Source organism: Ammodytes marinus (assembly GCF_949987685.1).
Source record: "Ammodytes marinus genome assembly, chromosome: 9".
Classification (NCBI taxonomy): domain Eukaryota; kingdom Metazoa; phylum Chordata; class Actinopteri; order Uranoscopiformes; family Ammodytidae; genus Ammodytes; species Ammodytes marinus.
The window spans coordinates 13,663,881-13,808,059 of NC_137213.1; the positions used below are offsets into that span (position 1 = coordinate 13,663,881).

Below are 144,179 nucleotides of genomic sequence, written 5' to 3' on the forward strand. Positions count from 1 at the left end.
GTATAGCCTACACAATATGTACAGATTTTTTAATCATAATTCATAAGCAGTTGTAAACATTATGAATAGATGTATCATTATGAAAAGGGTCTAAATATAACCCATATGAATTAGGCTAGCTAACTTGATCAGATATAACAAGATAGAATGGAATGTAGCCTATAGTTCACAAGCAAACTAATAACAAACCAGAGCATGTGGAGCATTTCATATAGCCTAATATAATACAATAGCCTATAATACAATACAAGAGGCCATTTTAATATTATCCAGACCCAATGGTAGCATATCTGTAACCCATGTGTAGGCCTAATACAATAGGCCTATTTAATACGGTCCATAGCCAAGAGCATCTATAACCCATGCGAATAGGCCTATATTTTAGTTACTGAATGTAATAGAGTTGAATATTTGAACTTGTTCAGCCTTAACAATAAACACAATTGTTCTTTTTACCACAATTGTTCTTTTTACCTTTTTCCAACATTATATAGGCCTACTGTTCACCTTGTAGCGTTTGGGAGCAGCAACATGTTGCCATCGTCGGCCTGTGAACTCTTTTGAATGCGCCTCGACAGGGCGCATGCGCAGTACTTGACATTTTGAAGTTGCTTCTCCGTGGTGTTTGAACAGGAAGGCGGACATGTTGGTCGGGCTGTAGGAGAAAATCAGGCATCGTCTGCTGTTTTTTCCCCCCTCCGAGAACTAACACACATCAAAACCTAGATTATTACGCCTTCGATGTGAGAGGTAAAGCTGCTCGGACGTCCAAGAGTTGACAGTGAATGACAGCGCACGGGATGCAGCGGAGGGACTGCCGTTAAAAACGTCGGTAACGAGTCCGCGTTTCAACTGATCGAAATTTGGAAGAAGCAGAAGTTTTTTTTTCTTCCCACCACTTCTACTTTTGAGCTGTCATATTCTATTGTCGTTTTCTGCAAAGGCCTGGCACAGATATGGGAACGGGCCTGGACTAAACTTCCCGCTAACTGTGCTGTTCTCCTGTAGACAAACTTAAGTTTTAATTGCCTTTTGTTTGGATGCAGCAACATTTTAAGCCCTTATCCTCGGCGGCATCCTGCGGAGGCTGACTTAATCTGTCGCTGCATTTATCTATTGCCACTGAAGTTGGGTTGACTCTCGCACTGGGGTAAAAAAATACATAATTGGACTCTGAAAAATGTGGCTTCTGTATATCCAACGCAACCTTAAACGTTTCATCGTGTGTGGAAGCTCGAGGAGAACGATGTCTTTTCTTTGAAGCGCCGTGTAAAGTTCACACGAAGAAAGGAACATTTGGCTAGCTAGCTACCGCTGGCTGCTAAAGCTAGCTAGCCAGTGAGCTGTTTTTGTTCACAGCCCAACATCGGGACTGAGTTGAACAGCAAGAAAAGAAAAATGTCTGCTGGGCACAGTATGGAGGCTCGATTTGAAAAAATCGATGCCATGTTGAAGGACCCAAAGTCAGAAGTTAACACGGATTGTCTTTTGGTAAGTTAGTAGCTTGCTAGCTGGCTAGGCAGCTGGTAGCGAGTAAACCATTCGGGGTCAGTCTACTCCTTGGAGCAGACAATTCTTCCCGAGACTAACAAGTCGTCTCAATTGTCACTTAAGGAATGTGCTGTTATTGCTTTTGAAAGGCTCATTTGTCCCAAACTAATTTAATTAAGTTCAAACACCTGTGTGTTTGTTTATGTTATCGTATAGGCTATGTCAATGCTTTGCGAATAGAAAACAATCAGCAGTTTCAAACTTCGATATCCTACATTCAAATACTTTATAAACACGCAGTTAAAAGCAATTTGAACTTAATTGATGTAATACAATGATGTACTGTCACTACTTAATACATTCAATTAATTAATGTCACTTATTAAATTAATGAGTGACAGCTCAAATAGACTGACAGACTGAGAGCCAACGTGTTTCTGTTCTTTATAATAGACACTGTCACATTATTTTTGTTGAGGCCAGTGTTAATACATCTGGAGAGTTCCTTGCTACTCACTACAAACTGACACGTTTTGTGTTGCCACTAGTGTATGTTTTCTTTTTTTTTTCTTCTTCTTTAGATCAATAGGAAGTGGGTGGGTAAGGTGTGGTGTTTTGTCTAGATTGACTTATCTAAGCTTTATTTGAAGTGATCGTCTGCCTGCATGCCTGTTGTAACCTGCCGTCCTCCCATCAGCTTCATCAGTACACCTGTTGGCTGGAGTTTGTCCTTGCTGCTTCCTGTGTCTATGGGCGACATATCTCAGTGAAGTGACTCTCCCATCTAAGGAAAGAAAGGCGGCTTCTGCCACGTGCTAACACACTAAGCAACACCTTCACGGGTTTCCATGACATGCCTGACTCACCATGGAGTGGATGCCAAGGGGATGTTGTTGTGTCAAGTGTTTGTTGATGTCAGGAGCCTTTTAGCTTTGGGTGACAGTGGCTCTGAGCGGTTTCACAAGGATACGGCGCTTAGTGACTCATGGGAAGAAGTTGCCTTCACAGCATTTTCATGTGGGTTATTGGATGGGACAATAACCCGTCAATAACAACGTTTTAGCTTGAATTTCCAGAAATTGACTGTGCCACTGCCACATACATTTTGCGTTTGCATGTAAGGCAGAGTTTTCGCCTAGGGTTCACTTGTCAAACTATCAAGGAATGCTAGCTAGTTCTGGGTCCCGGTATACAGTATTTTTACTCAATAAGGTGTGTTGTGCTTATAAATTCAGAGATTACGGAATATTGACAGGATGACGGTCTGCCAATATGCTGGCTTTGTTCATTTACAGTGGACCAAGCAAAGCCACGTGCAGTTACACAGCGCTGTGCATCCCGGTGTTTAAGGGGTGTGTGATGCGACAGCGTGTGACGCAACAGCGTATGCAGTGATGTCGTACGTGCAGATTGACGCCAAACTGGTCAGGTTTTTAGCTTATTTTTTACTTTTCTTAAAAATAATTGCTTATGGTTGTCTTCGGCTGCTCCCTCAGAGATATTTAAATCCCCGATTGCAGTCGAACTTTTAGCGTGTCTGGAAAACGTCACACTGGACACGCCCCTTTTCAGAGAATGTTTCGGGAATGTCTCTGGAATCTTAGTACCTCCGAAGTAGTAAAATTGACATTACACCTTTCCGTGTCCATCCCGTTTACACTGCAGTGCGAGGTGGAGAAAAAACGGTATTTCATGGGCAGTAGTTAAAGGGGCTTTTGATGAATTATTCCTAAATCTTGAGTATTATATGATATGGCCTATGTTAGCAGCCTGACTGACTTACCTAGCAAAACAACATCAGGAAAGCTGTCTGTTTTGGGGAGGAGGCTTGTCCTTAAACCCCACCCCAGCTTGGGAGTGTTTGTGCAACGCCTGCTGTAGATAGCTGTCTTTTCGTAAAAGAAAACTTGCTTATTCTCCGTGACCTCCCATCCTGTTGCAGAAAAAGGCAATTAAAAACTCACCTAAAAAGTGCACACGCTCTGCATTTATAATGGCAAAAAGCTGCGGGGCTGTTCCTGCTGGCAGCCTCACACACAAGGGTGTTGTTTCTCCTTTTTCCCCCCTTTCTGCAATCTCGCCTGATCAATGAATGGAGGCCTTTTGCTGAGGCTCTCTCTCTCTGCCACCATGCAACTCCACCCACCTCTTAATAAAATTCCATGCTAATCAAATAACCTCTTGTCTTTGACTGGCCTGGAGTTCCCTGTGTGTCCCAAAGCCATTCTGCACGTCTGGAGAGAGTTGGGAGCAGGCAGGCAGCGCTGAGGTAGCTGGGTGTGGGCTCTGCTCTCTCTACCCATAAACCAAAATTATGTGGACTGAAGACTCATGTTTCTGGAGGCTGTGAATCAGGACATTTAACTCATAAAGCCGCCAACATGCTCTACTATGAGTAATAGGTTCCATCCAAACGTACAATGCATCCTTTTTACTGGCCATGTTTCTGTACCTGAGCTAGCAATAGCTTTTCCTGTCTGAAGTGTAGCACTGTTGGGGTTAAACAGTTTTCCCATGGAAGTCTATGTTGTGTGATGGTGCAATTTGGCCTGCACCATACTATGTCACTCAGCTCAGCTCCGGGCTGGCCTATTGAGCACATTATTCCGACCCTGTCGCCCTTATCTTCATCCCTAAATAAATCCTGCTTGGAGAGAAGAGCGCCTTATCTGGATGGGCTGCCCCCCGCCCCAATCATTGTGCTCTAGGCAGCCCTCTTAGAGCCAATCTGAACAGACAAAATTCCTGACATTGTGATGTAAAAGCTCACTGACACTTAAGGGTCCTAGTGTTGTTGTCTGTTATATGTTTTTCTTTTGGCAACAGCAATCGATATCTTGCATTAAATCATTGTGTCTGAATTAGAACAGCGTCCAACTCAGTAAGCCTTGAGGAAATGGCGTGTTTGGTCAATTTGTAAAAAATATTGAATATAAATTCCTTGTTTCCTTGTTTCCTTTGGTCCTTTCAGAGGAGTCTGTTTAATATTTGGTAAATAATAATGATTAAGTTGTTATTTTGAACTTGTTTTGCAAGGGCTGTGCCTCTATTTGAGATCCATAAAGGCCTCCTGGCACAGTTTTTCTTTGTACTTTTACACTTGGGGTGCATTTGCTTCCCTATGTTTTCATCCCTCTTTCATCTGTTATTTGGATTCTAAATCTGTAATAAGATTAATTACAGGAAACTGCAGGGCTGGTAAACCAGCATTGGAGACAGTGATTGACTGTGTGACTGATCCATGTACATGTGGGGGTGGATGCTTTTATTTTTATATGCTTTTACATTAGTTGAATAAGCTACAATGGCTAAATCAACATGGTATGCGGTGCGGTTCACGTGGTAGGTCACTGTGTTACAAGAGCACAAAATGAGCTTTGTGGTCATTATTATGTGCTTTTCATTTTTCACCTTTTTGAGTAGTGTAGCTATGAGTTTATTTACAGATAAAGAGACTCCTGCGTGGAAAACACCAGTATTTGACACTCCCAATTAGATTTTGTCCTGCCACAATATCAATGTTGACTGATTGAACGTTAAGTCATTATAATGGAACAGCATTTGCTCAGTTTGCTAAGCCACTATTTAGTGGTATTACTCAAATAGTTTATTATTACCATATTTAGTGAGGTACTGTTACCAGCAAGTCACACCAGCAAGCTCATGAAAACGTACAAAAGAACATTAGAAAATATGAAGCAGTGCAATGTGTTTGACAGCATTAGTAAACCCAGCAGCAATATAACTTATTTCTACCAAAAAGGTATCTGTAAAATGTTATGTCATCATGTCCCTATTTTTTTGCATCAAATTACCGTACTATCAATAAAAGTCAATATGTTTCGGTATGTATATCGGTATCGATAAGCAGTATCAGTATTGATGTTGGTACAATAAAATGCTCACAATACATACCCATCCCTTTTCAAAGGTTACCTATAGTAAAACCATAGTCTACACACCACCTGACAATAAGAGTTTTTGTTCAGTCAGACGGGCAGTTTTCAGTCACAGCTTCCCTCATTTGAGCCTTGACAGTGATTCTTTTTTAAACCAATAAACTGGCATGTTTCATAATTACCTCGCATAAACAATTGTATACGGCCCAGCTTGAGAGGAAAGAGGCAATCCTTGTTTTGTCTGTGTAGAGTCCCTGCCCTTGTGCTAGCGACCTTTGCCTTCAATGCACAAACCTTAACTTCAAGGTGTTGTCAGCACTGATACTAATGTAGCTGTAGTTTATATTTTGCTCAGAGACGGGAAGTAAAATCAAATTATTTAAACTTCTATGTTTTAGCATGTTGAATTGTATATTGTGACCATTTAATATCCTCAATACCCAAGGCAGCCATTGTTTTAAGGTTATGCCAGTGCACTTCACCCACCTGGACCTGGTTCTGCTTTATTTAGTCATGTTCAACATATTTATTTGAAACAATGCTGTGTAGAGCATTATGAACTTCAGTGCATATAGCATTACACACCCAATGTTATAATTTAGGCAGACATTTTGTTATTGTGATAATATTTTCAAAGGTGGCCAGCCTTTTTATTTATAGAATATCAATGCAGCTATCTGCAGATACTGATTTGTAAACTTGAATCTTGGAGGTTGCAGCATCCTTAAATGCACCGCGTTTATTTGCTAAATCCCTACTGGCAGCAGCTGCTTCTTACCCTTCAAGGATGATGAACATTAACTGTGACAACAAATGTGCGATGCCTGGAAGCAACACAAGAACTTTAATAATGTTGTTATGCTTCATACCTTTCATTGTTAGTTAGTAAATGGGAAAACTACTTGTTTGGTGCTATACAATGATAAAGGACATATTGTGTTCAATAACATGTATTTTTGGCAACGGTTCTAGTCAGCATTTGATCCTTCCCTATTGTCAGAATGGTTCGGGGCTTTCAGTTGTAAACTGCTCTCCTCAGCTATTCAGCTATGGGAACAACAATTGGCTGAGCTATTTGTAGCTCTGCATTCCCTCAACTGACTGATTATGTGCAGGAATGCATACTTAAATGATCCAGTCTTTTAAATAATGAAACCATTTTGCCTTTGAGTCACCCAGTGAACTTTACATTTAGCCCCCCATGTCTTGCTTTCGTCTTCTTATTACTTAATGGCTACAATCCCAGCTAGTTTGTCCCACTTATGAAGGGAGTCTGCGACCTCCGCCAAGGGAAGATCCTCCAAGTGAACAGCGCTGATGTTTGATAAAATGGCTATTTGTCGAGGCGAGGTCAGAAATCCTGGACACGAAAGCAGAGTTTTGCTTGACAATCCAGGAATCGGTCAGTGGGAAAACTCGTGAGTCCACTCCACTGTTGGAATAACTCAATTATATTTTGATGTGAAAGCATTTGTGACAGTGATGTTCGCTCACTGGGACCTCATAACGAAATGGAATGCCCCTGTTTTGCCACCCTAGGGTTCACTGTCACTGCCGCTTATCCAGTGGAGTTGTTAGATATGCAGTCTTTCTAGGTAAGTGGGATTTTCTGTCAGTAGATATCATGTACAGCAGGAGTGTGCAACATCAGTTTAGAGTGCTTAGTTAAAAAAATACTTTTATATAATGAGTGAGTGGATCTGGATTGTAATAAATTGATAAATCCCAATGCAGTTGGTTGTGTATTCACTTAGATTTCCATTTTTGTCTCACTGCCTGGACCTGTTTGCAGCGAGGAAGCAATGCGGTACTTCATGCTTTGAATGGTCACATTTGTGTTAACAAGGGGCACAGCCTGCAATGGAACAGCCTTTATTTGCATGGCAAACCCGAGCGGCTGGCTGCACAATTGCTCACATGTGGAACGCATATTGTCTTGAAGAGGTGGCAGAGAAGGAAGTGAGAATTCGGACTTGACTTAGGCCAGTCCACATGCCTTGTGCTGGCATGCAGAAAGGGATGATGTGGCTGAGTCTCCCATGGAAATTTTAAGTCAGACTTTAATGTCTGGAAAAGAGCTTGTGTGTGTGGATTTCTCTCCCCTAAAGCTTAAAGAAATAATTGCCATATGTAATGTCAACCACTGGATTGCGCGTTTGGTATAACTTACCTTTTTTTTTTTTTTTTTTTTTTTTTTAATTATCACCACATTTCATTAATGGAGCGATGGGATAGTTTTTCACATTATTATTTAGAAATCCCAGGTATCTGTCACCCTCTGGCTGAAGAAGCATCAGCAGAATCAGGATAACATGGAGACCTACGAGCTCTGGTTTGTTTTCCCAACCATTTCCCCCCTCACAAGACTGCCACATAATGAAACATAGCCTGTGGACTGTTACTGCCCGGTGCTTGTTGCACTGAGGGAAGCATGGTTTGCTCTGCTTCTAATAGGACAGTGTTGAACTATTGCTTATATGTTCTATTTTAACTATATATATTCTCACTATCGTTTTGATTAATAACGCTATATGTTCTTGCCGTTTTGATCCAGGGATATCGTGAGCGAGGAAAGGCTAGATCCACATACATTTTAGAATTTAGACCCTTGCCAATCACTATTATCAGGAATGCTTTTCCATTTCGTACTGCAAAGTGTATCAAATATGTCTTATTTTTTTTTCTTCTGTTTGCCTGGAAAACAAACCAAGCCCTCAGAAACTTCAAAGCTGTGATGAGCGTGAAGTGCTTATCTAGTAATCTTATCTTGTAGTTTCACTTCTGGAAATGACTCTGAATTACTAGCTAAGAAAATACCTTTGTCATTGATCCTGCACTATCAGTTGCATTTTTGTCAGCATCGCCTGGATCTGATTTTTGGGCTGAGTCATGTCTGTGCTACTGGCTGCCATATCTGGGCCAGCAGTAGGGTGGTTTGCTAGCTAAAGCCAAAAAGTGACAGTAATATTTGGTTCCTAACCCTCAACCTTGGTGATTACAAACCAGACAGCAGAGGTTGCTTATGTCTCATATGTATTGAACTTGATGACAGTGTGTATGTGAGTGTTGGTTTGGGTTTTTACTAGAAACAGTTTCATGGTGTAGTGCAGGGGTTCTCAACCTTCTGCAAGCTGGGCCCCCCCAAAGCTGGGTCATTGCAGTTGGGCCCCCCCACTGACCCTGACAACCCCCCCCCCCCCCCCACACACACACACACACACCACCCTACACAGATAGATAGATAGATAGATAGATAGATAGATAGATAGATAGATAGATAATCTATTATTGTTATTATCACAAGGGCTAGGCCAGTGGCGCACCTTTGAGTTGAACATTGGGTTTAGGGTTGGGGTACGGAAATTTCTTATATTTTAACGTTAAATTCTGGTGCACTTTAATAGCTAATTATGAGATTGTATCAATGAGACACTGAGGAAATGTTTTTTTTTAAATCTCCTTAGAAGAGAAGAAAATAGTAGCCTAAATAGAACATACACAGAATAAATTCTACAATAGGTATACCTGTTATGAAAAAGCTTCACAAAACAAAGTCTATGATCAATGGGAAACACTGCTGTCTGACAACCCAGTTCAGAGAATGTTTCAACTATTGAGTCTTGGATTTGGAAAGTGGCCAGATTTAGCTCATAATGCTACCTGCGATTAATGTGCTGTGCAGCCTGAACGCGGAGTTGTGTGTGTCTCAGTGGCGATTCCAGGAAATTTTGACAGGGGGTGGCCAAGGTGGGCCACAGAGCTAGAGTGGGGTGGCCATCGCACCCCTGAATGAATAGCATGTGATATGCTGTACAACCAATTCAAATATGATTTATAATCCCAAATGCCCAAATCATGTTAGTATCCATTGTAATGTTTGTCAGAAAACTAAACCCCTGAAGGGGGGTCTGGGGGCATCCCCCCCAGAAGATTTTTTTGTGTTTTTAACATGTAATCTAAGCATTCTGGTGCATTCTGGCGAAGATAATAAAGGAAAAAGTCAATATTTATTTCAGTTCAGATGAATAGTAAAATTAGCAAGACAACATAACTTGCTAGCAGCCAGATGCCTAACAACTGGACAGAGGGACGGATGACCACTAGCTTTTGACCAAATATCTTGCTAAAAAAATAAACCTTTATTTATGAAATTCTGCCCTAAGAACATGTTACACTTGATAACTACAAACTTACATTTTTTTATTCAGATTTCAGAAATCTGCTGGGACACGTGCCCATACACATGCATGGGTGGCACGCATGTCACAAGCGCACTTATGCTGTTTTCAAGACCTTTGCTGACCAGAGACCAGTTCTAGTGGCCACAGTCCTACCATTAATTCAGTACTTAATTGTAAACTGATCTCATATCAGTGGATTGGAGTGTTTGTGTGATGAACTTGGCAACTACCTATCAAAAAAAGTTAAGAAAGAAAAAAAATACATATCATCTCTGAACTAGGCTACATATCAGGAAAAAAATTGAAATTACAAAAAAAAAAAAAAAAAAAAAAATTAAGATTTTTTTTTTTTTTTTTTTCATCCCCCTCGCGCCCCCCCGGTAGAGTGTCCGCGCCCCCCCGGGGGGGCGCGCCCCACCGGTTGAGAACCACTGGTGTAGTGGACAAAAAAACCTTATCAGTTCTCACCCCGGAATTCCACTGGCTGCGCGTGCGGTCACTGCGGTGTACAACGGTTTTGCTCCGTGCGCCCACGTCAGTCAACAACACCCACCGGCTCCGTTTTCAAAGCAGGCACGGCCAGCTCCGCTGAACAGCTGGGGTCGCGAGACCGAGGAGTTCCCGCGGTAATAAAAGTGACGGGCGATCGCTCTTGATAATATTATTCTCCTATATGGTATTTACACAACAACGAACGCACGGAAGGTTATTGTTCCCATCCGAACGAGTAAAAGAACAGTGGACATGCTTGTATGTGTCTCTGTTTTGAGATTGTTAACTGCAGTGAACACCGAGTGTCTTATTTTGAAAATTAACCGGAGCTTTTATTGTTTTGTCGACGTCTGTGTTCCTGTCTATCTCGATGTGTTCTGTGTTAAATTGATACGGTGAGCTCCGGCATCCAGCAAAAATAGAAGCAGTGCGTATTTCACCGGACAGCTGGAGCAGCAGCGGAGCAGAGAGACGGTGCAGCGGACGTGGTGGAAACTCACCCACTGACTAAAGTAAAAAATGACAGCTCCGCTGCTGTGCTGGAGCGGGGAAGGACCGGAGAGGCAGCCGGTGGAATTCGGCCTTCACAGTGCTATTGCTGAATATCCTCTTTGCAGCCTCTGTCGGAAACGCTCCGTTTCAGAGCCTGTCTCGCTAAGCCCTGCCCGTCAAAAAGCTCAGTCTGCACTGATTGGCCCTAAATGGAATTGCCCAGTTTAATGGCGCTTTCCCACTACCTACATCAGGGGTGGCCAACCAGTCAGAGACAAAGAGCCACATTTTTTACTGTGTTACTGCAAAGAGCCACATCGTACACACGGGTACACACAGTGGCGATTCCAGGAAATTTTGACTGGGGGTGGCCAAGGTGGGCCACAGAGTTAGAGTGGGGTGGCCATCGCACCCCTGAATGAATAGCATGTGATATGCTGTACAACCAATTCAAAGATGATTTATAATCCCAAATGCCCAAATCATGTTAGTATCCATTGTAATGTTTGTCAGAAAACTAAACCCCTGAAGGGGGGTCTGGGGGCATCCCCCCCCAGAAGATTTTTTTGTGTTTTTAACATGTAATCTAAGCATTCTGGTGCATTCTGGCGAAGATAATAAAGGAAAAAGTCAATATTTATTTCAGCTCAGATGAATAGTAAAATTAGCAAGACAACATAACTTGCTAGCAGCCAGATGCCTAACAACTGCACAGAGGGACGGATGACCACTAGCTTTTGACCAAATATCTTCCTAAAAAAATAAACCTTTATTTATGAAAGTCTGCCCTTGCTAAGAACATGTTACACTCGCTAACTACAAACTTTAATTTTTTTATTCAGATTTCAAAAATCTGCATGTCACAAGCACACATATGCTGTTTTCAAGACCTTTGCTGACCAGAGACCAGTTCTAGTGGCCACAGTCCTACCATTAATTTAGTAATTGAAAATTGCAAACTGTTCTCATATCAGTGGATTGGAGTGTTTGTGTGATGAACTTGGCAACTACCTATCAAAAAAAGTTAAGAAATAAAATGAAATACATATCTCTGAACTAGGATAGGGGAGAACGGGGTAATTTGTCACATGGGTTGGATGTCACATTCGTTATATCTCGCCACCAGAGCGCGCTAGCTCTGAAATGTTGATATAAAAAAGGTCCAGAATTGGGATCAGAGGTCACATACATAGACTTCCTTGGAGTTCGACTGCTGCATTTCAGGTGAGAGGATGTTTTGTGTTTTTCATGTCAAATTCCAAATATTTTGCTTCTCAGTATTTTTCTTTTAGGCTTTTACACAATGGGTTTATAACAAAACACTTGTTACCCTCAGAAAGTGTGAAGGGTAAACTATAGTTTAGATTGTGGTTAGCAAGCTAATTAGTTGTCAGATGGTTGTTGGCCTTGATGCTAGCAAGAAATTCAAGTTGGGGTTGGTCGTCAAATTTTTTGGGGGGTTGGTTGTCACATGTTATCTCAAGGCTGCAGCCAGAAAAGGAACCCAATAACGAAAGAAATTGTCAAGCTGTATCCTCACTGACACCCCAGAGAAGGAAATAATAGAGCAGGAAAAGGCAGCTAGCAAGCAAAAGAAAAAAGGGCAACAAAATCAAAACAACCCAGTGCATCCCAAACTAGACCAGCTGCCAAGGCTACAGAACGTTATGTAGGCCTATTTGTCAACTTGACAATGCAATTAAACATTCAAATTTGGTCCTGCCTCCTTGCCTTCTTTTTAAGATTTTTCCCATTAAGATAACATTGTGACAAACAACCCCATAGTGTGTGACAACCGACCCCTTGATGGGGTTGGTTGTCACAATGTGTCAGAGTGTCTTTGATGGTAAATTACTTCTTCATTACAATAAGTTGGAAAAAAAGAGAGACACACATTTCTAGCCAACACCTTAAGCTTCAATTTAATGTAGGAATGGCTATTGACAGATGTTATGGTGATGAGCAATTCTCACTAGAGTAAAAAGTGTGCCTACTTACCCCGTTCTCCCCTACATATCAGGAAAAAAATGTAATTAAAAAAATAAAATTAAAATAAAAAATAACATTTGAACTGGGGGGGGGGGGGGGGGGGGCACTGGGGTGGCCAGTAAGATTTCAGGGGGGGGGGGGGGGGGGCGTTTTTATTTTCGCGGGGAGCTTGCACATGCATGGACAAGCATTATTTATTTAAAAAAAAAGCAGGGGGCCCCACACTATGACTTGAAACGGGCCCCCAGATCGTTAAGGCCGTCCCTGTGATAATGACAGGACTGGACTCCTACAGTACTAAAGACGACAGGGCAGTCATTTTCAACAATGAACATTGTGTGCACTGCCTCACACACAAACTCTCAGTTCAACCAAGTCCACAAACAAAAATATAACAATTTAAAATAGCGTTTTTCTCTTACTATGCATGTTGCTTTGTGGGACTTACTTTTAGCATGGAGAGAGCTGAAGTGGCGCCGAAGATTTGAAGCCTTGAAATGCGCAAATGACACCTGGCATATAAGGCAGAATGGCCTGCCATAACGTTCAACAAAAAATATGAACTCTCCCACTCTGTTTCGGAGCGAACTTGACACAAATAGTTTACTCACGGAAAACCTCCCTCCAAGCTGAGCGGGCAGTTTTAGGTTGCGTCCGCAACAAACGTTTGCGAACGTTATGTTGCGTCCTCAATTAAACATTTGCGAACAGGCATACACATAGGGCCTACACATTAATAAAATAAAAAATGAAATAATAGACAACATGTAAAATGAACGTAAAAGCCGCATGAAACGTTTGCGAACATGCACACACATAGGCCCACACAAAAAAAAAAGTATATAAAAAAAAAAAATTATAATCACATAATTTGATATGAACTGAAGAGCCGCACGAAGCTGGGCAAAGAGCCGCATGCGGCTCGGCCACCCCTGACCTACATGCTCGAGTCTCCACTACTCTACTGGTGGAGGTAGTGCTAAGTTAGGTCGGTAATGGGGTGCGTGTATTATTCCCTTATGACATCATAAGGGGAGAGATCAAATCAAGGAGAAAAATTGCATTTTAAGAACTACACTTTGAAATGGCTAATTATGAGGTTGTCTAGTAAACCTGCTTCTTTTTATTCAGCAATTCAATTCTTGTCCTTTTTTTAACTTTCCGTGTGTTTTTCACATACTAAACCTGGTCCTTTAGACACACTGGGGTTTCAGTGGAGAACCCTTCCGATTTTTCTTTGTTTTTTCCTTCATTTGTTCTTCTATTGGAGCAGCCAGCCCCACATGCGCCAGCCCTTGGCTCCCTCCTTTTTTCCGTCATAGTTAGACACTAGTGCTGATTGAAAATACGGCTCACTGTGCAACTCTGTACTACTTGGGATGGATTTTTTTTTTCTCCCTCCCTTCCTTCACTTTTTGTTGAGAACTTGTTTGGCCACATACCTAAAATAGCTCTCTGACGTGTACAGTCCTGTTGAGGAATGTTACTGTGGCTGTCCAGCGTTCTCTGCGGCAGGAAGTTATGCAAACGTGCATTGCTCTGCACAGAGCCTTGTGATTAGGGTCCTGAAGGACTCGGTTCTTCAGATTTTTTTCTTTTTTGTCCCCAGTCCAACATGGCTGGATACTGTATGGCCAACAAGGCCCCTTTTTTCTCTTAGTCTCCTTCAAAAAAGTTGACAATTTTTTTCAAATAGTGTGCAGCTCTTTTTGCTGTGAATGTTTACGTTGCTTTTGTTCTTCCCGCTGGCCATTCTTCACCTCCCTTTTTTCTTTTTTCCAATCCCATCTGCCTTTCCCCTGCTTCCACCCATCCTGCAGGGCGCTTGCTAGTTTTATGTCTCATAAAGGGGGGGGGGGGGGGGGAGGGGGCTATGGCCCCGACCTCCACAAGCAGCAGAGTTACTTAAGAGGATTCCTCGCCTTGTCTGAACTGCTGATTCACCATGTGTCGTCATGGTTTTTGCTCAGAGGTGCAGAAATAAATATGCCAGTATTTAAGAGATGATCATTCGAGATAACCGGATTGACAAGATTCTTGGCATTATTGAGTGAGTTCAGAGTTGATGTAGCCGATGAAACAAGTCAAATAAGATCGTTTATTTCATATTTTATGGGCAGGATCAGCTGTAGTGTTTATCTCCGGCCCCTATTGAAGAAAGAAAATGTGGTCTCTAGTTGACCCGTGGCAAAGTGTCAGAAGATGCTCGGTTTGAACATATGGCTCCCACCCGCTCCAGGGAATGCAGAACAGTATGTGGTGTGTTTGAGGGCTTGTGTCCCTTTTCTTCTTTCAGCCATTCTGGATTATGGAAGATTAGATTAAATCCCGCCAGTGGCACTTCTGCTCCTGCCCAGCCTGAGACAACCAAGCCTTCATGAATTTTTTTAAGCTTTCGCAATTCCACAATTGCAGCTGTCATATCATAACTATTTTTGTTTCTTGCCTTTTCCTTTTACAGTATTTAGCAACACCATCATTCTTAGTTGGCATGAGAGGTTCAGAAACTAGTGAGCTCGGAGTAATTTCTGTAACTCCAGTGGGTTTTGCGACACTCTTTAACAGCCTACGTCACGGTACGGGGTCCTGTTAGGCACCACCCTTTTCCCTCAGTCATCAAAAAGCACTTAAGTTCTTCAGCTGCTTTTATTAGAAACTGTGACCAGGGTGGAAAACTCTGCTTTTTGGTTATCCAGCCAAAATCTACCAGGCACTTGCTTTGTCAGTCATTTCTTATGCGAATGATTGTGTAAACACTGTAGAGCTGCAAATAAAATAAAATACATTTCAATGTTTATATACTGACTTGTGCATCTCTGGTCAGAAGCTGACTCCAGCTTTCCTATAGAAACACAAACGAGTGCTTGAGATGGCAGATTTTTTGCATTTATTTCTTGAGCCCATATTTATTAATAAATAGCTGCTGCTCCACCTCTAGACAGCTAGCCACTAAGTTAAGTTTCACTTTACCTTCACGCCTGTGAACTCATGCAGCCGTGCCAAGTCTGCCGACAGCTGCAGGCATTAATGAAAGTGTTTCTGTTGGCAAGTAAAAAAACAAAAACTATAAAATAAAGCTCTATCTCTCTCTGTCTGTCCCCTTCTCTCTCTCCACTTCACCCTGCACATACACTATTGCTGATCGCCCCCAGCCTATGTTTTTTTTTTTTTTTAAATAAGCGATATACTTAATGTTGTCATTTTACACATTGTTAAAAGAACAATTAAGACATTATCGTTTACAATGAATATTGCACACCCCAAGCTAAAACACTACTATACATCATTAATATAATCCAGGCTGGAAGGCCACTGCTAGCTTTACACAGAAGTATGTTCACCGCTGTGCTACAGAGACCAACATCCTGACATGAAACTGTTTACTTTTGACATGTTGTCTGTGGTGTTGTTTGCCTGCTTGTTAACCCTTCTCCCCTTCTCCCTTCAGGATGGCTTGGACGCACTGGTGTATGACCTTGACTTCCCCGCCCTGAGGAAAAACAAGAGCATTGACAACTTTCTGAATAGATGTAAGTAGCTCGCATCATGCGTTCCTGTTATGTCCTCCTTTTAAACGGTGGTCTGTCCGTGTCTTTCACTTGATGCATTTGTGTTTGCGGACCCTGGTTACATACGGGTATAAGCCTAGGCTCAGAGAGAATCCTGTTTTTGGGTCAGCGCCTCCTATGTAGGCTTGGACACAATAGGTGTCTGCTGCTCAGTGTCCCCAACAAAGGGGCTTTCATAAATGGCTGGTGACCCACATGGTGCCTATCCTGATGGATTCTCTTTTTCACAGTAGCCCTCAGAGTGGGGAACCCCGATAAGCATGTTTGAACAAAACAGAAAACAAGACTGATAGTGATGCTAAATCTGTCTTCCCTTAACATATCTAGTGCAGCCACCCAATTCTTAGCATTGACATGTGTAGGAAATGTTAACCATCATGTTACAGTGTTTATCCCAGACCTTGTTCTTATAAAGCCAGCACTGTCTGAGGTGGGGGCAGGGCATCTTGTATGTCTGAATTACATATCGACAAACATATAATTTAACCAAAGCAGTGACACCATGACTTATTTTTGCATGGCTAGGAGGAAATGTGAAAGGGTCCACTTTTATTTTCGTCCATGTAATGTAAACACTTCTTTTTTTTTTATAAGTTTGTGGACAAGTAAAATTCAGTTTTTCACATTTGACATTCAACCCAAGCTACTGTAAACCCTTGGGCTAAAACTGCCATTAGATATCTCCTCAATTACTCTTGCTACAGTACTTTTGTGTGTAGCAGCCAAGTGTTGGAAATGCATTGATGGATATGGACTAATGGAGTAGCTTGCCTTGTGTGAGACACTGGTCCTCAGTAGCATGCAATGCCTGAAGGGCTCTTTACTCTGAATTTGTTCCTCTATATATTGTGCTTTGCACCCCGATCACCTCAGTTGGTTGCTCTGCTGTATGTGTGCTGAGACCTACTGGAAATGTTCGTCCTCCACCCCCACACACATGCATATACACACACACTATATCTTTCAAATTCAATGTATACCTTTTTCATAACATGTTTTTTTATGGTCCTTGGGGATGTTTCAAGGAGGAATTGTGATCCCGGGAACTCAGCAATTTCAGTGGAAATGACTCGCCCTTAAATGTTCTTATTCTAATATTTCGTTATTTTTAGATCAATTGCCCCCGCACAGCTCTTTTCCATGCGTCGCTGTGCCAGCTGCGACCCATGTGAATTGGAAATTATCCCCCTAGTTCAACTATGACCAAATTTGGCTGAACATTGAATACTGTCTCCCCTAGGGGAAATTAGCATTGTTACATCAGGGAGAGGCCGACCCACAGCAAGCAAAGAAACGTTCCCTTAACGGCATCTCCAGGCGGTGCACAGGCGCTGTCAGCTATTTTCCTTATGTTTGCCAACAGGCTGGATGTTCCTAATGAATGTCAACCTCAGCCATTACGTGACACATACATATATGATAATAAAAACAAGGCGGCAACACAAATGACGAAACAGAACCCCTACTCTGCAAGCTCCTCATGGCGCCTCTTACTGTATTAACTTAAAGTTGCTGATTAGGCCACCTGTACCTTTAATGGGCTGTGTTACTGTAATGCTCAGGGCTAACGATATGACTTATCTTAAAGTCAACGCACTGTATAGTCCTCTTCTTGGCCTCTATTTTCTACTAATTCTATTTCTATTGCCTGTTTTTGTTTTTCCAGATAAAGATACCATTGGTAAAATTCGTGACCTACGCATGAAAGCAGTGGACTATGAGGTGGTTAAAGTTATCGGGAGGGGAGCATTTGGAGAGGTGCAATTGGTAAGAATGTGTTGTAAATAACGCAGTATACAAACCTTATAAAAAGTTATATATAGTAACATATAAAACTAACTATAGCGATAATATAGTCAGTATTTTCAGAATTATTAGTTCTAAAATACTGTTGTACTTCTTATATTTTTCTCTCAAAAAACCTGTTTGTGACAACTACTTTTTATTGTCACCTCTTCATCTTTTCCAGGTAAGGCACAAAGCCACGAAAAAGGTTTACGCCATGAAGCTGTTGAGCAAGTTTGAGATGATCAAGAGGTCGGATTCTGCTTTCTTCTGGGAGGAGAGGGACATCATGGCGTTTGCCAACAGCTCATGGGTGGTGCAGGTACGATAGGAAAAAAGCATAGCTAAGACCTACGACCTCAAGAATATAGCCTGCAATGTGTTAATCTGAAACAAATTGATAAGAGATTAGCTCGCTTTTGACTGGAATTTTTCCCCCGTTTTCTTTTTTGTTTGTTTCTGCAGCTATTTTTTGCATTCCAAGATGACCGCTACCTCTACATGGTGATGGAATACATGCCCGGGGGCGACTTGGTCAACTTGATGAGTAACTACGACGTCCCCGAGAAATGGGCGCGCTTTTACACGGCCGAGGTGGTGCTGGCTCTGGACGGGATCCACGCCATGGGCTTCATTCACAGGTAACAACAAACCCCTCTACTTTCTCCCCTGGCTACTTTTGTTTGTGTGTGGTCGGGTGGTTTTGGTTTTAAAAATGGCGGCGTTGAAACTGATAATGTAAAAATATTTCCAGTGGAAAATGCTGTTTATTCAAGAATGTATATTATCTTTTATGGATCTTGAAAAACAGTGAGGGGATATAGAAAGTGTGGTGGCACCCTTTGATCTAAGGGAGCTTTGTAATAAGCAGGAAGTAGTACAGGGTGATTGGTGCTGTTTTTAGCATAAATGCTGTAATATTAAAATGTCATATCAGATGACATACTATATCTATTTTCTCTACCTGTATCTCAACACTTTTTATGTATTTTTTTTACTATTGTGGCCGTGTTCCTTAAGCAATAATTCATGAGATATAGTACAGTTTCTTCTATTAGGTTCCGTCAGTTTCATGATGCTTCTCTGCAAGTCAGTAAAACAGTATAGTGTCAATCTATCCGTATAATGTAATATAAATAGTTTATAGTATATATATATGATTGTTTATTATATATATGTATATGTATGTGTGTGTGTATGTATGCATGTGTATATATATATATATATATATATATATGCACAAAATGATTCGGTACTCATGTATATATGCATTATTATAGCTTTTTATTATACTGACATGCTAATAACATAATCTATCCAAGCAAAATTGATCTGTTAAGGGGTAGGACTAGATAAGTTTTTTACTTCCTCCTACCCCCTTTCGAGCATGTCTGTTTTTCTTTTTTTTTTTTTTTAATTCTATTTCTTTGTTTTGCTTTTGTTTGTTTGTTATTTATTCATCTATTTTTTTATTGCATGTTCGAAATAAAGACAATCAATCAATCAATCAATCCGTGCCACATTTAAAAGATATCTTTTTTTTTTATCAAAACTGATGCAGACGAGTGCTGTTTTTGTAAATACTAGCACATCCTTGAGTTTGATGTTTTGTCCCTGTTGTGTGTTGTATATGTGTTTGATATAATTTTGTCTTTGCCTCCTCAGGGACGTGAAGCCTGATAACATGTTGTTAGACAAAGCAGGACACTTAAAACTGGCAGACTTTGGGACCTGCATGAAAATGAACAAGGTATCTCATTCAGTCTCTTGTCAACATAACAAATGTTTACTTGCCACATACTTTATGAGTAGTTCAAGCATTGTGTTTGAAGCAGTGGTTTCTTGGATTGTTTAGGTCTTTGACAACATTCCAGGCTTTTGATAATTATTTTGAGGGGATTAATTCTTACGAAAAAGTATTGAAATTGTGATGACTTCTAAAGAAATAAAAAAATGAAATGTTTTTCTCTCTTCAGGATGGTATGGTACGATGCGACACAGCAGTGGGAACTCCAGACTACATTTCGCCTGAGGTACTGAAATCCCAAGGAGGAGATGGATATTATGGCAGAGAGTGCGACTGGTGGTCGGTGGGAGTTTTCCTGTATGAAATGCTAGTTGGTGAGTATTTTGCTGAAAGGACCAATTTAACTTTCATGTTATTATATCTGACACATTTACCCTTCTGACACCAATATCTGAAGCTTTACTCTATGTATATATATTTTTCACGGTGCGTGTGGATGTACCACACAGTATGTTCCTTAAATGTTTACATAACCGGTAACCTACAACAATTGTTTGTCTTTGTGTGGTGCATAGGTGACACTCCTTTCTACGCCGACTCCCTGGTGGGGACCTACAGCAAAATTATGAACCACAAGAATGCCCTGACCTTCCCCGACGACAGCGACATCTCAAATGACGCCAAGAATCTCATCTGTGCTTTCCTGACTGACAGGTTAGATAGTGGCAGACTTAGCACTGGAATCTGACGAGTGTTTCTTATCATAAGACCCTTTTCCTTGTTTAGACATTGACTGTTTGATGGCTTAAAGAGCCCTCAGTGGAAAGAATCCTTGATTGAAATATACATAATAATCGTTGCATTGAGATGTTTTTAGGACTGCTTCTAAATGTATTATAATTAGGGCTGTCAAATTAACGCGTTAATTTCGACTAATTAATCACAGAAAAATTAACGCGATTAAAAAAATTAACGCAGATTAATCGCACTTCTATAATGCCCTTTGACCCGGTGCAAAAGTGGTGCGGAGCTGCACCTATAGCTGGCGCGCGGGTAAAAGGGAGAATAAAGAGAGAAGCAGGGGAAAGGGGCCGACTCGAGGGCTCTATGGACGGTTTATGGGATGCTTCGGCAAATAAGCATGAAGGTAGGAAGACATCTTACTTAATTCTCCGCAGTGTCTGTGCATTATTGATTTAGTGGGTGCAACAATGTAGGCTAGGTTCAAAACAGTAGGCCTATCTCTCAATCTTCCTCAAATTGTGTTTGCTAGCTGTCTCGCATAAACCACCCGCCCTGTGTGTGTGTGTCTCAATATGTTTGCCTATGAGTAGGCTACGAAATGGTGGCAGTGCAGCGCTGTCTGTTGTGGGAGATGGAAAGTCGTCATTTAGTCTGCTTGTTTTTTTGAGAAATTCGGCGCTAGTTCATGTATAAAGCTGGCTTAGGGGTGGAGACAGAAGTTACGAGAGACGGAGAGCGAGCGAGCGAGAGAGAGAGAGAGAGAGAAACAAACTGTAGTAGGCTATACAGCTGTTTATAAACAGGTATAAAAGTGTCATATAATTATGTGATTAATTTAGATTAAGTAATCACAGAGCCTGTAATTAATTAGATTAATTTTTTTAATCGCTTGACAGCCCTAATTATAATTGTTTAAATGATCAAGAATTCAAACTAAATATGTCCTAATTGACCCTCCACAGGGAAGTTCGACTTGGCCGTAACGGTGTGGACGAGATCAAGAGGCATCCTTTCTTCAAGAACGACCAGTGGACATGGGAGAACATCAGAGAGAGTGAGAACATAACCCCTCCCCCCCACCCCCGTTAACCTCACTGATTGCTTTCACACCTCGCATTTCACTACCCGACAACCGTGTTTTCCATTTGACCTACTGCAGACAGTCGCAGGAAATTCTTGTAGACGAGCCATTCATTCAGTATCCTTTCCAAGACTGAACGTGATTCCTGCTCGGAGCAATAATTGGCAGCGCAGTGCTTTTGAGGCCAGCTAAGTGGGGGGAACAAGCCCATTGCAAATGTTAATGCACAGGGATTGACACTGGAGCAGAGAGAGATTTGACATGTAGAGCTAAATCCAGGAGCTATAGTCAGTATAGCTGGCTTTATATTTAATTCCTTCACTAGGCAGAAGTGAGCACTTTGGTGTTGGGTCACCCCTGTCGTTCCACTGGCTGACCCACTCTACTAGATGGCTGCTTTCCCTTGTTTTAAAAAATGCATTCAAAAGACACTCTATGATCCAGAGAACAAACTCTGCAGAGAAAAACTGAAACAGTTGCTTCTGTGTCTCTCTTAGGGGCGAAAAGTAATGCATTAAAATACCATTATGTATTAATATTGTTTCAAAATAAAAGAAACAGAACTGATGGGTCAAAGTAATTTGTTTGTGGATAACTGACCATTTCCCAGAACTTACATGAGCATACACATTAGATATATTTGCACACATTAGAAATGATTGATTATTTTGATTGTTGACATATATACTGGTATTCACATCATAAGCTTTTTTTGCTGCTGTGTTTTTAACAGCATAAGAACTTTTATGTTTCGCATAGTGTTTAGTCCCAATAGTCAAAGATTTGCCAGAAATTTCAGGAGCTTGTTTTGAAAGCTCTGTGTTTTTTTGAATTTTTATTTTGTATCATTGACTGCGCCTTTAACAGATAGTGACTCATTACGTCTAATGAACTGCTATGTCTTGCTATGTGTGTCATGTGTCATCATACATCTTCCATCTTTTTCGTTGTTTACCTGTGTAGCGGCTGCCCCGGTGGTGCCTGAACTGAGCTGTGACACCGACACCAGTAACTTTGATGACATTGAGGAGGATCGGGGCGAGGAGGAGACCTTCCCTATACCAAAGGCGTTTGTGGGCAACCAGCTCCCCTTCGTAGGCTTCACTTACTACAGCAATCATAAGTAAGTCTGCCTAGGGCTGGGCGATTAATTGAAATTCAATTTCGATTACGATTTTGGCTTCCCTCGATCATGAAAACAAGATAATCGTAATAAAACGATTATTATGTCGCACTCCGTGTCTTGTGTGGTAAATGCAGTGTGTGCTCTGCCCCGCCCGAACACTTTCACTTTCAGCGATTGCAGTGCAATGGTTTATTCAGCATAAAGTTAAAGTACTCGCCCAAGACTGATGTTAAATCGAAACACAAACGCCTTGCGCAAGCGAAATAGCAAGTTGCCAAATGAAACGTGGCGGTGGGTAACGGTGTCATTCACAGTGACACCTAGCCAGTGTGAGCCACCGCACAGAAAAGCCCTGTGGCTTTACGGCTAAAATGAACCGGGGATATCCTGCCCGTTAACGTTGTTGATGTGGAAGGCTTCCGCGATCGGGTTGCATTTCTTGAGCCTGGATACACACAGCCAAACTGACAACGCGACAAGAGAAAATATACAGTGATCCGCCTCCCTCCGTTAGTTTAAGTCTACAGCTGAACAAATTACAACAACCACCACGGACATCGTTTAAATAAAGCCTCTTGTTTTTATGATCATTAGGGCTTTGATGCAAATTCTGAAGTCTGAATATTACGTTGGCAGCTGCTGTGCAGTTTTTTTTTCAGCAATTCAACCTCAGGGTTCAACATAACTTTTTTTTCCTACTGGCCCGTCGGGCCAGTGGATCCGAGTTTTACTGGCCACTTGTATATTTTCACTGGCCCTGCACACACTTTTTTTTTCTTCATAATTTAGTGTCAATAATTATAATACCTGTATTAGAAAAATAAAGAAAGATAACCAGATCTAAAGGGAATATCTATACTGTAACAGTATAGATATTCCCTTTAGATCTGGTTATTTTTCTTTTAGTTAATTATATGAAATGTTGATATTGCTCATACACATAATATAAAACCAGGCAAACATATTGAATTAGAAGCCTACAACTGAAAGTATGTTGAAAGAGTGGGCCAGTATTTTAAAGTCCAGTAGTTTGATGGTTGTTTTTATTCTTGAATTTGGGCAGTTTAATGAATAGTTCACCTGCAGAAGTCATGTTCAAACATAAAAAAAAAATAAGAGATGAAGGTCTGATCATTCTTTGTGGTGTGGTAGGCTGTTTTTATTACTTTCTCTATATGCATTAGGGATGTGAATGTGTCGACCGAATGACCGGTTTTCCACTTGCGCTCAAGTTCACTTTAAAAATAGAATAGAAATCCGAAAATCAGTGGGTTATGCCGTTTTTTTAATGGGAGATTTCACCGTGTATGTGAGTTCACGTCTGGTCGTGAGCGCGCTGCAGGAGTGTCACTTCTCCATGAAGTGTCAGCTTCACGTAAGAGTCCGGTGTGGGACCATTTTTTCAAACTATTGATAAAAAACAATGCAGTGCAAAATACGCAGCATAAGTTAAACGCTCGTCTAAGACTATGACGTTAAATCACCTTAGAAACACACAAAACACACAATGCCTTCGTCCGATCACAGCAGCGTTTCACCGTGTGATCTCGCCAGTGAGTGAGCCGCCGCGCAGATGAACTGTGGTTTGTGGCTAAAATAATAACCGGGGATATTCTCCCCGTTAGCGATTTCAATGGGAAAGACTTCCGCGATCTGATTGAATGTCTCGAGCCTGAAAACACAGTGCCAAACTGCGCGACTATAGGAACTGTACAGTGAGCGGAGTCCCTCCGTTCGTTTCTGTCTACAACCGACACAATCACCGGAGACGCATTCACTGCGTTTAAATAAAGCCTCTCATTTGTATTACCATTGGGGCTTGGATGCAAATACTGTAACATTACGGCGGCAGATAAAGGAAAAGCGCAGTTATCATTTTCTGCACCTCAACCTCTGCTGTGGGAAGAAAGAAAGGGGGCAAAGCAAGTCGATTGATTTGTCGACTCGCAGGCGGACGGTAGGCAGCTCTGCCAACGGAGCGAGAGTGCACCCGCTTCTTGCTCCGCCTGTCAAAACGCCCACGCATCGGTTGTCCACTGGCCTTTCATTAAAAAATATATTTTATATTAGGTTTATTATATTGATTCTTAAATAAACACTGCTTTCATGACAACTCTCAACGCGCATTTCAATGAACCATGATGTAGTCTACAAAAAGATACTGAACTGTGATTGGCCAGTCACTGGCCCGGGCGGGACAGTGACTGGCCAATCAACTTGCCCTGCATATGATTTTACTGGCCCCGGGCCATCGGGCTATACGTTATGTCGAACCCTGAACCTGCACTGTAATAAAAAAAGGCAATGAGTTGATCTTTTTGTAGATTCATACCTCCTCAACGTGCAAATAAATGAGTTGTTCACAATCACATCCCTAGTCAAATATAAATGTTACTCTTAGATTGGAAGGTTTCACTGTTTATTTATTTAGGGTGGCTTTTTAGTTGTAGGAGCACATTTAGGAGTTTAATTTATGCAATGTTGAAAGAATTTACAGAATTTTCATTTTGGGGCATCCCTACAGTGAATAATTGTCTTTAATAATCGTGATTACAATATCAATCAAAATAATCGTGATTATCATTTTTGCCATAATCGAGCAGCCCTAAGTCTGCCTACTGTTGTAATACTGTTTTCATGATCACGTGCGGACTTGTTGGTTAGATTTCAACAACAAAGTGTGAAGCATGTCTTCAATTACAACCCTTAGAATTTCACTGCTTTCACAGTATAAATCAATTTGTCGTAGTAGACATTGTTTGACAAGTGACCCAGATATAATAAATCCTCTGCTTGCTTGTAAATTCTTTAATAATTCATAACATTGCCGTCTGCCATACTTATGTGGAGAAAAAGAGAGTTATTAGTTTTAATTTTAATATAATTGTTGTGGTTATATTTCAATAATTAAACATTTTCTCTCTTTCCAGCCTTTTGCGCAGGTCCTCAACCGCCACAAAGACCTGCGACAAACGCAGCAGCTCCACAAAGGAAGACAAGAGTCATGTGAGTAGACGGCTACAGAAAGAAAAGAAAACAACTTGGAGATATGATAAAAAATCTGCCAATCTTCCCTCTCCTCTCATGTCTTCAAATCCCTTTAATGCAGGCATCGTCAATAATGTCTTATCAATGCAGACCTAATTCATTCATTTAATTGTGTGTTTCTGTTTAGCTGGAAAACCTGCAGAAAAGGATCTACCAATTGGAGGAGCAGCTCCACAGTGAGATGCAGCTGAAGGACGAGTTGGAGCAGAAATGCAGGTATGGAACAGAACATTAATCCAGCCAGAAGAAAGTAGCTCCTTGCATTGTTCAAGTAGTGACAACAGCATTGTAGATAGAGGTTGCACATGCACTTCTTAATAAAGTAATAAAGTTTAAGATGCCTTATGACACTGTCTTCTCTGCCCCTTGGTTGCATAAGCGTACTTGATTGTTTTCTAAAGGGTAAAACAGACTTTTGTACACAGCAGTGTGCATGAGATTTTAATTTGACAGTAACTTATTATTCTTATTATAAAGGAATCCAATGTAGTTGTGTAACTTTCTCTCAAATTCTGTTCTCGCCCAGGACGTCAAACACCAAGATCGACAAGATCCTCAAAGAACTGGATGAAGAGGTTAAAAATGCTGACCCATTTTTATTTTATCTCAGCGTTTCTCTTAACGGACAGTTTATACATTTAGGATGTTTGCTGCTTTAACTGCAATTAATTGTTAATATGCATATGAAAAAAAAAACACAGGCAAACCTGAGGAAGAGCTCAGAGGCCGGCATGTCACTGCTGGAGAAAGACAAGATCATGATGCAGCACAGATTCACCGAGTACCAAAGAAAAGCCGACCAGGAAGCGGAGAGGAGACGCAATCTGGAGAATGAAGGTAAAGATGACATATTCTAACGTATTCAGACAGAAGTCAAGTGTCATTGTAGAGTGAAGCGGGGATGCAGCCGGTATCTGAGTTAGTGCATTCATCCTCCCTCTCACTATCATTTGATCTTGTTAAGACTAAGTGTGCCGCAAATGGATTTCCCAGTATCCTGGTATGACCCCCTGTTCACTCGCCAACTACAGATCAAGTTCACTTTTAAACCATCCACATGGTCTCTCTGACTTTGCCACTGATTGGCAACAGAAGACAAGCGCTAAGCCTAATTGAAGACTTTGGATTTTAATATGGAAAAGTCAGAATGTTTTTTTTATAAATAAATAGGTGCTTAAATGAAACCCTGCGTAATTGGTTCCCCATATGCTCTTTGGTTTGTCATTCTCTTCAGTGTCAACTTTAAAAGAGCAGCTTGAAGATATGAGGAAGATCAGCCAGAACTCTCAGGCCTCCAATGATAAGATTGTCCAGCTGCAGAATCAGGTATATACAGTATACACACATGTGCACACACACACATACTGTACAGTCTGAACAAGTGAAGGACAGCACTTTAACTTAACATGTTTCCCGCCTGTGTTTGATTGACAGCTGGAAGAGGCCAATGACCTGCTGCGAGCTGAGTCGGACACGGCGGCGAGGCTCAGGAAGAGCCACACGGAGATGGCCAAGTCCATGAGCCAGCTGGAGAGCCTGAACCGAGAGCTGCAGGAGAGGAGCCGCGGGGCCGACGGGGACAAGGCCGCGCTGGAGAAGGAGCTGCTGCTGCTGCAGAGCACCCTGGACTCTGAGAGGAGGAACTACAGCCAGGACTCTGAGGAGATCAGCGAGCTGCAAGGTGACCACACCACACTGACTATTGACAATCCAAAATGAAGAATGTCCAAATTAAGCTTTTTTTTATATTAAAAAATAAAATGGTTTAATGTTTATCCCAATACTCTCCCACTGGTGTCGTGGATAAAAATATGCCCATAGCAGTCAAATCAGTCTCTGACCTATCTGTCAGCCAGTAACCTTTTCATGGAAACAAGCCAATGAAATTCATGGAAATAGTGTAAAGAAGACAAGAAGACATTGTTAGATACATTCAAAGTGATCAGTTATCTGAACTGTTGTTATACAGGTTTTGCAAAGAAAATACTAGCATCATATCATAAGCATTATGGTGACCTTTTTTTGTCTTTATCCTCCTGTTCTCAGCGCGGATGGCAGGGCTGCAAGAGGACAACAAAAGCTTGAAGCTCAGCCTCACCAAAGCCGAGGCAGAACGCAAACAGGCCCAGGAGAGGAGCAATAACCTGGAGAAGGTATATACACCTTTAAGTACTAGTAGCGCCTGTTCATATTCGTAAGGGCTTTCACGGTGTAGACTTTTAGGAATTGCTGTTATGTGTATATGATGATGTGTGTTGAACTGGCTTCATGCTGTTTTGCTTGGCCGTTCCCCCTCCCAACAGGAGAAGAACAACCTGGAGATAGACCTGAACTACAAACTAAAGGCCTTGCAGCAGCGTCTGGAGCAGGAACAGACGGAGCACAGGGTGACGCGGGCACAGCTCACTGACAAATACGAGTCCATTGAAGAAGCCAAATCAGCTGCCACGAATGGTATGCCAGTACTCTGTCAGAGCATGCCCTGCCCCACTGTTTTTCAACTTGGCCTGTTGTGTTTGCCCTTTTTTTTTTTCTTGAGCCCTACTTGAACTTCTCTGGACTCTAAACTAAAGCAGTTTTTTACAATAGAATGATTGATGCCAGGTGATTTCTTGCCTTTCACCTAGTAACTTGCTGGGATAGACTCCAGGTCTCTTTCGCAAAATTTGCTTACCAGGACAACACTGTTCAATGTAATTTATAGAGAACAAGTCCTATTGGAAAAGATACATCTCAGAGTATCCCCAAATAGTTGAAAAATTTAGAAAAAACTGTCAGAAAATGTGCATTACAAGCTGACAATCTGATTATTTGTTAATCCAGCTCTGTCACATGTATTCAACTGATACTCTCACATTGCTAAATGATCAGAACACACACACAAGGTTCTTGCTGTTTCTTTCCCTCCATTACTCCGTATAGTTATTGCATATACAGTATATATGTATAAGCTGTTAGAATTGGTAAAAATATTGGCCGGATTGATTGTTCAGCGTGGATTCAGCACGTTTTTGTTTGACTTAAAATACTGTCGGCAGTAGAACAAGGAATGACTGTTATGTTGTTGCTGTCCTCCATTCAGCTGTTAAGCAGAAGATGTCCGAGGAGAACGTAGCGCGGATGCGAGCAGAGAGCCGTGTAGTGGAGGTGGAGAAGCAGTGCTCCATGTTAGAGTTTGACCTCAAGCAGTCTGTGCAGAAGATGGAGCAGCTGATGAAGCAAAAAGAACGTCTGGAAGATGAGGTGAGTAATCTCTCTCTCTCTCTCTCTCTCTTTTTCTTTCTTTCTTTCTTTCTTTCTTTCTTTCTTTCTTTCTTTCTTTCTTTCTTTCTTTCTTTCTTTCTTTCTTTCTTTCTTTCTTTCTTTCTTTCTTTCTTTCTTTCTTTCTTTCTTTCTTTCTTTTGGCAGTAAATATACAGCTCTATCAAAGATCTTTTGCCTTCCTGCGTGTCTAATGTCTCACCCCCTCATGTTTTCTTCCCTTCTCCAGGTGAAGAATCTGCGGATACAGGCAGAACACGAGTCGAGCAAGCGTGTGCAGGCTCAGAGCGAGCTGAAGGGCCGCATGCAGGACGTGGATCGCCTTCGCTGTTCAGAGAAGCAGCTCAAACAGGAGACCAACACGGCACTAGAGAGTAAACGCTCGCTGGAGTTCCAGCTAGCACAGCTGACCAAGTGAGTACTGCACTAGAATTGACAATTTTTTAATTGATTTAGTTAGTTTGTTTTCTTTGTCCTCGTGTAATGTGCTTAAATAAACCAAATAGTAATAAGGATACAAACTTGGAAAATTAGCATATAAAATTATTGTTTTCCTGAAAAATTGGAACGTTTAAGATTTACTCAAACATTCAACTTTTTAATCCCATTCATATATATTCATACTTATTCAACATTCAGATATCCTGTCCAGTGTTATTTATTTATACACTGAAACCATCTGGCTGTAGCTGCAGCCAGTAGCTCTGACTTTCTGATACTACTACACTTGCCAGTAATGCTCTTAAGAAGTCAATGTGTAAATTGCCATACAATTGCCTGCTTTTCCCAAACAAGTGCTATTATTCCAGCTTAGAGGGTGACTGCCAAAGCGGTTCTCTGACAATGTTAACAACAAAGTATTAGGCTTTACTCCGGGTCCAGCTCTATCCACTTCATTGTTGTAATCTTCTGGCTAGTGCTGCAGCCAGTGTTGCTAGTTATATTTTACTACTACAGGAGGAGGGGGGGCTTTAGAGGCTGGCTCTCTTTCCCTCATTCCTGAAGAGTGTTGCTTGGAAAGTGCTCCAACTTGTGACTATACAATTATCTAGATAGAGAATCTCTTCATGATCGTTCCTAATGTATCTGCTTGATGTGTTCCCAGACAATACAGAGGCAACGAGGGACAGATGAGGGAACTTCAGGACCAGCTTGAGGCCGAACAGTATTTTTCTGTAAGTATTAAGTCTCGCATTGTCTCTGTCCTCTTTTATTTAGCGTGAACGCCACATGCTAAAGCTATCTGTCTCTCCGCTCTCTCCAGACGCTTTACAAAACTCAGGTCAAGGAACTAAAAGAGGAGATTGAAGAAAGGAACCGGCAGGTACAAGACGCTCACAAGAAGGTGCAGGATTTGTGCGGTGAAAGGTGAGAGACTAAAACTCTATGGGCCAGTTTCACAGACATGGATTAAGCCTAGTCCTGGACTAAATGGAATTTTGAATGGAGATTGTCCATTGAAAGTACAATTTAGTCCAGAACTAGGCTTAATCCATGTCTGTGAAACCGGCCCTTAATGTATTGTTATAACCACACACAAACATTGATTATCGGTTAATGGTTTGATTCGTTGTGAGTGAGTGACACTTACATGTGTTTTTGTTTCCGCACAAAGGGACTCCCTGTCTGCCCAGCTGGACTTGACAGTGACAAAGGCTGAATCGGAGCAGCTTGCCCGGGCACTTCAGGAGGAACAGTACTTTGAGCTCAGCCAGGAGAACAAGAAGGCAGGGACTAGACATAAGCAGGAGGTTGTGGAAAAGGAGGCTACTATTGCACGGGTGAGCAAATCCCTGCATTTTTTTTTCCTACCCAAAAACTGCTGTATTATCCCCCCTCAACAGTGTATAGTAACTTGTACATTTAGTGAGGTGGAAAAAGTCAATGATATTGAATTTTTGTCTCGCAGCTTGAGGATTCCAATAAAACTCTGACCAAAGATGTGGAGAACCTCAGCAAGGAGAAGGCTGAGTTAAATGAGAAGCTTCAATCTCAGGAGGAAGGTACTGTCCCTTCCCTGACCTATGCTGTCTCTTTGCTATATTATATTTAGCTCGATGTACTAGCGACATTTTCTTTTTTCTTGACAGAATATGTCGCTCAGAAGGAAGAGATCACAAGTACAATCAAGGCCAACTACGAGAAGATCCTCAACACAGAGCGCACACTCAAGACTCAGGTTAATATGCTATTTTTTTCATTGAGAAGATATTTGCGGACACAAGTCGTACAAGCACAGAATGGTTGCACATGCTTTCCCAACTAATATTAATGTTATTACATCTACGGTGCCCACCCTCTCTTACCATTGTGTTCTTGAGCAAGGCACCTTAGCGCAAAACTGCTCCAGGGGCACTGCACCTGTGGCTGTTGAGTTCGGTGTGGGAGGGATCTATGCAAAAAGATAAATGTCAATGTGGCCTTGTGTTAATTGACAAATAAAGCAATTTAACTTATGTTCATACCTCCGCTTTTCAGGCCGTGAACAAGCTGGCAGAGATCATGAACCGCAAGGACATGAAGCTGGACCAGAAGAAGAAGGGCAGCACGGCCGACCTGCGCAAGAAGGAGAAGGAGAACCGCAAGCTTCAGCTGGAACTGAACCAGGAGAAGGAGAAGTTTAACCACATGGCCATCAAGTACCAGAAAGAGTTGAGCGAGATGCAGGCGGTAAGTCACATAAGTATCAGGATACTCAAAGCCCCTGTAAACCCAAATCCACAAAATCCTTCTAACTTTGTAATTTGGGGAGTTAGAGAAATGCTAAGTAAGCATCCGAAAGGAGTGATGCACATTTATCAATGCTCTAGTTCTTATGATGTATAAGTATCAGGCCGGGCTGTGCTCTGGTTCTTACGATAAATTAAGTATTTTTGAACCAATCACGGCAGTTCTCTGCCCGAACAATGACTGTCATTGTTCGGGCAGAGAACATGGAGAGCGTTTTGATACAGCCATTGCCCACACAGTCCTGGTAAGCGTTCTAGACACTTTCATAATATTGATGAACATTAATTTTCTATCAGATTCAGATTTTGTTAAAGCTTTTTGAGACACCCATCTTTGAGATCATATATTGATTTTTACTATTTTAAACCAGGTTTGCAGAGGCTTTAAGCCCTCTAAACCAAATCTAATAAAAAGTAAAATTATTTTTTTCAACCCAAATTTCCCTGATTTTCTTTTTTTTTTTTTTTTTAACAGCAACTGTCAGAGGAATGCACGTATCGCAACGAGCTTCAAATGCAACTGGACAGCAAGGAGAGCGACATCGAGCAGCTCCGGGGGAAACTCAACGACCTGCAACTGCGGATGGATATCACTAGTGTCGCCAGTTTGCAGACAGACGAGACAGACAGCAACCTAGCAGGTAAGGTCACCAAACAGCCTAACTGTACTCTGCTCCTGTTTTCACTGTGCATAAGAAACTCAAGTCCCAATCGCAGGATACCACGGTGACTGAAGTCTGAAAAAAGTTTCCAAATCAACTTGTAAATATCTAAATAGTGTGGGAAATTTAGTAGAAATACGTTAAGTATTGGATTACTGTTCAGTGTTTTCCCCAGAAAATGTCGAGATGGTCACTGTCCAGGGACATGGGAGGCGTGGAAAATGTTGGCGGTATTTTGCACAAAGATGCTAGCCTGGCTCCGCCCGCCTACCTTCTTCCGCTCAATTTTAATTTCACTTCAGTAGTCAGTCTTGGGGTGGGGTGTGTTCATGGAATCTGCTCGTCCAAATTTTTGGTTATCCAATCAGCGAACAGAGCGAGTAACTGAGAACGATGACGTCAAAGTCGCGCTCCAGTTTCAGTTGAATGCTGCGTTCCTTTATACTCGGAAGAAGGAGATTTCCGACTTGGTAGTTCCGAGTTCCGACCTGTCTGTATTCCAGTGCTCGGGAAAGTATGGACGTCTGCAACCTTTCTCATCTAAATAACTAAACATTAGGTTCTAGCAAGTTACCGTTGCCATGTATAGATATGTAGTGAAGTCGGAAATTGCCGAGCTCCCTGTACAACTGAAACGCACAGTCAGAAGCCGGCTCATGACATACAGTACGTCTGACCAAACGTGATGCGATTGGTTGGCTAATCCAGAGTGGCACTGGGCAGATCCAGTTTTAAACAGATAGTTTTAAACTTCAACAGACACCCGCCTCCAAGTGAGTGAACGTTTGCCAATTGCAGCACTTCCAGACCTTCTGTACAAATGAAATGAAGTATGATGGTCTGGTTGGACCAGGCTACAAAGATGCCAATGTGCAGTAACGAAATAAACAACTGCTTATTTGAATACAAAAATACAACAGACACTGACCTTACAGTTGTGCAATTTTGTTTGCTATGTGCAGGTACACATTTTGTGCAAACATGCAGACAGTACAAAGCACAATTAAAGGAAACTTCTACTGTTTTGGTGCAATACCATGCAGACATACTACATACAAATAATGGACCATACACTTAACATGTGTATGCACATCAAAGTGCAAATTCAACTTTTTAAAGTTCCTTTTTGGATGGGGGTTTGTTGTGCGATTATTGTGGACAATAGGCCTACTGTGATGCAATAGCCTATAATTCATTAATGGTTATTTTGAGCCTACTTGCTTGATTTATTTTTAAAGACAGAGGTTATTAGTCGTTTTGGAACATGTATTTCCCAATTTAAAACATAAAAATAAAGCAGCATTGAAAATTCAGAAAATAAGGGTTAGGGTTAGGGGGTCTGTCGGTAGTCAAGGCAGGGGGCTTGCGTTGCTAAGCCTTAGCCATAAAGCGCTGGGGGAAACACTGACTGTTCTTAGAAATGTTAGACCTGGTGGATGCAAAAGGTAACCTGCCAACTGTATGAGATATGCTCTTTGAATCATGTTGTCATTAGACAGAAAGCAACAGAGACCTTTTTGTTTTTTTGGTACTTGGCATTTTACCATATTCAAACCACTTTTGTCCATTGAACAGCTTGTGGTTTGGAGTTAACCCATTGATGACGGCTGCTGCGCGACGCCACATTGTATCTCCTGCCTGATGCTGCATAGCGCAGCATTGTTACTTTATCTAATTTTCATGGTGCGCACAGCATATAATGCACCGTCATTGGTTCAAATACACATAAGGTGGGTTTTGTTGATTTTTTAAGACCACGTGACCACCCAAAAGTTGTGCGGTTTGCCGAAAATAACGTCAATCTAAAAAATAAATAAAAACAATAAAAAAAAATCTGCGATAGTGTATTACAGAACAGTTAGTGGCGTTCGGAGCGCAGAATCTAGGTCTACTATAGACTACTGACGAAAATCACACAACACATTGTATCTATTTATTAACAATATATGAATTTAGGCTATATTTTGCTGCTCCAACTCAAATTCAGCCCAGCCAGGCGATAGTTAAGTTTCAGTTTCGTTTTCATCTCCGTGGTGTACAGCCGTTTGGACCAGCTGATCGGTTTCCGACAGTGTGGGTCAGTCTGCGTTCCAGCTGTACTAAGAAGTCGGATTTATTGTGCCAGTGATAATTAAACTAAATAATAAAATAAAACTATCTCCTCCTTCCTATATCTGTCTATCTTTATCTCTCCACTGCACACTCAGTCACTACTATCCATGCTAAAAGGAAGCAGGATTGTAACCTCATTTAGCACATTATTTTTAAATATTTTATATTATTGATTCTTTTTTTTCCTCCCCCATCTAATTTTGCCGATTTTTAGAAAAATGTGTTGGTTTGTAAGCGCTAAGGGAGCATGTTTAAATAAAACCTGCGAACCTTACCTTTTAAATGTATTTTATTTCATGTTTCTATGTGCTACACAGGCTTAGATATTAAGGTTTTGGTAGACGTTGACAATTCATACAATTTTTTCAGAAAACCCTCAGGCATTAAGGACATGCATCTTAGACTGCCATAGTCATCAATGGGTTAAGTACATTAAGGAGAAAGAGGCTGAGGCAGTCTCTAACACATCTAAATGAACAAACATTGTATTTCTGTTTGTCATATATGCTGGTGTCTTCGGTTAAATAATTCTCTCTTTATTTCCCTCATGTCCAGCTGGTTCTCCTTGCTCTTCTTATCTTTGTAACTTCTATTCCTTTCCCTCTGTGAGTAACTGAGTGGCCGAGCCCGTCTTGCCTGGCCTGCGCTGCAGCTGCTGTGTGTTTTTGTCTTTTTGTCCCCTGATTTTTCTGAAGTATTATTTTGCCAGAGGTGGCAAAGCCCATCTCTGTTGTGGGGTAAACACTTTTGAAAGACGCCTGATGGAGTGGAGAGAATAATATCTTTCCAAAATTGTCAAACTCGTCCGACCCACAAAATATATAAGACTAACTTTAATGGGTACATTGAGCAACGATGCTGGCAGTGAATTTGCTTAATGTCTCTCAAGCCAGCTCTAATGATAAAGTAACCAAATCACATGGATACATACTAGACTACACCCTGTGTGAGGTTTACCCCCTCACACTCAGCACCTTTCAAAACATGTCTTGAAACCAAAAAAGGCAGTTTTTAATTCATTGCACTGTGTGTTTCAAACACTTAACACTCTTAATTGTTGTGTGGTTTTTTGATTTGTCGGCATGTTCACCTAGAAACACTGCTCGTTTGGACACCAAGGCCTCCCTCACATTTAGAAGACAAGCCCCTCTTAGTTCACTGTACCTGTTCAACTTGTTTGTTTACAGCTGCATGCACTTGAATATTATAATTTAAATAATGTATTTAACCTGCAATGCACATAGTTGTTTCTATGAAATCGGTGAGGTATCAAGGTAAATGAGAAAAAATAAATACCAATTCCTGCTACATCACTCCTATATAAGAGTTTTTAACCCAATTTGAAATAATAAAGTATTGTGTGCTCTGTTAACATGCTGTAAAGAAGGAGATGTCTAATATGTTTTCCTCCTGCACGGGGAGTGTGTAGTAGTAGTAGTAGCAGCAGCAGCAGCATCATGGGATAAATAAACTAATTTCTTATAACCTGCTCCAGTGCAGTTAACATTAACACTGGCAGAACTCCTTTAGGGGTTTGTTCAGTGTTCTGAAACAATTATGATGTTCTTCACTTAACTTTGGAATTTTTTTCCCCCCAGTTGAATTGAGTTTGAACACTGCATGGCATTGTTTTACCCGCAGTGCATTTAGTTCATTGTATACATTTGTAATTTTTGTTTTTTATTTTTCATCTGGGCTGCTTTTCAGAATCTAGATTGGAGGGTTGGCTGTCCATTCCTAACCGTGCTAATATCAAGCGATACGGATGGAAGAAGCAGGTATGTTGTGTTTATTTGGCGTTTCCTCTCCGTGCCTGTATTGTGTCGAAGTATGTTATGGTTTGGCGAAGAATGCTGCCAACCCCTTGAGGGCAATCTCTGTCTTCCTCTCATTGTCTTCTGGCTTGTTGCAGTATGTGGTGGTGAGCAGTAAGAAGATTCTGTTTTACAATGACGACAAAGATAAGGAACAGTCCAACCCCTCAATGGTACTAGATATCGAGTAAGTCTTTTTTGTTTTTTGTCTATTGCAAGATGAGTTATCCAAAGACAGTAAAGGTAAGAGTGTTTTTGATGCACTTGCTAAAATTGTGCTTTTATTTTGTAGCAAATTGTTCCACGTGAGACCAGTCACACAAGGAGACGTGTACCGGGCTGAGACAGAAGAAATTCCGAGGATATTCCAGGTTGGAGGCTTCTTCCTGTCCTGCAAGACAGAATTTTTTTAATTAACTTTATTTACACTGAAGTGCATAGACAGTCAGACATGGCAATCCAAAGACAATAGAAAATACACATGAAATGAGGATATGTCAGACAACAAAAATAATATAGAATAAAAACAAATAAATAAATAAATGGGTGACTTCTTTCAACAATGGTGAAAGATGACAATTCTCAAATAAATAATTCTGAATAAATGTTAGTTACTGAAATTATTTTCTTATTTTTAACACATTTGAGACTAAAACTAAAAATCTACTTCAATGAAGAATAACTTAATATATACTTTATAACTTTGGGGTCTAGAAAGAATATTTAGCCTTATGAATCTGAAATTTCCCTGGAGGACACAAACAAATGTACTTTCAGCTTGGACTTCTGATGTCAAAATGTTTATGTCTGTACTCAGCCTTTCGAAATAGCCTTCTTTTTTTTTAGTACAGATTTTGTTTTTTGACGTGACCTTATCTCCGTCTTGTCTTCAGATTCTGTATGCCAACGAGGGAGAGTGCAGGAAGGAGGCAGACATGGAGACGGTCCCGCAGGGCGACAAGACCAACTGTCTCCCACACAAGGGCCACGAGTTCATCCCCACGCTCTATCACTTCCCTTCCAACTGTGAGGCCTGCTCCAAGCCGCTGTGGCACGTCTTCAAGCCGCCGCCGGCCCTGGAGTGTCGCCGCTGCCACGTCAAGTGCCACAAGGACCACCTCGACAAAAAGGAGGATGTTATTGCTCCTTGCAAAGGTAAAGTCCTGTCCGTGGTGGATATGAGATGGAAGAGTTGTTTTTTCAGGTACTTTGTGGTTATTCTGAGGCCCTAATGCAGAAATGCTTCAGAATAACTTGCAGCTTTCAAACTTAAAGGCACCCTGTGGAGTTTTTTTTGTAATCAAACTCAAATGTATATTTGTGTTTAAGTGTTGCTTGCAAAGATGCATATTGTACATTACTGTATTTTAACAAACATGGTGAATGCATTTCCTCCGTACCATGAAAAATTGGTGTGGCCAATTTATTTTTCTTAATTTAAGACAATTATGACTTGGCATTTTTTACATGCATGTTTACAAGTCTTCCTCTTCCCAGTTTTTGTTGGGAAAGGGCAGCATATTTTAGTATTTTGCTGCCCCCTGTTGATCAATGGAATAACATGAAACAATTGCTGGTGGAAATGTCACCCAAAGTAAAAACTATTAAAATATCTCATTTGGCTGCCCCTTAAAAGTTTGATGAAGTTCAATCAGTTTATAAACATAAAACTACCACAACCCATACCTCACTTTACAATAAAGTCGAGCTAGAACAATTACTGGTTGTCAGTCAATAGTGACTGAAGTATTTTGATATGTGTTTAATTGTCCAAGTCACTTTTTTAATCAAGGAGTCAACAATCTAGTTAAAATATATAAATATTTACTTGATTTCTTGGTCTTCAACTATGGTAAACTGAATGTCTTTGGGCAAAACATGTTTACGGGTTGACTTTTGAGATGCAGGGTTAGTTTGTCAGCATTGATTCTTGACCTGGGACACATTGTACCACCATCCCCCTTGCAGTAAACTACGACGTAACCTCTGCCCGGGACATGCTCCTGCTGGCCATGACCCAAGACGAGCAGAAGAAATGGATCGGCCACCTGGGAAAGAAGATCCCCAAGACCCCACCATCCACCTTCTCCAGAGCCTCACCTCGTTCCATGTCCACTCGCTCTGGACCAAACCAGTCCTTCCGCAAGAACCCTAAAAGCAATACAGGAAAGCTGAGGTAACTTGACTTATTTGTGACCTTTTGCCAAGCCCTTGAGATGTTTTTAAATTAGATTAGACACTATAACATTGTTTTACGCAGTTAAGTGAGGGCGTGCTGAAGTCCCAAGTCTATTATTTTTTTCCCCCATCTGGTGGCCTGAGCTGTTAGTCAAGTGAGTGGCGTGACCTGCTGTTTGTCTCCTGTGTTGTAGCAGAGCGCAGTCCAGCCTCCAAGCAGCAGACACAACATCCAGCACTTGTTGACAGGAACTTCTTCAGAAAGTGTTTTTTAAGACTTTATTATTTTTTTCCCCCTCTGCAGCTTTAAACTTGTCTATTTATTAATTGTGTTACTGGGTGTTTCTAACTCGAGACACTTCCTGGTTGGTTGGTTGGTTGGTTGACTCCTGGGCTCTTTCCAGTTGACACATGGGGATTTCTCTAATTGGCACTAATGTGTTGTTGGGTTTAGTAACTAACTTATAGACTCACTGTACAACTCTCGTTAGAATGGATCCACTTAAAGGATTTTTAAAAGTACCTGTAAAACAACGATGCAAAGGTGTTAACGGTGTTGCCGTGTGTGTGTGTGTGTGTGTGTGTGTGTGTGTGTGTGTGTGTGTGTGTGTGTGTGTGTGTGTGTGTGTGTGTGTGTGTGTGTGTGTGTGTGTGTGTGTGTGTGTGTGTGTGTGTGTGTGTGTGTGTGTGTGTGTGTGTGTGTGTGTGTGTGTGTGTGTGTAAACCAGCTTTTCTATTGTATGTCAACTCAGACTGGGTTACTAACCGAGGTAAAGATGTTGTGTGTTTCTTTTACTGGACACCTGTCTCTGTTCTGTCTTTCAGCTAACCATCTGAACCGTTTGGATTTTTTTCTGGACTCTAAACTTTCCCTCCTTCCTCATCCTCAAAAAAAAAAGAAAAAAAAAGACAAACCTGTATTACATAGAAAATTCATTAAAAAGAAAAAAACTATATCTATAAGTATAACCAGCGCTGGAAAATTGCAACACATCAGACAAGGCATCATGGACATTAAGAGGCCTGATACCCCCCCTTCTCCTCCGCCCAACCTTTCCACATCGAAGAGAAAGCCGTCATCCAACTCGACAAACTTGCAGCTCTCTGTTTCTACCAGAAGGTGGCGAACTCGGCTTGAGCTAAAGATGGACAGTGGAACGATAGAGGGACTCAATGTCACAGACATTCTTATTAAATGACAGTTATGATGGAAATGGGAAGGTAAACGTGTTTTTTTTTGCTGGGACTCCTGCAACAAGTATGTGTTCAGTTTAAGGTACTGTCATACAGGGATTGCAGATCTGCAGTGAGTGGTTTTGTCTCAGGGGTGGAAGAAGTAAATATCAAATCTGTTGTTCTCATTTCTTTGCCCACCTGACCAACAGTTGAGGTAAATGCAACCATATTTCTGTTTCCAGTTTTTTTTTTAAATGACTGCCTTCTTCATCTAGTAGTTCTGGCCTTTTTGCCTTCATTCTTTTCACTCTGCAAGTCACTTATCAGGTTTGAGACAGAGTATTGGGACAAAAGTATTAGATGTTTTGAGTATTGATTGAGGAGCATGCAAGATCATCATTTAAATCTATGCATTATTTTTATTATTATAAATATTTTTATTGCTCCAAGCCATAAGGAATATTCCATTGTAATGGCATATAGGAGTTATAAAACTTATTTGATTCTGTTATTCTGTTTATTTGGTACATTGCTTTTGTTTTTTCTTGTATTGTTTTTGTAATGTATTGCCTTACATTGATTCATAGATAAATGGTTCAAAAGGAAAACATTAAGTTAACAAATGTAAAACTGCACTGTTTGAATTGTAAATTATTTGTAGAAGACTAAACAGGTGTAGCATTTGGCCCACCTAGTGCCTTAACGTTTGGATATTGATTTTACTGCCATATCTGTTTTTTTTCTCTTCTCCAAAACAAGACAAATCTTAACTCTTCCATCGTTTATTTTTTAAGAAATCGCACTCATTTGTGGTTTTATCGGAACTCCTTTCTCTGGTTTGAGTATATAAAATATATATATTAGATTACCTCTTTATGGACACATTGCAATAGAGCTAGTGTGTCAAAACAGAGTCCCAAGAATCGGTTCATATCATATGACAAATTTCGGGATGGTGTACCGAAAGCGAGCCTACCTGTGTCAATGATTGTCATTGTTAACAATTACAAGTTGTTTCTCTTAACACGGTAATGTCCCGTTAATGCAAACCCCCACAGTGTATATAATGAGCGAGACAAAAGGATTATGGAATACCTCCGCAATCTTTTTATTTGTAACTTTTTGTTCAGTTAAAAAAAAGCACTGGAACTATGATCTACTCTTGTCTTGGATAATTTGCATGGTTAATTGCATTGGAGTCCGCACTGATGGATATGTCAATAAACATATCTTTATCATTCATTGCATACTAGTTTTCACTACAGATACCCATCACAGGTTTTATAATTGTATTGCCAGGCTAATAGGTCCTTCCTGAAACTGAATTACTAACCAGACAAAGTGGGACACAGCCCCCCAGGGCTCCCCAATACTCTGGGCTTATAGCTATAGTGCGTACATTTTTCATATAAGTGAATGTTGGTTACATTCAAGCCATCGCCAAACGAGTGGACAAAAAGTTGATCAAGCCTATCAGCACCACAAAACCCTCTTGTTTACAATCTGGTGTCGCCCCCACTGGCGCAGGTGCTCAGAAGAAATCCCAAGAAGAGCCCATCAAATGTTTCAGTCGTTGATTCTAATTCTAAGAAAAAAACTGGACGTACAGCAGAAGGTATACAATCCCAGTGCATTCAACAAAGGCTTACGTCATGTAGATGTGTTGACAGTGTTGTAGTTACTCAGAATTCCTCATTGGGACAACATCATTTACGCACTATAGTTTTAATGTTTGCCTATTAGTTTATGTTAGTTTAATTGAGAATGTGTATTGAAATATGCACAAAAGCACAATATCAACAGACCTATTAAAGGCCCTAAGGTGGGTATGGTTTTATTTACGTATCCTGAAGCTTTGTCAAGAACTTGTTTTAAGATGGTCCCAATTTCAGTTTAGTGCTTATATGTCGCATAATAAATGAATTTGTGTTAAAAAAAAATACCACACAGTCCAGGTTGGGCCATGTTGAATTCTGGCTACACAGATACTGAATGAAATAGGTGGTTTTCAGGGGTCCAGAAGCTCATGTCTGCCTTGGGGCTCTCCTCTCATCTATGTTGTTTCAAAAACGGATATATTACACAGACTCGGATGATTTTATATATTGTGGGAACATTTACCTGATGGAACTCAGCAACTCTGATTTCATAAACACTCATTTATGTGGCAGAATGATCTGGGCGGAGATAGTCTGGGTGCAATGCATGATGGCTAGCAGATCTCCGAGCGAGTCGATAAGTTCCCAGCGTGTTGTTGCAGCGTCATTCTGTTTGAATGAAGTTCAGCCTGAGAACCAGCTAACTCCTTATTCGCGCCCGGTGGATTGAAACAGGAAAAAAAACAAAGTGTTGAGGAAGTAAAAGGTTGCCAACGATGCCGGTGTTTTCAGGTACGAAGCATTCTTAATTCCTAACATTAACTGCCAGTGGGAAAAGACTACACATAAACGAACCTTTACACGTGTTTAAGTGCAGTAACGTTTACTACTCTTAGCATGCTAGTTTAGCTAGGTTTAGCATAGTATGAAGTTAGCATGCTAACGGTAGCAGGCATTCTTGTCAGCTTTGCTAGCCCACTTGTGGAGTTAAAGCAACAAACAATACTTCTGGACAACAGAACATACGGAAGTATTACCCTGAAGTGGTAACCATATGTAATGTGTGGTTGCAGACTGTCTTTGTTGTCGAAGCTGCCTATGCTAACTGCCATCAGAGACAATACAGTAAGCAGCTACTGCCGCTAAGTGGCAGCTAGCTGCCTTAGCAGAGTAACAGTTAACATTGATTAGGGTGGTTTATATGGGGATTTAAACCCATTGTTCATCAGCACAGTAAAGCATATATTAGAGATATTGTTGCCATGTTTAGTGATGTACATGACTCATTTTCACCAAGATAAAATTAATAATCACGCCGTTTGTTAGCACAGATAGCCTTGCTAACCAAGTTAGCCTAATTAGTGTGTACAGTTTATACGCTTCAAACTGCAGGTGTAGCTTCTTGGGAGACATGACACTCCGTATTGGATGCTAGTTTTAAAATGAGAGTTATACGTTTGTGGTTATTAGCTATTGTGTCACTTCGCAGGCAAACCGCTGCATATTTGCTTTCACTTTCTGCTGTTAGCTCGACAGTCAGTTGGACTGTTGCTGTCTGATTTCACGCGACACTTCCCTGTTGCCAATTTAGATGCTGTGTCATTCATGGTAGCAGTTTGACAAAGTTATTGTGGTGCATTTATATACAGGCTATGTTCCTAACACTCACCCTTTGAGGACTAACGTGTGGGTGTGTCGTGTTCACCTTTTTTTTTTAGTAAATGTGAAATGGGGCAAAGAGAAGTTTGATGCAGTGGAGCTGAACACTGAGGAGCCTCCCATGGTGTTCAAGGCTCAGCTCTTTGCCCTGACAGGAGTTCAGCCAGACAGACAGAAGGTCATGGTGAAGGGAGGCACTCTGAAGGTACTGATACCAATAACAGTCAAGCTTCTGGTTCTGAGTTGCATGGGGGGAAATACCAACTGGGTTCTGAAGCTTTTTATATTGTTTAAGGATTAGGCAGTATTCCAAAATGCTGTCATACATATTCACTAGAGCAACATGTGCAATAATCCACATTTGGCAAAAGTCCACAACAAAGGCACTACTTACTTAGTGAGGATTGTGTTTAGTAGGAATTCAGTGAGTACTAGTAATAACATAAATGAAACTTCTATCTTTTTGAATTTTATTTTTAGATTTACAATTTCAGTAGGAGCAAGCAGGCCACATATACTTTTTCATGGCATTTTTTTACATGAAGAAATAAAAAATAAAGACAGTTCTAACCTTACATTTTTTTATAATAAGCTAATCCAATGTCTTGTCCTTATTCTAGGATGATGAGTGGGGAAGCATTAAACTGAAGAACGTAAGTATTTTAGCTCCGTTGATGCTGATGTATATAACAAGCATTTCTTACTTCAAGGAGCTATACTACCAAATAGCTTTTAATAAACGATTAAGTGAGTGTTTGTGTTATTCTATTATTGTAATAGGGAATGACTCTGCTGATGATGGGCTCAGCAGAAGCCCTGCCTGAGGAGCCTGCTGTCCGGCCCATGTTTGTAGAGGACATGACAGAGGATCAGCTGGCTTCAGCGGTGAGGAAGCCTGAAAATTACCTGTATGCCTAAAACAAATAGTGGTAGCTATTTTCCAGTCTGGTGGTGCCAGTTAAACATGTGATGTTTACCAAGTACAAAGCATAATAAACTAGATATTTGTTGTGCACTGAACACCACTAGTTCCATTTTAAAGGGAAAGCGAACAGCCAATTAAATGTGCTTGGCAATGCAAGCTCTTCCTTCATATTTACACAAAATGAATTACTTCATGTGTAGCAGGCCCTTACAACAGTATGGCTCTCTGTAAATACTCAGCACTAATAGAAACTCTAGTGCACTGTATTCAAGCCTGTATATTAAAGATGAATTTGACCTATCTTAACAAACTGAAACATAAAATGTGAAACAGTTTATACATAGATCAAGGACTAACATCCATGATATTGGAAGTGGATGAAATGACTGGCCAATAGGGTTGGGTTGGTGTAAAAATTTGACACCAGACCGGTATTCCGGACTTTCTCCACTAGGTGTCGCAGGTCACTCAATCAACAGCACTCCTGACGGGAACGTAATGACAGCTCATGCATGTGTGCAAAGGGGCACCACACAGTGACGCAAAGTGTTTTTATTTCTCACAACAACCTTTACTATGTGCCATCACGTCTCCTCTTCACCCCAAAATACATGAACTCTCTATTAAACAACAATTCTCTGAGACTACAGCCTGAGCTCTAGACTAAATAGCGCACACCGTCCGGATGTCATTAATTTTTGTTTATATCCTAATCAAACATCATAATATGTTAATCATGCTGTCTTGTTGCTTATTTGTTAATGCAATATGAGTTTGTGTGTCGCTGGGTGTGGGTAAATGTTGCTGCCAATGTCTGTTTTCAATTTGCCAGGATCTCACATAATGACAAATACCGCATTTGCAACCAAAGCCTACTGGCCCATACTGAACATTTGAAGTGGAAATAGGCTGAACATATAGGCATATAGTGACGTGTCTCTTTTTGGAAATACTTGCACGATTAAGCTTGGTTCATAACTCAATGTTGTAAGACTGAGTCCTTATATAACTTTGGTAACTGTAGAGGAACTTATCCCAGTCTTTGTTGTCATTTTCAGTTGGAGATGCCTTGTGGGCTGACAAACCTGGGCAACACCTGTTACATGAATGCCACAGTGCAGTGTCTGCGCTCTGTGCCAGAGCTCAAATCTGCTCTCAGAAGGTGGGTTTCCTGTTGTTGTTGGGTCTAACAGAGTACATTTAAAGAGACGATGTGTTTGATGCAGTAGGTCCACATCTTTGAAATGCATTGCACTGAAAACAGCTTTATGCCTTTCCCTAAATGTTTTCTTCCATTCCTCTATTGTGTCATTTTTGCAGCTTTGCTCTTGCTGAAATTGTGTGTCTCCCTGTAGGTACTCAGGTGCTCTGCGATCTTCAGGGGCAAATGCTCCATCACAATACATCACAGCAGGTAGGAGGCAAAGCGACTTGTTACTGAAATCACAGGCAAATATTGGTCTTAAACTCACTAATACTTATGAAATACATATGCATTTATCTTTTCATCCGCAGCCCTTCGTGACTTGTATGAGACCATGGACAAGACCTCATCTAGCCTCCCGCCCATTATTTTGCTGCAGTTCCTTCACATGGCCTTCCCACAGTTTGCTGAGAAGGGGGACCAGGGACAGTACATGCAGCAGGTGAGAAACCTTTCACCACGATTATTATCACTGAAATGGCTATATAGTCTCCATGTGTCTTGTACCTTAATCTTTTAATACACATTGAATAAATTTATCAGCACATGGTCTCACTGTTTTTTTTATTCTAAGGATGCCAATGAGTGCTGGCTGCAGATGATGAGAGTGCTTCAGCAAAAGTTGGAGTCACTAGAGCCAGAGACTCCCATGGAGGTAAACATTTATTTTTTTACTTTATGTTGTTAAGAATGAACGGAGGCCAATTTAATTGAAAAGATATTGGACGACAAATACCATATCAAACTTTTTGTCTTTTAATCTGTAGACTGAGGCCGAGACCGGAGCCGGCGCTGCCTCCACGAAGAAGAACTTCATCGACCAGTATTTTGGCGTAGAATTCGAGACTACGTATCCTTGCAGTGTGCTTTTTGTCGATTGCATCTTTCAACCGTCTGCGGCGTAACTTTGCCAGGCTTCTTTCTTAACTCACCTGTTCAGGATGAAATGCACAGAGTCTGAGGATGAGGAGCCAATCAAGGGCAAGGAGAACCAGCTCCAGCTCAGTTGCTTCATCAACCAGGAAGTCAAATACCTTGCAACAGGACTAAGGCTGGTATGTCCCAGCAACTGAATACTTTTGAACATTTGAAACAAGAGTGTATGTTATTTTCAAAAAGTTGAACATGCCGCTGTGTTAGCTTAGATATTTATAACTAAACTAACCTTTTTCTGTTTGTTCAGGTTTAGTCAGTGAAATAATTCTATATAACGGGCATACGACAACTAGGACTTGGGTGGTTTGTCTCCAGGTTAACAAGGTTTAAATCATGTTTCCGCCTGTTTTTATCATTTCAGAGACTGCAAGAAGAAATCACAAAAATGTCGACTACCTTGAATAGAAATGCCCTGTATATAAAATCTGTAAGTTGTTCCCGTTTTAAATCAATGGTATTACCTATTGCCATTTTTTCAATTTGTTTGAAACGTGTTTACCTTCTGAAACCCTCTGTAGTCAAAACTCAGTCGTCTCCCCGCCTACTTGACTGTCCAAATGGTCCGATTCTACTACAAAGAGAAAGAGTCCGTCAATGCAAAAGTCCTTAAGGTTTGTCAGGAGTCACCATACTGTCTCACCATAATTGGTCATTTAGTTCTAAGTCTAAACTATATATTTTTTTAAGGATGTCAAGTTCCCGCTCATGCTGGATGTCTATGAGCTCTGCACCACAGAGGTCCAGGAGAAAATGCTGAAAATCAGGTCAAAGTATAAGGAGATTGAGGACAAGAAGCTAGAGGTAAGGCCACTCTATAACGTATTGTTTTGTACTGTTTTTCAACCGTGCACGCTGAAGTTACCGGTAAATGCCGTGCAGTGTCTCACAATTTTCTTTTATTTTTGGCGTCAGGTGGTGAAGACGACAGAGAAAGCTAAAGAAGTCAAATATGAGCCCTTCTCATTCTCTGATGGTATGTTGACACGAAACTGAGTTAATGTGTCAGTTCTCTATAGTGAGAGAGGCTTGTGTTTTAGATTTGACAAGTTTCTAACATTTAAGCTGGTGATCTTCTGTTGAAGAAGTGGATAGCTGTTTTCTCAGTGTGTGCCGCTACTATTGCTTGTTGCAATTACCAAAAGTTGTAATATCAAGCTTATTATGATCTGCCATTTCCGCTACTAAGGCACCAAAGTTTAAAGAATTGTAAAATGCTGCCGTTTCTTCTGCAGACCTTGGCTCCAACAACAGTGGCTACTACGACCTGCAGGCTGTGCTGACACACCAGGGCCGCTCTAGCTCATCCGGTCACTATGTGGGCTGGGTCAAGAGGAAAGAAGGTAACTCACTTTATTCAGCATGTTTGTCATGACTTATACCAGCCACTAATTACAGGGCAAGTAATGTGAACACATAAGTTAAAGACCTCATTGTTTCCTCCCCTCCCTCTGTCAGATGAGTGGGTGAAGTTTGACGATGACAAGGTGAGTGTGGTATCTCCAGAGGACATCCTGCGACTGTCTGGCGGTGGAGACTGGCATATAGCATACGTTCTACTGTACGGCCCCCGGCGGCTGGAAATACTGGAAGAGGAACAGTAGCTGTGGAAGATTTCCTAGAAGACAAAGACAACATCCAACACGCATACAAATTGCCATTTCCAAGCACTGTCTGCATAGATGTGCAATACAACTGGTGTCTTTAAAGATTTGATGACCTTAATTTTTGTTTTGTTTTTGTAACCCAACACGGATGCTTGTAAAACACAAATGTTTAAATATTCAACCATAGTGGATTTTTGGAAATGGGGATATGACGAGAGGCACTCTCTGGACTTAAGTCTAGCTCTGCAGTTTCATTAAATGTTTTATACACATTGTATATTTTTTAAAGCCTTTGATAAGGTGCTCATATCATAAAAGCAAGATATTCCTTTCGTCATTTAATCAAACTCAACAAAAATGTCTAGCCAAATTGTTGTCCTTGAAATTCTGGCTTGTATCTTCTCGGATGTATTATGAGTTTCACTTAACACTGTTAAGACTTGCCCTTGTTCACCTGTTGGCCCTCTGGGAAATTTGGGTTCAATCTCAGGTCTTTTCTTAAGTGCTTGCCTCATCTCCTGGAATTGTTCTTAAATGTATTGACAGATGAGGTTCTTTCTGCCAAATCTTCTTTAATGCTTTTTTAGGGGAAGTGTGGGGAACAGGTTTAGCACAGGCTGCCCTCGCAGTGAACTGTGTGCAGTTAAATAAAGACTTGAGATTTAACTGTGATGGTTTACTCAACAGGCCTTTGAACATCGTTCTTTGCCGATATTGATTTCAGACTTTGACATCTGTACTGTTAAAATGCTATGCTTCACTTGGTTTCTCCTTGCAGGTTTTCCCATTCACCCTGCCACAATGTAAGACCTAACAATCACCACTCTGTAATAAGTTATTGACTGATTGCTTTTCATAGGTGGTGAAAATAAACTTATACCAAAATATGAGATTCTTTAATGTGAGTGTGATTCTAATGACTGGTCAAACAAGCTTTATTTTTTTTTTGGAAAAACATTTATTTCATTTTCTACAGTGAAAAAACATGGGTTTCAACCTACACTACATACAAAAAGTTTAGTCTCCAATTGTTTTTGGTACTAAAAAAGGATGCAGCAAAAATGAAGGTACTGCTAAACAAAATTATCTACTTTAAGAATCATTGAGGTTGTCGGCAATCTGGGGGAATCCTGCAGCGTTAAGAGCTGTGACTAGGTTCTCCACAGTGGCTTGTGTTCCCTCTCTGTCCTGCCAAGCCACCAGCAGCAGTTTGGCCTGCATGTCCACATCTTCACTGTCTGTCTCAATCTCCCGCAACTCTGAGGCCTTTGTGTCCAAATGAGAAGCCAGCGTCTTCCAATCGGCGCCCAGTTTGGCTGCAATCTCATCCATCTGCTGGTTTGACACAATCTTGCTCTGTATGCTTGGACCTTCAAGAAAGACAATAGGGAGGGTTAAGAATAGACTATTTTGATCCTTAACTGGCTGGGAAATGAGCGGACACAAGGAGGATTTGGTGATTTTATCATTGAAAACACGGAACTATAAAATGTGTTGGTCAAGCTGGGGGAGCGATTAACCAGAGTATGTTCAATTTGATAACGAAGCTGAATAAAAGGCGGAGTATGAGATTCTGCAGAACGCTTGTCAAAATCAGTGAAACATCTGATCATCGTCTCATCTGTTTGTGCGCTGGAAGATAATCCAGTGTTTATACACAATTTAGGCTCTGTAAACGGGCATGCTTTCCTGCTAGCTACGGTGGGCCCCCTTTGTTTACATACCCTTAACAGACAGTTTGCAGATCGTGTTGAGATATTCACTGATTTTGAAAAAAAGGGATAACGACAACAAGCAGTCTCAAGAATCACTGACTCCACCTTTCAGTATTAGGATGTAATAAATGATACATATATTCACAGAGAAAATATTGAATTCACATCTTAAAAACAGGGATGGATATGAAAGCAGAGAAGGAGTTTCATTTATGGACTAAAATAGTAGGATACAACCCTAAACAATAAGTATCATTTTGATTTTGATTGAGGGACAATTCAAACTCACTGTCATTGCTGTCTTTGAGAAGATTGTCTCCATTATCATCGTCATCGTCTTCTCCTGTCTTGATTTCTTCAGAAGGGATATCCTTCTGCATGTATGGAAGGAAAATCACAATATCAGTGCTTGTGAACAGATCTAGTGGCCATAATGAACTCCTTTAAAAATCATTGAATACTGTTTTTTAAAGCTAAAATGAATCCCCACCGGCAGTTCTTTGGCCAGTTTGCTGACCATGCTGTCTAGATAATCGGCCAGGCTCTTGAACTTCTGGTTAGTTGGTTGGAAGAAGTGTGGACTTCTCCTGGACAGCAGCCTCAGAGCGCGCCAGCCGTAGTTTGGGTTCCGCACTGCCCTGGGTTTTAACAGAGGGAGTCAGTCACACAAACGCATACGGAGAGAGAATGAAGCCACAATATGCTGTTTTGGAGATAAAGCTCATTGGTTGTTGCAAATGGAACTTCCCAAAAATTGACATGTCACAGAACAAACTCACTTGTACTCATCTTCCACCATGTTAACAGGATCAGCCTGCTCAATGGCCTCGGCAAAGAATTCGTCCAGTGATGGCATGAACTCCCTGAATAAAATAAAAAACATTAGGTTAAAAAAATAAAATAAATTAATTTTCTGACAAAAAAAGGAAGGTGTTGTCTAAAACCACTAACCTGCTGTCTGACTTGCAGGCCTCCATGTTGTCTTGGTTCAGGTTCCACAGTCGAGTCAACTCATCACTTAAAACACAGAAGAGCTTGAGTTATGGAAGTAAACAGGTTGTGGTTCATTTCACTTAAGCATGGGGCATAGCCAGATGGGCATTAAAGAAATATCTCATTTCATTTGTATCTACATATGGCAAAGAAACTCATGATCTACAAGGTGCAACACGACCCAAGCCGGCAGTATTTCATTACTTTGTTCAAAGATATTTATTAAGTATTGAAGATTTTAAGAATCTTAAAACAGGGTTTCAATACCTTCTTAAAACTTTGAATTCAAGCACTATATAAACGACATACACAACAAAAATATTCCCTCTCGACCACTTATGCCCAAACAAGAATGTGTGGTGGTGTGTTTATCTGCAGTCCCCACCCTACTCTGGCTGTATTTTGCTTAGGAAGCATTTGTTGGTTGTGTTTTGTAAACACAAGATTCAGAGTTAGCTAAACCCCAGCTCCTCTCCACTACCCACTCAAATTCTCAAACATTAAAAAATGTGAAGAATCTCACTTATCTCTACACTAACTAGCCTACCCCCTGTGTTTCGATCACATACTTTCCCATGAAGATCTTGCGGTCTGGCCCTTTTCCAAGGAAGTCTTCTGGAGCCTGCCTCTTCCTGGTGGGTCTTTTAGATTTGTCATCTGCTGCCCTGTTAGAGAGGAAACGAGTGGGACCAACCGTCCATCTTAGAACGATATTCCCAACACGCACCACATATTTTGTCGACTATATCAATGACTCTGTACCTTTCTTTCACAAAACTGGAGCATCCCTCGTTTTTCCAGCCATTCCAGTTCTCCTCCGTGTTGAGGATATGCTGGTAAAGATGAGGCACACAATGAGTTTCACTAGTGTGCAGAACATTTGAATAAAAAAAACTTAAAAAAAGAATGTGAATGTGCAGGGAAAATCTCTAACTTATTATTTAATATTAGTATTCCAGAGCCAGGCTTACCTCAACCATAGTCGCAAACTTGTCTCCATCAGGAGGGATCTCTCTCAGCAGCTACAAGAGAACAGTTACAGAGTAGAACAGGTTAGCTTTTCTCTCTCTGGAGGCCAAGGCTGATTTAAGACGCTTGACACTTTCTAAGTCTGTCTAGTCAGTATAAAATGATCCAGTTGCATTTTAACATAAAAATAGAAAGGCATATTCATTGTATGTATAACAATTATGTACGATCTATGACAGTGTGATCAGGACGGACCTGGTACACCAATTTAGTCGTCTCTTCGATCCACGTAGTCTGGTCATCGTTCAGAACACAGCTGGAGCTGTAGGAGGACAAAGACATACCAAAAAATAAGACACGCCTCTTCAAACCACTTATGTTTGGTTTACTGTTGCACACGTTCAGAGCAGAGAAACAGCAGCTTCACCTTTTGAACTTGACCTGACCCTTCAGGTACTGGAAGAGGATGAGATACTGCAGGAGAATGTGCCGCCTGAAGTTGCTGTCGCTGAGCTGAAGGTCCATGAGCTGGAGATAAAGAAGAAAGAAAAAAGAAGTGAGGTAATGCATTCATTCAGTCAAGCCATTTGGGCAAGAATGGTTCTTTTTAATGTAATGAAAAGGTTTTTCACCTTCTCGCTTGTTAGAAACTTGGCAAAGTAGACGTGTTCTCCTCCGGACGCTCTCAGCTCCTCCAGCTTTCTCTTAGAGGCCTGCATGTCATCCAACTTGAAGCTCTTGAACACCGCCAAGGTTTCATCCGAGTACTGTACAGCACAAAAAGGGATTGTTACAATCGGCTTTGAATTCATGAGTCTGTAGCATGTACTTTTATCTGTCATGTTTCCAACCTTTTGAAAAATGGATGACAGGGGCACAACATTTCCTCTGCTTTTGTGAATTACCTTTAGAAATGTCATCCAAGAGAATTTGTCGTAACACTGCACCGGGTTTCTGAAGTAGTCCTGCAGCATCCAGAACTTTCTGTACAAGTTGTAGTCGATTGGAATGGAGCTGGAAGAAAAGTTTGACTCAGTTTCAGTAAAACAAGCAAATGTTTAATTTAAGAAAGACAACAACAAAAACATGGCCAAACTTTATGTGTGTATTTTACAGCACAACCTTAACTTACCATGGTGCAGGAGCATCATCCTCTCCCATTTCTCCTTCCTCCACCTCCATACCATCCTCCTTTTCTTCTGTTTGCTACAAACATGGAACCATGAAAATAACGTTAAGCCTTAATTTTCCAATTCAATTGAATATTATTAATAGTATATTATACTTTACCTTCTGGCCAAGAGTGCTTTCCTGTTCATTTTTGTTGTAGACTGTGATATTCTCCAGATTAAACTGGCTCTGTAGATTCAGACCTGGAGTAAACACAAATGGCAGTACATTAAAAACAAAAAGTCCCATTGTATGAGGTTGAAATTGATGTTGTATTATTAACTCAAAACATAAATAAACAAATGTTGTTCTTACCTGATTTTTCAGACAGGGGAAAGAGACGTGCCAGGAAAAGCTGGATTCGCCCACAGAATACAGTATTCTGGGATTTGGACAGCCTCCTTAAAAGGTCTGCACAAATCGAGAGGCATGTTACAAAACTGTGTTGCCTTTCAAACCCAAAAAAGTCTTGTTCGTCAACAAGAAACCAAACACCATCCTTACCATTACACATCCTCAACAAGTAGTTCTTCCCAGCAGTGTAAAAAGAGTTCTAAGAAAGGGGAGAGTGCAGACAGACATAGTGGTGAAAGGATCTACTTTATGATGGATACATACACTTTCACTGTCACTGAGAGGCTTTGGCTTATTTACCGATTTCCAGGTGGACACATTTTCCTCCACAAAAGAGAATATATTGTCGCATTGGTCAAGGGGAAGGCAGTCCAGTACATCTCCAAGCAGGAGGAAAGGAGTTGTAGCAGAACAGATGCCTAATAAGGAGAATTAAAACAAGAACGAAAAGGGCTTGATCAGCATGAGGCTTAAGTTGTGACCATATCGGATCACGCCATGCTAGACTGCGTACATTTTAATAAGAGAAGCATGTCTAAATTATTTAAAAAATAGATAATACCAACAATTTGCATTTGATTAATTTGCATTTTTATAACAATCAAGGCCTTATTTGCAGATTCACCTATGTAACGCCTTTGAAGACATTGAAATATATCCTTCAACCCTGGAGGATTTCGTCATACATTGTAGTCAAAAGGTTCCAAGACAGTGTGACTTACCTTCAGTAACTGCATCGATGCTCAGGTAGATGAGAGATAGGTAGTCTTCGCAGCTCGCCTTCCGCTCCACCTGCGGTCAATCAACGCAACACCGTCAGGTTTTCATACAAAGCCTGGATACTGTAAATATGGTTTGTTGATTGTTGTTAGTATAAAGAGTAGATGAAGGCTAATGCACTTACAATCTGATCCCCAAGGACACCCCGCAGCGCCTGGTCAAGTGTGGACTTCTTTTCTGTCTCACTGTAACAACACGAGACCAATAAGTCAGAAGACAACACGGAGGTTATTGATGTTGCAGCTATTATGCACTAAATGAAATGTACTAATGGATATTATAATTACTTTCTACAAAATCTGCTAGGAAATAAAACCCAAAATTCTACACACTGCAGGTTTAAGGACTTGCACAGAGGCTACATTGACATTACTTACTTCCCAGGAAACTGGTTGAAAACATTTACCAAATGTTTGCTGCCTTTACCAGCCAACGCATGATTGGCAGACGTCTGTAGGTGATAGTTAGGGAAGGAGAGGACATTAATGAGAGAGAATGAAACGGAAGATAGCGTTTTTGTTAGCATAGCTAGCACTTTCTATGAAAACACTAACAGAAGAACATGTAGTCACTTGCTATCCATCTATATATTTAATAACGGCTTACAGTAAATAATAACACGTGTTCGGATAAATAAATGAAAGTCTGCAAACTCTCACCGTAAATTTGTCTTTAGCTTCAAGAAAATCAAATAAGGACGGAGACATCTTTACGCCTTCGCAAACCGGAAGTGTCGCTAAACTTCTTCCGTTTCTGTTTGGGCCCTTTTTCTAAATAAACTTTATTAACAATTGACATTAACAGGGGTTTCTTTATAGATATAAATCATAGTATTTATGGATATAAATACATATACGTATCTATATCTATGGTTTCTTTCTACCCATGGGTCTACCTCATAGATAGTATGTAAAAGGTCTACCTTATATAAAAAGTCGATGGGGTCTACTTTTGGCGTTCTTTTTATTTATCTATTATATTTAAAACTTTCAATTTTTTTAAGGTTATGACGTTAATGTGAAAAAACAAAACAAACTAAATATTAATAATGAAAAGTAATATCAATATAGAAAAAAACGCGAGTATGCCTACCTAACAGTTGTACAATTGGAAAACATTAAACGTATTGCAAAAATTAAATTACATTTTTTCATTGCCTGTTTTTTTTATTTTGTGAGGTAGAAATAGTTGACGTTGTATTGATTTATTGCTTCCATGAATACAGACAATTAAGGGGATTGTAAAGTTGAAGAATTTAGCAAGAAGCTAAATTAAATTACCAAGACATTTTTTTTTTGGCTTTTGTCACTATAATTTAACAACCAAATATAGTATTTCGATAATAGAAAGTAACAACTAAGCAAAAATGTTGTCAACTATAAAATTATTAACATCTTTCTATAGCTTGGACCAGAACCACTGGGAGCAAGCCTCAGGATGTAGGCTAATTGACAAAATAGCAGTTAACATCTATATATCACTGTCATTTTTGTCAAAAAAAATTTCACAGGATAAAGTCTGTAAATTTCAATCTAACATACTATACTACTATACTGTTTGTCAAGTCTCGATAAAGTGAAAAAGAAAATAACAACATTGTTCCTGAAATATTTTCTGCAAGAACAACCAGATTGGATTTGCATACAGTACATATAATACATATTTTGCCAATGTTTTTCAATTTGAACAGTATTTAACCAATCTGTCTAAACAAATATTGGGTCAGAAAGTAGATTTGTCTTTTTTTTGCCTTACAGTTAAGCCAGACCTAAGGGGAAGGCAGGTTGTTGTACCCTACTATTATATTTTAATGGGGGTTCATTTGTGGCTTCCTGAAAGGTCCGTGTGTAATGATAATGGAAATTGAGTTTTTTTGGGAAAGAGGATTCATTCAGATTTTAGGATTCATTTTCATAAAAAGACAAGAAGATATAAGATTACTAACGTGTTATCTTACTATGGCAGGTATTAATGTAACTTCATTGTGACTTTTAGTGCGATCATCAGCACACAGGCCTACATCCAAATAACACCAGAGGGCAGCAGAGTTGCAGCCTTTTTTTTCTCCCAATTAAGTTGAAGCTGTCAGATAATAACACAGATCTAGTTTGCACAGGTACTTTTTTTTTTAAATGTATATTTAATTTAGCTCATTTATTACATTTATTTTCAGAATGTCATTTAAATGAAAAGGCTGAATTGTTTAGTCATTAAAAGAACATGTAATATGTGTATGATACGTATAAGGTTTCAGGACAGCCAGGGTTAAAGTTATTTTTGGAATTCACAGAGGTCCAAGCTTTTATGCTAGGGTGTTTTTTCTGCCATTTGTCTGTGTTTGTGAGTATGTTATGGGTATATTATTCTTTGTTCGGATATACTGTTCAACAAAGTCACACAGTGCTAAGAGCCAACCGGGCATTACACTGCGATCATTAAAGGCCCTAAAAAATATGTTATATTTGAAATGCATAATTCAATGTGTATTCATCTGCATGACTGATTTAATGTTTATTGTTTGGGTTTTATTTAACATAATATGCCTGCTTATATCAGAATCAGACTGTATTCAAGTAGATGTCGATGAAACATATATATAACAATTAATAATTTGAATGTAATGGCAGTTTTCAATCCTCTGTTTTGAATCTTGGTGGTGCAATGACCCTTTGGTTTACATATGAATCACGCAACCTGCCTTTTACTTTTGATCTGTGTTTACCGAGCAATTTCACGGGTCAGGACCTCTGAAATAGTTCGCAGTATTGGGACCATTCACCTTCTGAATGTTCCTCGACCCGTGTTTATAGCCCGGCATTTACAATAGGCTGTTCACTAGCCTTAAAGACGTTATGCCGATGTTGAGTTAAAAACACTAAAGATGTGAAAATGTAGGCCAGCAGTGTCATCTATAGAAGAGCCATGGGTTCAATCTCATCAGATCTGTATTGTGGCCATGAAAAGGAAAGTTAAAACCGTTTTACTTTGCAGGTTTGATTGGCAACTTGTTACTCATTCACAGAGTTCAACACACAGTTCACCAGAACGGTGTCCCAGCCCCCCTCCACACACACAGCCCCCCCTGTCTGACACAGCGTTTCTTGAACCTTTGCCAAAAACGGATGGAAAACAGAAAGGGAGTGAGCCTGGTGAGTTACTCTTGATAAGGGCCCAGTATCAGCCAGTATGTGGAGACAGGTTGAAGGGGGCTTTAGGTTAAGGCTAAAGGCAAGTAGGTTAACTCCATACCCTATCCCTGTTAGTTCTAAAGATGTATATCCTTAAGAACCATTTAAAAAGAATTAGTTGTTTTCTTTAGTCTCAGTAATGCAGTAAGCTGCCAGCAAATCTTACCCAAACAGCAGTACATACTTGGGGGACTTTTTTCAGTTGTGGAATAATATATATTCGTGGCGCTAGTAATGGTTTAATGCAGCAGGACTGGGTATGTGGGATGTATCTAAAAATAAACTACAATGACCAATGTTTTTTTAAATGAATAATAAATAAATAAATTTGTGACCTATTGATTTATTTGATTGTTTTTAGTTTTATAGTTTCTTGACAACAATTGTGGTCTAGAGGAAGTGATATCAGGCCATACAGACAACATTTGTTAGCAGGATAACAAATAATAATAGCCTACTAGTTATTTGTAAAAATTAAAATAAAGAACAGCATGTTTTTTTTCACAAACGGTTATGCAGAACATGTTATAAAGGCCATATTGTTGGGTCAAGGATAGATCAAATGTAAAATTGTCACCCTCAAATCAGTTTAAATAAAGTTTTAATGTTTTTTTTATGTTAGACACAATTATAGGATGACTGAACACTCTCCCATGCCAAGTTATGGAATAATCAAACTCACCATGAGAGCAAAACAATTTGATGCAGGACAGTCCCAGACAGATAATTGACTGTGGGGCCACAGAAAGAGCATTGTCCATGTTGTTCAGTACAAACTTCAAAACAACAGACCAAACACAATGCTCTGACCTCCGAGGTTAAGCACATAAAGGAAGGAGATTTTCAGATTGGCCTCCGTCACATGACCAACTTCTAAAAAAATCGACCATAAAAAATCATGTTCAGTGAGATAAACCCATCAACAGCTATTCATCATGGATACATTTAAAGGAACAGTGCACCTTTGTAGGACTATAAGGATAACATTCATTGTGGAAACATACACTAGAGAAAAGCAGTATCCATTGTTGAAGGGAGGAAAGCCATAAAAAATGATAAAAATATATTGAATAGATTATACCAGTCCTCGGAATTAAATATAATGAAACAAGTTAATTAATGCAATTAAGCCTCTAGCAAGCCTGTTGCATTCACGTTTGTAATGTATATCAGATTGATTTTCCATCAAAGAAGTTCCCCCTGCCTATCAGTGGGGCAATAAGTGGAACGTGGAAGTGACAACGTAACAACATGTACACCTTTAACAGAACATTCTGAAACAATTTTGGGACACAGACATTTTGGTAATGATCATCTCATACTGAGCAGAATAATTGGAATGCTCAAACAAGGGGATGTGCATCCAACCACAAAGGTCATCCTGCCCCCAAATTGGTGCTCGGGCTAACAATAACAGGCATGCATCTATTTAAACAGCCTTGGCTGGGGATTGCCCTCAGACTGCAGGAGTTTCTATTGAGAAATGTTCGGTTGTTGAGTTAAAAGTCAGTTGATGATGGTTATTCAATGATTAGCCTAGGGTGTGGGGATCATCAAATACCCATAAGCCATAAAACAGGATGTGAAAGGAGACGTGTGCGTAGATGGAGAAAGGACATTCTTGTGACACAGCCAAACAGGAAATCTCCACGATGGCCACATCTTGTCTAATTATGCTTTGTCGTATGGAGAATATCAACTTCTTTTGTGTGCAGTTACCTGCAGCCACATCCTTGTGTTGTTCCACTATAGAGACATTTGGGATTGTCGCCAAATACCTTGAATAGTATAGTAGGCCTACTATACAGTATGAGATGCATCATACTACTATAATAGCAGGCGTGTCGCACAGTTGCTCGACAGTTGGTCCAGTGCGCATGTGCCAACGCCCAGTGCGCACGCAGTCTCACAGTGCGCAGCAGCATGCAGGTATCATACCTGGCTGCCACATACCTGCCACATGAATGCCAGCAGCCAGCCGCAAACTAACGGCAGGTCAGAGATAACTGACATAAAGTTTAACGGAGTACGGCAGAGTTTAACGGACGTAAAGTTGACCCGCCGCCAACAATCCCAGCAGCCGGCCGGGCTTACATGGACCCGCCATCGACACACTCTCCCAGGCAAGACGTTATGTCTAGATAGTATACACTACACTTTTTTGGTAAACGGCCCCGCCGTCGGCAAACTTGATAAAATACTTGCTACAATGTAATATTACTCTCCTCCCCCACACAAGCCCGTGCTTTATTTCACTGTAGTTAGGGCCCCGCCGTCTAAAATGTTATATTACTCTCCACGTCAGGTAGCCAATATACATTTGCGATCTCGCCCTCGCACCTGGCCCCCAAAATTATCTATATTATATTTTATTCCTTTGTTGAAAAAAAATGCAAAAACTCTTATAAATAAAATAAAGAAATATATATACACCTACATATATATTATTATTATTTATTTGTTTTTTTTCACAGGGATGGTGTAACTGTTCCCCATTGTAAAGAAGTGTTCCTATAATTTGTCATAATGAATTCTTAATTATAAGTCAGTTAGTTTTGGCACAGGGATCCATGCAGTGACCCTGTTGTACCAAGTCGCCTTGTGCTGCCAGGAAAAATACACTTAGAAAAATTGAGAGTGGCCACATGCTCCTAATCTGTATTCCGCACATCACCCCACTTGTGCAGCTGTCGTTGCAATTGTGATTTTCTCCACCCGCTTCCTGGACTGCTCTGCACGTCAGCCACACACACAGCAAAGGGGGGGGGGGGGGCACTCTAAGAAGTCTTAATGCAGAGGTAATTGTAACGAATAGTGCTTCTATTTTTCTCCATACTATCATTAAGATGAAACCCTTATCTGGCCCTATACAGTACTTATCTTAACTGAAGTGGTTTCCCTCTCCATTAACAGCCTCTTCAAACACAGATTTGTCTCCAAAGGTTATTTTACTCTGCTGATGGTCTGGTTGAATAATAAAAAAAATTCACTTACATTTGAAAAGTTCCAAAGACCCACTGACAACCCAGTAGCCAGCTCAGGAAACCATTAACATCATGCCGTTGCTTACCGGTCACTGTTATCACACATAGAACCATATGGGTGGTAAGGAACTCAATAACGAAGCCATGTCCTACAGTACTTTACTTGGCTGCAGAAGTCAACTACAGTTGTCAACTACAAAAGTAGTCATTCTCAAATCAAATTGCATTCCTCGACCAATCTTTGAAACCATCCAGAAGGGGCTCACTTACTTCATTTTCCGTAGGTGAAGAACAACAGCAGCAGCACAGGTCTCTTGTTTGTTCCCTCAAGGGCTCATCTCTGGGTGACAGCAGATAATTATACAGAAGGGCAGCCGCCACACCGCCACTCATTGGTCCTGTCCAGTACACCTAAAAAACAATAACATGACACAAGCTTCCTGGTTTCAATAGGAATTACACATAGGTGCAACACTTATAAAATCTCTTATTTTGCTGCTCTGGAATAATTACCCAATGATCATCAAAAGACCACTGTATCAGAGCAGGCCCAAAGGATCGAGCCGGGTTCATACCACATCCTGTGTAGCTGATCTGTGAACCGTATAAATAAATAAATAAATAAATAAAAGGGAAATCACCACTTGCCTTTTCTTTCTGTACATCAGCAGATTACGTGCAAGCCTTGATTTACTGCCAGTTTATCCTTTGCCAATCCATTGTGTCAGGCAATGGCGAGATGGAGAAACCATCTATTAAATTAATGAGAGGGGAAATGTTTTGATATATACTGCACTCACTCCTACTAGGTATCCCAGCACTACAGACAAGCCGATAGCCAGAGGTGCAAATCCGGTGACGTCACGCCTTTTGTCCGTGACGGCAAGCACACACAGAACCAGCTAGAGGGTGAGCAGGAATTCTACACCTATGCCTTGCAGTGGGACGATTCCATTGAGCTGCAATAGGAGAAAAAAACACACACACAAGTTTGCTCTTTGCCTTCTTTTCTGTTACTTATCATTAGATTATTTTGCCTCCAATTCTGTGACTCTTGCATTGTGATAAAGCTCTTAAAAAAGACTGTAAATGAAAATAATTGTGCTAAAAACAAAAAGGGAAAAAAGAAGACGTATTATTTAGTTGGCTGACGGATTCAGTCCTTAATAAATTACAGTAGAGGTCGGAAAAAGCTTTCATCCCATAAACACTCCCTGATGAGAAAAGGGTCTGCCTTCAATGCATGACAGCTACAACCCAAGAGTGATCATTAAAACTTGACTTTTAAATTAAACTCATCAACAGAAGTTTGCAAATGGGGAGGTGTTATCGATTAAAACACAAAACCTTAGTGGTTGAGTGTTTGGCTGTCAAAAGGAAACAAGCTCAGGCATGGAGGCAATTTCCCAAATGCCACTCAATCTGAGCAGTACGTGTCATTGACTAAGTGAAGCACTACTCAGGGATATTGTGAGCAAAAGGATTCATACTTACCTTGTTAATGCTAAGCGAATCTGTGGTTATAGGCTTTAGGCTGTGCGCAATGGCACTGCCAGCCACTGCTCCCAAAAGCTGAACTATCATGTAGAAAAAGGCTTTTAAGATGCTCATCCGGCAGCTGGCCAGGAGACCTAGGGTGATGGCAGGATTCAGGTGGCAATCGCTCATACAGTGGGCTAGTGTGGCAACGGCCAAACCAAAGGCAAAAGCTACTTTTATCTCCTGGTCAGGGTAGGAATTATTCGTGTCCCCGATCGCAGCTGAGATGCCAATGAAGACAAAGATGATCATTCCTAAGAACTCAGCCACAACTGTCCTCCAGAAGGCACACGTTTTGATTTCTGACATGGCTACAAAGATAGCACCAGCTTCATGCCAACACACAGATGTTGGGCAGCATTTGCTTGGTACACCAAGACTGTGGGCGCAGGCAGAGATGGTGTTCCACCTGCAGCCCAACTGAAAACATCATGAGTGGCCTTCACCAGCATTCATCTAGTGGGGCGGCAGAAACAAATCAGGGCTCATTAGAAACAGCTGTGAGATTTGCATTTCAGCCAGTGAGAATGACCTTCTGCCTGGTGCTCTACACAGCACTTTTCCAGTTCAACAGAAGGCAGAGCTGCTTTTACTGTTAACTGAATGAACTATTCAAATCTTAAAAATTAAGAGAGCACAGTATTAGTGAAATCAAGTACAAGACACACATACAGCAATTTTTTTTTAAATTTTCCTTTATTTATTCTCGAAAGGTCAATTGAGGGTTACCCTCTTTTACAATGACGTCGAGTCAATTACAGATTCACAATATACAATGAGAATACACAACAAGCTTACAAAGAGACAACAACAATTAAAACATTCAGATCAATTGAATAAAGCAGAACAATAGCCTAATTAAAACAAGTGGAGTGGGGCTGATTCAAAATAATAACTTTAAATTGGTTAACAGTTATGAGTGTATTTATTTTAATTTGATGTTGTAGGCTGTTCCAGGAGTCAGGGGCACTGTGGCTAAAAGCAGTTTTACCAAGGTCAGACCGGGCGTATGGAACATATAACATGAGCATTTCAGTTGAGCGGGTTTGATAAAGCCCATCTGAAATATGCAGCATTGTTGTCAAATAGAGTGGTAGCTTTTCGGTCAGGGCTTTATATATAAAAATATGCCAATGTGCATCACGTCTCTCTTTAAGAGAGGACCACCCAACCTTTTCATATAAAACACAATGGTGTGTGTCATAAGCATCTCCTGTAATGAACCTTAAAGCAGAGTGAAAAACAGAGTCTAGGAGTTTAAGACATGAATGAGATGCATGCCGATAAACCACATCACCGTAATCAAGGACAGACATAAAAACTGCCTCAATAATCCTTTTCCTACTGAACAACGGGAAGGTGGCTTTGTTCCTATAAAAATATCCAATCTTTTGTCGCAGACGACAGACAAGATTTTTTATGTGAAATTTAAAAGATACTATTTCATCTATCCAGATGCCGAGATATTTATATTCAGTGAATCTTTCAATTTGAGATCCATTATTTGTATGAATATTAAGATCATTAAAATGTATAGTTCTTGCTCTGGAGAAACACATATATTTTGTTTTGTCTGTATTAAGAACAAGCCTGAGGTCCACTAGACAGTCCTGCAGGGTGTTAAAAGAGCTCTGAAGGTTCTGAACAGATTGATGGACCGAATCAGAAATGCAATACAGTACAGTGTCGTCAGCATACAAATGGGCGTGACAGTTTTGTAGCGATGAAACAATGTTATTGATGTAAATTGTGAATAGGACTGGACCTAAAATTGAGCCCTGCGGAACACCATTTGTAACTGTTAAAAACTCAGTTTGGTGGCTTCCCAGTTTTACTGACTGATGTCTATCAGAGAGATAGTCCCTAAACCAGCTACATGTAGAATAATCAAAACCAATTTCATGCAGCCTCTGTAAAAGCAAATGGTGATCTAAAGTATCAAAGGCTTTTGACAGATCAACAAAAAGTGCTGCACACTGCTTTTTTTTGTCGATAGCTGTAACAATGTTGTCTAAGACCAAAGTGACAGCAGATACAGTACTGTGACCTGCCCTAAAACCAGATTGAAATGGGCTCAAAATGGAAGCACTGGATAAAAAGGTTTTCAACTGATTATTAATAACTGATTCTAGGATTTTTGCCAGGCATGGGAGTTTTGAAAGTGGCCTGTAATGATTGAGATCAGTTGTACAATTATGTAACACAATTTCAATGATTAGGCTATTTTCTGGGCACATGGGGTAAATGTATGAAGGGCATTCATGTGTGAAGGACACACACACACACACACACACACACACACACACACACACACACACACACACACACACACACACACACACACTGGTCATTACTTTCTGCAAGTCTTTGTTAATGGTCTCCTTATCTTGCCATCTACTCATTCTATTCTGAGCATGTGTCATGCAGCGCTGGCTACATTGAAGTTGACATCAGTCATGTGCCGCTGTGAAGGAAATGGCACCTTTTGAAATCACGACCAGGAAACCAACTTCCCATTTTGCTTTTCTGGGCAAGTGACCTGACAGGTTAAAAGGTCACACTGTGGGGGCGCCCTCAGCTCAGTTGGTAGGACCTGTCAAAGTCACTCACTTTTGACTGTGGTGACACTGCTGCACCCCCCAAAAAAGAAAAAAAGGAACTGGTTTTATAACCCATTTCTCTTTTTTAAGATATGGAGCTTTTCTTCATAATTTTCCCCAAAATCTTTATTGATTCTCCTAAGTTCACTCCATTCCATCCTATTGGCAAGTCAAATAGTGTTTTCCATATTCAGTCTTTGTTTAAGACTTTTTCATAATGTGGGATTTACTGTATCTTTTTATAAAAGATCATTTGTTTGTGTTTTCTTTGCTTAATTAGACAGTTCGGAGAGACAGAGTTGAAATGGGGCAAAGAGGGGAGGACATGCAGAGAATGGACAGGGGGTCGGATTCGAACCCGTGGTCTGCTGAAATGACTGAGCCTCTAGTCTAGGGAGATGCTCAAACCACTACACCACAAGTGCCCCGGGATTGATAATTTCTGAGGAGCAGGATGGAAAAGATTTGTGTAGTAATGGACTGCACATAATGAAGCTAATCTGATAGGAGAGTGGAAAGAATGTTATACTTTTAACCCTATGAGCCTGCCAACTTTGGAACGTCCATATCTGATACTTTCCTACTCTATTGTATAGTATTTCATGTGCCAGTACATCGATATGATATATGAAAATCTTTAATATTTTACAAACAAAATATTCCCATTTGGGATTTTGATCAGTTTGTCAATGGTCCCGACTAGACTTTAGATATAAGAAAAACAAAATCAGGCGTAAAAAAATGCCTAAAATAAAAAGGCACAACAATGGAAATATCTTTCATCAACAGTTTCTGAGCAAGCTGTGGTATGAATTCATAGAACACAGCCTCTTTCGGACCAGTTGATAGGTCAGAGAGAAATGGGAATGCCTCACCACACCCCTGGCTTTCAGATGTAAACAAAAAGACAAAAACAATGACCCTTCCCCCAAAACTAGTCTTACTGAGTTATAAATAACATCAAGATGCAGTTGTTTAGAAGAAGAAGAACCCTCGAGAGGATTTACATTGTGGTCTGTCATGAGAGTTGAACCTCGATCCAACTCAGGGATTATAGGATGAACACAGAGGAATCAACCATGCAGAAATGGAAACAAGTCAAGTATATGATCAATATGTACGCCGGTCTGTTAGGCAGAGTAAATGGTACTTGCAACTTCAAAGCTTTCCCCTCCCAGTTGCTTTAAATACGCCAAAACATAAAATTCCAATCTGGGGAATAAACAGCACGTGTAGAGTAAACAAAATATCTAAGTGTAAAAATCTATTAGTATTTTTCAGAACAAACCTGTAGAAGTTGAATATAATATTCACAAGTAGGTTTTAATTAGTGTATTAGTGGCTAAACCCTTATACTATATCTACATAGGAGCGTGGTGAACTGTCATGTTACAACCCCATGTTTCTACAGTAGCACAAAAATGACTCCCTTAACAGCATTACGCATTTGTAACGGCTGTCCGCCAGAAATGCATCTGTTGGAAGACGAAGAGGAACTATAGAATAAATAACGAAATACATCTTCAACTCATCACTTGATATTGTCGAAAGAGTTGAGGCTGTGGTGGATGACTAGCCTGGCTCTGCCCGCCTACCTACTTCCGCTCAAATTTCATTTTCCCTTCAGTAGTCAGTCTGGGGTTGCGGTGAATTTCTCAGTTTTCTCAGGAAAATTTACAGACGTCCAATCAGCGAACAGAGCGAGTGGCTGAGAACGATGACGTCAAAATCGCGCTCCAGTTTGGATGACGCCATGTTTAGTAACTACCTTCTTGTCCCTGAAGGCCACCATAGCTTCTGTAAATTATCCATAAGGGAGGTGTTGCAATCTAGAATCTCACCAATAGATGTCGCTTAATACTCTGATCTATCACAACGTACCTTTAAATCAATAAGATTAAATAAATGGTAATAAATTAGTTTATGTTGTGAGTCCAGTATGTCTGCTAATCTATGGCAGTTCATCCAGAGTCCAGATATAAAGCCTCAATTTAAATCCCAGTCCCAGGTGCTGTAAAAAGAGTCCTACTAGGCCTTGGTCATTTTCCATAAATTAGGCTTTTCACATCGTATTTCCCTACAATATGACAGTAATGAAAAGATAGATCCCATCAGTGCAGTTAAAACATTATTATCAATATACTACTTTGTTGTAAGGGGAGGAGCTGGTTCCTGATTGTGGAGGCATGCCAGCTTTAGTTATCAGTTAACTCCTGGATCTGAAAGGCTTTTTAGATGCCATAACACAGGTTATAGTACCTGACTTGACACTGGCCTTTTTGCTCTAAATCTTTATCAAAAGCATTTATTGAAGTGTCCAAGTGCCATACACGTTCTCGCCCCCTCAAAATAAACTATAAGAAGGCCTTGTGTGTCTGTCTTGTGTAAGCCATTCATGCAAAACATAGACCTTAACCCCTAAACCCAACCCCCCTGATGCGGTGGAGGTGCCCCTTTTCTCGTCGTTGCACTTAACCTTATGAAAGCAGCAATTTGTTAATTTGGTTGGGGAGAACACTTTGCTCCTTTGTGGAGAGCAGATGGAAGCTGTGATACCAGCAAATACGTGTCATAGGAAGAGCTAAAAGCTGCCGGGCAAAAGCTCAAAAACTTTTATTTTTTCTAAATGATTATTTCCATGCTGGAAAACTGCCATGATCTGACCAACTGATCTGTGAGGGTTCTTACTACATGAAGGTTAAGTCACACAATTCTCCTGTATGGGCTGTTTATGGGCGGCTGACGAGAAACTCTCACCGGCGTGGCAACCTGCCATTAGATGTTTCATCTGTTAAAAACACAAGCGCGAGAAGCTATCTATCAATCAGCAAAAACGGCCGAGCAGTACAAAGAAAATGTATTAAGATTGAAAGGATAGCTCAGCAGCACCCAATATTCCTCAATAGCTATGGCTTCATACTGCACTGTTGTCGAAGGGTTGAGTATATATATATTGTTTTAAAGATAATTTTTTGTTTTATTAGATAGATTTAGAGAGACAGAGTTGAAAGGGGGGGGGGGGGCAATCTACCCACTGTGCCACGAGCGCCCCCAGGGTTGACTTTTTTTGAGGTCTCTTCTCAACTGTCACCAGTTTGCAATACTACATTTTGTTACAAATAGCCTTGGCCCTGAAGTGTATTTGGGATCAAAATAAATATGTGTAAAGATGTGCTGATCAGGCACAAATCAGTAGTTTTTCCATAGGAATTGTGTATATACACAAATATAACTGAGGAGCTTGACCGAGTAATGAAAATAAATAATAGTACAATTATTAAATGTGATAATTATAAAATAATACTAATTATTTTCAAAATTTCTCCTAAACTGAATGTGAAAGAATCTTGGTTCATTGGGCTTAATATTATTATTAATGATTAATTTTACACTTATTGCCTGTCTATGGGTCTGTCCATCTTTCAGACAGTAGTTTAGCTTTTTTTGTCAGTTAGAAGACTCTGTGAGGTCAACTGTACAGATAAAGTCATATCTCATAGACTCTAAGGTAGTCATGGTTCACTGTGTTCAGCTCAGACCCAACACATTGATATGCTTGGCGCCCAAGCCTGGCACCAGGGAAGGGTAGCCAAGGGCCAGGGTGGGCCGTGCCCACCCAATAATAATAAAAAAGAAAAGAAAATGTCAAATAAAATTCAGACAATAAATTAATACTAAAGAATACCATTACCATGCATTGCTAATTGTATTATTGGGTGGGCAGGACAGCATGCCTCCAAGTTACCCACCCGCTTATAGTGGTCACTGGTCAGCAGAGCCGTCCCGAGGCATAAGTGAAATGAGCGGTTGCTTAGTGTCCCGACTGCCAGGGGGGCCCCCCCAATTTTTTTTTATTTTTATTTATTTGTGTGTTTGATATCAACATCATATTATGTAAATGTAAATTATCATACAATAAAAGGGATACAATGTTTTGGTAGATAGTTAATAGCTTAATAATTGAATCAGTTCATTTGGGAGGTAATCCGAGGTTAACTGATCACGTCACGTTCAAGTCCATGGCATGTACAGTGTGTATTGAGTTTATTTAAAAATATTTGAAAATGGGTCTGCCCTCAGTTGCCCATGCACTGTGTATAGTCTATACCGCCTATTTCAGCCTTGTCTGTGGAAAAAAAGATAACTGGACAACAGAGTTCTTCTGCTTCGTTCCTCTCACTGCAATTAAATGAATTCATTATATTACAGAAAAAAATGTCCCGTAAAAGAAAAAGAGCACCAAGCCCATCCCAGAGGACCCTGCATACTATTTTATTTCAAATTAATATTTCTATGGATATATATTTCAATAGCTTCTAATTCATCCGACCCAGTGTCTCCAAATTATTTGTTCATACAAAATTTCTCAGATTTAGCCTCCTCCTCTCAAAGTGCACCAGATTCATGCATTTCACTTTAAAAAGGTAAAAAAAATCTCCCGGGGTGGCACACCCCCGGACCTCCCTAGCAGGGTTGTGACCTCGGCTGGCTTCTATTTTCACCCAGCTGGACATCGGAGCCAATAGTGGAAAGACTATATATCTATATAGTGTGTATAGTATATAGCTCTGGACAACCACCATCCAGGTTGCCCAGTTCCAAAGCTTTCTCTTCAATCAGCTCAGGCTGCCTACAGTTAATACTGCGATTAAAAAAAATACATTATGTTGTATATAATGTATATTATATGTTATTCATAAACATTTTAAAAAACATGCAAGAATCGAATCTCCCACACAGTAACACTCAAAGTTTATTTGCATATTGTGTTCTACACAATTCACAATTCACAGTAAATGTGCCAAAAAGCAGACGCAGATATCTTAAAAGGGCAAAAAAATTCAGATCTTTGGTCTCTCTGCCCAGTGTGCCCACCTAAAATTTTTACAGGCCCACCCTAATCTAACCGGGCCTGCCTGGCACCCTTACAGATGGCAGACAGTGTGTGCTCAGGACAGACAATATGCTTTAGGTAACTGTAAAAAAAACTGTGTTTTTAATAACCTCATTTGGATATGCCCAGTCTCCCGAAGAACTCATATCATACTTAAAAATGTTATGCCTGTGGTGTACCATAGGGGCTATACCCCTGTGTTCACTCATACAGTAATTTGATCAACCTTTTACCTGAAATAACATTAACAACTCTGAATTGGGGGGAGGGGTGGGGGGGGGGGGGCACAAAGGCCCAACAGCACATTGTTGTGCCCTGGGGCCCCCTAAAAGGCTAATCTGGCTCTGGATGAAGCTGTATGTTTTCATCTGGTTATATTCTGAAAACCACACAAGCAAATATTTCTCTTCTAAAATATTGTAATTGAATTTGATTAAAAAGATTTTACAATATAATTTGTTATATTATATTGTTACCAGGTTAGCAATTGTTCAATAATTAATTAAGTGTTGATACTTGTTTTTCTGTTTTCATGGCTAATTGTGAATCGTTTACTGCTGACTGGATAGATAAGGACACATCTAATCATAATCTCAGGTTCCAAACATGTATTAATATTTGCTATCTATTAAACAAGAGAGAACAAAGGGTAACAACAAGTGTTTTTATTTACTTAAAAAAGTGAGCAACATTTCAAAAGTTTACATAAAATACAACATTTGTCCGAAATAAAGTGAAACAGGCACATAGTGTATACAAAAAATGGCTCATCATAGAATACTGATATGGGGGAAAAAATTCCAACACACTGCTCTGTCAAGATTCCCCGCAACCTCAACTTGTATGCTTGAGTGGCAGTCCGGATAAAAATATGTGTGCGGGGGTCCAACAAAGGAGTGAAATAAAACAGACACAAATTGACTCATTAGCACAATCCTTATTGGTATTTCAAAATAGCAAAAAAAATAACAACATAAAGACACTGAAATTCTACACTAAATTCAAGAGCTTTTTTTTATACAGGAGTGTAGACTAGATTTACAATTCAACTAAGTGTTGGGGAGTGACTATTTTGACGACATCTCCACATTTGTTGTGTCATTGCCTCCATTAACGTCATAGTCACCCACTGGCCCGCTGACCAGCACCTTCATGCGGTCGGGGAAATCTTCAGATTTGGGGGACAGCAGGAAATCGTACACGAGAGCTGCTGCTACACCGCCACACATCGGCCCCACCCAGTACACCTGCAAAAGAAAAACTCGGATCAATCTCTGGTTTGGCATCAGTGAACAGAAAGCCATTCGTAAAAAAACATTGTTATCCCACATTGTACCATCAGGAATTACACAAATATTAAAGTCCAGTTTGGAAAATGTCACTTTTGTCAATATCTCAACAGGGATCATTGTAAAACAATAGGAAAGCCATAACTGATTAACTCGAGAATGAGAATTCACTTGTAATGGCGTCATCCGTCTGTTATTTAAACTTGGCGATAGGGTAATATGTGTGCAGAAAAAATGTGAAGCACGGGCAAATAACTCTGACTCACCCAGTGGTTTGTGAAATCATTCAGGATCAAAGCCGGACCGAAGGAGCGAGCGGGATTGATGCCACAGCCGGTGTAGCTGATCTGTTAAACGGCAGCAAAAGAGAGCACATGAGAGGATATCTTCAGCTTACATGGTCTGCTGCTAAAATAGAGTCTGGCAGGGGTGAGGGATATCAGCTTAAATATTACAAATGATTTCAACTCAGAGAGCTGTATCATCATGTCTGTGGGCTTGTTTACATGGTCAGCTGAACGTGGCCTTATCCTAGATAGACATGCATGTATGGTTGTTGTGGGGTGCAAAACTTACAGCTGCCAAGTGTCCCAGGCAGACGGAGAGGCCAATGGCCAAGGGTGCTGAACCGGTGACATCACGCCGCCTTTTATCAGTGACTGCAATGACACACAGCACCAGCTGGAAGGTTGCCAGGAGCTCTATGCCCACGCCTTGGCTTGGAGTGACACCGTTGAGCTGCGAGAGTTAAGAGGAATCCATAAAAACACAACAACAAAAACAGTTTGTCAGTCAGTGTCAGTGAGATGGATTGTTTCCCATCAAGACCACTTCCCATTTGGCCGCCGTTGGCATCACCGGGGACGTCTGACAGCACCTTGGCGGAGACTCCAAAGTGCCACATTGCTTATTCATTTATCACTTGAAGAAAACCTGATCATTGTTTTTCAGGGTAATTTAGCTTTGGCACAACAGTGTATAGGCCGATAAAGTTTATCCACGGCGAGTAGATATCATGGCCGTTACGCTCACCAGCTTTTTGGCTTAGGAAACAGCTGATGTAAAACATTGTAGATAATTAAAGAAAAGTGCAGTTCATTCAAGAAATGTGTAGCATTCTGAAAAGCCCCACATTTAACAAAACAGCAAGGAGAGTAGAAATGTCAGATAAGTTGACATTGTCGTTTTTATTTGCAGATATTTTGCAGTAGTGCTTTAATCAAGTGTCATCACTTCTTATTGATAAGCCATGACAGAATGTCCAAAGAACAATACAAACAGTGCCAAATTAAGTGGCTACAACCTCACAAAGCTCAACTTAAAACTTCAAACGCACTTAAGATAATTTGTTGCATCATATTGCAACACATCAATTTTCCTAGAAGGGTAGGTATCATTTGTTCAGTCAACAACAGTAATGGGTGTTACTTACAGAGTTGAGTCCCAGTGAAGCAGTGGTATTTGGACGTGTTCCAAACACAATGCCACTGGCCATGGCTGAACCCAGCATCTGGGCTATAATATACATGACGGCCTTGAACATGCTGATTTGGCAGCTAGCCAGCATCCCCAGGGTAACTGCAGGATTCAGGTGGGCGCCGCTGATGTGGCCTAAACTCTGGGCCAGTGTGGCGATGGCCAGTCCAAAGGCCAGTGAGACCTTCACCTCCTGGTCTGGGTTGGTGTTGTTACTGTTCCCAATAGCTGTGGAGATGCTGAGGAAAATGAAAAGGGTCATGCCAACCAGTTCGGCCAGAATGGCCCTCCAGAATGCCTTGCTCTTCAATTCTCCCATCATGGTGGTGGCAGTGTGGCTGTCCGGCTGTGGGTTCGAGCTGTGTAAAGTGTGTGTACTCACCAATAACAGCGGCAGGCTGCATATATAAGGCCTGGGCAGATAATGGTCAGTGGGCGGGCTTTAAAAAAAAACTGAAAGAGAAGGCCACACTGAATTAATGAGAGATCCAAAAGACTGCTCTCTTACTTCCCTCCCTCTGCTCCCTTACCCTCCCTCCTACTCTCCCTGTCCTCTGGGCCCCTCTCCCACTAACTCCCTGTCCAACACTTTCTGGTCTTTGGACTTTAGTGAGAAAGAAAACTGGGTCCTGATATAGATGTAGTAGCCAAAGGTAACACGCATTTACACTTTTACTGCAGCCCTTTTGACTGTGAATGGTCAGTCAGTATTTGTTTTAACTTTATATCCAGGTGAAATGTAAGCATTTAAAATATATTTTTTTCACATTGGCTTAAGTTTGCACAGGTGTGTCTTGTGCTCCTGTGAAAAGTATTACACCACAAATGAGTGACAGTGCATAAGGAAGAGGCAGACAGAAGCCAGACAACTCCCCAATTGTCAGTTCAGGTCTCACCCTTCCCTCAACAGGAGAGGTTTTCAAGCTTTTTACAAGAACACCCAAATTACATCTCACAGGCAAGCTACGAGCCAAACTTTTAAGGCAAATAAAGAATTATTCAAAAATAAGTTTCAGAATATAAAAAAAACAAAGGAACAAATAAATACAACTTTTGACAAAAAAGTAAATATATATATATTTTTTTACATTTTCTTCTTTCTTTTTTGCTTAAATTGATTTAAATGTGTGTTTGTAACTTTCAACACAAGCAAAGTAAGGTAATTTGATTAAACAGCAAAAAACAAACACATTCAAATATGTAGCATGTCACTGGATCACAAAAAAAATGGAGAAGTTAGTTTGGAAATGGGACCAATTTCTACTGTAAATGATTGTGCAAGAATAATTGAATCACTGGCAGGATGTTTGATTAATAATTACTTAGTTTATTCTAGAGCAAGAAAGAAAAGAAAAAAAGGGTTGAAGCAAGGTAACACATCAACTCTGAGAAATGAGATGTCTGTTGCACCTGGACCCCAACTCAACAAACTGCAACCAGGCCACACTCACTGCAAAACATGTCATGGAATTTTTCATTGGAAATGTTTTACTACCACTGTGGGTGCATGTACTGTATTTGTCCATGTGTGATGTGTGTCATTGTGATTGTCATTTAGTTAACAAGTGTCCTTTTTTTCTAAGGACAATAAGTATCTGACTAAATAAAAATTTAACCATGTTACTGAAACACATCATTATCACTGGTGTGAAACTCAATGTGACTTCAACATCATGACGCCGACTCAGTCTGTTGGATTTTACGGCCTATATAAAAAGAATATTGCTGTGACTAAATATTTCACTGCAACACAGGATGTGTTTTTAAGCAGCATCAAAAGCAGCCGAGGGAAAGGGTTTTGTCCCCAGATGTCCTCAGACAAGAACTGTGTGACCTTTTAATTATTAACTTTGTCAGCCTGTTACAACCAATAGCTCAATAGAGTCATATTTTGCACGTTTCTGCAAGCAAAAGTGGCAGAGACAGCGACAGAGCCGAATGCTAAATCATTTTCTTAAGGGTATCTTGCAGTACCGTGAAACATGCTCTTAAGCAACCTTGACTAAAACCTATATCTACTTAGCTCAGCGCTGTGTCATCTGTTGAATAAATGTGTGTCAGTCAGCCTTGGTTACGACCAGCAATGGGAAATTATTTTCTCATGAGTAGAACGATCAGATGAGAAACTGATGACTAGTCACTTCCACCTGCTCAATAAGTGAAAATCAGTATAACCATTATAATAGGCATGTAAGTGTCTTAATATTTTGTAGCTTACACAAAAGAAGATTTTATTCTGAAGGATACAAGGGGAAAGGGTGTACGTATATAAAAAAACAGTTTTGACTTGAATGTCATATCATATCACATTTTTGACTGGGACACTCCCACAGCTGAGTTTTTATTTCTTCATGTGTGTCTCTGTTCTGTGCTTTGCAGCCCAGGAACAGGATACAGATAAGCACCACTTGTCAGTACAAAGTATGAGGACATATCCTCTTTGGTCCAGCACAAAATTCCGTTTGATTTGAGAATAAATGTAAGAAATACTACAGCAGACTAAACTGATTAGTAGGCATACTTCAGATTTCTTTTGACAGGGGCCATGTTTTAATTCAAGCTCAGGCCGAACAGTTTACTTTAATTAGTGTAAGCCACATCAAATACAGCAATGTAAAAATATAAAATATCTGGTCCAATATTCCAAATCTTGCTTCAGATAAAGTTTAGAACTATATTCAGCGACAAAAAGTAAACAACAAAAAATAAATTGCCTTTATGAAATGTTTATTTTTAGGCATAAACCATAACCATCATTTTAATGTTGTATCTGTAACTATTTTATATACTCTTGGCAACTTTGATATGTGATAACGCACCTTATTTTAAACTGAACATGGTGTTTCGGTGTTTGGTGTTTTCAAGGCAGCACTGCTCAAGGTTAGGGTTAGGGTTAAGGTTAGGGGATAGGGCCTTCCCTCAGGCAGCGCTTCCTTGAAGGCTCTGTTGGGGGCACGAAACACAATTAAGCTATTGTTCCCTATTATAAATCTGCAAATAAATGAGTAAGTATTGCTCTCAAAATTTTTAAAAAAATATAATATGTCCCATTAAAGAGGTAGCAAAAATGAAAAGTCAGTTAGCAGTAAACACAGACAATATTCTTAAAGATGTAGTATTCAGTAGTTGAGTGGTTTAACAGACCGCCCTTTGAGATAATGTCAATAATCATAAGACATGATGAAAGTTATGCAACAACTTAAAGCAAAACAGCAGAAGAAGCTAATGACCAACAGAAGAAGCTAACAATGCAAAGCGGAGGGAGGCTGTTCCTGAACATGCGGCACGCAGTAAAAAACGGTGTGGGCGAACATTCTCACTTAAGTGCTTACACAGTTTTCAGTTCCTACCGAGTCCCCCACGGGGTTTACCTAATTTATTTGATAATTGAGTAAATGTCTGGACGGACGTTTGGGAGCCAACAGGAAGCATTTTATTAGTGCAACAAAATAGAACCAGGAAAACGAATGAACCTTATTTTTAGCATTGATCACTTTAATTTCCCTCCGGTGTTAGCCATGATTATGCAACAGGTAGTAAAAAGAACAAATAAACAGACGAACGAACAAACACATTGTTTTCCTCCATTTTATTGTTGGAGTATGCTAGGCAGCAAAGAGTCTGGGCCGGGGTCGAACCTAGGCCGCTTTGTTTAGGAGAAGAAAGAGTGTTACAATGGAATTAATCAATTCATTATTTGTGGCCAATTCTGGAGAGGAGAAAGTTTGGTATGTTCATGTCCAGAGGTGCTCAGTGTTTGAGCAGCACTGTAGAATTGGATTGGATTTGGAGCAATACAGTCAAACCTGACACAACTTACAGTCAGTCAAACCAGCTTCTCTCAAACCCTTTAAAAGCAACACGCTCCAGGGTGAACTGAAAGCTTTGTAGCAGGGGGACGTAATCACTCACTAATATTTAAAAGACCACATGTGGTGTTGGCTGATAAAATAACTAATACGTCATTTATTAATCGGCATTCGCCTCACCTCAGTAGTCACATCTGATAAAAGCCAAAGTCATGACAACAATGTCAGAGAATGAAGATCAGATTTCAAATGAAAAATGTAGAAAACCCATTCAGGGCGGGCTTACAATGTATAACCTAAAGAAATGCAGTTGCCCAAACCCGCATTAGATTTATGGGGGTACATGTATGGGGGAGGGGGGGGGTGCATATATTTGATGTAAGCTTCAAGATTCTTCAGTATTGTCATCATCTACTTAATTGAAATTTCAGTATTCTTTAAAACTGTGGTAAAAAAAGGTTATATCTTTGGCTAACTGAAATGCATTTACACCAAGGTAACACATGTCCCCCAACATGCAAACGACACATAAGGAACCTTCGGGAACATACAAACAAAGTTCATATGTTACCTACGATAAAGATACTCAACTGCTCTCAACTGCTCTCTCAGAATTAATCGAGCACTTTATCGATTATATTCAACACTGTTGTAATTTACCGTGCATATTATATCATCACCTCAATCTAGTGTCAGCTGTCACCAAAAGAATAATGGAAAAATCGAAATAGCTGGAAAAAATCTTATCAGCAGGCCTACCTTAACCTTCCATGAGGCCTTGGGGCTGAAAGGTTTAGTAGGCCCCTTGAGAGGGGGTCTTTCAATGAAAATGAAGCCCCTGGCACAGGCTACCTGGTGTATCAACCCAGGTAAGCTCGGGCATCAAGGCAGCCTTGCTTATTGGACTCTCAGACCACTCACACCACCTCTGCTTATTTATCTTAAATGTCTTCTACAAGACATACCTCCACTGGGGCTTGTGGGGGGTCGTCACTCGACTGAATTGTGAGGGGGTCAGACCACTAGTAGAGGAATGTGCAGAATGCCTGAAAACACACAAAGTATGAACACTGTTAGAAACTCTGCACGATTGATTTATGGAAGAGTGGAAATGATTGTTCTGAAAACCTTTAAAAGTGTCCCGCTAATGGATCTGACTGGGATTCGAACAGAGGCAAGTAAATGTCAAGTGTATTTTAAATCATGGTGTGCTCGAATATCATGTGAGTTTGTTTGGTATTTAGGTTAAAAGGTGACACATACCATAAACAGAGGTAACCACTACTGCGCCGTAATAAGCCAAGCATGCCAATTGCATATACAGCCATAAACAACTGGACAAACTGCATGGAAAGTTGATATAAGAAAGTAGTAAAGAACTGAAACCTTCGTGGGAAACTTTGTAGGGAAAATCATGCAATGTGTTTTTCCTGTGTGTTTGTTTGAATTCATGTGAAACTATTTCTTATGGAGTTATAGAAATTATGCTGGTGTCAAAATTTGAATCCGCCAGGGTGCTGCAGGTAATTCACAAAACAAAATATACAAATTGAGAACATTGTAATACACTAAACATGCTATAATACTATCAGAGTGAGAAGAGAAATAGATAAGTAAAGTTTCCCTCTCCATTGTAACCGAAAGTCACATATGATGGATTAATTGTGGTTTGGGAAATGCCTTTCCAAATATTGGATCTACTTGAAGCAATTTGGCACAGCTATAATAACTGTCAAACTGCAATGAATAGCAAAACAAATTTGGCAAAAAGCTTGACAGGAAAGAGTTATCATGGTTTGGCCCCCTTTTATCACTTTGATATATCAGTCTGCCTGCCTCACCACACTGTCTCACTGCTCCCAAAGCGGCACTGAAAAAAAGGGGGGGGGGGAGATGATAGAAAACTGTACACTAATCCAAGTGTTTGTCAGGAATACTGTGGGCCAATGGGTTAACAAACAGACAGATGGGTTAAAGGTTGAGGCACAGGGGGAAAAAAACAAAATCCAGTCACCCTTGAAACCGCCTGTGACAGCGGTGAACTCATTTGACTAATTGCTCAAAACTTATCTAATTACAGTTTGGTCACAAGGTATTTTTTGTGTCCAAATGTGGGCGGAAGGGGGGGTCTTCACAGCAAAACAATGTGACACATTTGCATTATTTGCATCAATTCCTCTGAAAAAAAGGGTTCCAAAACAAATGATTGGTTAATGTTGGATATGGACAGGTCATTCTTCACAGTGACCTCACACACTGACAAGGAAAGGAATTTAGCCACAAGCGTGTGAAAGCGGGCAGAGACAAGAGAGCCAAATGACATATGGAATGATGAGCTTCGGATTCATGTGTTTGACTGTCATGACATTTTGCCCAGAAAACTGCCAACATACACACCTCTCACACTCCCCTGTGCACACTCTGAAATAATTTTGGGCGAACAGCTTCCTTCAAAGGCCTCCCCTCAACCCCAGGAGACAGTTGCATTATGTGGAAAATCACAATCACGAGACTGCTGCCACTTAGCGAGTTCGGGTCAGGGCGCTGGTGAACTGCCCTAGGCTGCGCTGTCACGTTAGCTACTACACTAACCATCTCAAATTAAAGGCCACGATTAGCCTATTCTTCCATTTATGTCATTGTTGAAGTTTTCAATCTCAGAAGCCTCAGATAAGATTACCTGAACATCAACAAGGCCCTGCAGGTTCTCAGGTATGTTGCGTTCATTTGCTATTTTTTATGGACTATACTGTACCCAAAGCACTTTGTAAACTTGGTTTTTAAAGGTGCTATATAAATAAATTATTGTTATTCTATCCGCCATTAAATTAATAAATGCATAGATAACGGCCTCAATAAATAAATAAATAGATACATGACTCAATAAATTAATAAATAAATACATATTGAAATAAAAGGCTTGATTATCAAATAATCTATTACATTTATTTCTGTCTTTATTTTTTTATTTTATTTTTTATTTTTTTTATTATTTTACCCTTTTAATTATTTGCCAATTTATGGATTTATCTCTGTTTTTACATTTCATTGGTTGTATGTAAATGAGGGGCATGAAATACATTAATAGACAAATAAATAAAAAGGGAATTGAAGAAATATATAGGCAAATAAATTAAAACTGAAAAAATTGTAACACATTATTTGATAATCAAGGGTTTTATTTCAACACATATTAATTAATTAATGTATTTATTGAGTAATTTATCTATTTTATTTTCCATTTATTGAGTCAGTTATCTTTTTGTTTATAAAATTATAATTTTATAAATTTTTAAGGTCTCAAGTTAATTTAGTCCATGGTTTTCTCATCTCAAACTCACCTCAGTTGGCCTCGAGTCAAGATATTGTTCAGAAAAGACAGGTACATCATGACTCCCTGTGAACTTCCTGGTGCCTCTGCGTCATCTTTATTTGTTTTTATAATATCCAAGGTGTAACATTTGGTGTGGCTGCTCAGGATAGGAAGCATTAGCAGGTCTAATGCGGCTTTAATGGTTCTTTTTGCTTATCTGACTTCCACAGTGGGAATATAATTAGCGAGTTATAAGGTGAAAGTGTTTATTTTTGCAACAACCATCATAGGATATCCTCTAATTCTGCTTCTATGTCTCATGACGAAAAAGAACAGTAGTGAATTTGTACGAGCCCCCACAGCATCGATCAGTGATTTTGACCATTCCTAGAAGCCGACTGCGCAGATCAAGTGTCTAAAACAGATAATGTTGCAACAGCTGTGTGAATACATTCAGGCATTATAACTCATTGTGTCTTCTTTTGTAAAGGAAATGTGTCCGAATCTCTTCAGTGTAACAAGTGATATTGCTACAACTCTGATTGTTTTACAATAGTTGCAACAGCTATAGAGAGTCTTATCTGTGGTGGGTTCATATAACTTTACACATTAACTGATTAGTCTTTGAATGGATTTTGTACTTGCTAGATAATATGCTGCTTCAATGGCTCTTTAAATGAAGCAACTGTGGTGAATTATCAAGATGTATCTCCGTTGTTAACAACTCTCTTTGTTTGGTTACACATTTTCTTTTAGATTAGGTGCAATTGCCCTGCAATTAGGGCCTGTGTTGGGGCTCACATACGTCCATCTCCACTAAGATTTATATATTTCCAATTGGTGTGCTCTCTTGAGATAGGCAGACTCACTAACACAAAGAGAGCCTTTTATTAGGGGGGATCAGTTCCCCTCAATTGTTTCTCACGGCTCCTGGATCCTTGCCTATTTATTGGCATTGTAAAGCCTGCTGCCTGTGTCCCCCCACATCTAAAAAACCCACACAAAAACATTTTTGAAAAGCTCAGTCAGGGGTCTGTGATGCCATGACAACCGCTCCGAGATTAAAAACTTCTTCTCGCTTCGGCGACCATACCATGTTTTACGCACCTCTGCGGCGAGATCACCATGGAGATCTCTGTGACTCACCACATTACGATGTGGCACGGTGGAACACTTAAGTGGTCTAATATTGATCAGTGTGAACAATAACAACAATAGCAAAAGCTAAAAAATGCAATGTTAAATTGATTGCCAGATTTGCAGAAGCACAAAGTTCATGAATGTTTGGAAAACCAAATTAATTGTTGGTACAATTGAAACAATATTTGCTCTCAATCAGATGGAAAAAACAGAATTGCTGTATGATGACTCCACAGATGGTAGATAACACTGTCCTGTAGCTGTCTTCCAATAACCCTCCACCTGAGATAATACTAAACTTTGCTACGGTTTTATAGCGAGCTGCCATCCTGCATAGATAGTTTGGGATGACATAAACTTATCTGGTATGAAAACAAGTGTATAAAATAATAAAATGTTGAATCCCAAAGGATACAGGTGGACTTTTGTACTCTCAGCAAATTCCTCGCTGGTGTTAATCCAGCATATTCACACCCTACACTCCCCTCATGAGGCCGATTTACATGTAATGTGTTTTTGTTATTTACAGTCCTTGTCAAGTAACAGCTGGAACACAAATTGCTCAGGGAGGGAAGATATTGTTTCATTTGATTTATAAGGCACTGTATATCCATCAGAGCGGGAGAAAATATATGGGTCTTGAGCTGCCAAAGTGTTTACTTTGTCTGTCAACTATTTGAGGCAGGGCAGGTAGTGCGCTGGGGATTGTTATCTGACTTTTCCCCTCTCTCCAAACAGCTCCATGTTGCTGGAAATAAGTTTAATGAAAGCTGTGACACCAAAAAAACTAAATCATATGAAAACAACGTGCTGAAAGATGCTAAAATGCTCCACGAAGATGAGGGGGGCCTGAATACATAATCATCTGTAAGTTAATAATATATTGTTATTATGAAAGTACTGATTCGTGCAGCTTTAAATTAATTACAATGTGTTTTGAACAGTACATCAATGTAATTGGCATTATGTGGACAAATGTACACTCAACAAAAATATAAATGCAACACTTATGTTTTTGCACCCATTTTTCATGAGATGGATTTAAAGATCTAAAATTCATTCCAGATACACAATTGTACCATTTGTCTCAAACATTGTTCACAAATCTGTCTAAATGTGTGATAGTGAGCACTTCTGCTTTGCTGAGATAATCCATCCCACCTCACAGGTGTGCCACATCAAGATGCTGATCTGACATCATGATTAGTGCACAGGTGTGCCTTAGACTGTCCACAATAAAAGGCCACCCTGAAATGTGCAGTTTTGTCTCACAGCAAAATGCCACAGATGCCACAAGCATTGAGGGAGCGTGCAATTGGCATGCTGACAGCAGGAATGTCAACCAGATCTGTTGCTCGTGCATTGAATGTTCAACTTCGCACAGCCATTGAAGAGGAGTGGACCAACATTCCACAGGCCACAATTGACAATCTGATAAACTCTATGCGAAGAAGATGTGTTGCACTGCATGAGGCAAATGGTGGTCACACCAGATACTGACTGGTTCTGAGTCCCCAGACCCCCAATAAAGCAAAAAAATGCACATTTCAGAGTGGCCTTTTATTGTGGACAGTCTAAGGCACACCTGTGCACTAATCATGATGTCAGATCAGCATCTTGATGTGGCACACCTGTGAGGTGGGATGGATTATCTCAGCAAAGCAGAAGTGCTCACTATCACACATTTAGACAGATTTGTGAACAATGTTTGAGAGAAATGGTACAATTGTGTATCTGGAATGAATTTTAGATCTTTAAGTCCATCTCATGAAAAATGGGAGCAAAAACAAAAGTGTTGCGTTTATATTTTTGTTGAGTGTATATGTTCACCTTAAAAACAACTGAATTTCATAAGCTGGACTGCTTTAATGGCAGGTCAACCCTGGTGTATGTCATTGGGTGAGGTTTACTTGAAATGAATCAGTGCTATCAGGCTAATCTTTCTATTCCAAACAGAGCAATAACAGTTATTTATGACACTCTGACAAAATCCTTAAATCTACTGCAAGGGTGGTTCTTTGGCAAAAAACAATTGTGGAAAGGTTTCCATCTGGCCGTAGTAGAGTTCTCCATATAAATGTGCAGTTAAACTTGACAGTGAAATATAAGGTATTATTACAAGGTTTATTCTTATTTAATCAACCCATTTTAGCAACTCTGAAGTGCCCAAGATAAGAAACCGGGGTCACCGGTGCTACAATGTCTCAGCTGAGTTATTCAATACAATGCAGGCAGAAATAATCAAATAGTTATCATTAACCCATCAGACTAGATATTACAAGAATTCCCACTGCGTTAAAAAAAATATATGTTTCATAGTTACAAAAAAATAAATGTATCTATCAATCACCCAGCAGGACTTCTTGCTTATTTATCTAATGTCATGTGCAATACTTCATCTGTGCACCTCAATTGATTGGAGAACATTTCAGAACCATTTCAAGTAAGTGAACGTGGAGTTTATGGTGAATGTGATGCTTCACTTAAATTTTTTTTCAATCTAAGGCAAGATTGGTTGGTTCTTAAAAGGGATCTCAATGACATATCACTGATCAGTTACACTGAAGTCACCTTGTCTGAACAAAATCAATAATTTAAAACATTTATTTGTTTCAAATTAGCAACAAAGGACAAATATCCTTGCTGGGAGAAACCAAGCACTTTTTCTTGTTTTGTTTTTAAAATATTCAACAGGATGGAGACAGGCATATCTTGATTGTCCACAGGGAGAACATGAAAACTGTCACTTAACCAAATCAGCCAGTTATGTTGTGACGGAGACTTGTGAGATAGCAGAAATAATGTCCTCGTCTTTATTTCTGGCCACCATGATCTGCGTTCAATAAGCTTAATTTGAGTTTAAAAATAATTCTACTTATTTTTTGACAGCAACATCGATGACATACCTTTCTTTCTGTTTGTCCCCTCCCACGTAGAGGTCAGACCTTTGTGTTAGAAACAGAACAATGTGTCTTGGAAGTGTCAGGGACTCTGCATGAGGGAGGTTGACGCTCTAGGCGTGGTGGTGGAGACTCCTCTTTTACTTAACCTCCTACTGCTCACAGAGGCTCTGCCAAATGACATAAAAATACCTTTAAGAAAAAGTTGAAAAAAGAAAATGTTTTCTGTGCTTGTCAAACCCTTTCACTTGAATGAAATATGATAACTTAAAATATTTTAAAAGTCCACAATTTAGTACAATTTACATAGGCTACTAGTGGATCATAAACAAAGATGCAACATTTTTGGATCATCACAATGTTATCATCTACAGTGTCAATAGACAAACTCAAATCTTTGCCTGAATTAAAAAAGGTATTTATGTACGTGCAGTACATCTGTTTAGTGCAGAAAGTGGGATGCACAAGTGAGTCTGGGTATGGGTGTGTGAGCATCTGTTTTCGTACTGAGAAGGGAAACAATGAATCTATATTAGATTGTCCTAGGAGACAGTCAAATAGGGGAGTAGGAATAATGACTGGCTTCCTTATCATATAGTGAGCCTCATTATAGCCTACCACACATGTCCATGAGCCAGATGTGAATATTGTGCTGGGTGTAGGCTACGACTCCGTATTGACGTACTCAAGAGGGAACACAAATGTCTCAACATATGTTTTCTGTGTACGTGTTCAGACCCTGATGTCATGGGAGAGCAGTTGGAGGACAATGGTTGCAATTATGCTCAGCAATAATACTAATTATTTTTATAGTGTGTCTGAAGCTCAATCTGGAGTTACACCCAACACAAAGTTCTATACATTTTTATCTCCGTGTGGTCCCCAAGTTAAAAAGCAAATGTTCTCAGCTATTGAGAACAATCAGTTATTGAATGTTGGTGTCCTTCCACTGGCATATGTTCCTTTACGCTTGTATGGTGTTTTTGTGAAAAACTTTTTTAGTTCAAATGATTTGAAACAAATAACGAATAGTTTTGCTCTGTGGTACATTTTAATAAACATTTAAAATCAGTTTCAAGACGTATAATTGAGCATTTAGGATTTTGTAATGATACGACAATAGCATAAATTTTTTTCTCACATTTAATAAATTACTAATCAGATAAAGAAAAAAATAAATAACATTATTGATGAAACTTGTACTCTATTACAAACTGCTGTAAACTTAAAGTATATCTGATATTGGTTTAAGTTCTGTAAGTTTAAGTTTTCTTAGCCCTGGGTAAAAGCTCACAGGCTTCTGCTGCCAGGCTGATCCTTTTCAGCATTGTTAACATTGGCTAAAATTATTACAAAAAATATGCATGATACTCATTTGTATTTTATGTTTGAGGGTTTGGTAGCATTCACATCTAGCCTGTTTCTGTAAACAAATGTATATTTGTAACTGTACAGCCTGCAAAGAATCTTCACTGACTGCATGCTATGACAGGATAACCGTACTATCAACAAAACACATCAGATTGAATGATACTAGAAAATAATGGGAGTTATAGTAATTTTAGGGTTTATATCTACCACAGTGGCTTAACTGAAATATTAATTGATTTGATCACAAAATATGTTTTGGTGTTAAACTCAGAGTGAGCTACAAGTAGACGTGGTGTGTGTGTATCTGCTTATCATCACTAAAGATCTAATGGTCATCACTGCTCCCAACACTCCACACAAGATAATCTTCAAGATATTTGTCTAGAAGATAACAAGACCAAGCAATTTAAAAACCTAATTATTACATTATGGGATTTTAAGCATTGACAACTCAACAAAGTAATCACTTTAGTCCAAACCTTGAAGTGTCTCTTAACCTAACCAAACCTTAATGGCAGATCATTAACAGTTACTTTTATGCGCTTTTCTGGAAGGCATGGAAAAATGCCATATTTTGTCATTTCATTTGGATGACTTGTTGGACAATCAGATCTCACAATAGCAAAGACGATGGCTAAAAAATAAATAGAAAAAAATGTATAGTTTGAAACATCATCACTCCGTCAGTCATGCCCTTGACCGCTTATACAGGCAACTTATTTTCAACATGCGTTTTTCAACTCTTTTAATGCCTAGCCTAATAGATTTCATCTGCAGGTGTTTGAGAGCCTTCTCTTACTTTTTCTTTTTTCTTCCCTCTCTCTGTTGATGTTGTCGGCTGGTATTCGTTGGTTCCCTTTCTTGTCCTTTTTCCTTCTTTTTCCAAACTTCTCTAAGCATGTACAATAACTTCAAAATATTCCCTTTTACTTTTAGTGTGAGCCAGTGTGCCTGTAGTGATATGGTCTAACATTATCAGGCTTTCCAGGGTGCGTCAGTATCTTGATTTCTTTTCACACATTCTACTACTCAGATAAACACATCTTCCACAAGAGGTGTTGTCTCTAACATGACAGGGACCATAATGCTGGTATTGATTAACAGTTTATCTGCATCTGTTAGTGTCTACATCTAATTACTGGTCATTGACCTGGGTCCACAAGGATGTCTAGATTACTATTATCTGTTCTTGTTGATACTGTACTGATAACCAATCAATGGTTAGAGAACGGAATTAGTGGGGCATTTTCATGATGAAGGGGTCCAACCATAGATAGTAAATAATATGGATGTAGCATCCGGGCTGACCTCAGTTATTCACACAGCATCCAATAATCCTGGTTTGTGTGCATCGCCATTTTGTGAGGGGGAGGGAGATAGCTGAGGTATACCTCTGAGGCAAAGTGAGGGACAACGGGCGGAGAGCTGTCACTCAAGAGATCGCGCCAATACATTTTAACCTCCGATAAAATAAAAACTAGCGTGGTCCGAAAAAATTCACCCCTCTCAGTGTTGTCATGGAGATATGACCTAAACATACAGACTAAAATGGTTTTGTGGACCAGGCTGTAAATAGGTTTAATAAGACTTTGAAAACGGCCTGTCTAACAAGTGAGTCAAAGAAAAATGGCTCAGTCTTGGTACCACCCCCCTAATGGCACTTCCGGTTACTACAGTTGTGGTCACTTCCTTATTGGATGCTGGTAAAAATCGCTGAGGTTGGGGCTTGGGTCCAACTTCCATACTCCTGGAGGCATGTTGTCACGGCCAGACCAAATAATAATCAGGCCTACGAAGACCGATAACTGTAAAGCGGTGGTTGTACAATGGAAGTGAGAAAAGGATGATGTAGGTGCATCAAAAGGGTGCTCATTCGCTGACCAAGCCAATAATAATGGCTGATGAATACAGAGCGCCTTATGCACCACATGATGTGTGTTGGTTAAGTGAAGTTAAGTTATCTTTATTAGTCAATTACATTTAGACGAGGCACATTTGTCTGGGAATTTGTCTTTCCGCATATCCCCTCTCAAGTTATCACACTTCGGAGGAGAGCAGGGTCAGCCATAATACAGCGCCCCTGGAGCAGTTTGGGGTTAAGTACCTTGCTCAAGGACACAATGGTAGTGTATGTATGTAATGTATATTACATGATTTGATTTGATTTGAATGCCACCCCCAAGGTAGCAAAAGTCATCTTCTGAAGCACATCCTTCTTGACAAGCTAAGTCATAGAGACATGAACATATATTGATCCAGATAGCAGAATCCAGTAGTGATTCAAAAAGACCATTGGATAGCATCAGTTTGTCGGTGGGAAAAATGAAAATGGGGAGGGAGATTTGTGAACTGAACAACTTGATCACTTGGGGAAACTGTTTTTCTCTGAACCCAGTCAGGTTTTCTCAGGATCAGTCCAAATAACTAGACTGAGTATTTTGGCGTGTCCGAGACCACTGCAGGAAGTGAAGGAACTGAGACCGAGACCAACCTGGACCAACTGAAAATCTGAGCATTGAATATGAGAAAATATCACAATGAGGCTATACAAAAGGCAGAAGTTGAGTGTACGTAATACGTATAGCTAAAAACATCACAACGAGGCATTACAAAAGGCAGAAGTTGACTGAATAGCTGCCAAAAGACCCAGAGATCCAGAGATGTTGGCACACTACCTCATATTTCAAATACACAGGGAGCTATATGACGACTTGAACCACCTCTGGAAGGATGTAATGCCGGTTTCACCCATCAACAAGTACTGTGTAAGTACAAGGAAACAACAACAGAAGGAATGGCTATCATCAGAGACCTTGCAGAAGGCTGAGCAAGACAAAAGAAAAAGGAAGCTGTGTGTGGACAGCTAAAAGCACAGCATAAGCACAGGCATAATATATGCAAGCCCATGGGGAGGCAAAACGCTGACCTTTTGGGCAAAAAAAACACGACCAGAGCAGAAGATAATTGCAGACCAGAGAGAGATCTGGTCAAGGATAGATACAAACAGATCATTGCACTGCAGCTGCTAGTCCTATATGTATAGTAGAAAAATATGAAATAAAATAATAAAATGTCTCTTGCAATGGTTTCCGACGTTTACAAGAAGTCATGGTGAAAACGTAAAGTACCCACACAAATGCAATATTTATATATTGAGGCAAGCTTCCGGTCAGGGACATTTCAAGTAGCGGAAGTTGGCCCCTATTATTATACACTGTATGTCAGCTCTAGCACCTCAAATAAGACTTGATCTATTTGGTAGTGGAATTCATATATAGCAAGGAGAAGGCTCCAATTCATCCACACAGGAGTCTCAAACTGCACTGGCAAGATAATCCGCTGTTCTGCTGGCAATCAGCACGTTTTGAAGGAAGCTATAAATCTTTTGCTGTAACCTTTCAAAGCCAACAAGGGGGGAGTGTTTCTTATTCAAATTGGATTTTGACAGTTGTAAAACTTTAATTCATTATAGTGTGCCATGATTTATAGAAGGTGGCATAGGAGAGGATAGCAACCTTACTTTATAGCATATTTGTCAAGGCTTACAAGAAAATTGCCTGTTTAATACATTCGAAGAAAAAAAAACACAGGGCATTGCTGTTACAACCACCAGTAGCTCCTATTTATTGACTTATGTGACTGAACAATGTGCATCTTCAAATTTGAGGGAGTTTTTTTTTCACATTAATCAAGTCCTTTATATTTTATTTTTAATTAGTCTATTACGTCAATACGACACAATTACAGCAATAAAAAGGCTGTAATTTTTAGACAGCTCACAGAGGGCCTCTATGCATATATACATGAAGAATGTTAGTGTTTTTTTTTTGGGCTAGTAGTTCAAGTTTGTACAATTTGTTGCCAAGGCAGCTTTAAGGCTGTTGGTGGAGATGATCACACACGCCTTCATCACCTACAATACAATATAAAAGACATTACACGGAATTGGGAAGCAGAAGTGCACAATCTGACATGAGGCTTTTGTGGCTGTGAGAGATCAAATAGATCAGCGATTTAGCCCAGGATCGTTTTTCTATTAGGCAATCAAGAAGGGTCAGTTTGATGGTTAGTCACTATTTCTTGAGAAATGTTGATGAGTATGTTTAAAAAAAAAGGTTGATACAAAGATTGCTCATATTAAATAGAAAAATTATAAATGCCAGATCGGAAAGGTTTCTTCATTGAAAGATATCCCTGAAATCCCCTTAAATGACTTTCCTGCTGTCTAATCCTAATATAAAGAACCTATCATTGTTTAAAGCTAATTGAGCACGTCGAACACCCATTAACACTGATGCCGCAGCAGTGTGTAATTCAAGTGGGTGGTTCATTTGACTACAAGGCCTCTCAGAGGAACCTGAATCCCTAATGTTACTCCCTTCCTCACTAAAGAACATGTACTCAAACTACTCACATTGATAATTACTAAGAAAGTGGTAGAGGGCACAGGACATTGTCCAACACACCAGTCGCCCAGCATTCCCCCACATTGTTCTAGTTACTGTATTTTACCACATCAAAGACCTTGATGTCCATTACCAATAACTCACAGAAACAGGATTTCTTGGAGAAGTTGGTGGACATGGGAAGGGAAAGACGGCTGCTTTCTCATTTCCCAGCAGGCTGAACTGCCTCTGTGTAGTTCGGAAGATGTGAGTGGAGTCATGCTGACAAAAGCTGATTTCATCACAGTGGTCATCCTCTTCATGTGTAACCCCATTATTCATAGTCATCAAGTCCAAAGGGGAAACCATAGCCCAGTCCAAACAACAACAGTCTGCCAAGTTTAATCTGTATCATCGCTGACATTTTTGACTCTTTAAGTCCACTTCATCCTTTCTTGAGATATCATTCTTTGGTATATTTGTCTATGGTGAGGCTGGAAGGAAGTCTTTTTGTATTGTTTTCGTTCAAATTTTTTTTTTTCAAATGCATTTTAATTCATAGCTATCTTTCACTATGAAGTAATTAAGCCAAAATATGATTGTCTTTAACTTTTTAATAAAACATGTATTAAATGTCATGGCACCTTAAGAGTATGTTTAAATTCTAGATTGTATGTGTATTTTGTGTACACTGCCAGCAATTTTGATCATGAATCATGAACTCTGTGCACTTCTCTCAAAATCAGAGACAGATAATTATGTCACATTGCGAGCATTTCCGAGATGCCGGAGCATCAGCATTACATCTTACACACAAAGCTTTGTGTGTGCAGAGTTGGAAATCAGCAGAGGCAGTGGTAATCAGTGGGAGGTAGACTGGGAACTGAAGCGGGACTTCATGGGTGGCAACGGGGCAGGTGTTGGCTCCAAAGGCACAGGATCTTCTCACACAGTGTTAGTCCCTAAGGTGCAGAATAGACTCTCCTGTCTCCTGTTCCGTAGCAGCCACTGCCTTTTCAAGGGAAGGAAATAATCTGGGGGCTGCTTCCCTGCATTGTGTCGTATTGTTCCCCCTACTGAGAGGAGGCTGCATTAGTCAGCAGGAGGAAGATAATGCTTTGGGTTGCCCAAGGTAAGTTTGTTACCTTTGTGCTTTCAAGGAATAGCAGTTGTTTTGACTAATCGGAAACAAACACAGGAACCCGAGAGATTATAAAGTAGCTGATACGGAAGAATGAACCGAAGGTGAAAACAGAGCTTTAAACTATTAATAAAATAACTCAATGTGAGTGCACAATACAGCATACCCTCCCTATATACGTAAGTCAAGGATACATTGTTCAGTCCTCCCTTTCTCATGGATCATCCTACGCACTCTTCAAAACAAGGTTGTAACATTTGGCACTCTCAATATCCCCTGGCTGATTTTTCAACCTCAAACTATAAGTGACTGTTCCTCCACCTGAACTGCAGCTGAGTTGTGTAGCTGCATAGTAAAAGGTCTGTCCATTCACTTCCACTGGCAAACGACCCTGCCAAAAACACTATGCCAACTTGGTGGAGGAACAGAGGATATCCTTTTCCATTGCTTGGACGGATAGCAGCACCTTAGGCGTCCACACATTTTCACACCATTGACACTTTTCAACATCATTTATCTCCCAGGATGTCCTCATGGACCTTAGCTTCGCTGACATGCCACTCAGTCCATTTTTTAAAGCACGTGCGAGAACAGATGGATTGCTCAATGTCCAATCGTGCACAGTAATACTTTTCAAAGATGTGAGGAGGGCTGTTAAAAAGTTTAACAGTTAAAGCTGTATTCATGTTCTCTGAATAATGAAATCCTGGGCTGCTGTTCAGCTGCCCAGGCCTAAACCTTGTTACAATACAGATTAGTAACCTGACCAACACTCTCCCTTGAAAAATAGACAGTTTACACAAGCTTGATCCAACAGCCACAGGGCTTTTAAGGGGCTCCCCTCAGGGGAACGGTTCACTTCATTAGAGTTATCTTTCGGAAGACTCCAGACTTTCCCCATATCCTTAGGCTATCAAATTAGTGGTGCTTGTTTAAAACCATCTAAAAGCTATTGCTGATATTGTTATCGCCTGGCCTGGACTTATATCTGTTGCCCTCACATTATTCCTCACCTTTATCTGTCAGAAAGCAAATTAGTCCCAAACAAATTGATCGTTTGCTGAACCCCATCCCTAACCTGAGATTGTCCAATCATAACCTCAGCAACCGAGACAAAGCACGGCAGGCCTGTCACGCTTTGAATATCTGCACATATTAAAGCATTGTTTATGGGGCTATAATATGAGCGATACTTACACAGTTTGGAGGCAAAAACACTTCAGAGCAAAAGCATAAAAAATAAAAGAAACAGTGAGTATATCTGCTCTTGAGTAAGCTATACCGTTGACATGCCCAGAAAACTAGCTTAATGTACTTAATGTAAGTAAACCAAAATTATTTGAAAAGTCAAGGGGCATGTCGTTAGCTAAGTAGCTATATTATTTTGTGTGGCTAGAGGTTATGTTCCAAAAATAACAATTTATCAAAGGAACATTAACCTTGTCGAGAAAATAGTGTATATCAGAGTTTAAAGTAACAACAGCTGGCCTGTATTGGTTTGGGTAAGATACGCTCAAGTCACTCAAGCCAAACACAGGGTTAAGTTTCGAAAACTCATCGGTTATTCCTCACCCTAAAATAATTTTTCCTCTTATAAATGTGAAACATACACAAACATTGAATCATAACTCTAAAAACTATGCTGCTTAAACCATCCCAGGGATCAAATAGAACTACTGGAACTATTTTAATTTGAATAAACACCATTCATTTCATTTTCAAATAGGCATCAAATAGGGATTACAGTGGCTTGAAAAAGTATTCATACCCCTTGAACTTTACCACATTTTGTCACATTACAACCACACACGTACATTTATTTTATTGGGATTTCAGTTGATAGACCAAAACAAAGTGGAGCATAATTGTGAATTGAAATGAAAATTAAACATGGTTTTAAATAGTTTTTATAAATAAAAAACTGAAAAATGTGGCGTGCATACGTTGTAGAACCACCTATCACTGCAATTACAGCTCCAAGTCTATTTAGGTATGTCTCTACCAGCTTTGCACATCTACAGACTGACATTTTTGCCCATTCTTTTTTGAAAAATAGCTTGAGCTTCAGATTCAGAGTCAGATTGGATGGAAAGCGTCTGTGAACAGCAATTTTCAAGTATTTCCACATATTCTCAATTGTATTTAGGTCTGGACCTTGACTGGGCTATTCTAACACATGACTATGCTTTGATCTATTCTAAACCATTCCATTGTAGATCTGGCTGTATCTTAACAGATCCTTCTGTAAGGTGAACCTCTGCCCCAGTCTCAACAGTGTTGCAGACTCTAACAGGTTTTCTGCCCTGTATTTGGCTCCATATATCTTCCCATCAACTCTAACCAGCTTCCCTGTCCCTGCTGAAAAAAGCACCTCCACAGCATGATGCTGCCACCACCATGTTTCACGGTAGGGATGGTGTGTTCAGGGTGATGTGCAGTGTTTGTTTTCCACCACACATTGCATTTTGCATTCAGGCTAAAAACTTGAAGTTTGGACTCATCTGAAAATGCTGTGTCCCCCAAATGGCTTGTGGCAAGGGTTGGAGGAAGGTGCTCTGGTCATATGAGAACAAAATTTAAGTTTTTGGCCTTAATGCAAAATGCAATGTGTGGTGGAAAACTCACACAGCACACCACCCTGAACACACCATCCCCACTGTGAAACATGGTGGTGGCAGCATCATGCTGTGGGGGTCCTGTTCTTCAGCAAGGACAGGGAAGCTGGTCAGAGTTGATGGGAAGATGGGTAGAGCCAAATATAACATACTTGAGACTGTGGCGGAGTTTCACCTTCAAGGAGGACAACTACCCTAAACAAACAGCCATATTTACAATGGAATGGTTTAGATCAAATCATAGTCATGTGTTAGAATAGCCCAGTCAAAGTCAAGACCTAAATACAATTGAAAACATCTGAAAGACTTGAAAATTGCTGTTCACAGACACTTTCCATCCAATCTGACGCTGAATCTGAAGCTCAAGCTAGTTTGCAAAGAAGAATGGGCAAAAAAGTTCAGTGTGTAAACATACCCAAATAGACTTGGAGCTGAAATTGCAGCGATAGGTGGTTCTACAACGTATTTACTCAGGGGGGCTGAATACTTTTGCACGCCAGAGTTTTCATTTTTTTATTTATAAAAAAATCGTAAATCATATTTAATTTTCATTCCACTTCACAATTATGCACCACTTTGTGTTAGTCTATCACATGAAATCCCAATCAAATAAATGTAGGTGTGTGGTTTTAACGTGACAAAATGTGGAAAAGTTCAAGGAGGATGAATACTTTTTCAAGCCACTGTAAATAGAAATAACATTATATTATGTAGTAGGCTATAGTAGCCAATCATGAATACAGTATGTAAGACTCTTTCAGATTGTTCCTCTTTTGAACCAAATCTGTACAACATTCAACATTGAAGAGGATTTATTGACTGCTAGCATTAGCACACGTTTGATCACAACAGCTGATACAATCTGCCACTGACATGCTAGGATGGAAAGCTTGGTGGGCGTAGCAGCGTGCTGCTAGAACGGTAAATAAAAGCATAATGTCCTACCACAAACCTAGGTTACATGGCAGCAAGAGAGACTCACCATTCCACTCCCTACAGATAAATAAATACAGTCAAACCGTTGTCCCTGTCCTCTGGCTTAATGGGGTTAAAGGGCTGCCGTTTTCAAGCCATTACTTTAAATGTCACATCATTTGTTGCATATCAACCTCCCTCGGTTGAAAAGCCTCCTTTGTAATCACTGCACTAATTTGGTAAATAATATGGGCTTACTTCAAGTTGCAGTGAACGAGGTTACAAAACTGCAATTGACATAGACCTGAGGCAATGAAATACTCTAACTGCTTCAGTCCACCTTTGCTCTTTGAATGAGAGCATGTCAAAAAATAAATTGCAAAGTGTAATCACAAAATCCCATGTGTTTGAAAATGTCCCTTCTACTTTTATTTCTTATTTTAAATGCAAACCGCGATGGGATCCTGAAACTTTCTCTTTAGCCACGCAACAATGAGAGGATCTGCTGCTTTTTTTTAATGTAGTTTGGAACCAAACTCCCCCATAAAGAGGAAACAAAGCTTTTGAATCAACCCGGGCGTAAGGCCCCTTAGCTGAAAAGGTATCAAATGTGCAAGCTGAAGGCTGTTTAAGAACTATATGTTAATGAAGGAGCACTGCCAAGAGGCTGTTGCTGCACCAGCTCAGACTCAACAAGACTGAAGCTTAAACATTCATGCATGTGTGCAGCAATTCAGCTGAAAATAAATGGTAAAATGATGATCAGCTGTTTAGCATTGGTGTCCTATCAGTCACCAAATGTGATACGTTCTTTGGAAATCAGCCTCTGAGCAGTAAAAGTCATTTCTGAACTCAAAATGAAAAGCAGAGAGACCTTTTCAATTGACCCCATGTACACATAATAAATTACACCGCTTTGATTAGAGCAACATCCCGCTAAAGCAATTCCCTGAATGGTGGCTCGGTTAACTTCCTGTCAAACAAAAGCCTGTAGATCAAACTGTAGGTCGTGAGAATGTTGCTTACTAGCAAAATCTGACTCCTGAATCGCCTGATAAATTATGAATACATGTAGAAGATATGTGCATGCATGTGCAGTGGTGACCCGTATTCTTAAACATTTATTTTACATGGAGACTTTTGCCCAACTGGCGAATGTAACAACAGAGCAGGTGTCGTCTACAAATCAAGGCCTATTAGGCATTGGGCCAGTCATTGTGACAGCCTTTTGCCAAGTTCAAAACATGCCTCCCGGACTGGACCGCTTGGCTTGTTTTCTTTTTGACAGTCTGAAATATGTTGGTTGCATCCTGTCTCAGTTGTTACACAGTGAGTTCCATCCACTCAGGCAAACATCTTATTGTAACTAGTATATTTAACAGAAAAGCTTTTATTCTAGTGCAGAACCAGAATACTTTTCAGCAATTTCGACAAGAAAAAGAAAATCCATCGAAACCTATGTAAGTTTTTGAATGACAAGAACAATTAGGCATACAATACAAAAACAAAAATTCAAACATTCTTTATACAAATGATATGCCCTTATTCTTTCGTATAAAAGCGACAGAACATTATCATGTTTTTTGTTTTTTACACAGCACTATTGCACCAGGCCAACCATAACAACAAAACAATCCATTCCCATCAGATAATATGGCCATATTAACACAAAGGGCCAGATATCTCCCGACAGTGCACCGGTCATACACACACCCCAAGGTTCCATTATGCAGTCCAAAAGTGTCAGTTTAGATGAGTATGTGGGAAAACGTTCTGTATTACGGGATTCATATTAGGCCACCCACAGCCATTTTTATCTTCTCAGACATGCTGTGAGTCCTTGTTTTCTATATATCAACATATGCAGAAAAGTAAAGACTTATCAACATTTTGCACCATTAAAAAACCTGAACAGCTGCACAAACTGCTGACCCCAGTTGAAATGATATCCTTACAATGGTCTTTACTGTAACATTGGAGTTCCGATTTGGCCGCAAATTTCTCATGTTAAAGATTATTTGGGGAAAGTAAAATGGGAAGACAGGAAACATCAGTATTGACAAAGAACTTGTACAAATATTAGGATAACACTCTGCTGAACTCTAAATAAGGAAGGTATGGGCTGCATGTTTTTTCAACTCAGTATCCTGCCATTGTAGGATGGGATGGGATGGGAAAAAAGCACCATTAAAATCACACTTCAGTAGTAGTATTTTCTTACTGAATTTCTAGTTTGAGTGGGAACAGCAAAACTGCACGTTGTGAACTTTGATACACCTGTGATCATTTGAGGGGAGAAAAACCTCCTTATAGATTCAAGCGTGGCCCCCTGTAGTATCAGCTTTACTGATCTCTAGAGTTATTAAGTGTAAATATATACCACTACATATTTACTATAAGAATATGGGGATCCTTTGAGTTGCCTAAGAGGTCAGCGATCAGTTTATCGTTGCTAGTATCAGGGCATACCTTGCATTCACCAGAGGCCCGTCAGGCCACCCACGAAGTTCACATTAATGGAATATTGTGGTTCGTCAATGTGCAAGACGTACGTTGTGTCCCATGCATGATGTTTATTATTTATCATTGCAGTAGGCAAAATGGGAACGCTCAGTCATCATCCTCTTGTTATCTTTAATATATGACAAGCTTCTGGTAGCTCTCTGGTAGTTCTCCACTCCTTAGGTAAGCTTGATTCTTTTACAAGACAAGTGGCGATGGAATAGATTATGCCCGAGATAGCTGAAAAAGAAACCAATGTATGTCATCATTCCATGTTTAGATAGAAAATGAGCCCACCCTGGGAAGGAATCCCATTGACACAGGGGGAGCCAGTTGTAGTAAGTAGTAAGAGCTGAAACTGAATTAAAAAAAATATATATTATGACAAATGCCAAAGTTTTTTATTTATTTACAGTGTTCTTAAAACATGGACCTCCTCAATTCCACAAATTGTTGGCTATGGTTTATCAAACATGGCTGGATGGCTCTCTTGGGAGTAAACGCCTATCACTAACTAATAGCCTACATTGGTTTTGCATTCCTCCAAAGAAAACACAAGATTGACACTAAACATCTCTCTGGGGATGGTCAGACCAACCTGATTACAATGTCTTTTCGCATCTGAATTAAGCGTGGAAAGCTTGTTTAGTTTATGTCTGGATGTATGAATTCCTTAAGCTAACATGCTGATAGGAAGACATTTCCGAAGCTTTTAGTAGGCTATCATCACCATCTGCTAATGCTGGAGAAAAAGAGCTTCACGCTGTGTCGTATTGCTATCATGTGGGAGTTGCTATGTACAGTATACTCTGTCCTTACTTTCATCTACCTGTTCCCACATGTCCGTCCTTGGTTTGTTTTTTTTCCTAAGAAGGCAAAGTTGGTCAAATTGTCAAAGAGTGATGCATGAAATACTCTTGTTGGATTTGTTTCTTCTCTCTGCCTCTCAGAGGGAAATGTACAGTTCCTTGACCTTCTGAAATGACACACGGGGGAATAAGCAGGAGGGATTAGTCCCCCTGTTGAACCAGATGGTGTAGCCATTGGAGTGAGTCCATGGAGGCATTTATAGTAACAAGGTGGGGTCTAACGTGCGGCCGAGGTGGGGAGGCTGTTGGGATACAATACGCCTTAAGTCACACACTCACTCCACGTGACAGGTCAGATTGACTCCCTTCACCACTGAAATCAACATAATGCCCCAAACAATTTCCCCTTTTGAATAGATCTCATTGTTTACTGTGGTGCAAAAACTTTAAATAGCCAGATTGCTTGAACTTCCTCTGCATTATGCTTTGTGATTGCATCCGACTTCAAAACATCTCCATGGATATTTCCCAATAGGGGCCTTTCTGTTACGTGGACGACACAGCCATCACAAGACTCCTTGATTTCCATGTGAATTCCACTCATTCCAGATGCAAGCCTGAGATACAAAACATGCACTGTGTTCCCTGCAACATGAGATAACGGATTAGCACTTGAACTTCTGGGTCACTGCTCCTATCTCCCGGACCTCACCATTGCCCTCTAGTGAACACAACATGAGAAAGTGGAAGAATTTGTTAGCTCTACAAGAAACAGAAAAAAGCTTGTTGTGTTATAACATTCAAGCCTTGAAAACTCTTACCAGGATTTAGGCAAGCAGACAATATGTTACTTAGTATTTTATGATGTGTGCCTCTCACAGAAACACTTTAGATATTAGATAACACATGCCACTTTTTTTTGGTTTCTTAGCATGAATGAATAATGATACAATCATCGTCCTAAAGTTAGTTCCGAACCACCAGAGTCATGATTCAAATGGTTAGCTCTGCCAGTAGTTGACACCTGATGTCTCTTAAAACTGCCAGTTTGAAAAGTAAATCTCAATGAGCGTAGAAGGCAATGGGAATTACACATAGCTTATATGACTTCATTAATGGGTCGTCCAGCAAATAAAATGCCAACTCATGATCGGTTTTAAAATTCCTTTAAACAAACATGCTGCCAAGGACCTGACAGCCTACAGCCTTGCCAACCCTTGTCTGAGCACAGTGACGATGGTCGTTCATATTTATCTTGGCTCCTAATGTTTCTAATTTGCTTTCTCACTCTTTATTACAAAGCTCTCTCTCCCTCTCTCTCTAACTCTCTCAGTTCCAACTCAATCAGCTGACTATGTAATGGCCGTTTCACCCTTTCAGCTTAGCCTGTTCCCATATTCTCCATGACCTCCGCGAGACAATCATCTTGTTGCTGTCAAATTTGAAAATTGTCCTCACTCTGCCCTGCCAGTTGTCATTTCAGTCTGATCGAATGCAACCCCTCCTCCACCCCATTCACCCCCCGCTCCTCATCGCATTCAGAACCCAGGGGCCCTTCTACAATACTCATCAGAAGTCTCGCTCCACTGCATTCATCCAGCTATAGGCAATGCTCTTCACCACAGTGTTTAGACTCCATAGGGGGGTTATTCTGCACACCACGTGCCTTCACTACCCCCCAGAGGTGGGGGTAAGTCACTAATGTGCAAGTCACAAGCAAGTCTCAAGTCATAACCTTTAAGTCTCAAGCAAGTCCAAGTCACTGTGGTGAGAATCAAGCAAGTCACAAGTCAAGTCATTGCTCAGGTCAAGCAAGTCACAAGTCAAGTCATACAAAAATCATATGATCTAACCCAGTTTCTACATTTAAAAGATCTGCATTTCACAGTTCTCTTCTTCATACCGTCATCGACAACATCATCCTTGTACTACAATTGAATTATTCTTGGTCTGACCGAGGAGTCTTCAACTAAAATTGAAATGGGTCCAGTTGACAAAATTGTCTTACAGCAAAGGTCCGAATCTCATAATGTCTGCATCCAATAGCGACCCCTTATCTATCACATATGATCAATACCGCACATTTCCTTTTCTTTCAACCACATTTAGGCTACTTTCAATTTCCAAGTAGCTTACTTTTAACATGGAAAACAAGAAAGGCAAATAGTAACAGATAGCCTACTTACACAAAACAGACACTTAATGTTCATAATGCATTTAAAATAAAACAGGGCAATGATCTGCACTATGGCAAAAATATCATATCACCTTTTATTTTATGGCAGGATCACATTTTGATTTATCCCGATTCATTTATTTTTCATACTGGGGGGCGAACTGTCATAACGGGCAGTTTGCTGTGCTGTCGGTGCGGGGGCAGCGGCTGTGAGCTGTTGGAAGGAGCCGGTGAACGTGGAAGGTTAAACTGCATCATATTCATAACCGCTGTTTAGTCTCACAGAGATGCTTTTATAAAGCCTACATTCCGTGGATGTAGGGCGCTCGATAAGGAAGCGTGCGTTATCAAGGCAGCAGCGCTGCAGGTAGGGCTGGGCGATATATCGAATATATTCGATGGTGATAAACAATTAGAAAGTCGTTGTAATGAGTCATAATTATTGTTCTCAGTTTACAGATTAACAGAAAATGGAAAAAACAGTTTCCAAATAAAATAATGCTGGATCCATTGTATGGGAGTGGAAGGATGTGGAATAATCAATACAATGTGCAAACTCTTTGCCATGTGCAAGTTTCAAATTGTTCCAATAGAAAGCACTAAAGAATATAAACATGTTTCATGTAGCCTAATGCATTGTTAGTGCAGACACATTTTGCAGGGACTATTTAAATCATATTACTGGTGTGATGTTATGCAAAAAATTAATTTAATTGAGCATTTAGGATGTGCTCTAGAGGAGATTTGAAATATATCGAGATATATATCGTGTATCGAGATATAGTAAAAAAATATCGAGATATTGATTTTTGCCCATATCGCCCAGCCCTAGCTGCAGGAAACGCTCATTACTTTCGTTCTCTTTTACAAGACTTCCCGGGGCCGTTACAACGTGAAAAGGGAAGGGAAGAAGGCGCTACATATTTACTGTGATTGGGGTATAAGCGTGTGGGAGGCTCACGTGAATTATTCTTAGTCTAGCCCATGGACATATAAAGAAAGTTCTAGCCGCCTCCATGACTGCTGCTCCTGTGTTGACCTGCTGACGCTGTTTGTCCGCGCAGCGCGCTGCATTGCACTGTAAAATCACCCGATCATGTTTCAAAATAAAACATAATTTCTAACGTAATCTAACTTTTAAAAATTCAAGTCATTTCGAGTCATCTGTCCCAAGTCTAAGTCAAGTCTCAAGTCATGAAGACCAAGTCAAAGTCAAGTCGAGTCTTTTATCAGTGTTAGTCAAGCAAGTCTCAAGTCCTCAAATTTGCGACTCGAGTCTGACTCGAGTCAAGTCATGTGACTCGAGTCCCCCATGTCTGCTACCCCCTAACCATGACGTCACAATGGTGTCTAAGCGCTCAAAGACTCCTTATGTTCTGAAATGTTTCTTTATCACAAGTTCATCTTCTCTATGCACACACTCTCTATATCCCGCCATTGCCCTGACATTTTGACTTTGATTCCCACCACTAATTCCATCAGGTCAACCCATCACGCTGTTTATGTAAGCACGCAATTTCACTTACATTGTGTTGTTCTTAGATAATACAACAACTAACCAGAGGAGCAGTGGGCAAGGATGATCTAATCAGCTCTCAATTTCAGTTTATGTCATCTCTTTCTGATGAGTTGAATCATTCCAACCGTAACGTTTTTTATGGGCTCGCAGTGAAATTGATTTCACATGGCTTCAGTTTGACTGCGTAGATTCTAAGTGACTGGGCTTTAAGGTCCCCGAGAGTAATGGTAATGAGACAGAAGTCTGCTCAGAAACATGGAACAGTCAAATGAAGCGAGATCAATGATCCAATGTCCCTTCCCCTGCTGATGTTGTGACTATGATAATTCATCTGTTAGATGCATCGTATTCCATCTCCCTGTTCACTCTCTTCCAATCCTGTCGAAAAAAGGTTTGTGAGGGAAGGTATGCCTCATTGAAATATTTATCTCTTAGATCTCTATAAACACAACCACTGACCGAGTACATGTGACAAAATAACCTTCTTCCAAAATGAGACTTTTGCAAATCAGCTTTAGTTTATGGGACATATCAAATATTCTAGGGACAATCAGTGACATAACACAGCACAGGGCATAGTATGTATATAAAGCATACTTACAGACAGTACATAGCAATTTACAATCTTACATTGTACACACACAGAACAATGAAGAACTATCTTTACAGCAACAGATACATTGACAATGGATCAATACAAATGCATAGATGTATCCAAAATGACAACAGGAAGAACACCTTAATTTAAAGGATTGAAGTCATACACAAACACATCCAGAGGGACTGTATGCTGACTTTCACTCAGGGTATGGTCAGTGTCCAGCAGAGGGCAATAACTGATCAACATTTTCCTTTTAATATTCTTCTTTCACTCAGAATGTTACATCCCTTTGCATGACCATCCCCCAAATGTGTTTGCATATTTATATATATTTTTTAGATATTTCATTGGTCCTCCTCCATTTGTTCCCCACCGCCTCAATCAAAAGCAGCTTTAATTGACTTCCCGTTCTGAAAAAGAAGGTATCAACAATTTCCGTACCACCTCGGATGTAAAAACCCAAAAAGTCAGATTTCTTTTTGTGATTGATCAAAATACTTCTGTGGAAAATTAATCTTTATAAAACACGCAGGTCAAACTATTAACCCGAGAATTCACTTGAACTTCAGGTGAAGGATTTATATAAGATTTAAGTGGAGAATCTGCAAACATGTGCATTTCATATTAGATCAAATTAAACCACCATCTCCCACCTGCAGGCAAATGAAATATGCCTTTCACATACATTATTTGCTTTCTTGTTTCCGCCTGACCTGCTGCATCACTGTAGACGAGCTCCAGTACCTATTTAACCCCACCAAGACCCCTCAGAGGGCCAAGACAGACATTTCTGTGAGAAGCATAAGATTATTCAAAGGTTGTTTAAGCTTATGTATGTTTAACACTGGATGAAGATCAATCAATATCCTTTATTTATCCAGGTAAAAATTAATTGAGAATAAAATCTCTTTTTCAAGAATGACCTGGCCAAGAAGGCAGCACCATGATAAAATAAGCACAATCAACCACAATTCTCATACACCACATTCAGCGTCAATTAAAGTACAATTCAAGATCAGGGACAAGACTATGGGCCGGTTTCACAGACATGGATTAAGCCTAGTTCTGGACTAAATTGTACTTTCAATGGACAATCTCCATTCAAAATTCCATTTAGTCCAAGACTAGGCTTAATCCATGTCTGTGAAACCGGCCCTATATATATGTGAAAATGAAAATGAGTCCAGTTAAAAAATAAATGAATAAACCGGAACAGATAAAATGAATAAACCTGGCCGTTATCAAAAAATATTTTACGAAGATAGTTCTCTTGTCAGTTCTCTTGCACTGACAAGAGAACTATCTTCTCTGATGTCATGAAACATTTCTATTGTGATGACAGGATAAAATACAGCACTCCATCTTCCCCCTCTTACTCGCTAAGTGTTTCTACGTTTTAGCGAAAACTTGAAGGTTCAATCCCACACTGAGTCGTTAATTTATTGCAGATTAGCTCTGGTTTATTGCCCTTTCTAATCAGTTTGAAATATGTCTGACTCCATCAAACCCACTGTTGGCTGCAGTAGGGGAGAACGGGGTAAGTAGGCACACTTTTTACTCTAGTGAGAATTGCTTACCACCTAAACATCTTTCAATAGTCATTCCTATATTAAATTGAAGCTTAAGGTGTTGGCTTGAAATGTGTACCCCTCACTTTTTCTATCGTATTGTAATAAAGAAGTAATTAATCATCAAAGACACCCTTACACATTGTGACAACCAACCCCATCAAGGGGTCGGTTGTCAAACACTATGGGGTTGTTTGTCACAATGTAATCTTAATGGGAATAATCTTAAAAAGAAGGCAATAAAGTAGAACTAAATTTGAAAGTTTAATTGCATTGTCAAGTTGACAAATAGGCCAACATAACTTAATGTAGCCTTGGCAGCTGGTCTAGTTTGGGATGCACTGGGTTGTTTTGATTTTGTTGCCCTTTATTCTTTTGCATGCTAGCTGCCTTTTCCTGCTCTATTCTTTCCTTCTCTGGGGTGTCAGTGAGGATACAGCTTGACAATTTATTTCGTTATTGGGTTCCTTTTCTGGCTGCAGCCTTGAGATAACATGTGACAACCAACCCCCCAAAAAATTTGACGACCAACCCCAACTTGAATTTCTTGCTAGCATCAAGGCCAACAACCATATGACAACTAATTAGCTTGCTAACCACAATCTAAACTATAGTTTACCCTTCACACTTTGTATAGGTAACAAGTGCTTTGTTATAAACCCATTGTGTAAAAGCCTAGAAGAAAAATACTGAGGAGCTAAATATTTTCAATTTGACATGAAAAACACAAACAGTCGTCTCACCTCAAATGCAGCAGTCTAACTCCAAGGAAGACTATGTAGGTGACCTCTGATCCCAATTCTGGATATTTACATATCAAAATTTCACAGACAGCGCCTTCTGGTTCCGAGATATAACTATTGTGACTACCAACCCGTGTGACAAATTACCCCGTTCTCCCCTATGTGTGTCAACCATTTTCACCCCACTCTGCCTCCAGTCATGACTGGATAATCTGCATCATATGCTAATCAAATTTGTTGCCGTACCTAAAGGATTGTACAGCACAACCGAACTGATGAATATCTTCCACACTTGGCAGATTACTGCAATTAGACACACGTGCACGCGCACAAACACATTCGCTGCGCATGCACAGTCAAACATAAAAGTCCTCCAATGTGCAGCAGGAATATTCTCCACATGTGTGTGTGGACAAAATGGAGGCTGAAATACATGGATCAACAGCAATTTGCTTGATGAAACTCCAGGGGATTATGCACATTTATATCTATTCTCCTCCAGCTGGGGACCTTGATTCACCATCCAGCAATTTGCCATGATCACCAAATTGAGACAGTCAACAGAGGCAGTGCAGAAAAACATTACAGGTTTACAGCAGAGGTGGCTGTCTTTTTTGTTGTTGTAACTTTGTGTCCCAGCTATACAGAACACAATGTTTGTTTAGTACATGTAAACTATGTAATGTCATCTGGTTACCTGGAAACAATGAAGGGCTATGGCAAAAGTTTTGTTGTGTCCTTTTTCTGTCTTCGTCCCTTTTAGCATGTCTGTTTAACTGCTAAATAGTAGATTACAGCTGTCGACACAAGCTTCATTTCAATAAGTAGACACAATGTCAACCTCATGGTGGCGCTAAGGGAAACAAATCTAGTTAGTAAGTTCAATTGCTGATCTAGATCATTCATCAAAGGTTTTTCACTGGACCTTTTAATAACAGTGACACACTATATCAGAATAATAAAGGTCCTATGTGACAAACAAAGTCTCTGATTGCTGATTGTGCTGCATTTGTCACAAAAAAGGCAAAGAACGATATATGCAAACAGTTGTCCGTTTACACTGAAACATGGATGAAGTGGATTATGAATACAATACTGTCACTATGGCATTCGAATGGTTTTGAAATGTTAATAATGGGAAAGATCATATTTGAAAATATTTAGCGTCGTGAATATAAGCACTGGACACAGACCACAAGAATCTATCATAAAGCATAGTACACACAAGAGCAGTTTATTAAATGGTCTACACCGAGTATGCCTACTTACCATGGTAAAATGTAAATGACTGAAATGGTGTTTCAGTCCGAATTTTACGTATTTTACACAGCTTCATTGGAACATGAATAGCACTGATAACACATATTTTATATCACATTAATTTGTTATTTTACCATCTTCCCTTGGGCGACCGTGCCTCAGGTGGTAGAGCGGGTTGGCCAATGATCCAATGGTTGGCGGTTCGATCCCTGCTCTGCCACCTGCGTCATGGTTCTTGTGTCCTTGGGCAAAACACTTCACCCACCTTGCCTGGTGAGAATGTATATGACTGCTGTATGTTTGAGGTTGTGGTCGGAGGGGCTGTAGGCGCTGAATGGCAGCCACGCTTCCGTCAGTCTGCCCCAGGGCAGCTGTGGCTACTTTCGTAGCTTACCACCACCGGTATGACTGTGTGTGAATGAATGGAACCTGGAACCCTGTAAAACGCTTTGAGTGCCTTGAAAAGTCCAATCCATTTAAAGGTTCAGTGTAACTTCAATTTGCAAGTGTCACTTTACAGTGCCAGCAAATCATACAGAAATCAAAGTACTGTTTTAACATTATTCACATCTCAACTTGATTGAAGAGAAGAGCACTGTCCTGAGGTGGTTAGAAGACACATCGGCTCACAAAAGGATCAAACTGCAGTGATATAAATATATATAAACTCATAATTTTAGCCCCACAATCACATATTATCATAAATCTGGCGTAAACCTGTTATATGAAGACAGTTTTCACATCTTCGTCAAGGTGTGTGGGGCTTGTAATAGACATCTTTACAGCATGTTAATTAAGGCAACAGCTGGAAGCAAAGACCACAATCTCCTATCTGTTTTATTAAACAGAGTAAATGTTTTGTGTAACAAACATCACATCAAGCATCCAGACTTTATACAGACATTGCCGTGAATTGGGCCTATTCAAAAGAAACCCTCTTTATTCATGACAATGAGTTTTTTCTTTACCAACTTAATTTCAAAGAATATTCTGAGTTTTTTCTCGGAATTTGTTTATTTATTTTTTGATTATTTTGGATTTTTGCCTTTTGAGAGCTTTCAGTAATGTTTTTTTTTCCTATTACGTTGTCTCAGATGTTTTGGTTTTCTATACGTCTAGTCTGTAGCACTTCGGGAATATCAGCCTAAAATGGGAATGTGTCAAAATGTGTGCAGGTTATTAGGTCATAAACTAAAGAATCATAAAAAGGGAAATTATAACAGACTTGATGATTTTTTTTTGTCACAAGAAAATTATATAAATCCATTCTGAGGGGGTCATGCATTATGAAACATTGTATACTGTACATCAAAAAAGTTGTTGAGACATGCTGCTTTTGGTGGCGGTAGAGGAAATGTCAGGGGATCATCAAAGACAGTATAGTTCATAATCCCATGACTATCTCTACAACATTTCAAGTCAATTCTTCTTGATTTTTAAGTTAGGACCAATGACGTGGACCAACTGACCAACAACACCATGTTGTGTAAAGGTATTAAACTTCCAAAGAAAATGGTGACTTCAACAGCTGTTTTTGGCTCATATGTATAAATTGTATTAAATAGATTCAGTGACAGTATTATGATTAAACAACGTGTGGTAATGAATATGAATAACCATATTCTGATTAAGAACATTGAGAAGAATGTCCCATGCCTATTTCCAAAGAGTACGGCAAAAGCAATATAAGCAAGTGGAATGCATGAAGCCACAAACCAAAGCTAATCAGCTTATTGTCTCCTGGAGTGTACTGGCTGCTGTCTGGCCCCATCCAAGGTGCTATTCTATGTAGATACAGTCAGAATATAGATTATGCTCGAGAAGCGCGAGTGAACTGCATGGTACATTGGCTGTAATGACGACGTAGCAAACAAAGTAGCGTCACAGTGAAGTTTCAGATCCAGGGGCTTGGCTTGATTAGCTGCCTTCAGCCCTAATTGGTATTAAAGGCCCAACACAGTCTTTAGCTGATTGATCATTCGTCCAAATGTTGATCGCTCGACATACGTTGTGATTAACGCAGGGTGGAAACATGAAAAATGATTGTGTGGTCAGAGTCGATTGCTCCCCTGGTGACCTCATTTCAAAAAGGAGGTAATTAAATGGGTCATAAAGCAGCATCTAATAAAGATGCATTCCTTCAAGGATTTTGATGATAATAGATTTGTAATTGCTTGACTCCAGTCAATCTTTCATTTGTTAATGTTTTGATGAGAGAAATACATATAGTGTAAATCTCTGAATAATACTAAACTGTTCCTGTTCTTAACACTGTGTGCATTTCGAAAACATCAAAATCCCCCTCCCCACTGGACAAATGTGTATTATGTGTATTCCACACCTTTCAGGTTACACCCAGCCTAGAGTCATCAGACTGCCCCCCCTCCCCCCACCCCCCTGACAGAGATGGTGTCATGTGTTTGTTGCCTTGGAAAGTTGCTTGAATAAGCTATGTTTTTTGTCAGCCAGTTAATATTCCGTACTGTAAGACTACTCTGTGCAGTGCGAAATGATCCTCGCGAGAAATCATTGATTTGAATTAAACTCTCATGCTAAACTTTGTACAGCCAGCACTGTCTGATCACTTTTCTCCAAACAATGTCTTTTTCAGCTACCAGGTACAGAATCAAATACTTTATCTAATATCACAAGTAATGGATGTGACACAAGTCTGGAAAAGTAGTAAAAATTTTGTAAAAACAAAAATGCAATGGAGTATCATAAATCCCAATATACCCCCAGCTAAAATACATTTAGTTGTAAAAGCAAAGGCAGTTAAGTTAGTTTTTTTATGAACGAAAAAAACACGTAAGCCATTACACTTTTATTCATCCATTGTTTTAGATTTATCTGCCCACAGAGAAACATAAAGTAATTCAAATAAAGTTCATAATATCACCAAGGCCGGACCACATTATTTTTTTTATTTTGCAGCTAGTATCCGGGCTGTGCTCAGCAACTAGGGTTCCTGCGCCTTTCCTCTCACCCGATTAGTCATCTTCATTCATCTATATTTGATATTCAGAAGAGCAGCTCCCACTAATGAATGATTGGGGCATTAGCACAAATCATTACATAAATGTGATCAACTCTTATTACATATTTGTAAATGGATAAGGTGTAACAGCCAATTGTTTGTCTCTTCTAAGCCCCAACTCATCATAACACTCAAGGGATTGATAACAATGGAGGAAATGTTGAAACTTTACAAGATATATCATGAATAATGCAAATGTTCAATTAATCCAACAATGAATAATTCACAGAATCAATCTGCTGGTCCAAATTTCCCCTTGGTCTGATGCCACTAAGACTAACCTACATTGTATGTACATTTTACAAGTACATTTAGGTATAAGGACATATGAAAATATAACTTTTGAGGATAGTGCTGTAAAGGAGGTTTGATTTTATTTGATTCATGGTCAGTCAGATAACCAAGTCAATCATTCTTCCCACATTGTCCTGTAAACTAATATGTTTATCTAATGCTTTCAACTAGATCTGGCAGTATTTCTAAGTGAATAAATAGACCAGACTATATGGGATTGTTTTTCAATTCTGGGCTTAAACATCCACACTGTTTTTTGTTAAAATGTGTATACTGGAGACTATACCTATACCATAGAAGTAATGCTGCCGCTATAGATAGTGTATCGAACAAGCTCAAATGAAAACGTCAGGATTCTGAATGATTTCCAATAACAATGTGTGTGAAGTGATTAGATAGTCTTATCTAAAGGCTTGTCAGCTTAATACAGCTTTCCGGTCTACTGGGGTTTAAATGCACTTACACTTTCTTCTTGGTAAAGATATCTCTACCTATCTCCTTAGATATAATCGGCAAGTCATCACATGTTGGTTTGGCTATAGGACCGCTTTTATACACAAGTGAATTCTTAGAGAGGAATTCATTATGCTTATCCCCTCATATCTTGATCTCGTAGTTGGCTTTCGATAATGGAACCAGAAGGTCGGAAATGAGCTGGTTGCATCATTAAATCTGACAGATAAACACACAGGATTGAAAACAGTTCCACCGGTTGCCCACAGCCAGACATCTTATTTACTGCCATTCACTCTTCATCTGCATACATTTGCATCACCCTGTGCTTTGTGTCATCTTAAAACTGCCTACTTTGAAATTAAGGTACTCATGAATGGCATGCTGGACCCCGTGTGACTTAATAAAAGCAAAAGCTTGACATATGGATCATAAACACCTTGGAAACAAAAGAAAATATTTTAAAAGGTAAAATTGCTATCCTCTGTGGCAGTATCACTGAATCCAGTGCGCCTTTTTCCAATCATCTCAATGGGTGGCCGTGTTAAATTGAGCACAATTACAGTCTACTTTGACGGTTATTTTCAGCTTTTAATAATGATGATAATGGATTGGTTTTATATAGCGCTTTTCAAGGCACTCAAAGACGCATTACAGGGTTCCAGGTTCCATTCATTCACACACCACTGGTGTTGGTAAACTACCATACCACAGCTGCCCTGGGGCAGACTGACGGAAGCGTGGCTGCCATTCAGCGCCTACAGCCCCTCCGACCACCACCTCAAACATACAGCAGTCATACAGATTCACACGAGGCAAGGTGGGTGAAGTGTCTTGCCCAAGGACACAACAACCATGACACAGGTGGCAGAGCGGGGATCGAACCGCCAACCCTTGGATCATTGGCCAACCCGCTTAACCACCTGAGCCACGGTCGCCCCATTTTGAGTGCCTAACCTTTCTCACATTCTCTGGCAATTGGCAGAGCAAATCAATGCCAATTACTGTTTGTTACAAAGTGACAAACTTTTTGCTCTGACGTCCCCAACCTGGTAGAATGACTGGATAACCTCAGGTAGAGCTACTTGAGTTCAGAATGTTTTTGTAGACATTGAAAGCGTTGAAGACATTGACATTTTGTAGACATTGAAGACATTTTGTTTTGCTTGAAACTGTACATTTGAACTCAAACCAAGTGTAAATGAATGTAAAACTGTTTATTTACAGTTAATTTTCTATGATTCATATCTCTGATAATGAGCAGAAATGTTACCATGTTTCAAATGTAGCTTCTAAAAGTGTTTACTTGGCCCAAAGTTTGTTTACCCAATGCCTAAAATGCATTAAAACCTTGTGGCATGTACACTGGCCCTCATTTATCAATCTTGCGTAGACCAGAAAAATGGGTCTACGTACATTTCCACGCAAATCTCGGCATTTATCAATATGGACGTGAGCGTAGGATACGCTCAAATCCCACGCCAGCTCTCAGCTCGTGTACGCAATTTTGTAAACAGCATGGACTCGCAGTGCAGGCTGTGCCGGGTAGCCGATGACTTTGTTGGACAATTATAAGAAGATAATACAAATGCAGTGTTTGCTCAGACCGAAATAAAGATATTAATCACTTAAAATTGTGCAGCTTATGGTGCGCAACTGAGTAGGAGCACTGATTCAATAGTGCACACACCGGTGTTGCACCGAAAGCTGTGACCTGTCAGAATCTGTGACCCTAGAGGGCGCTGTTCTTATTTCTTAACTGATTTCAATAGACTGTAGGCCTATAACAACCATGATAACAACCCAGTCTCACAGTGAAATGTTTTAATAATTATGTTGGTCCACAGCTCAAAACATAGTTTCACAAAAACAGCCCTGCAATTGAGAGATTATTAAGTTGTTTGCTTCCAATTTAAAATGTTTGCGCAGTGGAAAAAGTATAGCCTACACATTTCACTGTTATGGGTAACTAGGTTATTCACCTTTGAAAAAAAAATAAACAATCTGACCATTTCAGTGCCAATTTTGAGAAACTTATACGATTTGCGCAATGGACCAACATTTTTACATAGCCTATATTTCACTATGAGACTAGGTTAATCAATAAGAACAGCGCCCTCTAGGGTCACACATTCTGACAGGTCACAGCTTTCGGTGCAACACCGGCCACTTAGGAGCGCTGCATGGGACTGCGTAAGGGCAGTTATCTCCGTCAGGAGCTGCTGGGGGGACACTGAGGCACCGGGGCTGCATTCATTCAAAATGTTAGCCACAGTATTAAATATGTAGTAGGCCTACACTGCTCTTTATGATAAAAAATACACGGCACAACATTCAGCTTAACATTTTATTTATTTGACGCACTTTTTAGATGTTAGTTCCACTTTTAATGTGTTATTGATCGCTTAAGCGAGCGATTTATTTACACCGTTAACCGGCACGTTTTTCCGACCTGCTGGTGGAGCAGGACTGTGGGCGCTCTCACAGCTGATCGTTGCCGGTGTTGCACCGAAAGCTGTGACCTGTCAGAATGTGTGACCCTAGAGGGCGCTGTTCTTATTGATTAACCCAGTCTCATAGTGAAATATAGGCTATGTAAAAATGTTGGTCCATAGCGCAAATCGTATAAGTTTCTCAAAATTGGCACTGAAATGGTCAGATTGTTTATTTTTTTTTCAAAGGTGAATAACCTAGTTACCCATAACAGTGAAATGTGTAGGCTATACTTTTTCCACTGCGCAAACATTTTAAATTGGAAGCAAACAACTTAATAATCTCTCAATTGCAGGGCTGTTTTTGTGAAACTATGTTTTGAGCTGTGGACCAACATAATTATTAAAACATTTCACTGTGAGACTGGGTTGTTATCATGGTTGTTATAGGCCTACAGTCTATTGAAATCAGTTAAGAAATAAGAACAGCGCCCTCTAGGGTCACAGATTCTGACAGGTCACAGCTTTCGGTGCAACACCGGACAGTTGGTGCGTCTGTTTCTCCTCTACCACTTAGGCTATATCAGGGGTGGCCAACCAGTCAGAGACAAAGAGCCACATTTTTTACTGTGTTACTGCAAAGAGCCACATCGTACACACGGGTACACACAGTGGCAATTCCAGGAAATTTTGACTGGGGGTGGCCAAGGTGGGCCACAGAGTTAGAGTGGGGTGGCCATCGCACACCTGAATGAATAGCATGTGATGTGCTGTACAACCAATTCAAAGATGATTTATAATCCCAAATGCCCAAATCATGTTAGTATCCATTGTAATGTTTGTCAGAAAACTAAACCCCTGAAGGGGGGTCTGGGGGCATCCCCCCCCCAGAAGATTTTTTTGTGTTTTTAACATGTAATCTAAGCATTCTGGTGCATTCTGGCGAAGATAATAAAGGAAAAAGTCAATATTTATTTCAGCTCAGATGAATAGTAAAATTAGCAAGACAACATAACTTGCTAGCAGCCAGATGCCTAACAACTGCACAGAGGGACGGATGACCACTAGCTTTTGACCAAATATCTTGCTAAAAAAATAAACCTTTATTTATGAAAGTCTGGCCTTGCTAAGAACATGTTACACTCGCTAACTACAAACTTTATTTTTTTTATTCAGATTTCAAAAATCTGCTGGGACACGTGCCTATACACATGCATGGGTGGCACGCATGTCACAAGCACACTTATGCTGTTTTCAAGACCTTTGCTGACCAGAGACCAGTTCTAGTGGCCACAGTCCTACCATTAATTTAGTAATTGAAAATTGAAAACTGATCTCATATCAGTGGATTGGAGTGTTTGTGTGATGAACTTGGCAACTACCTATCAAAAAAAGTTAAGAAAGAAAAAAATACATATCATCTCTGAACTAGGATACATATCAGGAAAAAAATGTAATTAAAAAAATAAAATGAAAATAAAAAATAACATTTGAACTGGTGGGGGCACTGGGGTGGCCAGTAAGATTTCAGGGGGGGGGGGGGGGGCGTTTTTATTTTCGCGGGGAGCTTGCACATGCATGCACAAGCATTATTTATTATAAAAAATAAAAAAATAAATAAAAAAAAAAGGGGGCCCCACACTAGGACTTGAAACGGGCCCCCAGATCGTTAAGGCCGCCCCTGTGATAATGACAGGACTGGACTCCTACAGTACTAAAGACGACAGGGCAGTCATTTTCAACAATGAACATTGTGTGCACTGCCTCACACACAAACTCTCAGTTCAACCAAGTCCACAAACAAAAATATAACAATTTAAAATAGCGTTTTTCTCTTACTATGCATGTTGCTTTGTGGGACTTACTTTTAGCATGGAGAGAGCTGAAGTGGCGCCGAAGATTTGAAGCCTTGAAATGCGCAAATGACACCTGGCATATAAGGCAGAATGGCCTGCCATAACGTTCATCAAAAAATATGAACTCTCCCACTCTGTTTCGGAGCGAACTTGACACAAATAGTTTACTCACGGAAAACCTCCCTCCAAGCTGAGCGAGCAGTTTTATGTTGCGTCCGCACCAAACGTTTGCGAACGTTATGTTGCGTTGCGAACAGGCATAGGCCTACACATAGGGCCTACACATTAATAAAATTAAAAATGAAATAATAGACAACAGGTAAAACGAACGTAAGAGCCGAATGAAACGTTTGCGAACATGCACACACATAGGCCCACACAAAAAAAAAAAGTATAAAAAAAAAAATAAAAAAATTATAATCACATAATTTGATATGAACTGAAGAGCCGCACGAAGCTGGGCAAAGAGCCGCATGCGGCTCGCGAGCCGCGGGTTGGCCACCCCTGGGCTATATTATGCCCGCACCCTCAGTTGGTTGCATTTCAGAACAGCAACACGCTTTTTTTAGTGGCGATGTTTGAGTCAGACCACTTTTTCTTCATCTATGTAAAGAAATGGCGACATATAATTGTATATGCTGTTTTATAGCATTTGAGCGATAGTAGCCTACTGATGTAAACCTAAAATGCAAAATCCTCAGCTGGAGATCGTTTTGTCAACACCAACGCTGTTGACTGCAGCAGTTATTTCCTTCCTAACTGCTGCCTTCTGTTGTTCTTTGATGCCGCTTGTAATGCTCCGAAATGAAACTCTTTTTTTTCTACTTTCGCTGTTATTCTGTCAATTTCTACTTCAGATAAATTCCTCTTCTGTGCTGTAATTCGCATATCCATGTCGTAAAACCTCTGGGCGAGGCCTCTAAACTGAGAAAATATAGGGGCGTGGTACGATCGTTTTCAGCCGCCGCATTTATCAATAATGGCCTGGCGTACGCTGAGATTGGCGAGATACGACTGTTTGATAAATACCACGCGACACCTGGCGTAGGGAGGTATTTGCGCCAGAATCTGCACCAGTTTCCACGCAAAATTGATAAATGAGGGCCACTGTTACTACAGCACATCACTCACCTTCGCGTAATTTGATTCAGAAAAATAATCTGATTGACATGTTGTCTCTTCAAGGCACAAAAGCTGATTAGCAAGTCACTTGTGACTGGTGTATGCCGCGATTATAGAATTAGAGTATGTTAGTTTATGCTCCTAATTGAATTGCCAATGCAAGTTGCATGTCTGCATACAAAATATGATCTGGAGATTTCAAGGGCAATGCTTATGAATGTATCAAGTCAATACAAAGTACATACTTACGCTTCTCATTTGACCAAACAGCCGACCAGTTAAAGCTTTTCTTAAATGTCAACTGAGCCATATCGGGTAAAGGGTTACAATAGAACAATAGGTATTTTGCAAAATGCTTTAGAAGGGTAACCAATATACTGTATAACCTATTCAAAACAATAAGCCTTCATATTGTTCAAACAGCATTCGGAATTTCACAATAAATGAATTAAGGGCAGATCAAACTGAAAAAGTTCATTTATATGCACACATACTGTAGTATATAACCTAAGGGTATTAAGATTAAAGGTATGCATTAATCAAAGATTTTTACATGGTTTCCAGTAAGCCAAGAGCATACGTAACCTGGTTGAATCATGTTGAGAAAGACTTACTCTATATAGTTTCTCTAAGGAAATATCATCCAATTTTATGGAGAAAAAAATAATATTGCATTGATGTAGTTTTTTTCTTGCTATCAATGGAACTTTCAGTGGGTAAACGCACCAGTCCTGCAGTGTGATCCCTCTCTCTTTCGTCCTGCTTGTCTCTTGTCACTCAATGTCCCTTGTCTCCTGTCAGGAAGTCATTGAAATGCAAGAGGGGGGAGACAGATGTAAACAGAACTGGGACAGTTGTTTCCCCAACACCCTCGTCAAAGTCCACATCCAGTGCAGATGAGATGTCCCTATAGCAATCTCTAGTCAAATAGGAACAGGTTACTTTCCTTAACACTAGAACCGCCACGGGGTCAATTTGACCCATAGTGGTTTTTCAACTGCCCATAACTATACTTTTACGAAATATTGAAGCCCCCAACTCTTTGACTTTTCCTAAAATGGTGTTGTGATGCTCTCCCTATGGTTGAATAAAGTCACAATAAAACTGGATTAAAAAAACAGGCATTTATACCTAGAACCGCCGCACTGGGTCAATTCTACCCGCACAGGAAAATGGAATATTTTCGAGCAGGTTGCTAGGCAACGGCATTGTTTGGGGTCCGCGATCTGACAACTGCAGTCATTCATAAACACTTACAATAAATTAGAGCTGAAGATAAATACCTAACAACATTAGAGTCACTAAGTGAAATGAGCGAAGTGAGTCTGATAGTGGAGAGGGATTAGAACAGATCGCTGTTCCACACACCGCGGCTCGTCCAGCTCAACTCACAGACTGAGTGCTGTCTGTGAGCCGGACAGAGAGCGTCGGAGGGATCCTCCGCCTCAAAACATGTCAACGTGGGGAAAATGAATGAATAATCAATTAGAGCTTACCTAAAAATAAGTTTGCCATGTTACTGTTTATTGTATTTAGGATTTTAGCTCATTTGGACGCTGTTTTGACCTTCTGTTTTCATTACTATACTTGCGATATTATATCTAGCCTACTTTCAGTTTCATTACTGAGTCGCTACGAAACGTTAGTGTTCTTAAAGATACTTAGATAGATTATAAAACAAGAGGTCCAAAACACAGATGATTATTAAACAAACTAATTTATGACTTTATACCACACTAAAAATGCAAGGGTCAATTTGACCCGCCTGGCGGTTCTAGGTATAAATAGAATGCTGGCGGTTCTAGTGTTAAAGAGGACCTATGATGCTTTTTGACTTTTATGACCTATAAACGTTGTTATGATGATTCATAGTCATGCTTAACCATACTAAATTATCAAATAATGACTTACATGCATTTCGACGTATTCCCTGCTGACCGTCTGGGGTGTCTGTGCCGAGCACTAAACACTATTCTAGCCAGTCGAGAAGTCACGTGTTCAAAGCGGTCTACCCTTTGTAACTTTGTGACGTCGCATGTAACTTTGTGAAGTCACCACGCGGATGTTTCCATGTATGGTAATGCTGTCACTTCCCTGTTCGCGTCTGCCTCGCGTCTGTATAGGTCCATGCTCGCGCTTCCCGCCACTGAAAGTGTTCCGGAAGGAAGGTAACCAATCACAACGGAGTGGGGTTTGCAGGAGGGGGGGGAGGGTAGCGGAGATGGCCGATGCACAGGCGGAGGGAGCGGAGATTGCCGAAGCACACACACTCAAGTGTTGACAGGACGTGCTGGATCGCCAAAATAAGAGAAAGAGCTTCCTGAAAATCTACATAGTTTTTTGTGATGTGATTCGTGTCAGGTTGCTCTATAGCAGTGTAAAACAAGAAATTAAGACCAGAAAAGTAGTATAATAGGTCCTCTTTAAAAAAAAAACCCAAAACAACCATTTAACAGCAAATGAACAAGAAACTCTGATTGGATGTCAAATAGACCATTTGTTTGGCTCTACATACAGTATGTAATGTGGTCCTGTGATGAGAGGAATACATATAGTGTGATTAGATATTGTATTTCTCTTGTATAATACTGAATGAAATGGTAAATTCCTCAAATGCTTATTCCACAACCACCCAGACAGGCTACACCTCTTAATTGTCTTATACCTTCATTTCTAAGGACCCAAGAAACATGAAGCCTATATTGTTTGATTAAATATTCTGCCTGATTAATACAGCCTTAAAATCTAATTTTTCTCCTCACAGTCCTTTTGTGACTTTGTTGTGGTAAGTACTACAATTTGAATAATTGTGAAACGTTGCTATCATTATTAGCATTCTGTTTTAGTGGAGAGCAAGTATGGGCATGTAAAGCCTTGGTTTAAAAAAAATATCATATTATATTAAATAACATATTAAAGTTATGTAAATAAGATTTGACACAAACTGATTGCCACAAATTGTTTTGATTATTAGACATTCAAAAGGTTCACAATGTATTTGTAGCCTATGTTATTGGACAGCCAATATATTAGTTATTCTATATAGAATAATATTTCTCGTTTTAATAAGATATAGTTTGTCATTTTAAATGTTGACAAACTGAGATGCTGGTCATTGATCCTGCTTGACATACAGTACCTGTTGGTTAAAGTATAGTATTAAGAATAGCTAGCTCTCGACAACTGTGCAAAGTTTAACAGCCACTAATCTTGGTATTCAATTCGGGGTCTTTGGTCTTTGGTTCATCTAGACTTGTACAAAAAGACTTGAAATGGTTTAGACTGCTGCAGTTCTACAACTCGGAACTTTTCCCATAGTGCCAATTTTAGCTTGACTTAATTAGCTCCCTATCCATGTCCGATCAGACTTTAAGGTGCTTCGGATGACTTTGACTTTCACTATGGTAAATGGGCCCACTCCTTCATACCAGCCTGATCTCATTACACCTTATATTCAATCCAGTGTTATTTTCCCTCACAATACAGGGCTCCTGTCAATCCCAAGAGATAAAGAGAAATCTGCAGGCTGCAAAGCTTTTTCCTATAGTGTTCCTTTTCCTCTGGAATAACCTCCCAACTGATGTCAGACTCTGTCAAGGACTTTTAATACACACTTTGAAATCATCTTTTTTGCTTTCAGGCAGATGTTTATCTGTTATTACTTTGTATCGGTGAAGATTACCCATCCTGCACTTCTTTTTAAGACTCAATGAATCTTTTAGCCAAGAACTCATATTCCGTGTTTGTCTAGCTGACTAGAAAATTGTAAAGTTTCTGAAAAACCACTTGGCAGGAAACCAGCTCAGGGAACATGACATGGAGGGAGTCCACTCAAGAGAGTCATTCATTAAACAAGAGTCATTCATTAAACACCACTGCACGTCTCTAAACCTCTGCTTGTTGTTGTCCCCCTAGCACAGCTGTGTGCCAAATTTTTTACTGTTGACCTCTTTCTCTCTCTCTAGTTCCTCCTCTCTGTCCTCTCTTTTCATTCCAGCATCCCTGAGCTGGACCCACCTCTGTGTGTGCCTCTCTCTCTCTCTCTCTCTCTCTCTCCCCTTGTGTGCCTGTTGTCCTGGCTCTCTCTCCCTCTTTGTGTGTTGTTAATTTTTTTCCACCTGTTTAAACGGCATACTTACAACTTCAACTTCTCCTGTGTATGTGCGTTTGCTGTGCAGATTCTAAAGCCCACTAAGGCATATTTGTGTTTTGCCTTATTTACACATCAAAGTTAGCCGAGAGAGTAAACCTCCCACTTTTCTGCAGGGACCTTTCTTGCCTGTCAATGCTGGATACTGAATTTTTTATGAAAATACAACTACTGACTACAAAATGTTGCTGTTTGTCCAAACTCCATTAGGCATTTGGTTCAGTCAACAAATGTATCTTAAAGGTTCAGTAAGCGAAATGGTACTTCTAGCTAACTTCCTGTCAGTGACTGCAGCTAGCAGTCCCCTCCCTCGTCCCTACACGACTGCATTAATGCACTGCGGTCTTCAAGCAGCGAGTAATCTAGAATCAACTCAGATCCGTAATTGCAATAAAACATGATAAAACCATCAAAACAGACATTGGGAAGGATTTTGACCTACTCTGCCATCATAGGCACATACACATTCACCCCTCTGTCGCTCTCTGCGCGTGCCGGCAGTGAGAGGTGCCGGTTTGTAGCTTTCTCTCTTCTGATTGGATATCAGGTTGTGGGATACTCGAAAAGTTTATTTGTTGATTATTATGCAGAGCAGGTGACTGAGAGACCTGTGTTATGAAGCGTACACACTATATAAGTGATCACTGAATATAGGGATTTAACACGTATATTAACATAAATATATCACTCACTTCACCTTTAACAGGATATGTAAATGCCACAAAAGGTACACGTTTTATACACATATTTAATGTATTATAATTTCATATTCCTTACTTGTGTTTTTTTTTATATTTTGCATAGGTCTTGGTACATATTTCTTAATGTCAACTGTCACATATTTTTTAAATGCTTTACTTTGTACTGCTTGATTGTTTAGACACCGGAAAATGTCATCTTTACACTTTCATCAATCAATACATTTTGTGTGGGTGCTCCTGTCACATTGTCACTTGATTTATGTTAATAACATTTGATATTCTTGTTTTTATGATATTCTTGTTTTTACCACTACAGCATACATTCATAATACCCACAGGCAACATTATAAATGCATTGAGTCTTTTCAATTTATAAATCATGAGTTGAATGTGCATAGATTCATTTTTGGACCCCTTTCTGAAATTCATATAATAACTTTACATGCCAAGCATTATAAAGACCAGCATAATTATGCTGCTGTAGATACGGAGGAAACACAAAGGGCAAACTAATTGCAAGAATGAACAAGAGAAGATTATAATTATGGATTGCCAACGTGTTGTATGTACATGTCCATGACATACAGTCATATACAGATTGATGTCAGCCCCTTTGATGCTTCTGATGCCATGACTACATGCAAGAGATTCATTCTGGATATTAGAGGAGGGGAACTGGTAAAACAGCGATGTGGAAAAGCACCTTTGAGAAAGTGAAAGAAGGTGGGAGTGAACGGGCATTGTTGTCATAAATTATGAAAACTTCAGAATGTAGTAGATTAGCTCAATGACAAATATTCCGCAGTAAGGGACAGACGTCTATCAGTGGACTGCAGACAAAAAGGAATGGGAAAGACTGCATGATAAAATTCTAATTAAAACGTTATCCTTTTTCCTTTGAGCATGGCCTTACAAAAGATCTGAAATTTATCAGAAATAGACTATGTGAAGCTGTGAGTGCAAATTGGGCATCGTTCTTATTTCTGCTCCCCCAAATTACCTGTGGAGATGATTATACTCTCTCGGAGGAAAGCTGCCGAAGACATTGTTGGAATGACACCTGCTGACGCACAAGACTCCCACAGATCCTTCCACAGTGCACTGCATTTGTAAACAGTCTGAATGCTGTAAGACTAGACAGGCAAAGTGACATTAAATTGCTGACCCTTTCTGAATTTCTTCTTCAAGTTTCACCTGACGAGAGGTGGCACCCGACACAGATGCTGAGACAGATTACCGGGACGACAGCTGAGTGGACCGGGGCTTTGACTTACCACAACCAGGACAGAGGGAGGAAATGGACAGTTTTAAGTATGCAAGTGACAAACAATTGTTATCAAGGGATGAGAGAACAATATCACAGATGTCAAAACCAAGTCACGGTGTTGCAAGGGTGGGAGGGAGATTGTAATTGTTGTGCTCGGCCTCATTTGACCTCAGCTGTAGCAGCAAATACTTGGAAACAGGATAGGGGTAAATGAAAAGATACTTAAATATAGATTGCAGTACCCCTGTGAGGTGAACAGCTATGAGAATATGCAGTATACACAGTAATAAAATAACCAGTTATGGACCAGAAAGTCTGTTTTCCAACTTTGATATAAAGGTGCTAAAATAGTTGTGTTAACTTTATTCATTGCATGCAACCATGCAGCCAATGTGTTTGTTTGAAAACGGCTGTACAACCATTGGCCGCGTTTCCCAGATTCGATCGTTCTTTGGGACCAAAGAAGGCCCGAAAGAAGGGTTCGCCTAAGAAGGAGCGCTAAGATACGGGTGTTTCCCAGATGCCATCTTAAGTGCCTTCTTTGGAGAACACGTAAGATGAAGTGAAAGAAGCTCTTTAGTGGGAGCTGTCCACCGCGGTGGTGCTGAAACTGAATAAATCGATGCCAGGCGAATCGATCACCCACCTCTTTATCAGCGCAAAAGTCACACACAGCGCCCCGTGGTCTCCCCCACACAGGTGGAATTAGGCTACGCATGTATTGTGTGTGTGTGTGTGGGGGTGTGTGAGTGCGGGTGTGTGTGTGGCAACAAGTGTATCCAAGTAGTAATCAAGCCCATTAGCGCATGTATAGGCCTACCCCGTGGATATAGACACACATGTGAGAGTGGAAGAAAGCGGCAGCAAAAGAAACAAGCGGGCACCGTTGTTGTGATAGCTCGAGGTTGGACCCAAAAGCAGAACAGACACCAGGTAGTCAGTTTAGAACAAGGTTTATTTAGGCAGGCAGGCAGGACACTGGACGGCTGAATGGCGTGGCGAGCAGAGGCAAGTGGATATCCGGAAACCCGCAGGCAGGCGAGCAGGTAAGGTGAACAGCGGAGGCAACTGGCACGGAAGGAAAAAGGAGCAGAGTTAGACCTAACTCCAACTGGAGACATAAAGAAAACAACAAACAAAGATATCCTTGATCTCGGGTAGTTACCGCTCTGGTATGTAGTATACTCTGGCGCTGAATGACTGGAGTCCACAGGTTTAAATAGGGAGCCCTGATTAGCCCATTAGCCTTCGGGCGTGAGAGTTGATATGGGTGATGTGGTGGTTGTGGGTTTATGGTTTAGTGATCAGTGCTTGCTTGATGACTGGTGATAAAGGGGTAGGGGCTGGGGGTTGTTGGACCTCAGAATTGGTTGAAACGCAGCGCAGCCAGGAGCTGCATCTCCGGGCTCAAGGCAAAATTGCAGTGGGTTGCTCTGGATGTGTGGAGACACCAGAGTGATCAGCCGTTGGATCTCCGCACGGGGCAGCCGGTACTTTGCCTGGACGGCCCGGTCTGATAGCATGTCCAGTGGGGAGAAGTGCCGACGCACGTATGCATTTATGTAAACCGTCTGGCTTCGCGCACGGCGGTTGGTTCGCAGCGAGAAGGTGTTGTATTGCAGCCATAGTTTCTCACACGCGCAGACTTTGGCAACGCCTTTATAGCAGGTGGAGCCGTTCTGGATGAGGTTCAGCTGAGTTCAATTAAATCTGTTTCTTTGATATCTGTGAAATGCTACAGGGTTGTTGATTTTTTTGTATGTGTAGTAGGGATGTAACGATATGAAATTTTGGGTACGATACGATACGATATTGCGATTGATATCACGATATCACGATACGATATTAAGCGCGGAATTCATTTCTACCCCCTTAAATTAAATGGTGTAACGCTGATTTAAATAAAACATAAACGCAAGAATAATTAAATTTTTTTATATCTTAATATGAAGAAGAGATTTCTGAGATATTTAAACAACTTATCACCAAAACAAAGACACTGCTTCTCTACTGATGTTTTTAAAGAAGCATTACACCTATATTTTCCAAACTGAAATAGGAATTTTAAATCTAAACTCAATTTAGTCACTTGTCTGTAATTGTAAAAGTATGTATAAAATAAAAATTATTTAAATAGTGTGATAATTTCCCCATTTATTTATGTTTTATTTGCTTATCAACTCTATTTTTACAAGCCATGTTTTACCTTAATAGGCCTACATTATGACTGGCACAATGAACTCTGTAAAATATTTATTTATGATTTTTATTTGTTATTAACTTAAATTGCTCTCAAAATCAATGTTTTTGCAGTGCACTCCTCTCCCCCTCCCTTCCTCACACTTTCGCAACGTCACCTTCATTTGACCAAAGTAGTGTCACCTAAGTTTGACATAGTAGGGATTCCATAGTATTGCGCAACATGCTGGTAGCTTTTATATACTGTCTATGCTAGTTCACGTGAAGTTGTGATGAATATATCAAGGATCTTTGGACTTATTTCCTTCATCTGCCTTTCACGGAAGTTCGCCGACTTTACCGGGGATTTAACGCGCGGTTGCGGTGGATTCTATTCTATTCTATTCTGTTCTGTTCTATTCTATTCTATTCTATTCTATTCTATTCTATTCTATTCTATTCTATTCTATTCTATTCTATTCTATTCTATTCTATTCTATTCTTTTTTTTTTTTTTTTTTTTTTTATAATCTCATTTCCTCACGTTCGCCTGGATTCATAATGATGTAATTGACCCGCGAGCAACTTTCTCTTCAGTCTGGTAAGCTACTCTGTCGATCTTTTTCTCTATCTAGCTCCCTTTTCTCTCTCTCTCTTCTTTGCTGCTACGTGACTCAATGTGGCGAAGCTGCACTCGCTAGTGTAAACAACGGCCCACGTGAGACGTGACTGTTCAGTTTAAAGTTAGAAGTCATGTTTCAGTGATAAATTGTTGTGTCAATGTGTTATTGTTTGGTTTCCAATGTTGGTGTGGCCCATACAGTGTTAGATTGAGTGCTACGTTTATGACAACGTTGCTCACCAGACTCTCCACAATGACGGAGCGCATTTACCATGCAAGCTCGCCTGTAATACCGTGACGCGGTATAACAAGAAAAAACTTACGGTTGACATTCGTGGCCTTTTCATATCGCGAACGACCGTTTTGCGGTATACCGTGTGTAGTAGTACTATAAACTCACATGTGTGTGGAAAACGTAAACGTCTAATTCATTAAAACTATTTTTTTCTCTACTATTAGTCTATGTTTATTGCGCCAGTGGTCCGCATTGAGCATTGTTTTATTATTTTGAAAAGTGGAGGAAATAAATTTCCCTGACGCGCCATGATCACTGACGATTTGGTCGCTAAGAAGGTTGTAAGAGTGGGTCAGCTCCATCTTACACTTCCATCATAGTGAAATAACTTCTTTCGCTAAGAACAAATCTGGGAAACGCATTCTTCTTTCACAGCGTTCTTAAGAGCGCTCCAAAGAAGTACTTATCTCCAAAGAGGCTCTTAACGAATCTGGGAAACGCGGCCATTGTTAGTACAGAAGAAAAACACGGATATGATCATTGTTGGGAGGGAATCTGCATTCTTATAATTTCTTAGCAGGACATTTTTTTATTATAATGACAAAGTGAAAATAACTGTACAACTGAACACTTTATTACTGCACAAGTATAGTGAATGGTGAATTAAAAAAAATGTATGAGAGAATTTCCTGAATTATAGCCTGTTGATGATCCATTCATTCATCCATCCAACCATTAATTTATTAATTTTTGAGCTACTTGCCATGGTGATGGATTATTTAAAACATAATTAATGCCTGGGAAGCATTTTGCAGTATTCTCCTCGTGACCAAATGTGAACTTGCATGTGGGAACATCCAGCTCACATGGCATATGGCTGATTCACAAATCCCATGTAATGTCCATGATATGATGGAGATTAGTCTCTTTAAGAGCTGGACACCATTTGCACAAATGAATCATGAAAATTAAAATGTTAACATGTCTCTCATTCACAAGAGTTTTAATTAATAAATTGCTATAGAATCAGTACACATCCATTTAATAATGGATAAAAAGTCTAGAATGTTATTCACCGTGGGGAAAAAAGCAGTGTGTACTTAAGGTTAATGGAGGATTTACAGCAAATACTGTAAAACGATTAAAAGGTGACAGGTCATATTTAGGTCAAGCCCTGCACTTACTGTATCCAGGATGCAGCCATATTATGAAATGTATCCATCCTTCTTTTCATATTTTATACACAATTCTTTCATTACACTTAATTGTAGTACACTGTCATCAATCAGGATGCACCACATATACATTACGTGTACTGTTCAGTGTTTACTGCACATGAGGGAACAACTTTGGGATTTTATCTCAGACAAAAGCGAGAACAGGAAATTAAAATCAAAAAGTTAACCCAGAAAGTGGGGGTGAACACACATACATTCTTCATTCTGGGGGAAAAAAAGCGATATATCGACTGTGAAAACATCTTTTCCATATTTACATGAAGTGGCCATTGTTGTCTGACTGAAGCACTGACTGTCACACACACAGCCAGCCTACATAAGATAGGAAATAATTATGTGTCCTAGAGACACAGTAATAATCTTTACTTTAGACTATATATAAAAGTCTTAGGGGAGAACGGGGTAATCTGAGCCACTTTTTACATTTGCTCCCTTCTAAGCGAGCTAAAATGATTTATCACTCAAATTGACCCATTTCCCATTAATTCAGGATGTTTCCTAGATATGGGCATTAGCAGAATTTTTTCAAGACAAAGGGCAGTGAAAATATGATTGTTTTAAAAAAAAGTTGTCATGTGGCTCACTTTACCCCAGCTGTGGGGTAAACTGAGACAGACCAGAAAAATCAAGGGGGTAAACTGATCCACTTACTTTTTCCACTCTGAAACTACCATAACAACACATATTGTAACAGTTAGAATCCTGAAAGCTAGCCACACATTCCAGAACTAATGTCGGACTAGTAAAAGAATGATGGGGTTGGTCAATTAAGCAAAGCAAATTTTCTAAACACTTGAAAGTAACTCTGAACAAAATCAAATACAACATATTATAATTCAAAAGGTTTTAATAAGATTCAAATGAAAGATAGAACCAGTTAGATTAGAACAGTCTGGGGGTCAGAACACAGGACCCTTAGAGCCAGCTTGTGTCTGCGGGTCAAAGCATAGGAAAATCAGAACCAGCGAGAACATCCTAGGACTCAGAACACAGGAGAAGACCCAACTGGATTATAACATCAGCCTCTCATACTCTACAACTAGGCCTACTCTACATTCCAGCCCTGAAGGTTACAGGGAAAGATGTGAAGGTGCTCTTTCCGTGTGGTTGCCCCAGGTCGTCTTCCTGCTGTATTTCCTTGGCATGATGGCTTTTCTACAATGTGTATGACATAAAAATAAAACATATGTTATGTAATATTACATTAAAATTAGGGCTGTCAAGCGATTAAAAAAAATAATCTAATTAATTACAGGCTCTGTGATTAATTAATCTAAATTAATTGCACACTTATATGACACTTTTATGCCTGTTTATAAACAACTGTAGGCCTATAGGCTACCGTTCGTCTCTCTCTCTCTCTCTCTCCGTCTCTCGTAACTTCTGTCTCCTCCCCTCAGCCAGGCTTCTACATTAAATATATTTAGGAACTACTAGCGCCGAAAGAAAAAAAACACAAAAAAAAACAAGCAGGCTAAATGACGCGCGCGCACACACACACACACACACACACACAGGAGGAAAAAAGACAGGCATATGCTAGGAAGAGTGAGAGTGTCCGTTGAGACGATCGCAACTAGCAAACAAAAGTGAGACACGAGGAAGATTGAGAAATAGACCTAATGTTTTGAACCTACATTGTTAATTAGGCACCCACTAAATCAATAATGCACAGACACTGCGAGAATAACACAAGACGTATTCCTACCTTCATGCTTATTTGCCCGGAGCAGCCCATAACATAGAGCCCTCGGCCCCTTTCCCCTGCTTCTTTCTTTACTCTTTAATCCCGTGCGGGCCGTGTCCGCAAGATACAGGTGCAGCTCCGCTATCATCTCAACTCTTTTGCACCGGGTCAAAGGGCAATATAGAAGTGCGATTAATCAGCGTTAATTTTTTTAATCGCGTTAATTTTTCTGTGATTAATTAATCGAAATTAACGCGTTAATTTGACAGCCCTAATAAAAATATGTTTAAGACTACACTTAACTCACCACAATTTGAGAAAAAACTACCTCTCTTAGCATTTCAGGCTAATCTTTAGCTAATATCATCACATGGTTTTTATATGTTGGTAGTTCATCAACACATATGATAGAAGTTTTTCTACGTGAATACATTTGCTTTGGCACAACAGTTGATAAAGTTGACAGCAAGAAAATTTACTTTTACATGCAAAATACCTATTTTGGTGAAAAAAACATGCTTACCATGAGGTCCTCTCTTTCAGGGCCATGGGGAAATGAGAGGGGCTTGAAAACATATATCTCACATGACCACAAATGTTTTCCGTTGCCTAGATACAGGGGGTGGCTCACATTACCCGATGCCTCAGATTCCCCCGTTCTCCCCTATATATATATTCTAGCATATACTGTATATTACTTTATATATCATACAGTCTACCTATATATTTTTTTGGATAGGCCAATATGAAACAATATGAAAATTATACTTTTATTATTATTTTAGGTCCATAAAGAAGAGAGAAATAATAACGGCCAGGTAATGTAGGTGAAGTTGCACTGAAACAAAAAATAATAAACACAGCATGCTAATTTTTTTTGATGAGCCCTCTGTGTTATGGTTAACAGAATTTTGAGGAATTTGGGGAAAACACCTATGTATTCACTAGCTAGGCTATTTGTTCATATAATTTGTATTTAGGTTGATGCCACCTCAATCAAACTTTTACATTATCATTATGACATCCCATGTACTTATTTTCAGCTTTCAAAATATTTAATTGGGAATGTTTGACATGACTCAGACTCAATCAGAGCAGAAATGTACATACAGTGTGTGTATGGATATTGAACAGCCCCAGGAGCCTCACATGTGCCTCTGCTGAACTCGGAGAAAATTTAATTTTTCCTCGTACAGATAAAAATATGAAATACAGTCATACTCGCCCTTCAATCATTTGATTTGATGCAACTCTGGGACACCAATCTTCCTATTGTCATGCATCACTTTTATCTTAGGGGAACTTGTCCTTTCTCCAGCTGCCAATGTGTATATGGTGATTTCCTGTCAAATGTACAAGATTCGCTATGCCCACTACCACACATTGCAGTATGACGCAATGCAAGGATAACAATACTGAGATAGCAAAAAAAGAAAACAACAATTTCTCAATGAATGTACTTCAAACCTTGATTCAGACAGTGTTTCATCTAGGAACTGGTTCATATTTATTGATTTTATTAATTTATCGAAAAATCTATGTTATTGGGTTTGTAGGTTCATCATGTAAATGTTGAAAGATTTACCTCTTTTTTATAAATCAATTCAATGCTTTCCTCTGTGGTATCACGTATTTCTGAATTGCTGATATCTGATGAATACATAACTAACAAGAGCAATCAAACATCAACATCAGCATCATCAACATACCTGTGACAACAAGTCCACAGATCAGCGGGTTGTGTTTAGTAGCCTGAAGGAATAGATGAATTGCCATGATGATTAGTATAATACATAAGCAAAGTGCATGGTCGGGTTGTAATGGATGATACCATGAAAGCTGCTGCTATCAGAGGACTTGCATGAGGCGTCAAAAAGTATTCCTTCCAGTGCCCTGTGTTGAATTCTTTGTGAACTTGGACATTCCAATTTGTGCCTTTGACCCATAGCGAGCCATCCTGACGGTTCTGACCTTTGAGATAGAGAGTCCATAAAAGCTTTCATTATTTAATAGCTATGTTTGCGTCATCTAATATTAGTTTAACCTCTGTCAGAGCAAATGCTATCCCCCAAAAGATCAACAAGTCAGTTAAATTATTTACTGTACTTATTGACCAGCTATCGCGCAAGCAAACTGACCTTTGGCAAGCTGCTTAGGTGGGAGAGCTTTATTTTCCCTCTTCAATACATTTTTATTGATAAAGATTTTTTTTTAAATAGTAAAAAGGGGAAAGTCAAGTTACAACCCCACACTTAATTCACGTGGATGAGTGTCACTTTAGTGCAGAAGGATAGCCTGCCGAGACAAGCCTGATCTCACAGACTTCACATTTGTTTCTCACCAGGAGACCAGGAGAGAGAAACAAATACACAATTGACGACTACAGGAACCAATAAGTGGCAGCATTCCACTAAGTGTTAGAATGTTAGGTCAGAACTAACTGGCCCCTGTAATTTTTTGACCGGGCTCCTCCGCACGAAGATTGGAGTCCAAACTGATGCGGACAGTATCAACACAGGAATTAAATATTTCAGTGTATGCAAGATAAATACAACATGCTAAATCTGACTAATGTGGAAGATTTCAATTTTGAGACACCTCCATCCCTTCGCTCCTTCTTTTTGTTCCAAAATGGCCCTAATATGCTGCTGTAGACATCAGACTGTACCCTCCTTTCATTACAAAAAAAGGTCAATTATTGGCAAAAAAAGGCATTTATACTTTTATTTGTTGTTTACTTGTTGCTAAGTAACTACTCATGATTTGTATGCACTTTATTTTAAACAGTTACTTTTTTGTGCATTTTGGTGATCCCCAAACAGCCTTATATATTACTTACAAAAATAACATGTTTGTTAAAAAGAGGGGTATAGACCAGGGGTGGCCAACCAGTCAGAGACAAAGAGCCACATTTTTTACTGTGTTACTGCAAAGAGCCACATCGTACACACGGGTACACACAGTGGCAATTCCAGGAAATTTTGACTGGGGGTGGCCAAGGTGGGCCACAGAGTTAGAGTGGGGTGGCCATCGCACACCTGAATGAATAGCATGTGATGTGCTGTACAACCAATTCAAAGATGATTTATAATCCCAAATGCCCAAATCATGTTAGTATCCATTGTAATGTTTGTCAGAAAACTAAACCCCTGAAGGGGGGTCTGGGGGCATCCCCCCCCCCAGAAGATTTTTTTGTGTTTTTAACATGTAATCTAAGCATTCTGGTGCATTCTGGCGAAGATAATAAAGGAAAAAGTCAATATTTATTTCAGCTCAGATGAATAGTAAAATTAGCAAGACAACATAACTTGCTAGCAGCCAGATGCCTAACAACTGCACAGAGGGACGGATGACCACTAGCTTTTGACAAAATATCTTGCTAAAAAAATAAACCTTTATTTATGAAAGTCTGGCCTTGCTAAGAACATGTTACACTCGCTAACTACAAACTTTATTTTTTTTATTCAGATTTCAAAAATCTGCTGGGACACGTGCCTATACACATGCATGGGTGGCACGCATGTCACAAGCACACTTATGCTGTTTTCAAGACCTTTGCTGACCAGAGACCAGTTCTAGTGGCCACAGTCCTACCATTAATTTAGTAATTGAAAATTGAAAACTGATCTCATATCAGTGGATTGGAGTGTTTGTGTGATGAACTTGGCAACTACCTATCAAAAAAAGTTAAGAAAGAAAAAAAATACATATCATCTCTGAACTAGGATACATATCAGGAAAAAAATGTAATTAAAAAAATAAAATGAAAATAAAAAATAACATTTGAACTGGTGGGGGCACTGGGGTGGCCAGTAAGATTTCAGGGGGGGGGGGGGGGGGCGTTTTTATTTTCGCGGGGAGCTTGCACATGCATGCACAAGCATTATTTATTATAAAAAAAAAAAAAGGGGGCCCCACACTAGGACTTGAAACGGGCCCCCAGATCGTTAAGGCCGCCCCTGTGATAATGACAGGACTGGACTCCTACAGTACTAAAGACGACAGGGCAGTCATTTTCAACAATGAACATTGTGTGCACTGCCTCACACACAAACTCTCAGTTCAACCAAGTCCACAAACAAAAATATAACAATTTAAAATAGCGTTTTTCTCTTACTATGCATGTTGCTTTGTGGGACTTACTTTTAGCATGGAGAGAGCTGAAGTGGCGCCGAAGATTTGAAGCCTTGAAATGCGCAAATGACACCTGGCATATAAGGCAGAATGGCCTGCCATAACGTTCAACAAAAAATATGAACTCTCCCACTCTGTTTCGGAGCGAACTTGACACAAATAGTTTACTCACGGAAAACCTCCCTCCAAGCTGAGCGAGCAGTTTTATGTTGCGTCCGCACCAAACGTTTGCGAACGTTATGTTGCGTTGCGAACAGGCATAGGCCTACACATAGGGCCTACACATTAATAAAATTAAAAATGAAATAATAGACAACAGGTAAAACGAACGTAAGAGCCGAATGAAACGTTTGCGAACATGCACACACATAGGCCCACACAAAAAAAAAAAGTATAAAAAAAAAAAAAAAAAAATTATAATCACATAATTTGATATGAACTGAAGAGCCGCACGAAGCTGGGCAAAGAGCCGCATGCGGCTCGCGAGCCGCGGGTTGGCCACCCCTGGTATAGACAATGTGAGCAGAAACCACATTGAACACCTCTGATCAATGAGAGTGTTGAGCATGTTGAGCTTCTTCAGGGACACAATTCAGTAATACATGTCCTTTGCTGCATAGGGTTCATATAGCGTCCAACACAAGCCTGACATCTCTAGGGGAAGTTGAAGCCTGAAGGCAGAGAGATTCCATTCCTCTGTTACACATTCAAAACAGCACAGGACAGATGGGATCACAATCCAATATACTGCAAATCAGGATCTCAGTTGTATTTGAGCTTCCTTTCATGAAATGTTAAAACTCAACTGTTAAGTTATTCACTCTTTTACAGCCAAAGAAAGACCCATGTTAGAATGTTTTGTCCTATCATCTTTTTTGCAGTTTGAGCTTTTTCTTCATTAATATTTGCAGCCACAAGGTAACACAACAAAAGCAGCTCTCATATGCCTTTAAGAGCCTATAAGGGACTTCATGAAATCCCTCTGATTAGGATGGGGAAGATTACGATGATAGAGAGGTGAAACCAGCTTTGGCAATTTTGTGTTTACAAAAACATCTTATTTAATATTTTCCAGGGAGAGGGATTAACAAGCTTCCGCTAGGATTCCCTGTGGCCATGTAGTGTTTTAAACAAACATACAGCAAAGGATCAATGATGGTGGAGACAGGATATTGAGCTGGAAGGTATGGTCTATATGGAAGAGTATACTATATTGGTGGCTTTTTGTACTGCACAGCCATGTAGAGAATGCTCCCTAAATTACACAAAATACCTTGTTAATCATGGGGATTACAGCCTCAACACAAAGAAATCAAGAACAAAAGCATCCAGGTGTAAAAAGACCTCTGAGACATCCAAGTGCTCATGTCAGAAATAGTTCCTTAGCATCCTGCTCTTTGTGTCCTCAATTCTGAGCAAAGGGAGACATTTCCTGAATGAGGACATCTGTTGGAAGGATACAGATTCGCTTCAACAGATTTTGTCCAAAGTATCACCTCTATTATCCATGTTTTAGATGGTGGCGACCTCTGTCAGTCAGTATTTCATTAAGATGCTATGGGAAAATCCAGACGATAATGCAGAATGTGAGTGCTACCTGTGGCACTGAGATTGGATGTCAGAAGTGACAGTATTTATTTATTTATATTTTTACTCGTATGGTATACCTCACTGGAATACAAACAGCCGTGATGGGGAACGTACTAAATTGCACTTTCAATAAGTAAGAACCAAAATTGGTACTCGACACAGATACAGTTCATCATCATAAATAAGTTGTTGGAAATTTGGTAAATAATTAATTGTTGAAGTATAATGATTAAGAATAATGCAGAATATAATTTGGACATTCTTTGCAGTTAAAAATGCACAGAGGGATTAGGGAAAGACTTAACGCTAGAGTTGTCTGATCCTGGTGGATGATGTAGGTCATTCACTCTTCACAGAGGGTGCATGTACAGTCAACTCAACTGTGTAAATATTCCTCCAGAGTACTATACTGCTTTAGAGGAAAATCAAGAAACTGTTTTCCCAGACTCCTGGTATTTAAAGGTACAGTGTGTTAATGTCATTTGCATTTTTCAGAACAGACTTGGTAGGAATGGAATATAATAGTTTGTTTTAAGTAGTGTGTGGGACGTCTTCCATGGAGGCCGCCATGTTGCTGCGACATGTTTCTACAGTAGCACAAAACGGATAACCTAAATAGCCTTACAAGTTTTTATAAAAAGTGGGATGTTCGCCGTAAATGCACCTGTTGGAAATAGAATAAGTACTTTAGAATAAATAACCAAATACATCTTCAGAAGCTAGCTTACTTTCCTTGAAGGCCACAGTAGCTTCTGTAAATTCTCAGAAGGCGTGGGTCAGAGACAGAGCGTTACAATCTACATTTTTCAACACTTCATTATGCCAAAATACACCTTTGCTGTAACTGCACCATTCAATGTCTGTACAATATATCAGCTTAGCTTACGACATTAAGATCCTAATGAAGACACTGCAGAAGATTTTCAGAACATGTGTCCCCAGGGTATATTTGTGTGGATCCACTGCTATAAACTCGTGCTCCCACATTGCTACAATTACGTTTGCAGTGCTCTCTTGCACACCTGGGAATGCCACATGGCCATGGTCTTCTGGATACCAAGATCTTAAAGAAAATGTTCACGTTTGAGACGGTCACATATTTTCACCTCAAACTGAGTGATGAGGAGCAGCAGATGTCTTAAATCCCTAAAGGTTTGAAAGAGACCCCCGACAGCGTCACGGCACAGCTTAATCTTCTTGAGTCACAGACCAAGAGGCACAATATGGCAGCGTTACATTTGAAGTCAATCTTGAACTCTATGCCACAGCTAGAACTCCCTAAAAAAGAAGTGTCTAAGACAGACATCTCTTGCAACACATCAGAGCAATTTCCAACAGTGTAACATGTATGATGATGCACACCACATTCTATAAAAAAGCCTTAAAACAAAATTTCATACTGTGTTAATCTGAGGCAGCAGGAATGACACCCCGTGAGGTGGTGTTTCTTGTCAGGCGATTTTGCAAAGGCACCAAATGGGCGCGTCAGCATGATGAAGCTCATGGAAGGTATCAGCCTCTGGGAAGTAAAGCTACTATGATCAACTTAATGTATTTCTTCACCTCAGAGAACAGATTTACCTCCGGCTCAGGCAAGCAGCAACACAGATTGGCACGTTATGTTTTTATTACACTAAATGAGAACACACAACAGCATCGTCTTCAGCCTGGGAGGTTTTGCTTATTGAATTACATACCTTTGGATATGAAATATGTGTGGAAGTGTTAATGCCTTCCCTTGAAGCACTCAACACCTCCCATCCACTTTAAAAAGATAAATTAAGGAAATAACACCAACTTCTCATTGTGAAGAAAGTAGAGAGCAGGAGAGCACATTCAATGAAAACAAATGAACAAAGCTTCATTGGTGCTGTCAGCTATGCTTTTAAACTGCGTTTGAATTATAATTTAATGAACAAAATGTATTATTTTCTTTTTCTTCCTGAAGGCTGTTTGTGTTCAGTGTATTTATATTGCTTGGAAGCTTCCCCGAGGTTGCAGAAAGCTTCACAACAAAGCAATGTCGATTTTGGCTCGTTTAAACCACCAGGGCTACCGAGGCCAGCTGTTTCTTCATATAGGGGCCAGTTAATTATCCCTGAATCTACATGCTCACTTAAGCAATGCTTTCTTGCAGTGTTGTAATGAATTGTGAAGGAAGGAAGTTAAAATAAGGCACAGAGAGGGACATGTTGCCTGCAGGTACATGTTAACAAACAAATACATTTCTTTTTGAAGTACCTTTGCATGGTTATTGGAATAAAAAAACAAAAAAAACAACATCCAATCATAGTAAACCACAGGGTGACATTAATTTATTCATATTTCACATCAAGTAGAAACCGCACTTCAGACAGATAGAGTCTAACTCAAGTCTGATAACATTTTAGCAATATTGTATTTCACACAGTTTCATCGCCTTTAAAATACTTTTATAAATCTATTAAATCCATCCTGATTTAGGAAAACGTCCTGGTTCTATATGAGGAGCTGCTGGGATTCTGCCATATGGTCTGGGTAAACAATAACAATGAGGTGAAGCCAGGCTAGTATTGGCCTTTCAGTGCTACTCAAATAAAAACTTTGCTTTTCAGACAAAATAGGTTTCGTTACAATTCCATATTTCAGATGCCATATTTTCACTGTGCAAATGCTCCATGAAACACCAGTTTGAGATCTTTAGCTTAAAATGTGTTTAACAGCTGTAAATACTTGCGTATTTTCAGCATGTAGTCTGTCTACCTACGTACCACTGTCGCTTGACACTGATGTTGAATAGCAATCGTTGCTCAGTGCACTAACAAGCCTGGTAGCAGCAGAGTGAGAAAACAATATTCCAAAAAGGTTTAAACTAACATACAACATGGATTTATTCAGGTATCACCGTTATTGTAAGGTATGCTCTGTGTGCTTCTCAAAAAAGAAAAAAGTATGGTACACACTCTGAGATGAAACGCTTTAGACGAAACAAAGGCTGCAGCCGACAATTCTCTCTCATCTTCGCTCTAATGACTCACACTTCAGACTCCCATTATTCCGCTAATGACGTAAGCTACTAAAAGTCGTTCCAGATCATCCACTTGATCTTGACGTTGGCAAAAACTTGCGCTCGGATTATCCACGGTGCCCAAGAAACTAAACACACACACACAACAACAACAACACACAGGCTCATGAGGGCATGCATACATATAAATAGAACAAACTGTGCTAAAACATCAGCTTGAAAAAAATGTCAAAGCATTTCTGGGGGTGAAAGCTGGAATGGTGGGAGCGTCCACCCACACAGTTGGAGTGGTCTCATCATATGGTTGCTTCTTATACCTACAGACACAACAACCTCAGGAAAGTCTCTCTTCAACATATATTTTTTTGTTTTGACATCTGTGACACAATTTCCAACTTCCACTTTTCCTCTCAAAATGTTTAGAAAGAACCTTTGCCTCCCAGTTTAAATCCCACCTTGACTGCCATAACCTTGACGAACCTTTCCAATCCGGCTTCTGCTCCAGACCCAGCTCAACCAACAGCTCTTTCAAAGGTCACATTCTCCTCTCTGCTTACTCTGGTTCCCTCTCCATCCTCGTCCTCCTTGACCTCAGCGCCGCCTTAGACACCATCAACCACTCCATCCACATCTCCTGCCTCCAGTCCTCACTTGGCATCACTGGCACCGCTCTCACCTTGTTCATATCCCAACTCTCTGACACACTCAAATTCATTTCGGTCAACAACTGCAAATCCCCCACTTCCCCAGTCACTCATGGTGTCCCCCAGGGCTCTGTACTCGGCCCCCTACTTTTCAGTAACAAGTCCTCCGCAAACATGGCCCCCAGTTTTCACTGCTACGCGGAGGACACTCAGATGTACCTCTCCACCAACACCATCTCTGCAGCCACCCATTCCACCCTCACTACCTGCCTCACTGATGTCAAACTTGGATGCAACACAACTTCCTTACTAAATTGCAATAAATCTGATATCCTTATCATTGGTCAAAACTCCCTCACCCACTCCACCTAGGACTTCTTCGTCAGTATATAGGTGGTTCCATTGTCACCCCCTCCATCCTTGACCCCACTCTCATCCGTTCTGAGACTTCTCCCACCTCAGGAACATCACTCGTCTCCGTCCCTCCCTATCACTCTCAGCCGCCAAAACTCTTCTGGTCCACGCATTCATTCCATCCCGACTACATAACTGTAACTCCACCATTTATGGCTCATCAAACCGCATCCACAATAAACTACAATATGTTTGTATGCTCACTTCCACCGGCCGCTCTGACCACATCACCCCTGCCCTTCTATAAACTTTTTGTTTTGTCTGTTTTGTTTTGGATTTACAGTAGCTGCTATTGTGAAGCGTCTTTGAGCATTTGGAAAAGCCATATATAAATCCGATGTATTATTGATTTCAGTATCTTTGGCAATATCTTTTTTTATGTTATGGCTGGACAGGGAGGACACAGGCGCGGAGACAGTACCAGTGTAAGAAGATTTATTTTGAAGGAATCAGCTGGGGGTTAGGGCAATGATCCGGGGGAGGCTTGCTGTTATGGGGCTCTAGGGGGAGAGCAGCGGGGAAAATCCAGGGAGCTGAGCGAGAGCAGGCAGGCAGAGGGGTCCGGGAGGAATTGCTGGCTGGCGAGGGCTGGAGCTTGAAGGCTGGAGTCAGGCCAGGAGAGCTGTGGCAGAGAGAACAGGAGTTAGCACGTGACAACAATGCAAACGGAGTAAAGCTAGAGAGCGACTGACTGTGAGAAACAGAGTCTACAATCTGGCAGGGTCTGGAAGGTTGGGCCGGGTTTAAGAAGAGCAGTTCATTGGTGATAGATGGCAGCTGTGAACGCTGGTACCTGACTCCAACACACCTGACGCCAACCCTGCAATTACACCAGACACAGACAAGGGCAAAGGGCAAAAACAACACAGGGGCAAAGAGGCCCAGGCAGGATCATGAAATGTATCCTCAAACCCTCACACTTATGCTCACACCACAAATACATTTCATTTTTTCATTTATTTATTACGGCTCACGGCCATAGCACATGGCATGGAGCACACAATTCAACTGAAATCATTACAAAACAAAACAATGGTGCACGGCAAGGAAAAACAAAACAAAACAAAACAAAAACATCACTTAAACAATGGCAAAACATTTCTCAAAAAGGCACCTGTTTTAACAATAACCCCTGGCCTACTTGCCCTCAAAAGTGAAATCAGTTTGGTCATGGATGGAAAATAAACATAATAATTTGGCAGATACTTTTTTCTAAAATACATTACATCCACATTTTTACACTCAAAAAGTACATGGTATTCATCTCCAACACAATTGGCATCACAAAGGTTGCATATTCTTTGATTTCTTTCCAGCCCTTTGTATCTTCCTGTGACTTTAGGTATGCGGGTGTTATTGGTTCTAAAATTGCAGATGGCCTGTCTGGACTTTTGATTTTCATACAACAGATATTTTTCTAGTTTAAACTCTTGTTTAAATTCTATGTATAAGTCACAGGAAGTCATGCTTGTAAGCTCGCTCTGCCATTTCTGAATGAATTGATCTTTTAACCTCCGCTCAACAGTTCTTTTCAGCCAGTTAATGTTGTTGTATTTTTGTGTTATCCAGATGTATGACAACCCGCAGTCATCCAGTATCTGTTTCACCTGTGATACCCAGGGTGATGCATACACACTGCTGCTATGCAGGCTGTGTAGCTGATTGTACATGATTTTACTAAGTTTACTGTCTTTACTTTCTAACAGTCTCCCCCAATAACCAATTATTCTTTTTTTAACTGTAACACAGAGTGGGTACCGTCCAAGTTCCCCATACACCATATGACTGCAGGTTGTCATTTTTACTTTTAAGATGTACTTTAGAAATTTGAGATGTAGTTTTTCTAACAGATGTAGTTTTTCAAACCCCCACACTTCACATGCATACAACATAACTGGAGTAACCAATTTGTCAAAAAGGTCCAGAGTGACATCTACAGCAAGCTGAAGCTTTCTGCATTTGTTGAGTAAAGCAAACATTGCGCGCAATGCTTGCTTATGCAGTTCCTCAACAGCAGTTTTAAATTCTTAAAAGCATTGCACTGATGCACTCACAACACTCACAAAAGCAATTATTACCCCACCAAAAGTAAATTATTAAACTTTTACTTTACTCATTTGAAACATAATAATTTAACCGCTAATAGGTTTCAAGGTATGCTGCTGCTTGTTAAAGCAGCTATGAGTAACATTTAAACATCTTTTAAACAGCCTCCTGTTTCCTCTGATAATCATAAATTACCTTTAACAGCAAATGAGACCATCAGTGCAAAGAAAGCCGTTTTTATATAGTTTTTATTACTGCGTTTGGTCTGGTCGCACACTTAGTCCGATTTTCGGTTCACGCGTGCATGCTCTATGGTCACATATCCGTATTGGTCGCAGATTTCAGTGTGGCTCAGCGACGCGATTTGAGAAGCCTATCCCTCCAGGTGAGGGAAGGGGAGAGGGAGCCTTGTTTGAGACAGTTGTTTGTCATCATAATGACTGATAACGGGGCTGAACCATCAAAGAAAAAAAAGAGAATGCAATGAAGAAAAGCTAAAAGGGAGAGTGATAAAGTCTACGGGCGGGACGAGGGCGTTGCCAAGCAACGTGTATACAATTTCACAAGAGCGATCTAGACTGCAGTGTTTACTCCTAAATGAATGAGCGGTTGGTACTAACACAAAGTTTGCTTTGCTTCACCATCATCAGATAACCATTATCTGAAATAGTCATTATTTACATCAACAACACAAACTCATTACCTCATCGTGATCCATACTAACTGCCGTCTCTCGTTCATTTGCTTTCTGTGAGGACACGTAATCTTTCAGCTCCGTGAGAGAGAGTATTTAAGTTACACTGCTGCATCAACTCATTGCAATCAGGTGTGTGTAGCAATGACTGGCATTAGTTGATGCAGTGTCAAAACCACTATCACGGAGCCGAAAAGAGTCCTCACACTTTCAACACACGGACATGCACTATATTGCGCCCATCTCAGTTCACACTCGCACGTCTGGCACGAGCTAGAAAACAGCTTTGCGACAGCGGGCGTCGTAAAAATACTACCGCTTTTGTCCAAAGGGGCCGCCAACGTGCCATGTTACTCGTAGTGGCTTTAATGACTTATGGATGTAAAAATCTATTTTCATCCAGATCGCCTATATGGAAAAGCTTGTTAAAACGCCAGTAAATTCAGATTATTTTTACATTTCAGGTGGGTTAACATATTTTTTTTTTTCAATGTATTTTTTTCAATATTCATCAGCATTCAAAGTTTTGTTCTTACGCACAGTGAGGCCAGGGGAAAATTCTGTATGCAACAAAGTGATGCCAGACACAAAGCCAGCATCCATGGTGCAAAGTCAGGTGTTTTATTTACAGTGCAACTGTAGGAAATGCAGTGACTCACGAGGAGCCCAGCCCAATATGATGACCTGCTTCAGCAAACAATGTTTAGAACCCATTGATTTTTTCCTATCAACCTTCATAATTCGTGGAAAGCTCTCTGCTTGGGATAACCCCCTGCATTCATCATTACTCTGTGTGGGAACAGAGTTCAAAGTGCGATGTAGGCTGATATTTACACACACCAGCCACATACAATCATTTAGTTTAGCATATTAATTACAAAAAGGTTGCCTGCCATAGCTCTCAGAGAGGAAATATACAGGGTTTTAACATGAAGGTGAACTACAATAAACTGGGGGACTTAACCAACACTGTATGAAAGCATAGTGGTCAAAGGATTTCCTCCATAAGGCATGTGTTCAATGTGCCGTTCTGGTGTTTTTTGGCACAATGACTGAGAGCAGTAGGTTACGGTTGGTCGCAGCGGGGCATAGGCAGACCAGACTCCACTGCTCACATCCTCTGCCAAATGAACTGGGAGTCAAACGGCTTCAATGAGCAGGGCTAAGTATGTGACTGCTTAGCTGCACTTTCAAATGGATAAGCTTTGACTAAGTCACCTTGAGTCCTGTACCACTGTGCATGAGGATATTTCACTGAGTATGATAAGTAGCTCATACTAAGCCCTACAGTCATGTGCTACAGCTTCACAGGCTGACCCATGAGATCATTTTACCCTTCTAGGAGATAAAGGTTAAGCCAATCCTATAAATGTGTGGCATAAGGTATCGCGTTGGCTTTGAGCCCAGTGTTCTCAACCGCGATGGTTCTTTGGAGGCTCCAAGGCGCACATAGTGTTCCCCTGCAGTGGTTCTCCCTGTGCCGTGGTCTTGCTATGAGCCACACCTACGCGATCCTTTGACAGTCTACAGATTGTCACTCTCAGGGTTATGCACTAGCTTTGACAGCCAAAGGAGGAAACAAAGATGCCTTTGTATTGTTCAAAAAGGCTCACTAACGGCCTCTGCACACATCCTGCATCTACCTCTGGAGCAGGTCGCCTTCGGCCTCCACACACATCCTACCTCTACTGCGCGTCTACCTCGTGTCTGCGTCTGACTTTTTGTCACTGACCGTGTAATCAACCTAGAGCGGGCACACATCCAACCTCAGACGCACTGCTGATGCGCGTCGGAGGCACGTCTGCAGCGACGCTCCCCTTTACCTCAGGAGGCTCGCCTATTTTTTTCTGAGAGCCGCGCGTCTCTCTCGGGTCTCTCTACTTTAACTGATAGAGAAATACTTTGCTGAGTCATATTGACTTCATACCGGCAGCTTTCGATGTAGTTTCACCATTTCCTGGTGTGTCCCTTTCAAAATAAAACTTCCAACAAGCGAAAATGTGGCAAAAAAAAGGCAGTAGGGCGCACGGATTACTGTCCAGACTCAATATTAGACTCAATATAAATCATATGCATCATAAATGACACAAAATAACTTAGTTTTTAATGGGAATTATATATGAAAACTCTTTAGAAACGTTCCATGAGAAAAGTCCGAGAGACGCAGCAGTAAGGTAACGGCCTCTGCACACATCCTGCGTCTACCTCTGGAGCGCGTCGCCTTACCTTACTGCTGCGTCTCTCGGACTTTTCTCGGACACACATGGAACGTCTCAGCAGCTGCTGCTGCTGCTGCTGCAGCGCTGCTTCTAAAAGCCCTATCTTTCTACATCGAGTTTTCATAGATAATTCCCATTAAAAACTAAGTTATTTTGTGTCATTTATGATGCATATGATTTATATTGAGTCTAATATTGAGTCTGGACAGTAATCCGTGCGCCCCATTGCCTTTTTTTATTTATTTTTTTGCCACATTTTCGCTTGTTGGAAGTTTTATTTTGAAAGGGACACACCAGGAAATGGTGAAAATACAGCGAAAGCTGCCGGTATGAAGTCAATATGACTTTCAGCAGAGTATTTCTCTATCAGTTAAAGCAGAGAGACCCGAGAGAGACGCGCGGCTCTCAGAAAAAAATAGGCGAGCCTCCTGAGGTGAAGGGGAGCGTCGCTGCAGACGTGCCTCCAACGCGCATCAGTAGTGCGTCTGAGGTTGGATGTGTGCCCGCTCTAGGTTGATTACACGGTCAGTGACAAAAAGTCAGACGCAGACGTGCAGTAGACGCGCAGTAGAGGTAGGATGTGTGCAGAGGCCGTTACATCCATTCGATTTAAAGCCACTACGGGTAACATTGCACGTAGTAAATTCAAAACGGACTAATACTAATCCTGCATTTCTGTGCTACGGTCCACTGTAAATCTTATTAGTCATCTCAATCTGCAGCCTGTACATGGATAACCAAATACAACCGTGACTAATCGAGCACCCTAAGGCTCAGAATCGCCAGATAAATCCTGCATACAATCAACACCTTTTTAAAAACTCAGCGCACACACACCATGGTTTAACTGAGATGAGTAAAGTGGGATTAGATATAAATGCCTTTGGGTCAGGAAACCCAGCCAGCTGCCAAATCTCATCTCAGAAGCAGGCTTTGGGTCCATGCAACTCTGATGAAATGTCACTCATCCTAGATCATAGAGAGTTCTGTCGTTTAAACGAAGAGGTTACAGCTAACAATTTCCTTCTAGCAACAATTTACGTTGTCACAGGGAATGCAATGTTGAGTTCAAAACAAGTTTATATGATGCATTTACAAAAAGTTTGGATTACTCCAGTACAAGACTCTGTTTGATTGGCCCATTTCAGTTAGCAAAAAAGTACCTTAAAGAGGACCTATTATACTACTTTTCTGGTCTTAATTTCTTGTTTTACACTGCTATAGAGCAACCTGACACGAATCACATCACAAAAAACTATGTAGATTTTCAGGAAGCTCTTTCTCTTATTTTGGCGATCCAGCACGTCCTGTCAACACTTGAGTGTGTGTGCTTCGGCAATCTCCGCTCCCTCCGCCTGTGCATCGGCCATCTCCGCTACCCTCCCCCCCCTCCTGCAAACCCCACTCCGTTGTGATTGGTTACCTTCCTTCCGGAACACTTTCAGTGGCGGGAAGCGCGAGCATGGACCTATAAGGACGCGAGGCAGACGCGAGGCAGACGCGAACAGGGAAGTGACAGCATTACCATACATGGAAACATCCGCGTGGTGACTTCACAAAGTTACATGCGACGTCACAAAGTTACAAAGGGTAGACCGCTTTGAACACGTGACTTCTCGACTGGCTAGAATAGTGTTTAGTGCTCGGCACAGACACCCCAGACGGTCAGCAGGGAATACGTCGAAATGCATGTAAGTCATTATTTGATAATTTAGTATGGTTAAGCATGACTATGAATCATCATAACAACGTTTATAGGTCATAAAAGTCAAAAAGCATCATAGGTCCTCTTTAACATCTATGTGAGATGTTTAACATATTATTATATTGAGATATTTGGGGGAGGGTGTTGCTGTTTTTCAATGAAAAGGGTAAGAAGAACATGTTTATATTGCCTACAGGACAATGCTTCGTTATAAAATAAAAATTAAGAACCCCTTGGAATATGTCCAATGTATGCAGCTCATCCAGAATGCAGGAACTCAACTGCTTTCCACTCAACAAAAGCACAACTGTTTCCTGTCATGGCTCCCAAATGGTGGAACAAGCTCCCCATTGACATCAGTACACCAGCAAGTCGACGCATCATCTGCCAAAGGCTAAAAATACATGTCCTCCGACTGCACCTTGGCTAGGATGGTGATGGTGTAAAATAAAATCAAAAGGAGAAAAATGGCACTTGGCCTATATGTTACACTTGATTCTTGCTGTTCTAGGTTTTGAGCGGAATAATGGGCAGTCTGATGTATGGCATGGCATCAATCATGTCTCTCAGGTCGTCCTCACTATGCTCAGTTGCTCCGTGCCATGCCTGAGCAATCTATGGCAGACTTCTATGTAATGTAAACTAAACTCCTTTCAGATCTATGTTATATGGAGGTGAAAAAATATAAAGCTCTGTATTTGATCTGAAGTTACAAAAATGCATACAATCCCAGATGGGCATGATCTCGTCCCAGAAAAAATCGTAGCGAGTGTCTGCTATGGGAGAATGAATTAACTTCCGGGGGTACTATTTATAGATGCAGCAATTACCATTGTTCATCACATGGCCAAGTCAACATTCAGAAGTTGGACCTTGCACTGAGGGTTACCGATCTATGAGTACGTGATCTGAAAGCACAGTGCAGTACAATGAGATGGAGAACCGCATTTGGATACTCAGGGGGAGCTCAGAGAGAAAGCCTCACGCTTGTGAAAAGGTCGCAGCTCAGATTTAAAAGGTAAACAACCAAGGTATTAGACTCAGTTATGATTTATGTCTAGTCCAAACACTTTTCATTATACAATTTGAAGGTTTTGGAGCAATAATTTGTTTTATTTTGTTTGCTGATATACTGTATATTTACAGTTACAAATTTGTTTATGTTTATTTTTTCATTTCAACAACACATACACTTTGTGTGTCAGTAAAGGGTTGTAGTTTTCATGTGACTCACAATGAAAGGCTTAAACCAAATTAAATCTGCTCACCACTGAAACCATCTGTCAGAGTGAAGAGTCACTCAACCTTCAGTTCAGTTCAGTTCAGTTTTATTGTGTCATTGTTACAGGTAACCTTATTGTAATTTACAGTTTTTGCAAAATGTTGAGTGGTCGGATTACTGAACTTCATGCAAATTTTCATTGTCATTTTCATAATTATTTCCACATTAAAAAATAAATAAAAAATTGACCATTGGAAGAACTCTCTCTTTCTACTGTCACTGAAGTGTAATATCAGGCTATGCTCCACTGAAAGAGGAGGAATGAGTGAATATGTGACAGTCACACTCAAATAATTTTTTTTGTATTTCACGATTGACTGACTGATGTGAAGTGTTATGTCATCAAAGTGGACTGCAATCATGTAAAAATAGCGCTCCAAACATAATGTATTTACATTTTCCGGACAAATAACCTTTTTAGGTTCAAATTAAACAGGACTACATGTGCATTTCCATGAACATAATTTCAGTTACACTGTCATGTTTCAGAAACCACAAGTGAAAATAGCAGAAAGTAGCATACAATGTTATTGTAGGGTCCACACCACTTAGGGAGAAGGTGGGGGTGGATGGATGGGTGCTTTTACCTGTCTGACTTTGACACCAGAGACCGCGGCTTGCATTCTGTCTCCCACAAACAGTCAATGTTGGCTCTTTTAAATGTAGCCAGGAATAACCAAGTAGTTTTAGCTTCACTTAACCCAAACTTTTAGATTCTAAGAGGTCTAGGACCTGCAGTGCCTTGTCATTTATGCCTCGTTTCCACCGAGTAGAGCGGGTCGGGTCGGAGCGGTTCGGTCCGGGTAGTTTGGCTTTTCATTTGCCAAAAGTTGGGTAGGGTACGGTTTAAGCGCACCTAACTTAAGGTTAAGAAATTAACCAAGGTTTTCTGATATATGAGTGAGGTATCTCACTATGGGACACGCCCCTCGCGCTGTCCCCCAGAAGCAATT

General features: G+C 40.2%; 4 protein-coding genes and 1 pseudogene across 7 annotated transcripts; 2 read left to right on the forward strand and 3 right to left on the reverse strand.

Annotated features, from left to right (window-relative positions):
* The first annotated feature begins 636 nt into the window (after positions 1–636).
* On the forward strand, positions 637–40,781 carry rock1 (Rho-associated, coiled-coil containing protein kinase 1). Of its 2 annotated transcripts, none has more exons than XM_080034371.1 (33): positions 637–1,491; positions 15,993–16,074; positions 17,780–17,880; positions 18,083–18,220; positions 18,364–18,539; positions 19,564–19,648; positions 19,875–20,019; positions 20,221–20,359; positions 21,352–21,443; positions 22,434–22,593; positions 25,527–25,602; positions 25,772–25,860; positions 26,171–26,219; positions 26,346–26,481; positions 26,879–26,970; positions 27,079–27,325; positions 27,691–27,797; positions 27,948–28,098; positions 28,727–28,887; positions 29,135–29,319; positions 30,011–30,080; positions 30,170–30,273; positions 30,521–30,686; positions 30,815–30,908; positions 30,996–31,084; positions 31,384–31,575; positions 32,110–32,275; positions 36,116–36,186; positions 36,321–36,409; positions 36,515–36,593; positions 37,116–37,377; positions 38,191–38,398; positions 38,595–40,781. In XM_080034371.1, exons 1-33 carry the CDS (start codon positions 1,399–1,401, stop codon positions 38,644–38,646), a joined length of 4,146 nt encoding a protein of 1,381 aa, XP_079890497.1. In that variant the 5' UTR covers positions 637–1,398; the 3' UTR covers positions 38,647–40,781. The 2 variants fall into 2 exon arrangements, with proteins under 2 accessions (XP_079890497.1, XP_079890498.1); XM_080034372.1 differs by having other exon boundaries at positions 39,226–40,781.
* Positions 40,782–41,845: 1,064 nt separating this feature from the next.
* On the forward strand, positions 41,846–48,389 carry usp14 (ubiquitin specific peptidase 14 (tRNA-guanine transglycosylase)). 2 transcript variants are annotated; one of them, XM_080033752.1, is made up of 16 exons: positions 41,846–41,966; positions 42,893–43,038; positions 43,454–43,486; positions 43,614–43,718; positions 44,817–44,920; positions 45,114–45,172; positions 45,274–45,404; positions 45,537–45,617; positions 45,730–45,812; positions 45,903–46,017; positions 46,260–46,325; positions 46,417–46,509; positions 46,586–46,699; positions 46,811–46,871; positions 47,131–47,238; positions 47,354–48,389. In XM_080033752.1, exons 1-16 carry the CDS (start codon positions 41,951–41,953, stop codon positions 47,497–47,499), a joined length of 1,461 nt encoding a protein of 486 aa, XP_079889878.1. In that variant the 5' UTR covers positions 41,846–41,950; the 3' UTR covers positions 47,500–48,389. The 2 variants fall into 2 exon arrangements, with proteins under 2 accessions (XP_079889878.1, XP_079889877.1); XM_080033751.1 differs by having other exon boundaries at positions 46,586–46,871.
* A 69-nt stretch (positions 48,390–48,458) lies between these two features.
* Positions 48,459–54,219, reverse strand: thoc1 (THO complex 1). Its single transcript, XM_080033804.1, has 21 exons — positions 54,143–54,219; positions 53,861–53,934; positions 53,608–53,668; positions 53,426–53,495; positions 53,004–53,122; positions 52,854–52,902; positions 52,665–52,760; positions 52,470–52,552; positions 52,312–52,385; positions 52,085–52,193; positions 51,812–51,946; positions 51,607–51,707; positions 51,435–51,501; positions 51,182–51,232; positions 50,973–51,043; positions 50,780–50,875; positions 50,169–50,234; positions 49,997–50,080; positions 49,708–49,855; positions 49,507–49,591; positions 48,459–48,872 (listed from the first exon to the last, which is right to left on the reverse strand). Exons 1-21 carry the CDS (start codon positions 54,188–54,190, stop codon positions 48,595–48,597), a joined length of 1,965 nt encoding a protein of 654 aa, XP_079889930.1. The 5' UTR covers positions 54,191–54,219; the 3' UTR covers positions 48,459–48,594.
* A 4,997-nt stretch (positions 54,220–59,216) lies between these two features.
* On the reverse strand, positions 59,217–61,503 carry LOC307255350 (aquaporin FA-CHIP-like; annotated as a pseudogene). Its single transcript has 5 exons — positions 61,150–61,503; positions 60,456–60,614; positions 60,169–60,249; positions 59,922–60,066; positions 59,217–59,275 (listed from the first exon to the last, which is right to left on the reverse strand). The product of its transcript is annotated as an aquaporin FA-CHIP-like (transcript).
* Positions 61,504–69,415: 7,912 nt separating this feature from the next.
* LOC307254929 (aquaporin FA-CHIP-like) lies at positions 69,416–71,781 on the reverse strand. Its single transcript, XM_080033500.1, has 4 exons — positions 71,410–71,781; positions 70,554–70,715; positions 70,244–70,324; positions 69,416–69,935 (listed from the first exon to the last, which is right to left on the reverse strand). Exons 1-4 carry the CDS (start codon positions 71,773–71,775, stop codon positions 69,756–69,758), a joined length of 789 nt encoding a protein of 262 aa, XP_079889626.1. The 5' UTR covers positions 71,776–71,781; the 3' UTR covers positions 69,416–69,755.
* Positions 71,782–144,179: the final 72,398 nt, after the last annotated feature.

Coding starts and splice junctions, on each gene's coding strand:
- rock1 (XM_080034371.1), top strand. CDS start 1,399: ATGTCTGCTGGGCACAGTATGGAGGCTCGATTTGAAAAAATCGATGCC. Junction 1,492..15,992: donor TTAACACGGATTGTCTTTTG/GTAAGTTAGTAG, acceptor TTCTCCCTTCAG/GATGGCTTGGACGCACTGGT. Junction 16,075..17,779: donor TGACAACTTTCTGAATAGAT/GTAAGTAGCTCG, acceptor TTGTTTTTCCAG/ATAAAGATACCATTGGTAAA.
- usp14 (XM_080033751.1), top strand. Junction 43,719..44,816: donor AGGATCAGCTGGCTTCAGCG/GTGAGGAAGCCT, acceptor TGTCATTTTCAG/TTGGAGATGCCTTGTGGGCT. Junction 45,173..45,273: donor ATCACAATACATCACAGCAG/GTAGGAGGCAAA, acceptor TTTCATCCGCAG/CCCTTCGTGACTTGTATGAG.
- thoc1 (XM_080033804.1), bottom strand. CDS start 54,190: ATGTCTCCGTCCTTATTTGATTTTCTTGAAGCTAAAGACAAATTTACG. Junction 53,935..54,142: donor AAGCTAAAGACAAATTTACG/GTGAGAGTTTGC, acceptor TATCACCTACAG/ACGTCTGCCAATCATGCGTT. Junction 51,502..51,606: donor GGTCAGGTCAAGTTCAAAAG/GTGAAGCTGCTG, acceptor GTCCTCCTACAG/CTCCAGCTGTGTTCTGAACG.
- LOC307254929 (XM_080033500.1), bottom strand. CDS start 71,775: ATGATGGGAGAATTGAAGAGCAAGGCATTCTGGAGGGCCATTCTGGCC. Junction 70,716..71,409: donor CTTCACTGGGACTCAACTCT/GTAAGTAACACC, acceptor TAACTCTCGCAG/CTCAACGGTGTCACTCCAAG. Junction 69,936..70,243: donor ATGATTTCACAAACCACTGG/GTGAGTCAGAGT, acceptor TTTCTTTTGCAG/GTGTACTGGGTGGGGCCGAT.